The 133808-nt window shown below is 38.4% G+C and overlaps 2 protein-coding genes across 6 annotated transcripts; both read left to right on the forward strand.

The window, feature by feature from the left end:
* The first annotated feature begins 61811 nt into the window (after positions 1-61811).
* ATP5MC3 (ATP synthase membrane subunit c locus 3) lies at positions 61812-65209 on the forward strand. Its single transcript, XM_069861082.1, has 5 exons — positions 61812-61902; positions 61989-62066; positions 62996-63073; positions 63435-63628; positions 64971-65209. The coding sequence occupies exons 2-5, from the start codon at positions 62028-62030 to the stop codon at positions 65083-65085; spliced, it is 426 nt and encodes a 141-aa protein (XP_069717183.1). The 5' UTR covers positions 61812-61902; positions 61989-62027; the 3' UTR covers positions 65086-65209.
* A 4039-nt stretch (positions 65210-69248) lies between these two features.
* ATF2 (activating transcription factor 2) lies at positions 69249-121375 on the forward strand. 5 transcript variants are annotated; one of them, XR_011337739.1, is made up of 13 exons: positions 69250-69354; positions 78927-78995; positions 79636-79705; positions 82128-82224; positions 83925-84043; positions 86103-86231; positions 96482-96660; positions 96986-97100; positions 97279-97365; positions 107475-107624; positions 110375-110581; positions 111006-111078; positions 115680-115785. XR_011337739.1 is itself a non-coding variant. In XM_069861083.1 (13 exons), the coding sequence occupies exons 3-13, from the start codon at positions 79658-79660 to the stop codon at positions 118919-118921; spliced, it is 1464 nt and encodes a 487-aa protein (XP_069717184.1). In that variant the 5' UTR covers positions 69253-69354; positions 78927-78995; positions 79636-79657; the 3' UTR covers positions 118922-121375. The 5 variants fall into 5 exon arrangements, 4 of the variants coding, with proteins under 4 accessions (XP_069717188.1, XP_069717186.1, XP_069717184.1 ...); XM_069861083.1 differs by lacking the exon at positions 111006-111078 and adding an exon at positions 118695-121375 and having other exon boundaries at positions 69253-69354; XM_069861084.1 differs by lacking the exons at positions 69250-69354; positions 111006-111078 and adding exons at positions 73026-73045; positions 118695-121375.
* Positions 121376-133808: the final 12433 nt, after the last annotated feature.

Below are 133808 nucleotides of genomic sequence, written 5' to 3' on the forward strand. Positions count from 1 at the left end.
TAACGATCACTTCCCATCCTTTCAGGATTTAAAATCCAAAGGTCCTTTCAGATCTACTGACAAGGAAAAACTTTCCATGGTGACTTTGTCAGCATAGCCTAAGGGTTAAAACTGCTTTTGCTTTGTTTGCATCAGCAACAGGGTAGACAGACTAACAACAGATGTGGGCTGGGTAAGGATGTCAGCTGTCTGTGGTTTTGTTGGTGTTCTTCCATTAAGGATGGTCATTTGCTCATCTTCTTTGACTAATGAGCAAAGTACCTTAAGTTCCCTTGTATTGCCAACACGGGAAGGATACAATGAAAAAGGTGGGAGAAATGAAAGTGTGGTGGATTGTCACCATTGAAAGCCTGTAGTGCCCTAGTGCAGATCCCAAGGCAGCCAGGAGGTGCTTTAGCACTGCAAGGACACATCTGTGGATCTGCTTTAAATCACCCATGTCCCTGTGCCACAGGCCAGTACAGCATCTCTCCCACCAGGCATGATTTCCAAGAAACCCACAGGTACACATGCAGCCAGACGTACTTAGCTTACCTACTGCTGTGCACCTTGCTCTCATAACCCACGTCAGCTGTGTCCAGCAAAGCTGTTTATTGCACAAAGGATTGCTGTGGCCACAGAACTTCAGAGCACAGTACAACCCCACCCTTCTACTGACTGCGTTTAATGTCACTTTTTGTGTAACAGCATAAAATAGATGTCTCTGGAAAGCAAGGCAGCTGAATCACCCTCACATGGTGGAAGATTAAGAGCTCCTGTTAATTCCAACAAGCTACAGACTCCTACACTTTCACCTACTGATTTGTTCGCTGGAAAGCATTTGTGAGCCATGCTGGTCATCAGAAGACAGGTCTTCCGCACAGACCCCTGTGTGTCCAGTTCCTAAACTGGGCTATATCATTTAGGGAAAATGACCTATTAGTCTCCTCATTGTTGGCACTGTGAAGGAATATACCAGGATGGTAGATACTGAGGGAGAAGTTTTGTATCGCAATTTTAAGGATGTCATTGCTTGGAAAAGCAAATTATTTATCAGTTTTGTCATTAGATGAGATTTTACATTATAAGATTTCTTTTTTATTTGGAAATGTAGATTTACAATAATGGGCAGATGTTAGAAATCTGAAATAAGAAAGTGCCTTATTAAGATGGTAAGCAATGACAGGCATCTTCCTTAGCTACTTCAGTAGAGCCATCCACTAGCTGTATTGCCTAATTAGCCTCCATCATTTACCCTACGGAGCAGAAGCTCTGAGAGCTGCTGCTCTCTTGCTCCTTCTCTTCAAGATGACAAACAAAAGCAGCCAAAGCAGCTACTGTTAGCCACTGGATCCTTCAAAGCTGAAGACAGAATGAACTCTTTCTGCTGCTTACTTACTCCTGGCTTGCGGAGAATATATTTTATATTATATATATGTAATTTCCTCCCTACTCTTTAAAACATCTCAATTGCCATTGCTACTATAGATTGCTGCCTTTTGAAGGTGTTCTGGAAACCTTATGCATCATGATATTAGAACTAAAAAAAGTTCTTAGCAGAATCACGACTGTGCCTTTTTTATAGGTTTTATAGAAAGAAAAATATATTCTATTAATAACAGTATTCAGAATGGGTTATTCAGAATAAGAAATCTCTAACAAAAATTTCTTGCTAGTTTTAGATGGGGCTCTTTTCATGGTTCAAATCACAATTAATAATTTCTTCACAGCCACAGGTCTTGCTGAACTGAAAGTCAAACCCAGTATTTTTTGGCATGTATAAATGATGTAATATAAGGTTTAAGATATTAGATGTTGTAAAGCAACACTGGGGTAAATTCTGTTTTAACAGAATGAAACAATAGTACAATTTCAACACTATGCTGTAAGATGTAAAATTCACGAATGTTTACTAATGCACATGGGCAGCAAATCAAACATCACTTTTTTTCTTACGTGCATTATATGTATGTATGGACATCATATTACCATACAATAAAAAAGCCCAATCGCTTATCAAAAATACTGCCAATGATAAAAACAGGATTGCCACTTTGCTGGTGGTCTTAGCAGATAAAGCAAAATTGCCACTGTACATCATCCTTAAAAGAAAAACAATACCAAAGGGGAAGCTGCCAGGAGGTGCCATTTTCAGATGTCAAGATAAGGGATGGACGTCTGAATTAATGCAAGACTTGTTGCAGGTTGTCTGTAACAGGCAGCCTGGTGCCCTGCTAAAACGCATAGGAATGCTTGTGCTTGGATGCATTTCTAGGGTGTGTAACTGAAGGAACCTGAAAGAAACTTAAGAAAACAACTACTAGTCTTCAGAGTATTCCTGGAGGCAACTGCTCTAGGTTCTTGATGATGTTGTAGTCAGTCTTTTAGGAGATGTATATAAAAACAATGCAGAGATTGGATCCTGGGGAAAAAAATATCTATTGGGAAAGTCCATTAACCTTAAGGGCATAAATCGAGAAGCCACCTATGGCCTTCCTGGGACAAGGCCTTCTAAGGAAGAATCACTACTGTCTGTGTGTGAAAAGATTGTTTAAGTACCATATTTCAGATACCAAGGATGGGAATGTTGATGCCATTATTCGGGTCAACAATGTTAATGGGCACTGCAAGAAGCAATGACAGCATCAACAGTTACGCAAAGAACTGCAGTGACTGTAGGCATGGATAAGAGCTTCATTGGCAAAACCACTGCTGCCAGGACCAGGGCAGGTTTCAGCATGTCAAAAAGCACAGTTTTGGACAGGGTTTTTTGATATTATGTATAATTGTGATAAGTGTCAAGATTGCAAGGAGTGGTTGTTTACAAAGCTGGCTATACTCTGAGGAGCCAGGAAATAACCATTGGGGAAGCTGTGATGCAGACTTAGGTTTGCCTGGGCTAGCACATAACGTCTTTCTGAACCTTTCTGTATCTGGCTAGTGCTTGGGTTTGCTAGACCTAAATACATTAGTCAATCCTATCTTAAGCTTCAGCTGTGTTTAAAGGTAGATTTGCACCTATTACAGATTTCTGAAAATGAATGGGAATTTGTGAGTTTTATTTTGATGGGAAAATAGGCTTGGCTGAGTGTCTGAGAAATTAATTTCAATGTTGTTCTGGCCAATAGCTTTTCGAAAAAGTTACTCTCCAGCAAGGAAAACCTCTTGAATGTGTCATTCTCAGGATGAAGAGCATTTCTATACTCCTTTGCTTCCCTATGTCTCTAACTCATTATTTTTTCAAGTTGCTTTGCTTTCTTTCACTGCCAGAATTGTATTTCTGGCACAAACACAAACCTGCTGCCAGCTGGTTTGCCTTGCACTGGAGTCTCCTTATGGCAGAGCTACCAGAACATGGAGTCTCATTAAGTTCTCTGTGTACCTTGTCTTATTTAGACAGATGAAGGCTCCACAGCAGAGTCATCTGTGAATAGGACACCTTGGTGCCCTGTAGCTCAGAGCTGCTCATGCATTTTCCACTGTGTCATCAGACCACTGCACAGCCAGCAGGGACAGGAGAGACCCACATGCTATAACTGCAAAATCAGCTCTGTGATGTTCCTGCCAACTTTGAGGCTGTCATTCCTACGATGGCCTGATATGTTAAAATAAAAAAAATAAAACATCTAAAGAATTAACATCTGTTCCCTAATGCAAGTGTAAACCCAGAAACGTCCTGTGATACTGGGAGCTGGGGGCGAGGGCATTTGTGTCTATACTGAGAAAACTGAAAGAAGAATTTAAATGTTAGTCATATTCTTTCACCTGTAACATAAGCGTGCTTCAGTTGGCCCTAGAGATGGTTTTTAAGAAAAGACTGTTGTAGTGCTAAATATATTTAACCATTAAATCTTTAACTGAATTTTCACCGGTCATGTACAAAGTCAGACTAATACCTGAGTTACATTTCCACTGACTTACATGCTTCACAACTGAAAGAAGGTGAGATGACTTGCTAACTGGTGTAGTAATTAATCTTCCAGAGGGTAGAAGATACACCATTAAATTGGAACTCAGGTTACAGGGATGAAATCAAATGAACAAGTTCAGTGTCTCTAATATCTTACTACTTATTCCACAAGCTGTCTAAGTACATCAAGAGATTTAATTAATTCTGAGATTCCCTGATCAGTTGCAGAAAAAAAAGACAAAACACAGTGTATGGCAAAAGAGTCCTAATAAGACTGACCTCCTATGTGGTACCAGAATTATCGGTCTACCCTACGTGCACACAGCAGATGATGTACTGTCTCTGTGTCAGACTGTGCTGAAATTCAGAGCTACACCACAAGTTCCTGTACTAAGAAGGGCATTTGGAAGGACCCTGGAAGACCTTAACTGATCAATTTGTTAAGAAGAAAATTTTTGCTGTTAAACACAAAAAGAGTTTCTTGCAGAATGCAGGACTCTCCCACAGTGTACAAGCTCTTTCTACAGATTAGTTAAGATTTCTGTGCTGCCCACTCACTTCCCAGGTAAACCACGCTGAGGACAAGCCCTGCAGCTCAAGGCCCTGTGGAGGAACGAGTGAAGATTGAAACGGCCCTGTCTGAGAAAGAATTACCTTCTTCCTTCCCTTCGTGGCATCTGACCAGAAAGAGGGATTTGCCCCCTCCTGAGCCAATATCTCAGCAGAGAGCAGTGCCATGCAGGCTCCCTACCCGTCCTGCCCTGGGGGCAGCTGACTGAGCACAGGGGAGCAGCAAGGTCAAGCCTGGCATGGGGCAGTACCTCCAGGTTCTGGTTCAGTTACCTGCTTTTTTGACTTCTGCAAAAGAATGGAAGCATTTTTTTTGAAAGATGCTACATTTGGAGAGCAATCGCTGCATGCTGGAGAGTTTAAGTGGGGTATGGTTTATTTAATTCTCTCTTGTCTGCATAGCAGCTGGGCTTTGTATCCCAACTAATTTAGGTAGGGAGCTTGTTTTTATTCCATTAAGTTGCAGCATGAATGTCACCACCCATAGCTGATAGCAGTGACCACTGCCAAAAAGCCATCAACACTTCTCTGTTTGTAGATTCACAGTACTCCTTATTATGCCTGCAAAACACATAGCACCAGATCTACACAATTTATTCTAGAGCAGGAGCTACTTAATGGTCTACTACGTTAAAAATGCAAAGTGTAAAAAACTGATTCTGCCTCCATCACCCAGACAGCTGCTGTCACTGGGGAAGGACCAAATTCAGAGCCTATGACAGTGTTTGCTGATGAGCTATTGACACATTAGAGACTTACCATGTTAACCTGGGGAGGAGCACACCTGTTCAGTCAACCTGCGTGCATGATAATGTATGATAATCGTGCATCAGTTCTTCTGGGGACTCTGTCTTTGCACCTAGACTGCTGAGAGATCATGCCATCTATAATGCTTACATGAGTAGGCAGAGTCCTATGCGCTGAATAATGTTGGAACTTGTATGTTACTCTTCTCACATGCTCAGTTTCGCAAGAAGTTGACAAGTTCTTGATCTAAATTCTCATTGGTCTTTTGATTTCAGAAAAGCTGTAAAAATCTGCAGTAGCTGAGAATTTGGCCAGTTCTCTACATCACGTTGGTTGTTTTAGTATTAGGCAGAATACTGTTTTTTCTTTAGAGGTTGATAAGTTCAGTCTTCTGAAGAAGCTGTTGACTACCATTAGTAGTGGCTTCATTTGTTCTCTGCTGGACACTGTCAGCCAGCAGGGGTTTAGGCTGTTGTGCAGCTCCCAGCTCAATTATTTCTTAGGGCTCTTTGTTTAATATAATGGGGTCAAATTCAGACTGTAGGTGGCTGATGATTTCTGGTCCAATTTACAATAGCCTGTCTGCAAGCCCACCTTGAATCCAGTTAATCTCTTTTGTGAAATAAAGTGAAAACTCTGCAAAGTGTTCAGTGTTTTGCTCCAAGATTTAGTTTTTATAATGTGAACTGATTAGCAATTTTTCTTGCTCAGATTGGCTCTGACATATTTATGCAGCTGTGTTGACAGAGGAATTATTTTATTTCTCCTATTGTAATGCACTGCAAGGGGAAACCTTTCTGCTGAAAGAGGAAATGAAGAAATGAAAATAGGTTTAGTACTGCCAATATCAAGCACTAACTGTTTAATGAACTTCAGGTTTACAACTAATCAAATATTCCTGATAACTATTAAGAGTGATTTAGTCTTTAGGACGGCACAGTACTCTGGTTTGTAATATATAGGCATTGCAGCTGACTAGTCAGCTTTTTAGAGCAGGTATTAAGCTGCTACCTTGGTAGACTCACAAGTGCTGAAAAGGACTGTAAGCCTTAACTGCTCCAGCTCAGCCCAGACCTTTAAGGCTAAAGGACACCACAGCTTCCAGAATGTTATGGTGAGGGAGTAGGTTTGATGCTTACCCCGGAGATCATGCAGAATGTTCTGGGGATTCAATGACCTTTGTGTGATGAATTGATTCATTTACTTTCATTTTTTAGGGGAGAGCTGAAACAAAAGGCCTGAATCTCACACCATCTAAAGAGTATAGCAACGAGGCTACTTATCTTCTTTTGAAGTAAGGTTGTAATCCAGACTGTAACTCAGTGCAGAGAGATGCAGAGAAGACTTGACTTTTCGTGATTTTTGCAATCAGGCAAATAGGTAAGATATTAGGAAAACTTTAGTAGTAGTGAACCAGAACAAGTGTGTTACAAATCTTAGATTTGTTGAAGCAACATCATCTAACAACACGGACAAGTTTTGGCAGATTTTGTGTATTGACCTAGTGGTGGGCATAACCACCTGTTTGCAGAGGAGGAGCAGGAAGACTGTGCAGTTTTCTGGCATATAGCATCTTTTCCTCTTACACAAGTGTTTTTCTTTCTATAGCAGTTAAAGTAGCAGAGACAATGCTGTACCACAGCAGCATCTTTGTTTAATTTGAACTACATGCCATATAACTCTCTACTTTACATCCACTTCAGTCCTTGCATATTTATTTCTTTGATGCATATGCACTTACTTTTTACTGTCAGGCAGAAGAAAGTGGCTGACATTTTGCTTATATTGCAGTTATCTGGTTTTACTTATTTATAAACAGAGGGGCTTCATTTTAAGAGTTTTGTCATGAACTTTGGAACTTAGAGGTGGTTTTCAAATGTAAAAAATCAATAACCAGAGTAAGTGACTTAAAATGTAAACTAACATAAGTATAGAATTCTAAACATATTTGATTTTGTGATAAAATAAAGTAAGGTCCATTTGCTGATTCCACAGTTGGTGTTAAAGGAGAGAAATAATTCCCCTTTATTTCCCTTTGTAGTTAAAGATGCCAGTGTTGATTCTTTGCTCACGAGATAAACTTTCTTTGTGGCATGAATAGATGCAGCTTCAAGCAGGAAAAGAAATAAGTAAGAAAAAAACCCACAAAGCTTACTATTAAGAAGAAAAGCTAAAATAGGTGTTTTATCTTTTAAAGTTATCACGCTATTGAGTAACTAAGTTGTCAAAAATAACTGTAGTCCAGGGTCAGTTTCTCTTCAGTTCTTTCTCAGGAAGACTGAATAAAGATGATAAGGATGTGAATATATTCTTTAAGGTTTCAGAGGGCAGCAGGTTTGGAAAGACACTGAAGAAGTTCCCAGGTGACTTAGTATTTATATTTTACATGCCTCCATTTCTTATCTTTATTGTTATCCTTATTTCTACAATTCTACCTTGAGCATTTGTATTTGAGTTCTAAAAACTTTCAGAATTTTCAAGAAAAAATATGTATTTCCTTCTTCTTTCTTCTCCTTTTTTTCAGATGAGTATGCTTTTGTTGTTCTTTCACACTCTTCAGTTCCCGTTGCTAGCACGCAAGGAGTAGAATTCAGTTTTAATACTTTAAGTTTTGAGAACCCTGAAGGTAAAGAGCCTGAAAAGTCAAATGTGAGACTGTAAGTAAAATTTATTGAACTAGCAGCTCAATTAAGATTTTGGTAAAATGTCTCAGTAAATGTTTGTTAATAGAGCACTGTCAAAAGAAGAAAATGAAGAAGATACTGGCTAAACAGTAGATATTTAGCTGAGCTGAACAGGAAAATTATTGGAAAGAAGGTAGTGGTTCAAAGGCTGGTCAAATCTGGAGCTGGAAAATTTTTTTAATTATTACCTTGACATGAAACAGATGCATTAATGAGCTCTGCAGCTGATGCAAATTTGGAAAATGCTCATGGTTTGGAACAGGTCTGGAATATTATGTAGGCAGAACTTAGGGAAAAAGTTTGAAATTTAACAAAACTAGATGCAACATTAGAAAAAACTCAATGTAATCTGGAATTTAATCAGAAACATTAGATGATGAGGAAGTCATCCTTTAATCAACCAGCATATACAACTCCAGGCCATCAATGGAATAGATCTGGTAAAGATGTAAATGTTTTGGGCTCCCTCTAGGCTTCTGTACATTATTGTATTTCAGAACACAGGTATGCTCCAGGGGTACAAGTCTAGCTTAGCCTAGTAATAATAAAGCTGAGGAGGACATGTGATACTGGCTTTACATAGAGCAAAGGAATAAAAACAGAGAGAAAAAAAGATTTCATTTAAAAATTGTTGCCAAGTACAAAAAGACCAATGTCAGGCCAATCTAGAATTTAAATGAAAAAATTAGAAGAAGGCCCATCCAACTGAGGTTCATTCAGAAATCTGACTTTTAAATAATGTTCTGCCAAAGGGTAGCAGAATGTGGGAAACAAGTGTGGTTTTAAGGTTTACCAGCTACCTGACCTGATTATTTGCAGTATCCAGAGACCTAGTTTCAAAGGCCTCTTCTTTTCTTCATTTAACAGTTTGGATTAATTGCAGCAGCACCTTTTCCTTGGGTGCGTCTTCAGCTCCTATCAGAAATCAAAACTGATCACTAAACTCTGTATCCAGAAAAAAAAGAAAAGTGTTGTCAAAACCCTTTCCCTCTGCACACTGTCTCACAATTGCAGTTCTTGAGATATTCTATTTGTGTATCTTTCTGGAGAAAAGAAGGCTTTCCTGACTTTTAGAACTCAGCGTGCTTTTCATGAATGCTTAGACAAACTATCTGCAAGCATGAAATGGTTGAGGAGGAGAGTACACCAGCATCAGGGAAGGAGAATGTGTGGCCTTTAGGAAGGATGAAGTGTCACCGCTTTGCTGTTTTTATCAATAGTTACCCATGAGCTGCCAGAGACACACTGCCTGGAGCTGCTCCTGCCAGGCACCTAATAATGATACACTGGTTGTACACTGTGGTTTTCAGACACTATGGCAGAAGACATTCCCCTGAGATTTCATGTGTTTTCCATTGGTTTTTTTTTTCTAGCTCATTTGAAAAAGTGGCAATGACAAACATCCAGAGAAGTTCTTGATTCTCCAGGGTGACTGTGGAGGTAGTAGGCTGCACAAGGTATCTTCAGCTTAGTAAAACACTCACACCACTTTACTGCTGGGTATCCCCTTAGAGGAGCAAGCTTAGAAAGATGATATATCTTTTTTTTTTCTTTTAATTGTCAGTCACTAAAAAAAAAGAAAAAAAAAAAGTCGCTGTCCATCTGAAGCACTTTGTATGCATGAGTCACCCTTCAGGCACTTGGCAGAGATAAACTTCTCAACTGTCAGAAAAACTGCTGGACCTTTTGGTACAAAAGATCATCCTCTTAAGGATACTTAATGGCTGGGTAGCCGCCTCCAGTGTGAATGTATCCAAGTAATTATAGCTTAAAGTTATACTAATCACTCCTAATAGAGATAGACTGTTCCTCCTGCTGTGTCCCTCACTGCTCCCAGATGAGAACTATCTCAACAATTTGGGATTAGTAAAAACACTTGTTATACTATTAGCTTCATAACTTTATTAACATCTTTGATTATAGAACAGATGGATGAATATTAATCATTCTATAATGGAAGATTAAATAGCTTAAATTATATCAATCATATTTAAGTCTTTACTTAATAAAACAACAATTTAAGTTGGGTCATCAGTAGGGTTTGAACCCAGGGCCTTCAGATTAGCAGCCAAGACTTCCTCCATTAAAAGAGTAAACCCATTAGCTGCTTGCAGTTGTACACTTATATCTGTGTACACTGGCCATTAAAATATATGACACACGCTGTGCTAGTGGATTACACATTGAATTTTGAGATTAAGAATTCCTAGGTTCCTTTTGTGCCTCTCAGAAGGAGTTTTGCTGCCTGAATAGAGTAGGCAATGAGAAATGGGTCAGCTGGTGACAATGTTCAGCTATATTTTAACAGAAAGTTTGTATAAGTGTTCAGTATCAAAAGACTTTATAAAAATGTCTGGTTGCGTTATCTTTGGTTCGGAGACATGTAAGAGCCAAACATGCATGTTTGGTGTATGCATTTTGAGATCTAGACAAAAAAGGGAGTTATTGAACCTCCACTCTGTCATTATGAGCAGAATATAAGTATGAGAATACAGTAAAAACTTTTGGGATTTATTACAACATACTTTTTGTCATCTATTTTGGGTAAACTGCTTCACTGTAAAGAGGATTTTTTTTTTCTCTACAGCATTTTTGCTGTGCTACCAAAACCTTAGGTAACCTCAGACACTCTTCATGAACTCCCCTGGGGTCAACACTGGTTTGCACTGACCCTAACTGTAGCTTATTAAAATCCTTTATCTGCCACCTTATCAGTTGCCTTATGAGAGACAACACACAAAACCTTACTGAAGGTGGCAAACGATACCACTGACTGGAGATAAGATGTATTATTCTCTGAATATTTAATGAAAGATCCAGTAGAGAGTGGCTCAACAAATCTCGTGTGAAAAAAGAGATCTTAAATCTTAACTGTAAATTTGAATGCAGTGTGTTTACAGTGTCAGCATTCAGCCAGCTTTGATTTCATGACTGTGTGCAGAGAACTGATTTGTTCATTTTTGAAAATAACATTGGACAAACAGAAAATACTTGACTGTTACTTGACACTGTTAATGGACAGCTGCAACTCCAAGAATGAAGGTGAAACACAGTAAATTAAAGATCAGCCACTGATAAGGAGTTTGAGAATATCACCTACAAAAGCAAAACCCCAAGAACACACAGAGGAATGTGTTTTGCTCCAGCTTAATGGGAATAGAAACTACTAACTGCTCATTGAAAACACTTGCTGTGGCACCATTTGGCTTCTTTTAGTGAGGTCTAAAAGCAGGTTGAGTTCCAGTTAACTTTGGAAAAATCACAATAAAAAGTACAATTGCACAGTATCTCCACAGCTGTATATTTGAAGCCATATTTCTGCAAACTTTGCAAGTTTGCCCATCAGTCTTCCTCAAACCCTTACATGCATACTTAAGATTAAAATTTTATTTGGAGATATCATTTCCCTTTACTGTGAATCAGTACATCAGCTCCTCTATAAGTGCCCTTAGTCGCTCCCTGAAGAGAGAGAAAGTTAGCAGTAGTATATATATTTCCTGCTCATTACACTGTACAAACCCTTGGAGAACTGATACATTGATTAGCACAAGTCAGAAGTGCATCTTTGACTAGATCAATACATTTGTGTGTTGCGGACTGGCTAATGGCAAGTGTCAGAGTGCCCACCTGTTTGAAATAATTGCAGGGTAGAAACATTAACCTATTGAAAGAGTGCTTTTATTGGGTACAAAGAAAAATTTACAATCATCAACTATACAGCCTGTGCAATAACACTGACTGCCAAGTAGAGAAGAGATAGTTCAGCTATAGTAAAATAGCAGGTAAATCTGGAGTCTAGGGTTTGCTCCAGGTATTTAAAGACCTAGGCAGAGCATAATGAAGAAACAGATGCACCACTTCAAGCCAGTATGGTATAGGAGTAGCCTCAGAGGAGCATTGGAATACAAAATGAGAAAAGATACAACTCTGATAAAAAATATGTATCCAAAAGTTCAGAAAATATGCCTACCTGTTTACAGAGACCCTCTGTATGGAGACTTCAATGTTTGATATAAATGTGCCATAACTGTAATTCATGTCACTGCCTCAGGATAGAGTACTTATATATGCTCTGATTTTATTTTTTCAGGTGAACTGAACTTTGCAGGTTGCTTTTAAGTACTCTGGTACTTCTGATAGGACAGGTTTTTCATTTTAAGCTTACAAAATGGAGAAGCTCCCCCTTTTTTTTTTTTTAATCCTATAAGCCAATAGATAAAAAGCCCTTGCTTGAGATTTAGTTAGGTTCCCTTGTTTGCATGCAGGAGTTACATATTTCCCAGGAAAGCATCTAACCATTACGGTAAGGTTATTCTAAGATGAGCTGTTTTCAGTATTTCTGCTGCTGCTATTCTGCTCCAAATGGCACATTTCCATACTCAGCAGGAGATAACTATTGTCTAATGATTCCACGTCTCCCTAGGTAGAAGCTGTGTCTAACTTATGGTACTTCAAGGCACAAGTAAGCTTGACTTTCCAAGCAGAATAGAGGAGACTGAGAGCAGCTGAGCTGCAGAGAACCATGGACTTGATCTTCCCACTGGCCTTTCTTGGAAGGGACAACAGATAGTTGAACACGTTCTGATGTATGGAGATGGAAAGGGAGTAACTTCCAACAGGAGACAGCCTATGTTAGACTGAGCTATGGTTTTCATCTGGGCTTAGGTTTGAATCCTGAAACTCTAAAGCTGCCAAAGCTGAATCAACGTGGCTAGGGAAACACAGATTGCATGAAACTAGTCTGCTGAGGGTGCTGGTGCCCTGAGTGGGTATCCTGACTTCCCTCAAAAGTGTCTGATACAGACATGAAGATCTGTTTGATCTGAAACCAGCTTGATTTGTTTTGCTGCAAGAGGATCTCTTTCCATGTTAGAGCAGCTAAACTAAGATCATTTGTAGTCTGTTGTAAACAAAGTGTTTCTACAGCCCTGTCTCAAAGCCTATAGTATTGTGGCTTTCTCCTGGCTCAGTCAGCTAAATCACCTTATCAGCATAGAGCAGGAAGACTAGAACTTGCATACTAGACTCTAGTTTTAGTGTGATTACAACTCAGGGCCTATGCTAAATTCATCATGTGCCTTTGTACGTGTGAAAAACATGGGTATCTGAGCTCATTCTCTGAAGCCTGATGCATTGAGGTTTTGTAGCAGTTCCACAGAGATGCAGGCAAAGCCTGGTCTTGAGAGGAATGCTCTTAATTATAGGTTAAGAGCTGCCACCTGAATTCAAACCCAGCACCTTCATTTATTCCTTGAAATAAGGCTAAATTGGTAGTAGTAGCCCAAAACCAATCTATTATAAGAGAATGTAGGAGGGTGACTGGTCCTCCTATTAAGGTAAGAAAACAGTGATTAGGAGGTGTAATAGTTTTTCCTGCTCAGTTTTGTAGTGCTTAGTTTGCAGAATAGAGAATGTGCATTTCTCAGGTGTTTGGGAAGTGCTTTTAAGTGTTTCTAACACATCTGGTACAGTCTGAAAATGCTTTGATTCCTCAGGACTAAGACTGGTAAGGTTTGGGCTTTTGGGGGTTTTTTAACTTCTACTAGTAGCCAATATTGTTTTTCTTTTTAGTCTCCTGTAGTCACACTGAGGTTAGCTGTATACATAACAGACATTTACTCACTGTAATATGCCTTTTAAGAGAATATTAGAGGATGAGATACTGTTGCTGCAATATAGAAAATAAATACAATGCTGTTGTTAACAGCATGTGTTCCTGCAATCCATAAGGTACAGAAAGTTGAGGTGGATTTTAAACAATGATTAAAGGGGAACACTGAATTGATAGAGTGGTAAAGTGACTCCCTTACCCTGTAGTTTTATTATTTACGTGAGAAATCTTTTAAATGCTAGTGTTAATCTTGCTCTGTTTTCACTAGCTGTAGACTAATGTATTCATTGTTAAACAAAACCCATCCCTTTTGGAGTGCTGTGGCAAGCTCTGTGCTAATTGAGAAGAACCTTTTGGGACTTGTTCTCACCACAACAACCGGCTCTTAGGAAAAAGGAAAGCTCCTGGCTTTAAGGCAGCCTTTAATTAAGTGTAAAAATGTTTCAGGAAGTTGATGATAAGTAGCCCAAGCAACTATGTTTTGGGTTTCACCCCTGAGCTAGATCAACGCTCTGATACATGGTGAAAGGACTTCTTGTGAATCCAACAGGAGAAGTGTAAGTTAAGATATTGGTGACACAGGTTCTGGGAGAGCATTTCAATCCCACTAATTTGTCTGTGGACTCAATCTGCTGAAATATTAAGCTTTTGTCTTCAGGCCTTCTATGGCAGCACACCTGACAGAGAAACTGTAATATTGACTTAGTATGCAATTGTTCATAGGAAATTCAATACTTCCGTTTGGATGTTCTGCTTTACTGTAATAAGCATCATTTCAGATGGGAATTATGCTCTCCAGGGGGACGTAAAATCTGTCCTGCATCTTCTATGTCTCAGCCAGCAATTGTCACAAACTTGTAAAAACCAGCTCTGCTTATGGGGGTAAAAAGCTCTGAGTTGAGAAGGTGGGATTTTAGGTGTGGTACTTAGTTATAATAGGCCTGCTTTTTCATCAGCTAGGAGAAAATGGCTGTTCAGTTTGTCCCATGCACGTCCTTCCTTTAACAGCAATTCTCTAGTTGCTTCTACAGTTTAGTCTGTACAAATAGGAATCAGGTAGTACCTGGTGAAGATACCAGCAGCCCATGTCTGGGAGGCAGTTAAGTATCCAGGGAGATCTAGCTTAGAATCCAGGCTTGGACAAAGCATGATGTCACACATCACGATGACCATTTCACTGGTGTCTGCTGGTGATACCTGCCCAGTAGGAAGGCAATCCAGTGGCACAGTCCCTGCAGTCTGAAGGAGGAAAGGATATTTGCAACCTCTTCTCAGATGTACAGGAATACATTTTCTACTTGATGAGCACTGAGCACAGAAAAGTCTGTTGTGGGTGCTGATACTCCTATGCAGATATCTACGCCCTTTATGTTTAAAGTGTTTGCCTGCACTACTTAGCAGCTTACAGGTATCTGAAGTTCATGTATGAAATTGGAAGTTGAGGATATACTGAGAATTTGACACTTTCAGTATTACATTTTATTACAATTTCTTACATACGTTTTACACAAAACTCAAATATCACTGGATGGGCGGTTCCCAAGACCCAGTGTGCTTTTATTCTTGCTTCTATTCTGTTTGCTATGTAGGCCCATGCCAGTCTGTTTGACGTTCACCTCCTGAACTGAGTAAGGAATCATTGCCATAGGGATTTTTTAATGTTAGAACTTATTACTGATAATTTATTCATATTCAAATCTGATCTTTTTGGGACATGCCCTATGTAACAGAATCTTTCATTACATAATTTCTTACAGGGTTCAAATCCCTCCTGCCATGGGGGTTTTGCAGAGCTACAGCTTGCTGTTAATGTATCCAAGTTGAAAATTGCCTTTATACTGTACACACCAACAGGCAAGGTGAAAAAGGGAGATTAAATCTCAGTTGATTTTGGACACTTCTGTGCACTTCTCTGGAAATTCACAGTAAGCAGACCTTTGGAAAAACTGAGACTCTGTGTTTGAAGTATTGTTTGAGCATCAGGTGTTTAATATGCAAGATAACTCTGAAGGACTTGTTCATAAACTTTATTTTCCTGGATTTGTAAATGAGAATACAAAGAAAGCACTAAGTGATTTACTGAGAAGAATGCAACAAACATAGCCAAAACCCCCTCACATTTAAATTTGAAGCTTCCTGTTCCTGGCACGTCCTGCCCTTCTTTTTGCAGGTGTTTTGACTCCAATTGCATAAATGTGCAACACTTCTGGAATCTGTATGATTCCCAAAATGGAAAAAATGAGACATGATAATCAGCAATTTGTGTTTTGTTGTGGATTTTTTTTTATGAGTTACTCAGCTCTTACACTGTGACTGAGATAACCACCAAACTGAGAAGCAATATGCCATATGCAATTGAGACCATTCTTTCCATCATATGCTTAGAAAAACTAAATTCAGACTTTGCAGTAAGCGAGCCATTCTCTGAACATTGTCTACAGTACAGTTCTGCAAAGATGCCTTAGCATAGGGTGTGTTTGTCTGAGTACACACATACAAGTTCAAAATTATTTTCTTAATTTTAAGATAGACTTGATATTTCACAGTTTTGGTTGGGGGTTTTTTGGTTTTTTTTGTTATGATACTCTCTGAAACATTCTGAATGGGTGCAGGAGGAAAACAAAAAATACAAGAACTGCCAAATGAATGTACGACAAATCCAGTAACTTGTCTTTAACAGTGGCCAATAATAGATGCTTAAGTGAGAACTGAAAGAAAAAGGACAGAAGTAATCCTATCTAACAAATTAAGCAGCACAGGGACTGTTTATGCCAGATGTTTCTCTGATTAAAATATCAAATACTGTAAGAAGCAGAAGAAAAATTTGGTGCAGTCAATGACTCTTTCTCTAATGTGTTCAGAAATAGATACATCATGTACAAACAGTTTCTCTCTTCTGATTTCCATGGATTGTTAGTTTTTGAGCCCACAGCTGACAGACGCTCAGACTGAATGCGAGACATGTGGTCTCACTCGGGCATCTAGATCTGAGAGGGGACTGCAACAGTTAAATTCCAGAGTGCCAAGCTGTCATGAAGTTGAAAGGATGATCTCACCCTCTCATTCAACATCATCTTCAAGACCTAAGGAACTCATGCTGTTGGGGTCCACATAGGCCTGGAAATGCTGGAAGCTTAAAACCAAGAGAGCCACTAGAGGTCTATGCCATATCTCTCACCTGGTGACCAGCTCTGCCAAGGCTAGGAGGAGTTTTTAATGTGGATGATCTTACCCTTCCTCAAAGCTGTAGAGTAAAGGGGATGGGAGGATTTTGTTTTGTAGGTGATGGAGTTCCCTTGTTAATAAGGTCTTAACAGTTAAATCCTATTTTGAAAACGTTCATCCCCGTTGCCATCTTATCTGCTGACTGTCATTCCACATTGGGTTCTTTGGTGACTGGAGCACTTTTTCCATTATTTGTTATCATGGCCAGCAAGCAGTCATATCTGACAAGCAGTAGATAGTATCCCCTTCTACTCCAGAGAAAGGTCACTTTGAATGAGAGAACCAGTCACCCAACAGAACACCAGCCTGTAGAGAAACTGGGTCAGACACTGGTGACCATGAGCACCCAAAGGAGCCATAAGAGAGCGGTGACTCCAGAGTCTGCAAATGCACATGCTTTAGTCTGGTCACGCAGGCTTCCTGAGAGAGCTTGGTTCTGTTCTCCGGATACCTGTCTGCCAAGAGGATGATGCTATTCCTTAGGAAAACTTCTCTTTCAAGCTATTATTCCATTTAGGTCTGCTCCCCGTTAATTTTGGTTTTTTTCCCCGCACGAGGCCATTTTCCACCAAACCAAAGCAAGTCCCAAGTAAGCTGTTTGGCAAATGGATGATAGTAAATGTTCTCCTGGATAACCTTGCTCAGAGGTACAACTCAGCAGTGCTGTTCACATGGGGAGGATTTCAGGTTGGTGCTAGCTATTGCTGGGAATTTTCCTCTCTGCCCTACTCTAGCATGGTTTCATGCTCTTCATTGCAATACTATTTCCATTTCTCCCCAGCATGAGAGAAGCAGCTAGAATATTGGCTTGTAATCTGTCTCACTAATGCTTAAGCTGGTGTTCATAGCCCTAAGGGCTTGTAGGCAATTTAATTACATTCATTTCATAATTTCAAGTGATGGTATTTTGTAAACATTTTTAATGTATCATCATTAATATGCTAAGGAAAGGAATCTATTTCTGCCAGGAAAGAGAAAATAAATCTTCACTATCTCTTTGGTCCACTAGTTTACATTTAGAATAGAACACCTTTTCTGAAAAGCTGTTGGAGACATATGCTCCCATTATTATCTCACAGTGATTTATCACTAGCTCTAAAATAAACATTACATCCAAGTTACCTGCTTGCTACTGCCCTTGCTATGCCATTTTGGAGTGTCTTAAAGAACCAGTATATGGACGTTGATGTGGGTTGTCTGTTTTGGGACTCTCTTTGCTGCACTCAGTTTTTGATTGTTGCCACTCATTTTTTTCAAAGTGTATGAAGTAAGAGGGAGAGAAACAAATAAAACCCAAACTGCCAGCTGAAATTCTAAGTAGAGAAGGCAAGCTCCCACATAGAAACCAATACTGAAATGTCTTCATTGAAAGGATGCTGAGTCAAAAAATATTCATGTTCTAGGGGAAGGGGAAAACTCACTAAAACGTAAGGTCTGGTATACCCTTAAGCCTGAGAGGATCTTTTAACCTATGTCTTTGGGGCAGTGCAGCCCTCTGTATCCTGAAACAGGTATTTACCACAGTCTAAACTGTAATTCTGCTGTCAGCTGACCAGAATCTCTCTGTGAAATGGGACATCTATACTCCACTTTCCAGCCACTTTTGCACTTGACTTTGTAAGTCAAGTTAAGAAGATGGTGTTTTCTTGTAGCTGGAGGATCGAGGTAACCCAAGATGTAAGAAAAGGGGAACCTGTAGCCTTCTGCCTTAGCATGCGGGCCCTGTCTTTTGGCTAGCAAATCACAGGCTACACCCACTTCAGAGGAACAATTGCATTAAATTATACATATTTACTTATATTTGAGAGAAGAGCCCAGTGTTCCTGTCAGTAAAAGGGATCCCATTATGCCAGAGCTATGTAAACCAAGAATAACTGACAGCCCCAAAACAACTTACCTTGAGTTAAATTAAGAAAGAGCGTGTAACAGGGAACAGGGTACAGCTAGGGGAAGTTATACTATTGTGTGGCTACATACTAAAAGAAAAACATGACTGGAAGACATTTGAGTACTTCCTGGAGGCTAATCTTATTTATTTTGGCTTTAGTTATTTGATCTATTTTGCAAATCTTCTATTTCATGGAATCACAGAATGCCAGATTAGAAGTGACCTCACGGATCATCTGGTCCAACATTTAGGTAAAATATAGTTTAAATTACATGGCCCAGAACCCTGTCATGCTGGGGCTTGAAAGTGCCCAGTGTAGAGGAATCCACCAGTTCCCTCAGGAGATTATTCAGATTATTCCAACGTTTAACTGTTTTCATGGCAAAAAATTTTCTTCTGCCTTCCAATCAGAATCTGCCTAGTAGCAACTTATACCCATTACCCCTTGTCTTTTCCATGTGACCCCTCATGAAAAGGGAGTCTCCATCCTCTTGGTAGATAACCTTTGTGTCCTGGTGCCTCGTAATAAAGTGTCCCCTAAGCCTTCTATCCTCAAGGCTGAACAAACCCAGTTTTCTCATGGAATTAAAGCTCAATTAAGGAGTTTGGTCACATTGCCCCAGCTTGAAAGATGAGGGGAAGGAGGGAGAAAGGTCATTACTCAACCTTTCATTACTGTACCATTTTCTCCTTTGTTTCTGGTGATCACTGCTGCAGTAAAATTTTTTAATAGCTGTGCAAGGAAAGCTAGCTGAGCTGAAGTACTTTCACTAAAAACTTTGCCCAGCATCAGTAATTTTCCCTTTCCTTTTGCCTTTTTGTTAAATGTCTTGGGCAGTGGGCTATTCCTGAACGTTTAAGATACTTGTTTCCCTTTTGGAATGGCTGTTTCAGACTCATAAATTTATATTTGTCACGGCATGAAACTATGAAATCCAGCCCCTGCTCCATTCTGTGCTTCCTGTTTGTTCTGAGGTTGTGCAGGAGTAAAACTGCACAGAAATTCTAGTCCAGTTGCTTATAAATAAATAAATAAATAAGTAACCATCAGCCGTAAAGCTCACATTGAATTCAGTGAAAACCTCTGCTTTAGGATTATTAGAATAGCACTTGGTTTTAAGGCATAGAGAAAAATTGCTTTTTTTTGACTGTGTTTATAAATTGATATATGTAAACTCAAAACTTTAAGCACTGCCTATAGATATTTGCCAAATACAGTATAACTAATGCTATATTATCTTAGAGCAGTGTTGTATTTTACTCTGGAAGTAAGCCCTGTGTTACATGTTTATTTACTTCAAATGTTTTCTGTTTTTCAACATCATCTCTCTAGATATTTTATCTGGTAGATTTTTAGTATAAAATATAGACACGCAATGCAGAATACCACAGTAGGTTTTCCTGGCAAAAACGCATGTAGCCTGCTAGACGCTGGCAGCTGAGGTTAAAAATAGTTAGCATGTGGCAGTGCAAGGTGGGGGTTTGGGACTTTAAGATCCACTCTAATTATTCACTAGACCAGTATGCTTCTGTCATCTTCACCAATTCAGAATAACACTTGGAAAAAACAAGTGACCCTCACTATCATACATAATGTGGCAGCTTAATTGGCAAGAAGAAGGTGAAAAGTAGGCTAGGAAAACCCTTTGAGACTGATGGAGCATATTTCAGTGGCTTCATCAAGGTAATGTTCCCCAGGTGATTGGAGGCAGCAAATATTTCATCAGGAAAGATATAAAGGTGCTTCAACTGCAGAACCCTAAACAAATTATTACAAACATGAGTTCTTAAAAGAGCATTTCATATCCTATGTACCTAGAGGAAAAGTAGAAAATTATTAATTTTAATACCCCTAATTTATGGTGTTAGTGCACCTAAAATAACTTGCATTTGCAGTGAATTTTAACTCAGATAGGTTTTCAGCTGTGATACATATTTGCTTTCATCAAAGGAGGGAAGCAGTCAATGCATATTTTTGTGCAGGTTAGCACATAGCATGCTCTTTTGCACATGTGCCCAGAACAAAAATAATGCTGAAGTAACCTTAATTTCGCAGTCACAGAGCCTGTTTAGACTGACCAGGCTCACAAAAGCTCACATTTATTCAATTCAGATTTTATAAAGATCCTTTTAAGTGAAAACAGTGTAGCTACTGTAAGGAGAATTCTAAATTAAAAAAAAAATAAATTTCAAATTAAACGAAAAATTTTTTTGTTATGATTTTCTAGATAGCATAGTAAAATTAGAAATACATGAACTGCTAGAATTTCCTGGAGAAGTATTCCAATTCTGCCAAACTCAGATTTAAATAAAGGGTCAAAATTTTAAATATGCGTTTTAAACAAAACCCATAGCTCTATTATTGAGGTATGTGTCCCCACATCAATGTAGCATTAATTTTTTTTTATTTTCTCCTTAATATCCTCTGTCATAAAGACATCATCATGCAACTTTGCTTTTTTAACAGAGATACAATGGTACATGCTAGCAGACTTAAGTTCCTGTTTGGACCTAACAAAGCACATGGGAAACTGGAATTCACTTCTTCCTATACTTATCTGTACATATAGTGGAGGTTGTTATTGCCAAAGGTCCCATATTCACATGAGAAGAATAGATGATCCAGAAATTTATATACAGCTTTAAATGTCTTAGCCAGCACATTTCCATTTCAAATATGATTATCTGTTAATAGCTTGTTAAAATAATTCCTGACCAGCAGCAACTAAAAATATGTGAACACAATGTTGTTGGTCCTGGTCTCTCAGATTATGTGTTTGAATCATAAAGTCAAACGTTCTTACGTACACACAGACTGGAAGGAGCTGAGTAGCTGAATTGGCCTGGCCAGAGTACTTTTTGCTTTAAGGCAGGTCTGCAGAAGACATAAGCGTGGATGTTGTCTATGCTCTTGGAAAAAAAAAAAGAGGAATTTGATTTCACATCAAAAAAAAAAAAAAGGGAGTGTTTTGTCTGATACTGAACTGCAGATTCTTATGATCACCATGCTCAGTACAGAGATACAGTCAGGCATATAATATTTGTACCTTACTTGTCATACTTTCTCTAATGCTTCCAGCTTTGATCTGAGAGAGAACAGTGTCATTAGAGTGAGCCACACACACAATCAGAGATGTCTCTTCCTGAAGTTAATTCCGGTTTTCAAGGCTGATTCAATTTTTAGTCCTGAATTCAATAAATAAATAGAAAGCAGAGGGGGATGTTTCAATTAGACAAGTCTGTCAGCCTATACAAAGAACATAACATTTCCTAAACTGACTGCTGTACTATATGTTAATTTGTCATCACCGGAGAATGAAGGGCTCCATTAACAGGCAGGTGCACATGATATGATGCTAAAGGAGTACATAGGCATTCTCAAATCTAACAGTCTTATTTGCAATCTGGTACTGAGCTGGAATTTAGTTGAACATGTTGAAGATGTTGAAATAGCTTGTAGAGGAGGCACTGGCTTTTAAGTAATTGGCAGTAGTTAGCACATTAGCATAGCCTCTCGGCTGACATGCCAAATGTGTCCTGTGTTGGGGTGCTCAATAATCAACAACCAATCGTTCCTCTTTTCACATCACTCAGCATGACAAATCAGTGATATTAACCACATGGGTTAAGGCCAATGCCAGTCATTGTTTACGTCTGAGGTCAGCCAATTCTCTTTCAATCAATACAATGTGTCTAAAAATACAATACAAATAGAGTGGTGGTGTAGTCTTCATAAAAAATCATATGACTTTCCCACAATTTAAAAAAAAGAAAGCAATAAATTACAGCTGTGCAATAGAAGTGGTGGTGTGAAATCAGCTATATTTAAATTGAAGGATATAGGGATCATGCTGCTGAAAGGAACTGGTTGCTGCATTTGCTAATACTCAACTAGTAGAAGATACCAAACACTAGAGCTTCAGAGGAATGTGTGATAGAAAAGCCCAGCTGGAGGTAATAGCTTAGCTTTTCTGATGTTCACTCAGCTTCTCAGTAGTGTGTTCGCACTAGTACTGCCCAAGCTCTTCTTCTGAGTGAAAGGAGTTAAATGAGATGCCTGGGGTATTCTTTTCTCTGTGTGACACTTCCCCATTGGTCAGCACTGAATTTCAACTACTATTACACATTTTTTATTCAGTTTCTTTACATTCCTCAACCCTACAACCTTCCCTAGTCTTTACTAAGCTAAATAATTTAGTCAGTTGTGCATTTTATCACATCAGCACTCACCTGTGGTCAAAGATTGCTGGTAAATACGGAGAGCAATACAATATGATTTTCAGACTGTACTATTTGCTGCTTTAATGTGCTACCACAAGCAGTGAGAGCAAGTGTCTGCTCACTCTTATGCATGGCATATTGCTGTTCATAACTCAGTTCTGACGTAGAACAACACCGTGCTTTTCACTCTTTCACTTCCTAACTTCAGCAAAAGCATCTCATAAGAATAAAGCAATAAGTTGTTGAGTCCAGTATTTATTTGAGCCCAATTAAATCCCACATTGTCTTTGTCTCATCACTACTTTTGTAAGCAATAGCAATGGAACTCCACAAAGTACTATGACTATCACAAATTTCAAATGCTGATAATATGCCTGTATATGCTAAGCACACCAAATCCTGCTGATTCTGTCAGCTTGGATAGAGCTGCAGGCTAAGCGAAGCAGCGTGATATGCTCTGAAGGCAGCTGAAAGGACATGAGTCATAATTCTAAAATGGGAAGCTGGAGAAAAAGATATGGAAAAGTAGCCAGTAATGGAATTTTTTGAGCTCTCTTCCTGAAAAATGTGTACGATATGACAAAGAGGTGTTTCTCTTATTCTGCACATGGTTTTTGTTGATTTGCTGAGTAGCAGATCTTGACCTTGCAGTCAAGGGTACAGCAACCTTTCAGCATGCCTACTTCAATCTCTGGCTTTCCACTTCTAGTCCTGTTTTGCAGTTACTGCAGCTGGTCACCTCCTGAAATGAGCACCTGGCAAAATTTTTCTCCAGCCTTGCTTTCACTGACAACAGAGCAACATATGAGCTACTGAGAGCTCCTCAAGTAGTCCCCTTGAACAAGTTTTGTCACCAGGCTGAATCATAACACAGCACTGGTTACCTAGTAGAAGTCTCTCACCACAGCTTCTTGTCCCTCTCTTTTATCCCTCCCTCACTGCCCCTCCCCCGTTATGTATAATCATAGTAATTTCATTTCACAAGTTTTTGTAACACCACGTTTTGTCTTAATTTTTCTTTATTTCCTGCTTCATTTCTGGCACACAAAGGTTTTGTTACGCCGCTTTTGGTTCATCTTTTTTTCTTTTTTTTTAAATAAAACATGGTAAAGATCTCTACACTGTGTATTTAAATATATTTCTACAGTAGAGAACTATCAACACTAGAGAAATTAAAAGGCAGAACAAGAGACCTCAAAAGATTCAGTAAATATGCATAGCTGCTGTCACTAAATGCATAATAATCCAGAATCCCACTGGTCTGTCTGGGCATAGCTGGGCTCCCTTGGGCAGAACAGGCTGTACCACTGTGGGAAAATACAGTGTAGGGGAAGTTATTTGCTTGTGATGGAAATCACATAATAAATATATCCTGAGATGGTCAGGATAGCTATTACTGTGCCTTGGCGAGGCTGGGCATTTAAATGTCTAGTCATTTTTCTTTTTTTAATGGCTCATTTTATATACAGTACATCACTGTACCACTGACCTTTTCTTTTCTGACTTGCGCTGATGACATCATGAAAATGACAAGATTACCAGGAGCGATGGAAATAGGTGCTTATCATTGTACAAATTAGCAAAGAGCTGGCAGCAACGGGAACAACATGATGGGCTGCTACATCTGCTCTGGTGCAGATAAGAAGACCACATTCCAGCCATCTAAAACTGGCAATAAGAATGCAGTGACAAAAGCTCATATTTGCTCAGGACCTTCCCTCAGTGTGGGAACATCCAGATGTAAATGCCTGATTACCATCTACTAAAACATCGAGTTGAAGCTATTAAAAAGCCCCAATATTTACCATCATCAATATATAAGTAGCACACTTGCTACAAATATCTCCTATTTTAAATGTGGAGCTCACTCATGTTTTCTGGGCTGAATTTCAGTAATTACTTCTCGTAACAACCTCTCCAGTCATTTTAATTCCTTTATTCAGTTTTACAGTTATAGTAAGCACTAGCATGCTTAAACTGTATTTCATTGTGTTTTTAAAGTTCTCATAAGAATACAGGGTTCTGGTACTATCATTTGAAATGCATTGATATTCCTGAGCTGTTAGTCTTGACTCCATATAGTAATATTATTAGGCCTATAGCAAAGCTTATTTAGTGGATTCACACTTGTGCTTAAAGTTAAGTATGGAGTAAGCACCACGCTGAATTGGGGTCTTGTAAACATAACTATGCATGCTGATTTACTAGGATAGTGCTGCAGAGTGAGTAGAACAATTAAATGGATGTCAGCTAGGTAAGAGATGTGGAAGATCCCATGGAAATGAATACTTGTGTAATCACACTCTGGCTATGATTGATATGAAAAGAGTATTTTGAGTTGTGGTATTTAGGTGACCTCCCAGCCCGACAGACCTGCTGTGGCTTCTATTCCTACCTCATACCTTCCAAAACAACCCCAAAAGAAACCAAGACAAACGAAACTGGACACTGTTTTCTGTTTACAAATTTGTTTTCAGAAGTTGCAGGTGACTATGAAATAGTGAGGGGTGAGGATTAGACTGCAGCGGGTCATTCCAGAGCACTTAGTTGCAGCAGGTATTGACAAAATGTTGTGATGACTGCAGGTGAAAATGGAGATTTCAGTTTTCTTAATAACATTGCAATGTGGTTTGTGATGATCTTATACCTGCTGAGAATGTTGGCTTTTAATTACTCACAAACAGGTAAATGTTTTTGTAAAAAAAGGCTTTTCCTTTATCCTCAAGAATATAGTAGTTTTTATTGCCTCGAGACCCAGATTGAGGGATGAAGAGAGGGCACAATCAAATACCTAGAGGAAAAAACATTGCCTTCGGAAGGTCATGATGTAGTTATAAGGCATGTCCTTCAATAATTATGATGACTTTAAGGGGAATAATGATCTAGAAGCTCCTTAATTTGCTTTGTCAGAATTTCCTGTAGTGTTCTTTTGTCCTGTGTTCCCACCACTCCTGTGGATTCTGCATGTGGTATTAGCAAGACTGAATGAGTTGTACTGGATAGCCCAGTGCTTCATGTCTTTATCATCAGAAAAAGATGGCAGAATAACATCTGTTTCCCTGACTGTAGGCATTCTGGTACTTTATCTGCATGTGCATAGATGGAGGCTATACTACATCTCTTTGCTCTTGTGGTTTGGTAATTCCAGTAGCAGGTAGCTTTGGCAGCATTTCATATCCATAATGGTATCTGTGACTGTCTCTCAGTGAAGTGAATGTGCTCATTTCTATCCATGATTCTTTTATCTTAGTTGAATTACTTGAGCACACTAACGTCAAATTTGACTCAAACTACAGCCTAGGTGATGGCCTTCATACCACTGTGCCATATCATGTTTTTTCTACTGCTTCTGCATCTCCCTTTGAATAGCAAAAGAAACCTATCGGCTGCCTGCCAGGGTTGGCACCTCTCTGAGAAGCGGTTCCATGCAGCTGCTCAAATTAATTGGCATATACAGAGAGTGATCGAGAAAAGGATTTTGTAGAGACATCATCTTTAATGTAGGCAGGCTCATCTTTTTCTGCAGTCAGTGAAAAGGGAAATGCCTCCTCCATATTTAGTTCCCATGTCTCAAGCTGTTGTGTGACTACTCCATGAGTCTCAATTCCCCTTGAGTTTTTAATACTTTTAGGAGGGAGAAAAAAAATTAGCTAGCTATGACCATACAAACAACAAAAAATATCAACAATTCTATTGCAAACCAGACTGGTAAGACCAAAGAATCATCGGAGTACTGCAGTTAAATGCAAGGAATTCCCCAAATTCCCCAACATATGAAAGTGAGTAACTTTCAGAAAATATGTCCAAACCCCTGGTCCACTCCCAACTTTCTGAACTCATTCAAACTGGGTGTTGGTTAAAGTGCTTAGAATAGCACATGCAAAAATTTTAATACAGAGGACTTCAGCCTTTCATTCTATATTTAGCAGGAGATGCTTCCATTTGTGCTCTTCATTTGTCTTCAGAAAAGTGTCTTTTCCCATCATACTCTGTACAGGCAGCCTGACCAGACTCACTTCCTAGGCTAGCATTAGGCTTTTGGAGACCCCCTCACTGTATTTCTGTCTTGTAAAGCTTCTATTGCATTGTCAGCACTTAACACCAGATAATAATTCTGGAGCCAGACGTTCCCATCACAGGCCACAAGTCACTTCTATTGATTTCAAATACAATGCTGCTTTTATCTCCACTCCATTCAGGAAAGAATGTGGTTGGGCTGCCCTCACTATATATATATCATTTAAGTAATACAAGAAAAGTAACACACTGGAGGAGGAAACTGTTGTACAAAGGCAATGCAGCTTTATACTAATTTTTAGAATGGTGCACATAGAAAGAAGGATATTTTTTTCTTTGAAAGTGAAATAATCCCAAAGAAATAATAGGGGTATTTTCCCTGCCTTAAATATGGGTGGGAGATAATAAATTTTCCTCTTCAATTTGTAGGTCTTTTAGCATCTGGTTAATAGTTGCTAACCTTCATTATTGGCGAGTAACCAATAGCTAAGTCTTAAATGCACATTAGCGGTATAGAAAATAAACAATTTCAGTAAAGAAGATTGTCTTTAGGATGCCTAGTTTGATCCGGTTCCTTCACCACAATCAGAAGAAAAAGCAAGTCAGCAACAGGTACCACATCACCACATGGGTCAGTGAGGCTGTTGAGGAGAGCAGATTTTAGGACTTTACACCCAGCTTGCTTTTGAAGCAATCTGAATGACTAAATGATGTGGGGGAGGGAGAAGAAGAGACTTAATATATGTATTTAAAAAAAAAAAAAAACAACAAAAAACAAAACCAAAAAAAGCCCTAGTTGTTATTAATGTAGCAGTAGAACCTTAAGTCACAGACAGACATTAGGCATGGCTGCTCATAGCAGAACCCAGATGCTGGACTAGAAAAGATACATAATGCTTCCCATAGCAGCATCTGGCTTTTTGGCAGACTCTACACACTTGAGCATTGATGACTCCGGATTTGCTTCATAGTCTTTCGAACAATTGGATTGCAGTGGCCCTGGGCAAAACTGCAAACCTTTTCCTCCATAGCGTATCATTTCACATAGCATTTCCCTTTTCCTAAATAAATTCTTCATCACCAGATAAGCAAAAACTGAATTGCTTTGTCCTTCAGTGCAAAAATATTTTCGTGTTGGAAAAAAGCAGGATCTTGAATGCTCGCATTTTGTGTGTGTGTGTGTTGCAGATCAACCCCTGATCATGACTGTATAGAAAAACTTGGGAAATATCCAATATGAGTATGCCCTGCCTGCAAATGAGAAAAGGGCTTAAAGTGCATACGTGTCTTTAATGGATTTAAGCTAGTAGTATGTCAAAATAAAATACATTATACTGATATATAATGAAGGTACCTCTTAAAGCAAGTTAAGGTAAAGGATGGAATCACCGTATTTTCATTCTATACCTTTCACCAAGGGCTTTTACAATGATATTAAATATTAACTCTGTATAGGTTTAATCCCAAGCCACAGCAGTAGCCTTAAGGTTAATAGTCCTTTTAATTAAAGGATAAGTCAGTTATTGAACACAGAAGCTAATCACAAAAGGATTACCACTGAAAATGAACATAGTCTGTGCAATTAGTCTGATAATTAAGACTTAAGTACTGGACAGAGATCAAAGTGCTTGTAATCTGCAATAAAGTTCCTAGAGTAGTAAGGATTTTCAAAATGTTAGCTTGTGCTTTATTGCACCTTCCATTTATTGTGTACCCATGATAGCAGCAAACACATTTTCCCAATGGATATCAGCATGTATAACTGCAACAGCTGTTACTACATAAGCCTGGTGTTTCTCACAATATGATTACTCTGTCAACGACTACCATAAAAGGTGGCATCTGTATTCATCAAACAGAGTTATCAATAAACGTAAAGCCATACAACAATTAGAGATCTCCAAGGAAGAACAAATCCAACTAAAAAAAAATGTCAACTACACTATTTAATTACTAAGATTGTTAATCAATAAAATGCCTTCATAACTTTTAATTAAATTTTTATTTGAACTGGATGTTTAGAGAATCTAATTCTTTGGTTTTGTTTCATTTAACAGTTGCACTACTCAAGTACTGGTGGCATCTGTGAACAACCATCCTCAGGGGGACACTTCACGTCTGTAATTGCATTTTGTCACCTACAGAGGGTGTTAAGAATCTTGTTAAAAATAAAGGAAATAGTTAGGAGACATCTCACTCTAGCCATTATTACAGTGCAAATTACCAGGTAGAGCAATCCAGAAGCTGTCAGGAAAGGTTAGTAAGAAAGAGTGTCAGGAAATCAACCATTCAGCAATTCATCATGGCCTAACACTAGCTCTAAAATGAAAGCTTTAAAAAAAAAAGGAACTGTTTTACAAAGTAAGGGACATTATCTTCTTTTTTTTTTTTACAGCAGTGAATAAAGATAACAAGGAGAGTGCTTCTCTTATGAAAGATATAAAGACATAATGATGAAAAATGTCGATTATTTTATCACACAAATTTGCAGGCAAGGTAAAATCAGGAGAGAGGTTGTAACAATTGAAGGAGGTCATTGCTGTATATTACCTCACTTTTATTTTTATTTTAATTTTGGAATACGAGATCTGATTTTCACAATCCTTGCTCAGGCAAAAAATGACAAGCTTTCCAGGTCTCTAGGCTGGTCCCCAGATGTCCTGTAAGATGTCATGAAAACATAAAATTTGCTTTTCAAGAAGTCTTCATAAATGAAGTCTTGATACTGATTGTAACACAAATTGCCTTTGTTCTTTTAAGGGATATTGGATGAGTTTGTTGCTGTTTATCTCACTAGCAAATAATTGTTATCTGCCTTTTCTTTTGACTTCCGGATTTGGCTAGTCAGTAAGGACCCTCTGATGCAGACTATCAGTGACGATTCTCCACTACTGCAACGCCACTCATGTGGCCATACCTGTTCTCTGTTATAGACTGCTGTTGTTATGGTGAACCCTCTGAGGAAAGCTGTCACTGTTGGTTTGGATTTTGTTGGTTCACACTCATAATTATGGTGAAGGACTGCACACAAAACTCAGTCTTATATAAAGCAGCTAAAATTGTACTCAGGGTGGGGGAGAAAACAAACAAACAAACAAACAAAACCCCTGAACTATAAGAAGACTGAACTAATAAAATGTCAAGAAAGAGCAGTTTGCATAGGCCAGTAGCATTTTCCTGGTTAATACTGGCTGGGTTAGGTGGACGGAAGGGAGTCCAGTTTGCTGCTGGGAGAGGAGAGTTCCCATAGGGCGGGCAAAGAAGAAATAGACTGTATGTATGTACTACAGATTCAAATCACTGGGCCAGTCTATCAGCATCAGAGGCATTAAGGAAGGTATGTTTTATTTCATTGTGTCGCTGAAGGGTGTGAAAAAGAAGACAGATGTAATCAAGAAATCCCTGAGGACCTGTGGGCTGCGTGTGTAGGTATCTTCCTGTTCCAGTCCTTGGAAAAGATGAACAGTTGCCAAATCACCCATTCTGCTGCAGGACCTGATTAGGGATTGAAGGAGAAAAGGAGAGCATTCTATACCACATGATGATCCATAGGTTTACCTAACATAAAGTGTAAATGTAAAAATGTGAACCTTCAGTTATTAGAATTTCCTAAACAAATTTTGTAAATTTCTTAGTAATTTCTGAAAAACAAATCCCAGCACACAGCTAATTTCTGATTTTTTTAAAAGGAAAATTGCCTGTAAAACTATGAAGAAAGGCTTTGTTTCATTGTTAGTAGTAGAAAATTAAAAAAAAAAATTAGGTCACCCACCTAAATTGTACAAATCAAATTATTTTTTTATTTATCTCCTGATAAATTATTTAAAAGCACTCCTAGACTAATCTATACATAAAACCACATGTATCTTGATACTTCAGGAAAAAATATGTTTCAGGATTTCTTATTTTAACTTTATAACACTGGAATATGACACTGCCTGTTTTGTGGAGTTTTTGGAAGTTACAATGATGTGAAAAAACCAAAACTGCATACCTTGTTTATACTCTTGTTTTATTGTGAAACAGAGAAGGCATCAACTTATAGATGTTAGTCTTCAAACCACTTTCTACTGACATGAATGGCAAAATTAACACTCATGTCAGTGGTGGAGGACTAGGATTTTGCCAACAATTAGGTTTTGATATTTAGGCCACATCCTGGTTCCACTAAATTTGATGGCAACATTTGTGTTGCCATCTAGGGGAACAGAAGTTTAGATAAAAATACTAGTATTCATTTAATAGCCATGCTTAAAATTTCCTTTTGCTAAGGGAAAAATAAGACAAAGACATGCTGTTCAGAGGCCTGTTTACTTGCTAGCATCCATAAAGCTGTAAATTAGCTTTATAATACATTACTTAAGAAGCAGAGGTGATCAAATATGTGTCCTTCTGTTCCATATGAAAATATTCGAAGGACTACCAGTAGCAAGGGATTGTATTGGAGTCAATAAATAAATGTTAAAAGACAGTTGTCTCAGGTCGAGGGCATCCCATAATTTTAGGAGATAGCTGGAAAATATGTGAAGATAATAAAAAAAACCAAGATGATGACTGTATAAGGTGGCAAGTTGAAGCACACCACATTTGACTAAAGTCTCGGAAAGCTCTTGGTGTGTTATGATGTTCTACGTAAAATCATGTGGCGTAATAATGCAGTTATCAATTAATAATTTTTTAAATGGAGATGATTGATGGTTAAGTAGCAGAAAGTCCAATTACAAGCACAAACTCACATCAAGTTTGCATTGATGAAAAAGGGTTGTGTTTATATTCAGCCTTACTGCACTACCAAGAACTAGTCTTTGTTTGCAGTGCTAGGGATAGTTCCTGAAGACTTGTCAGGATGGAGCCCTTGCTTCTCATAGATATAAAAATACCCTTATGAAGAGATAATAGCATCAATCACTTTTAGTGTTCAGATGTCAGACGTGTATGAAAACCCTGCTAACTACCTTCAATAAAGGATTTTTAAACTTACTCCTCAAAACGTATATACATGTATTTTAATTCACAGGAGAACAGATTACGAGACTGCTCCTTCCATGACACAGTGGACGAGAATCTGTCTTTTTGCAATGCTAACAATTCTCAATCCATCAATTAAATGTAGATTCAGGGCACCATATCATATTTCCTTGTCAAATAAATTATGTCTTACATCAAAGACCACACAGATTCATACTTAGCAAAACAGGGGTATGTCTGAGCATATCATAAATGTGAAATATGAAAGAGAACAAAATGAGACAGCCAATAAAATGTAAGATTTGATAGTTGGATGGCATATACCTTAGAAATAGTCTTACCAGCACTCAGAATTTGAGATTAAAGAAATATTCTTAATCTCTCACTAATTTTTCCCACAGACTGAAACTTTCTTATAATGCAAATCAGAAAAAAAACCCAAGAGAAATTAGAAGAGGAAAAGTAGCAGATGAGATGGTGTTTAGATGTATGCATTTTTATTTCTGTGCATACATATATATAAAAGATATTTCTCTTTTTTTTTCTCTCTTTTTTTTCAATTAAACACTAGCTGGGAAAAGGACATAGATTTTCAAAGGACAAAGTCTGAAGATATAAAATTATTAAGGGTAGTCAAATGTAAGACCATAAGTAGAAATTGCCTATGGCTTTCATAACAAATGTTTGGGCATTAAATTGTAGCTGAAATTCATGTCAATAAGGGAAAAATAACAAGGTAAAAAGAACTGTATGCAGAAGTCAGCTTGAAGCAAGCTACTGCCACTCAAGAAAGAAATCTCAGATTGGACTGCTTTATAAAAGCATAAGCTTGGTATTCCTCAGTTTTCACAATGTAAACACTGTCAAGAATAATTTGGAAAGAAATTTCAAAGAAAATACTGACCTGATTAGACCTCTGATATGCCCATGTCTTGGATACAGCTTATTGTTCTGGTCAGAGTATTATAAAGTATAATCACAATATGCTTCCCAGGTATCTGCTGCAAACAGCTGTCAGAGAGAGACCAGTAGGGTGGGTGAACCTTTGGTCTGACACAGGATGGAAACTCAAGTTTCATTGACTGATGTCCAAGGAAATGACTGCTCAGGGAATGCAACCTTGAGCTTTAATCAACATAAAAATACATTAATAATGTGCGCTTTCCTTCCAGAATGAATGTTCCTCATTTTGTTTCCAATTATTAGGAGCTCTGCATACTGAAGCATCTTTCATAGACAAAGACTCTGAAGAAACTCTAGCCAAAAGAGGGAAGCAGCCAGGACGTAAGTGTTCTAAGATAAGTTAGTAATTACATAATTTTTTTAAAATGGTCTAGGTAATATGATGTACTTCGTGGACATTAGCTTCTGCCAACAGATTTTCACTCACATTAAAAACAGATTAGCATGTGCCTTGTTTTCTGATTCAAAAGGAAGTGTTATGGTCCATAACTGACCTACAGTTCATTCAGACAAGCCAATAATCATCCTCAAAATCTCTTTTTTAAATCTTGATATGGTTAGATGGTCACAAACTCATTCTCTAGGAGCTCACTTCTGTCAGCAATGATCACGAGCTGCTATTCATCGTACAACCACCCTGCATTGATCTGATATCACCTGGCCTCCTGGATAAAACAGGCAGTAGAAACTCACCTTATGATCCATGCATCAGGCCTCTGAGTTCTTGACAAGGTGATCTTCTTCAGACTGATATTAAGCTTGATATAAAATCTTCAGATGAAGATGAATATGCTATGTGGAAATAGTTCCAGAATTTAAGTACCCTTGGCACTTTATTCTCACTCTGTAATTCACTGTTGTTTTTTTTTTCCAGTCATTATATCTTCCTGTGTCTGTGTCACTAGCTGAACTGTTTTATCAAACATCTTCATCTGTAGACAATTATGAACCATGATCAAGCTATCTCTTAATTAATTGTGGATGAACTAAATAGACTGAGCTCATTCCAAGTCTTTGTGTAAAGGTAGGTACCCACTTGTCAGGGGTTATATTTCCTCAGAGGTTTTCTGATATATCAACATACTTTCAAGGGATAGGTACGTCCCACGCTGAACAACATATTTCAGAAACAGTCTTGATGCCAAATGTTATCAACATTACTACCATGCCTCACATTTTTCTCAGTATCTCCATCTGGATCATAAAGAATTACATTAGGTCTTTCTTTGTCATTCTGAGACATCCTTTCCAGCTGCTTTTCCAGCCATGAATTCCAAATCTTCATAGCCCCTACTTTACAAGTCATAGCTCTCTATCCTGCCAGCAAATGATGCATTACCCACAGCTCTTCATTATTTCCTTTGGCTTTTTTCCTATTACTCCTTATACCCAAGCAAATATTTATATGAAAAACAAAACTTTCCTGCAAATTAAAAGAAATCAATATGTGGATATATGTCATTTGCCCTGAGTAATTGAAAGGCAATCACAATTTCTGTCTATCTCCGCCACTACAACAATATCTTCCAGTTGAGAAGGAGGTATGATACAAGGAATATCATGAAACGGAAAAAAAACTTCATTTCTTGATTATGCTGTGAACAGCTTCTGGATTTGACAATTTCCCTCCCAAGAGAAATATTCACCATATGACATGCTGAGCCTACCTAGATGAGTAAACACAGCATTCATATATTCACAAACATAAAATAAGCATATGAATTGTAATAATTATAGTGGCGGTGGGAATATAAAGGGGATGGCAGTTCATGACACAGGTCCATTAATCAAAACTGAGCACATGTCCATAGGATCTTTCAGAATGTAGGCTTCTTCTGGCAACCTGACTTTACTATAAGTTTCATGTCAGAAATTTTCTCTCCGATGTGAAGTCAGACATCAGTGATAGGGATTTTACGAAGCTTGAATAACGTTATTAAATAAATAAATGTAAAACTATGCCTCATATTCGAGAGAATAAGTGAATTAATCAAATTGGCCAAATTGTTCAGCAATGTGCTGTATCAGTGTGGTATTGTCAGTCACACCAAAGTAAAAATATTTTGCTTGGAAAGGCAGATCTTCTACGTGGCAGAGGTGTATATGGGTATGAAACTTCAAATTTAGTTTATGGTATAATGCACATGTACAATTTTAAGAGCTGTCTGTCTGTGGTTTGGTCAGCTGCAGCCTCGGAAGGAGGGAGGCTGGTTGCTCTCTCACAGAGGCTTCATTTCTGCTCTTCTTCTTTATCTTCAGTCTGGAGTTACAATCATTGGACTGAAAGTGAGAAGTGCTTTTCCTCTGTGGGGAAAAATATGATTGAAATCTTAACAATCTTATTGTGACTTCGTGAAAGATCCGTATCATCAGCTGTGAGAGAAGCATAACTGATAAAGAAGAGTATATATAAAACTAATTTTTTTTTTTGCTGCTGTATAAAACACCATTTTAGATAACATCTCCTGTGCTCAGCAACTACCAGTAAAGCTACCAGTAAAGTGTTTTCTTTCGCTCTTTCTCTCTCTTTCTGGTTCTGTGCCTGTTTTTACAAGAAGCACAAAGGTAATCTTTAATATGCTCACAATCTTTCAGGAATGATGAAAAGCTGAAAGCCATGGCAAAACCCTCACTGGCACCAATGGCACTGTGTTTTACTTATCGCTTTGTAAAGATCGACATCCCATTTGTGAGGCTGTTGGAGACTCACAGGGTAGTACATATTATCACAAGGGAAACAGTAAGATGTAAGAGGAAATGTCTCTTTATATTTTATTTTAAAACTAACCGCAACCACTAATTAGTTCTTATCAATACTCATTTATTAAATGGCACAAACCCCTCCATTAAGGCAGGGTCCTAGCAGTGGGGTCTGGAGCCAGCTGCAGCCTGGCCTGATGGAGGCCTGGGGGAGAGGAGCAGGGCCTGACTGCACGTCGGGCTCAGGGCTGAGCTTCACTGCTCTTCTGGATCTTTAATGAGGGGAACGTACTTCAGACTCACATATATCTGTAATGGCCACACTTTCACTATGCCATAGCCTCCAACATAAATACAGGCTTTGCATTTGGGGCTTGTCCTGAGAAAAGAAAGGTACAAAGGTATGGCTGCTGTGCTGCCTCCTTTGGTTTTGCACCAAGGTCAGCAAGCCCCTCTTTCTGCCTATCCCTTAATTGCTAAATGTCATGTTAATGCTAATCATTCCATTAAAGTCTTAACTACAGAAGTAATAGAGAAATTAGAAAAATAATGCAAACACTTTCTCTTTTACTTAATCCTATTTATACCTTCTTTAACACATATATTGGGTCATCTTGGTATGTGGGCCAAAAAGAATTCATTTTCACAAAAATCTGCTGAAATTCTAGTCCAGGAGAGCCTGGCCAAGTCACAGACATGACTACAATCTTCTACTACATACTTTCTTTCTCTCATTTTTTATAGCTCTCTGAAAAGAAGAGCATGAGCCGTGAACGCATGAAGGTGAGAAGGGACATCCAACAAAGTGGAATAAATGCTCTTTCTTGCTCAGTAAGCCTGAATAAAATTACACATTTAGGATCAGAAATACCTTTCTTGTTTATTTTTCCTTTTTCAGCTTGTGTTTGAAGTGAAAAATGCCATAATATGGTGTTCACATCACATAATGCTCAATTGTTGGTAGCAGGAGTAGGAACGAAATATTTGGATCATCCTTGCTGCTGTTGCTAAATCCTGACTACTGCTGTTTTCTTCTTTATCAGTAATGAAAGACCAAGGAGATGACAAGGAGACTGTGGTGAGAAAGTGTTTTGGCATCAATTTGCCAGAATAATTCTGTTTCAGTACTGATGCTGAGGTATCACATAGAGAGGTTTTCTTCTGGTGGAGGACACACCAAAGAAAGTTAACCAAGGTGACTGTACCAGTAATTCTTTTTCAGAACTTCCTTGGATGTGTGTACCATTAAGGGTTTTTTGATGGGTACATAGAGTGTAAGCATGATGGACTATGATAATCTGCATTGCTGAGCAATAACTAATATTGTAGCTCTGCAGTGGACTGCCACATTCTTGAATGAGCACAACCAGCAATGAAAGACATCCATATGCTCTCCGTGTCTCTAACAGTGAGTGGGAAACTTAGAACTGTGAACAGAATGATGAGTAAGAATTACAGGGTTCAGGATTACCTGAGTGTTCGTAAAAGTTACTGGTGTTTCTTTTACCCAGAGGTGTTAAAGGACAAGATGGACCCCTATGACTCAGGGACTCTCAAGATTTTGATTTCCAAAGAAGCCAAATTTTGTTAATGCCTACCTCTTTTGAAATTCCAGCCTAAGTAAAAGATGCAGTTTCCATTTCTTGTTATCTTTGTTAAGAGGTTGTTTGCTTGATTTGATGATCATTGATGTGGACATACCCACAGTCCAGCACAGTGGAATATTTATCAGTAAAATAGGTAAGTTCTTTAAATTTTATGCACCCGTACTGAAAAATATATCAGCAGGCTCTCACAGCCTACTGCAACCTGCTGGACTAATCACTTTCTAATTAATTTTTATATAGCTTGTCTTTGGAAAACTATCAACAAGCATCCTGCAGCATTTGCTTAAGATGTTTTTTTGTCACTGTTTTAGCGAGTGGAGATTGCTAAGAGTAGAAATTGCAAAGCAGTTTTCTCCTATTACTCAACCTTGCTGTTACAGAGTTGTTCCCACGATATTTTGTGTTAATTTGGCTTTTTTCTGCATCTTGATAATTAATGACAATATGTCTATGTTACCTGAGTTTCAGATTGTAAGTAGCTTGACATCTACAACATTTTAGCTGTATTAATCAGTACTAATATTACGCAAAAGAAACTCCATCACCCATGGATTCACTGTAGATCACTCTTTGAATAGATGTAGAAGGCAGTGAGCCACAAAACTAACAATAATTAAGACTCCTAGCCGAGGTGAAAAGCTATTGCCTCATGGAACTATTTTCCAATCATCCTCTTTCCAGCTGAGCTGGACTAGTGACACTATAAACTGGCAATTAAAAGACTCAAGTTTAAAAATACCTTCAGCTTCCCAGGTCCCACAATGGCAAAGGTTAAGTGGATTATGTGGAGATAATTCACTCAGCTCCAGGGGGAGGGTGCTGGCTGCCTGGGCTGTGGGTTACCTCCCTCTTCCCTCCTCACTTGCCCAAGTAACAATTGTTCCAGTAGTGTCACCTTTGCAAATGTAAAACAAGGAGACAAAAACAAGGAGAGAAAAAGCCTGGAAAACTTTCCCAAGAGGCATTGTAATTACTAATGAGCACTGACTGATACTTGCAAACTTTACTTTGATACAGCCTCAAAAACTGAGCCTGGATGGTCACTGCTCTTTGGTTAATGTCTTAATGCTGCTAAATATTGATCATTCATGCAAGTCTTCCAGTAAATACCCCCTGTTTGTTCAAGGAAAAGAAATATGAATAAGATTGCTAGCCTTACCTGAAAGGCTACTCTACCCCATGCTCCAACTGAATTAAAACCACCAGTTACACCTCTAGTTGTGTGGTAACACCTACACAGTGTTTCCAATTAACTTTGTAAGTTTTTAATCAGTGAAAAATGCATTTTTGTAAATTCAATTTGCTTTTTATTACAGCACCTATAAAATGTCTCGCAGCATTCCGGAACTTTGTGAAGGTTTTACTTGCTACTGACATAATGCAGCTGTCGGACCTACAACAAAGGCTAAGGTTTATGAGCAACTTGAATTAGGATGTAGGTTAAGCAATTAAAGTTCAAGGAGGGGGAGGGGAGGTGGCTTTCCAAAATTTGCACTTGCCAGTGTGAAAAAGCACTCTAAAAACATGCTGCATACTGGGACCAGCAAAGCTAAAGCAGCTAAAGAGGCCATTCTTAGGTTTAAACTCACTGTTTTGAGAGAGGTCCATATGTGAAAAGTTCATGCAGATTTCATTAATAAATCTGCACTGCTATTTGTTTTCTTTTTTAATCAAACTCAAAGGCATCCTGTTAAAGGGCTGAGTGATTAGATCGTAAATCTGGATGTCCTTGAAGATGATGAAGAAAATGCTTATCTGTAAAGCAATCATCATACTGCCAGTTCTATCATTTGCACGTTTTTACAGGTGCAGGAAAAATTGTTTAATTTTAAATCATTTGCTTGAATTGCTAGGTAAGAAAAAAATGCTTCCAGAATTTATAGCTAAAAGACTTTATAGTTAAAAGAATTTATAGTTAAAAGAATTTATAGTTAAAAGAATTCATAGTTAATTGTGACATATGGAAACACCTCATTACATCTAATCTTCTGTATCTAAATTCAGGGTATTAAAACAATCAACATTCAGAATAAACATGGATTAATTTTTTATCTTAGTGAAACTTAACACTCAGTATATTTACTTCTCATCCCAGTTACATGATACAATGCTCCCAAATTGAACAGCTCTGAAATTAGTCAGTTTTAATGAGGCCTGAGTATAAATTTGACTCACTAGGGTTTAAATTAGAGCCAGTCCAAACAATGTTACTAACTCTGGTTTCACTATATTAATGCATGGAAATCCTCATTCTGTGAGGTCCAGACCAGTACATCCCATGCTAGATTTTTCATTTCTTTTTTGTTACTTTTTATTTTCCTTATATCCTGATTCTTTCCTTTGTCAAGTATTTATTCAATATTTTGGCAATGTATTTTTCTCTTGTAAGCATGACATTGCTGCAACTTCTCCTTTGTGCATTTGGGTCTTACAGCTGATTTGTCACGTTGTCTGACCCCAGATTGTGGACATGGCTACGGCTAACAACAGCAGTATATTTTTTCTAAGTAAACATAGTTTGCAAATTTTTTAGCTGACTGCCTGACCTGTTTCCACTTTAACTTAAGTCCCATCTAGTTTGATTCAATGAAGCCGTTTTGATTCCTGGAGGTTTTTGATCCACAGAAGAGCTATAAGATACGCCTATCTGGCACTGATGTTAGTGCCAAAATCTAGCTCAATGGAAATTAGCACAGTGCGCTTTATCTATTGACAGTCGAAGTGTTGCCTTATTTACTGCATAGAATGTCCACCCTGTGAAGATTTATGTGTTTATTTAACTTTGTTCTCTCTGGTTAATTGGTTCTCATTGCTGAAGATCCTCATATGCATCAATCTCTTTTTATTTACATGTTTTTAGAGTTATTTGCTACATTGTTCACTAGATGAAAAGGCACTATGGTAGAAGCTTAGTGTACTTTACAAAGTCCTAAGACTTCTAAATTATATTTTTCCCCCAGGTCATAGTGAGCATCATTCAATCATATATATCCAACTTTAAGTCACACAATTTTCTTTAGCTGTCGTTTATAAACATTTTTGCTTGTTTTGTTGCGGATCCTGCAATCTTCTGCTCATAAATGTAAACACTAACTTAAAATTGAGTTTAGTGAGCCAGTTTTGAACTGCATGCAGAGAAGATTAAAAGAAATCCTCTCCTGGGAAAGATCAAATGTTTACTAAAATGAAAGCAACCTAAAACTGTAGTGTTTAGTCTGGGATCGGGGGAGGGGAATTGGGCATTTAGCTATAATTAACACCTTCTACTTACACCCTCCAGTGTTTCAAATGGATTGTTTCCTATTATGGGTACTTGCTCAGAAATCCGAAATTACTTTAATTTTAAAAAAAGAAAGTCAGAAAAAATGTTATCAACTAATACGGTTAAATTTCAGGATTTGCTCTTCACGTAATAATTCTGTAATCTTCAGACATTTCTAGTCAGCCATAAATCTATCAAGCACTAACTACATATACAAATACATTATTTCTGTGGGAATATGTGATTGCAGAGAAAATTAAACTTTCCCCCTATTTCCAAGGAACTTGTGCTGAAGTTTTGCTTAGGCAAGCACTCTATTAATTTATCTGACACTTGAGATTAGCAACTTTATCCAGGATAAATGTCTTAAAGATCCTTTGTGCTGTTTCTTCCTGCCTCCATTATTTCAGCCAATGTTGCTTAAAAATATCACGGACAGTTACCTGGAACATTATAAATGAAGGTATTGTAGCTGTTCCTTTTTTCCGTTTGTCTTGATAGATAAGATGCCCAAAGAAACAGAAAAGCTGACAAGTTTCCCTACTTGGCTTTCAGAGGCCTTGCTCAGTGGTTTTATTGTGTTGCATGCTGGAATCTGAAATACAGCTTATTTTCTCTTCCCCTCTTCTCTCTCGCATTAGTCCTTGTCAGGGCATTGCTCACTGATCGTTCAGTTCCTCAGTCTGATCCCACAAAAGTATGTATTGTTTCCCCTAAACAATAAATATGTTGCTATTTTGTATCAGCTGATTTAAAGTAAGATATTTCCTGGCTTTATGAACTTTGATTTATAAGTTGCTACTACCACATTCCTTTAGCATTTATAAAATCATATCCTGTGCAGATTTGTATCCTGCCCTCCTAATGCATTACAGGCTGTTAACAGACTTAAAATTGTGGAGATAAATGTCAGTAGTACATCAGTAAAAATAAATTCCGGTTCATATATGTATTAAAGAAAATATAATCTTTGTATGCCAAGATAACAAGCCAGTGAAATTTGTTTTTAAATTCTCCCCTATCTGCAGAAATGCCTCAAAATCATCACCTCTCCTTTTGCCCTCTCCCACTGTGCTGTACAAGGAACTCAAAAAGTGTGAACAGAGTGCAGATGCGTCCTGCTGAGTTCGCTGTTCACCACCAACCTGCCACTGCACAACGTGCCCAGCGATTCTGATAAATTTATGCATAAATTTATGCACAGTGCCACAAAACAGTATGATTTTTTCTCTGTGTTAGGCCCATAAGGTACTGAATACCAGGAGTTTCAGGGGGACAGTGGGTATGGAGGTGGCAGACAGCAGTTTACTTATTGATTTTAGTGGTCTGTGGTAGTGCATCCTCAAATATTTCAGCATGTTAGGAAGAGATATCGTGTCTAAGAAAGATGCTAACAAATTTAAGATTGTGAGGTTATCACCTTTATTCTCTGGCTAGGGTTTATGAAATATGAGGTTTTGTTTCCAGTTTTTCTTGGTTTGTTCCTAAGAAAGGCTGGTTTTGACTATAAGCTTATTTGAAGTAATTCCTCCTTCTGCAGATAAGGCTAATGCTTTCTGTCTAACTTGCTCTTTCATGCCTAAGGGGTGTAACACATATGGAAAGTAACAATAAAATACTGATCTTACTGTATAACTTTATGTAGGGCATGTGTGACTAAAACCCGAGCAATAAAATTTCCTTTCCTGCTCAGGCAGAATTGTATATGCCTGTCATATTTTATTGGTTGTTAAATGGCACATACGCTTATGGATCACAACCAAAAGCAGACAAGCTAAAGTATTATTGTATATTTGTCATTTTCAGTGAAATTGTTGTAGGAGATTTCTCTATATTTGAGCAAATTAGGCTATAGGAAAGTAAACAATCACGTTACTTATGAATATGTATGCACCTAAATAATGTAGAAACTTCAACCATTCGCTATTAGTAGCAAAAAAAATTCTCTTTTAACTAAGTAGGGATGTACCCAGTGATCAGAAAGCAGCGTTGCAGAGTAATATTTTTTTATGAGACATAGTCACCCTTTCAAAATGTAGACAAAAATAGCTTATGGATCCAACAACTCAGACACATCTTAGCTATATTAGTAAATGCAATGTAATTCATTAACATGCAGTGACTAGAACTATTTGAAAGAGAAATACTCAGTATTCAAGTTACTGAGTTACAGTAGTGAGCCTTCTGAATTCTGAAATAGTTCATTCTTTTCCTACATGGTAAATAATTCTGGTAAATTATAAAAATGGTAAATAATTTTCAAAATTAATAAGATGTAGCAAAAAGGGAAAAATGAATGTGTTAAATACACAGTGAAAATATATTTCACATTCCCTTTTGAAAAATCCAGTTATAAAATTTAATGATAGTGATTCTGTATAGGAATTATGAATATGAATGCACATTAATTAATAATATCACATGCTGCAAAACAAACTGCACTGCTGTTTTCAGGAATTTCTTTTTGAACGAGTGTGAGAATTTAATTAATTTGCCTAAGAATTAGAAGTGTTGTAAGAATGGTAGACAGAAGACATGGTCGAGTCACACTGGATCCATCCTCTGCCCTTTCTTCAAAGCTGGATAAAAGGACATTTGTTCATCAAAATAAAGCCTTGTGACTTTTTCTTAGCCCATATCACCGTACAGCACACTGAATAAACCATTTGGACACAATAACATTGACCTTTATGGGAGAAGTTTTTGGTCAGGAAAGATAAGAAAGTCTGAATTCTTTCTTCACAGGTACTAAAAAACCATTGGTCTATGCCCTGCCCTCAACTAAATAAGTAACTGGGAGAATCCTGCTGATCTGGATACTGAAGAGCATTTTGTTGTTGTTCTAATGCCACCTGAGGTAAGAAAAATTAATTTCGTCATATTCTTGACAGCAATTGTTAAGTAAATACTAGAGGAGTGACAATGACATGTAAGCAAACAGAGAGTGGATACATGACATGAATTTTGGTGACTAAGTATAATTTACTTCAACAACACTGTGAATGCTTCAGATAGCATTTGTCCACCTCGCAGATGCCAGCCATTTGAAATTGATCCTTAGCAGGTTACATCAGCTCAGAATAACTTGTAGTAAAGGATCCTTAGGCAATTTTTCCAATAGATAGATGTGTGATACCACAGTGGTGGGGAACCCACAGAGGCTCTAAGATCCCTCACTTCTTTTCCTGCAAGACTAACAGCAAAACACTTGATCTTTCCTCTGACTGTAATATGAAGCCACCATAACTGTCACTTTCCCCAATGTTATAATTATTCATTAGAAGTAATCTAATAAAAATTTGGCTGATGGTCATGGTTAGGTTTTCAGTTTTAGATGGCTGTCTTTGAGATGAACTGAACTGAGACGATCCTGGGCAGGAACTGAGCTGATTTTTTTTCATCCGTGTTTTTAAGCACATAAGGTTGTAGGGACAGAGAGGATCTTCCATTAGAGGGGTTGATAGGGCTGAAGGGGGGAAAAAAAGGTTTCATGCACACAGACTCTTCATCAAATCTAAAATATCTTTGTTAGAGTAGTTTTTGTTGGGCATATACATTGGCTTGACCCTCAAAATTAAATGCTGATGCTATTATGAGAAAATATGGGAGAATAAGCTTAAATCCAAGCTGACAGATTTCTTTTGTGCAGCTTTGTAACGCTTTATGTGAAGTGACAACAGTATAGGTGCTTATATTTGGTAAAGAGAGTACTGAAGTGGGTAAAATGTCACATAGCCACCTACTGTGGTTGCTGCCATATCAGGATTCAACTATGAGTTGTTTAACTGAGGTTCTCTATAGCGCTTTCCCCCAGCAAAAGTTTTAAAGAGATTTGGAGATGAGCTATACTGCTTTATATACAATCTTCTCTTACGTGTTTTTTCAACAGCTGTGAAGTTCCATTTTTCTGCTACATTTGAGAGTTGAATGAAAATGCTAGACTATCTATTCAGGACTGATTTAATAATTGACACTTATAAATACTGTCTGAAAGTCAACTGTAGCAAATGGTAATTTTGAAATGCATTCCATCATGTTTCAATATCTTAGGTTTTAAGTAACTACTATTTTCGTAACTGAAATGTGTTTTCCCACAGAACTGTGGGTTAAGTTGCAAAATCAGAAAAGGAGTTTGATGAACATCTTTGGAGCATGACCTCAGCTTACCAGATGTGATGAGCATGGTCTGTGTAGTTAGGTCTCGGATCTTATTCCAAATGTCATTCAAGTGTGCCACGTATTTATCACAAAGCCATGAGTGCTACTCATTTAATTGGGGGGTAGACAAGAGTTTATTCTGAAGAAAATATGACTATTTTAACTCCTTCAAGGATCAGTCCTGACTTCAGATATTATTCCTCAGTTCCTGCTGACAGCACTAGAAGTTTTGTCCAGGGTGTTTGCAGGCAGAATTTGGCTGATGGAGGGCGTGGAGTGTTTCAGTGAACAAACCCTCCAAGGTTTGTGCAGCTCAATCTCTGGTGCTCCCTCTGCTGGTAGTGAAAGATAACAATAAAATGACAATCAACATCATGGATTTATAACAGTTCCATAATACAAATTAAAGTATTCCCAGTTTATATGTGTAAATTAGTTAACAGTTTATAAGTGTAAATTAGTTAATAGCCACAATTTTTGTGTAAAACTGAGCTCTGTTTCATCTGACTTGTTCAGTGTGGCATAGCCACTTCAGTGTCACGTATTTTCAACAACAATTTTATAAAGTACCATACTATCTCACGTAACGCTACTAATTTAGAAGCAACCATTAGATCAAAATCAGGATTCAAACTACCATCCAGGAGGGATTCTGAACAAAACTCTGTGAATGTATGGCCAATACCCTGCTCTCAACAGAAATTGTTTAGGAATAACATAAGTGGAATAGTAAACAGCTTTCTTGGGAGATGTATTTACATAGCATTCATGTGTTTTCCCATCCAAGACCACTCCACACCTCCTTCTAAATCTTTCTTTAACACCATGTGAGTGAAAGGTCTTCTTATTTTCATAATGTGAATACAGTAAAGAGCTAAATCATTTAATGACACTTTGAGAATTCTCAAAAAAAACATTCTCAGCCAAAGCAAATGGATGCAATGCCATATTATTTTAGCATTTGTTTGTACCTTCCACGACTGCTATAGAAGTTGCACATGTGCATCTGAAGGAAGAATTTGAGCCTGAATTTAGTGTTTGCACACAGCTTGTACCTTTACACATGCAGGAAAGCAGATTGCAATATAAATTTTGATCCCTCAGACAAAGGAAGGTGTGTTCCCCACTCATTATTCTCTAAACAGAAGATAAATACTAGCCGCCAAATACCTTTAGGTCAGAAGAAAATGTTTCCACTGTTACTTTTGGTTTTTTATGAATAAAGGAGCTTTCAGGAAAATGTAACAGCACAGCTAAAACTAAAGATCTGAATGTACTTAAGGCACCTGAGTAAAATAGGTTTGTTGGTCTCGCATCACTGCATATTGCAAAAAAACATTTCACTCAGTTGATAGACCCTATTTAAGCTGAGCTTTTTGGGCTGAAATAATACAGACATCTACATGACTAAATTACTTTCACCTCAAGAGATATTTATGGCTGTGGTCTGTCAAGGATACACTTGGAAGCAGTGACATGATAACAGGAGTGCTCTCTACACAGTTGCATGCATGTACGTTAAGAACCCACGCTGACATTAGTGATTTGAGCTACTAACATTAAGATACAGTTTTCTGACAAACACGGGAACACTTTCCAATTATTCTTACATTGGTAGTTTTGCACAAAACCACCACCACCAGCAGCGACAGTATTTTTGAGAGGAATACAATGAAAGCTACGGCATAGTTGCAGTTTCATGACTTTTTCTCTCATAAGAAGAACTACTTTAACCTAATTCCAATGCAATTTCCATGTGAGCAGTGATCCTTCAAGTAAGGCAGACTTTATGGAAACAATAAAGTTTAACTGGTTAAAGTCCTAATACAAGGAAAGTTACTTCACATATTTTTCCAGAAGAAAATATTTATCAACAACAATTCAAGACCACAAACCCTCTATCAGTTTTAAACTAAAATAATTAAAGCCTGAGGACTGTCAGTTTTCTACACAATATTTATGAGTGGAATTTAGCACCATCTGCTCAATCTGATTTCTTATGTAATAGAAAGAAAGATAGGATACTATGAAAGTGATTTTTTTTCTGTTGCATTCTGGACTAAGACACTGCTTTACTGCAATTCCTGTCAGGTAGTATTTGTATTTTTGTCAATCCATTGTTTTATCTCACCAGGCAAGAAATTTCCACGGTGTGTCTAAGACACCAGGGGAAAAAGCTCCCCAAAGCTCTTCATGTCATGCAGCTTTGCACACTTGTATTACGTGTCAATCTTCAGGGTATTTTTTGTAAATGAATAAACAAAAGCAACTTCTTTTCCTCACCACACTCAACAGTCCAGTTCATGGTAGAAGACCACCTTATCTCTTCTCTCTGGGGGTACATTATCACATCTTACAGGGGAGGCCGTAAGTAACTGCATGGAGTTTTCTCCTGTGGACAAAGAAAGTGAAGTATTTTAATATTGTATTTTCAAGAGTGTGTAGGGAAATCCCATACTTCAATGAAGGTTGAACTCCTTGGGCTCTTAACCCTTACTGACGTAAAATTAACATTTTATACAGTTCTTGAACAGCAAAATGACTCACAAGCAAGTTGAAGTTTGTGAGATACAGAAACGTGAGTAACTAACAGAAGCCTGTTCCAGGACTGGGAGGTACAGGATATTTTGCACTCCGAGAATGACGTTTCTGAAGATGTATCCTTAAGGTTGAAAAAGTTCCAGTTACAATCCAGCTGAGTGATGCTTCCTGAGTGAAGTCACAGTATTAATTCTGGGAACTATTCAGCCCTGGAATTTGATCATTTTACTATTTTAAATTAGATGAGCCAATTTCTTTAACAGATTTTTTTGCTATGACTGCTATTTACTTGTTTCCAAACTTCTAGTGTTCTATTATTTCTGGTATTTACTAAACGCCTGTTTGTAGTTAAAAACAAACATTATATTTACCCTGTGTCATGTTCTCTCTCCAGGGAGATCTTATAGCAGTCTTCCAGTAGTTGAAGGGGCCTACAAGAAAGCTGGGGAGGGGCTCTTTATCAGGGAGTGCAGTGATAGGACGAGGGGCAAAGATTTTAAGCTGAAAAAGGGAAAAATTAGATTAGGTAATAGGAAGATATTTTTTCCTGTGAGGGTGGTGTGGCACTGGAACAGGTTGCCCAGAGAAGTAGTGGATGCCCTGTTCCTGGACGTGTTCAAAACCAGTCTGGATGAGGCTTCGAGCACCTGATCTAGCAGAAGGTGTCCCTGCCCATGGCAGTGGGGTTGGAACTACATGATCTTTAAAGTTCCTTCCAACTCGAACCATTCTATGATGATTCTACTATCATGGGAACATGTAGAAAAAAATAAAAGAAAAATTCTTTACAGACTCCTCTGTAAAGAAACAAATAGATACATCAATCAAAAAGGGAAGGCTGGCTCTGTTCTAACTCCTGTAGAAAGGCTAGCTAGTCTTGTCAGATCTCCCCACAGCCTGCGGGGCAGGTGAAACTGGCAGCTATACTTGGTCCATCATGACAGGTTTTCCTACATGCACCACGCCTGCCTGCTCTCGGGCATCCTGCACAGCATCCTACGTGCTGGTGGCCTCCTTTGCCAAACAGCACTCTTACTGTGGGGAAAACAATGGAGGCTAATTTCTCAAAATGGAATTAAAACTTGGCTTCCCTCTAGTCAGGCACCTGGGCCAAATTTAGTAATTGCTTTAAAAATCTAATAATTAAATGCAAGATGATTCTGCTGTATGACATGCAGTTTAATGCCTTCAGTTTTTTTCCGTGCTGCATGAATATATTTGGTGAAGATTTTTAAACACCAACAGATTCTTCTAAGCATTAAAAATGCAAAGCATAATATAAGGATAACAGGTGCAAAAGCAGTTCTTTGATGTGTTTAAGGTGTTCCTCATGAGTTAGGTGGGTACAGTATAATCAGAGGCAGTAAGCTGCCAGTTTACTACACAGGTGTAACGTCCACGTGTGAACTCTAACAGAAGCAGTGATATGTTATACAGCTACTAATTTTTCATTAAGTTTGTTTCTTCTGAGAAAGATGGATTTGCTTTGCTAATACTATATTTCACCTAGCTAACACTATAATTCCAGTTTCTCTTTCTCAGAGAAGCCTTCTAGATGAAAATGAAATGTGAATTTCCTTCTGATAAAACTATTTCTTACTGTTAACCACAAGGTAAAAAAAGATACTAGGTAGCACAAAAGATTAATTGACAGTAGACTTGTTAGTCTACTTCCACCAGTAGTTTATTTAGTGGTTTCTCATTTTCTTGTTTTGTTTTGGGTTGTTTTCTTCGTTGGTAGTTTTGGGGTTTGAGTTGTTGTTTTTTTCAACCAGTGTACTTGTTCTCGTATGATTCAAATAATGCCTTATTTATAAACAGAGAAATTAATTATGTGATGTCCCTAAGTAGTTACAGACAGCCAAGGGAGGTCCTTCCAAAAACTTAACTAGCAACTATATGCACTGTCCTGTAACAGATATAGCACATTTAATGTTACTTATTAAATATATATCTTCCCAGATCAATGTCGGCAGTAACAAACAGAGACAGCAGTTTGCCTTATACTTGCAGGTGTGCAATCAAGGGTAGTGCTTTGGCCAACCTGACTTTCAATGTCTGAATTACAGGGGGTTCCATTGTTTCCAATTTGCAGCCAAGTCCATTGTTTTGAATTTCCAATTTCAAATTAAATTGACAGTTTCTCCTTTTCATTATAGCACATCACTGAGCTCCCAGGGGAAAAAAAAATAATTAGAAATACCAGCAAACAATTTTTGCACTATAGTTATCTGTAAACCTGCATATTCTCCACAGCTTTAATAATTATTTTAATTGTCTTTCTGATTTGTTAGTTATACATTTAGTGCTTCCCAGGATTACTACCAAATGGACATTTCTGAAGGATGTTTCCAAACCCAAATGACCCATACCTACACCATAAAATGAATAAATTAAAAAAAAAATTTGATAATTTAGGCAGCACACAATTGTCCCAGGTCCCCTGCCAAAAGTAAACGCAAGTGTTGGTCCTAAACAATTTGTAACTGGAGTGAAAACAAACAAAGGCAGGCAGAATGTAGAAGGTAAGGAAAGCTAAGTGACTACTATGTGCACTTCAATGAGATTGCTAAGTTAGTAAGTCTTTTATTTCTCAGACTGATGATTTTCTCAAGTATAGATTATCCTTTACAAAATATTTTAAGGCTGGAAACTGACAGAGAAATAGAAGGAAATTTTCAGCTTCGCAGAGTAGCTACCAACTCCTTGAAATTCAATATTGAAGGTGGTAAGGAGCTCACTAGGATTAAAAAAATCTAAAATCTATTATTTGGGAATAAGATTAGAATATCTTATAAGCATTCGTTGTCTGTGAATGCATTAGAAGCTGGCTAAAGAAAAAGAAATAGCCTACTGTTAAAACTGATGGAGAGCACAGACTGATGGAGAATATTCCTGGATCGTTATTATTGGCTTTCTTTTTTCTAATGGTGTATAGAAATATTTTTAAATATAAATTCTAATAAGTGTAATAAAGACATTTAAATATACATTTTGTGATAGGTTCTAATGACAAAAATACATAAACATGATATTCTGTTAATCTTGCAGCACACATAAAAATCACTTTCTAAATTAAAATAAAAACCTCACTTAGGAATTTCACTTTCTTTGAAAACTATTAAGAATACTCATGAGTCACATCCAGAGCTATAATGTAAAGAAAGTTTTCTCCACTCTTTAGGGATTGGTTCTCCCTTGAAGCCTGGATAAATTCATTCCGATAGCACCTGAAGGATCAGTAGAGGATAGTGCTTCAATTACAGGCAAGAACCTGGGCCAAAAGGAGCTCTCTCAGTTCTCACAGTGCTCATTACCTTTGGCTTTCTGCCTTAACAACTGGCATATACTATATCAGGTGTATAAATGTTCTGCATGGTTCTTACATATTCTCCATGCTTAGACTCACTTGGCAGTGCTCTGCACCTCCTCCTATGCTGCCTTTCACCTTGTGAAATCATTGTCATTTATGTAAAGTGAATCCAGACTGCTTCTGAATTACAAGTCTTTGCATGGCACCCTCTATGCCAAAAGTGTGAAAGGCCACACTAGAGGCAAGGAAACAAAATTTCTTGCCCAGAACCAGGATTTCTGACCTCCAGTTGTCTGAATTTTTATAGTGCAAATATTTTAAGAAGAGTTGTGCAGCTGAAACCAATGCCAGTGACTGCTTTCCAGTGCACTCTCCATAACAGCTTATAAAAATGACCTTTGTGTCAGTTTGCCAGTGAAAAATATTTTTATCTAAAAGGTACACAACTCTGGAGAAATCCAGAGGATAAATTCAAACAACAATCTGGTTTTGCATCTGGTTTATATTAGTCAATAATACATAATGTGATAGTACACTAGAAGGAAAGAGCGTATGGAGGGATTCTAGCACTCTGTTACCACATCTGTCTCTCTACATTATCATCATTAGGGTGTTTAAATGCAATTTATCTCCCTTCACATTTGAAAGATTCATGTTCCCTCCTATGAACTGGGCATCGTCCCAGCCATAGGGGAACACCTTCACTTCGACACCTGCTATTAGCCATCATCAGCCTAGCAAACTTGATTTTGATAGATATGTTTTGTATTTGTTTATATGTTTGTAGTCTTTAGCTGAGTAGGGAAGGAGGCAGGGCATGTTTCTCTGATATGGAAACAGGAGAGAAAACTAGGTGAGAGAAAAATAAAGTTCTATCTACTTTTCCACAGCTGACAGATTTTACAGCTCAGACATATGGAAATTTAGCAAAGCTGGGCTCTGCTGCCATTTTAATTAAACACAAAGTAGAGAAAGTTGCTGCTGGAGTTAAGGCCATTGGCTTAGGCACAAGAGATCAAGAGTGAGTCACTAGCAACTGCCACAGTCTGACACTGGGCAAATCAACTTCTCTGTGTCCCAGATTTACAAAATAGCTTGTGTATTTAGACTTTCTTTTCCTTTGGGCAAGGATTGGCTTTTATTACATTTTTCTCAGTATCCAGTACCCTGAGGCCCTGATCTCAATGAGGTCATCTGGTTATTATCATAATACAAACAGTCCCATTTATGTCTCTGCTCTCTGGCCTAGATCTTACCCAAAAAAGCTGCATGTAAAAGGAAACTTGGGAAAAATAAGTAGATGAAGCACAGAAAATTTTCCTTTCAGGTCAAAGTATTAAGCAAAATATCATAGCTATTTCTGTTATGTTAGAACAAAATAGCTTGTTACTAATTAAGGCTCAACAGGAAAATTTGGAGCTGAAGCAAATTCCTTTGTTGTCCAGCTCCCAGGCATCCACGGCAAAATCAAAAATTACTACGGTAATCAAATTTCCATATAATTGAGTCCCATCACTGTCATTTAAAACAACAAAAAATGAGGCAGGCAGTACCGTTGTAGTGCATACTTTATAGTATCTGGTAACTTATTTTGGAGACAGTTGTTAAAACATGCTTCGGAGGAAGGTACAAGAACCCTTATTATCTCAGTCTTTCACCAGAGAGAACAATGTAGGGTGGTCTGCTTTTCTGCTAGTCTCATCTTTCGGGTGTGATGCCTGCAGTATGCGCAGGCATTGTCACGCAAGCATTAATCTAGAATCTAGCCTGCCCAGGCTGTAATGACACATCCAGTTGCAATGTACGCAGATGCTGGATACAGAAGCCTAATTTGAATCAGGAGATCTGGGTTCTGTTAGTGACTCTGCTATATATTTCCTGTATTGCTCTAGGCAAAGCCTGATCCAGCCTCCATTTAACTCCACAGCAATCTGTTCTCTGGTAGCAGTGTGAGGAGGATTAGACTCCTAGCCCATCACTTTCCCAGGCTCTCCATATTCCTCAGTCTTACAATAATATCTGTTCACTCCATAAGTGTCTGATATGGCTTAAACCATTTGCCTCTAAATCTAAAGTGATTCACTACTTAGGCACAGCATGAATATGCAATTGAATTAAATTCTTGATTCAGCAAAACCCTCAAACCTGTAACAAGCTTCAGTTAAGTAAACACATACTGGAAAATTTTAGGTTCTGTGTCATTAGGTGTCAATATGTAGTCTTAAACATGCAAGAAGGTAAATAACTGCAGTGGAACTACTTAGGAGACGAACATTAAGCATATGCCAAAGTACCTTGCTCAAGGCTATATTATCTATCATTAGCCATACACATGTGCTTAAAGTTAAGCATCTGCTTAAGCGTATTGCTCAGTTCATTCCTAAAAGCATAATGCTTATACACTTTCTAGCACAGCATAAACATTTGAGCCTAGAAGATATTTAAATAATCCACATTTGATTATATAAAATGTCACCAATTTTTACCTTTACCATTCTAATATAGCTAAAGAAACACAGAAAACTTATGGTTGTGTAGCCCATGCTAATTTACAGGACTCCAGCTTACCCTATAACCCTTCACTTTTACATAACATTGAAATCAGAGTACGGATGTATATTTTGAAGTAATTGTGTTGGTGGTCCCTTCATACTTTCTGAACATCTAACAGTTAGCTAAGCAAACACACGTGACTGATTAAAAGAAGAAAGGGAACTGTTTTTACAGGGACCATTAAACTTTAACTGCCATCTGGCATGGAATGATTAGAGAAGATCAAAATTAAGGCAGTCAACACAAATACCGTGTGGATACCTCAGGGAATTAATGTGGATAGAAGATGGTGGACTTGTGGCTATGTTAAGAGACAGACAGAGAAGGAAGTGGTGAACACATCCTTTATGACTGCTACCCTAATGGCCACATTCATAGCAACAGGAGCAGAGAAAGAAGAAATCAAGAACACCTGGGAATAATCAGACGATTGCTGTCATAAAAAAGAAAGTTAAAGCATTATACAAGAGCCACACCATTCTTGTTCCTCAACAAGCCAGGAAGGAAATTTTTATTGTGGAGGTGTGTTGAAGTTGGCAGGTAGTTAATATTCAAATTAGCCTACTATCTTTACACAGGCATTTTAAATAGGTTCTGTAATAAATCTTGTAATTAAAGGACCTTAAGGAACATGGACCTGTGGTTGATCTAACTGAACACTGGATGTCACTATTTATACACACTATTAGTCATTTTAGAGGCATTAAAAACACAATCCAGTCATGATTCGGAACAATTCAGCCATGGCTTTTTCAAATTAGCTATCTTTAATTACTCATGTTTTTGAGACAGCAGTGAGCCGAAGTTTCCAAGCTGCCTAAATAAACATCGGCTACTCCACTGCCTGCCCTGGCTATGCTGCCCTTAGGTGCTCCCTAACAAGAGTACCACATCTGACTTCATATTTTATGGGAAAGATTTGAGGTTTGGATAGAGAGATAATGGACTGGCTGCTCACTGCAATATCTCATAGCTGAGAGTCTTATCAGGATGCCACATTATAGTCTTATAACTCTGCTGTTGTGACTGGTAAGGAACAATCTAAATACAGCTCACTTAAAACTGCAACAGCCCTCACATGAGGCAGCTCCTGGTCTGACTGCACTGAAGTAGAACCTTCTTTCACCTCTCGAGTTATTAGGTTGGAAAACCCTCAGTCACTGAAGTATATGCCCTGTGGTTTTTCATTCCATGACATTAATTACATACAGAGATGACAAAAAAAAAAATTTAAAAAACAGTATCTCTGAGTCAAAGTTGTATGGAAAACAAATCAGTGCCAAAAATCAGTTCCCAAAAAGACTAAGGACAGAAGACAGGTGAGAGGAGGTAAAGATTAGGAACAATTCAATTGATATAGTAAAGTACTGTGAAATCAGACTGGTTATCTTTGGTTCTTGAGCTCAACACAGTATTTTGAAGTTTGACTTTTCAATAACATAGGAGTAGCACGTGTGCTTCAAAGCCTATGGAATCTTGTCAACTGTACTTGATTTCATAAACTTACGCTGAACAACAACAAAAATTATCAGAAATGTATGCATTACTACTTGGAAATGTAGAGTCAGTACAAATATTTGGTAATTTTAGACCTTGATTCTCAACAGAATTTTCCAATACATTCATGGGTCTACTTGTCACACTGCATCTTTGAAAATACTAGGACCTTTAACAATTTGCCCCTTCTTAAATTCAGTATTCTTACAGGGAGAATTAAAAACAGCCTTTAGTTTCTTTGTTAATAAATTAATGAAAATACCTCTAATTATTTGAAAATAAATTTATTTCTCTGCAGGACATAAACACAGTCTTTCCTAGTGCTGTACGGCAAGTGTACTACTGTAAAAACACTATAGATATCCAGGGGGTTGCATTTTTTTGAGGATTTTTTCCACAGATCTGGGCTAGACAGCAAAATATCTAAAAGTGAGTAATTGCGACTGGAAGCGTATGGCTGGAAATTATCTGCCCTGAATCTTTTTTTTTCCTATTTGGAATATTTTTGGAGAAATAATCTGGGCAAACTATTCTTTTGCTTATCTACAAAATTATATTTTAAATCTGAGCATAGTCATCCAGGTGATGCTCATGAACAGGTTTTGCTCTTTCCTAAACCATTTCTAGGCTTATACAGTACAGAGTAATTTTGCTAAAATGAGTAATCTGTTCAGTGGAGCAAAACAGGAGTGAAGCGCAGCTATAACATATTAATATGATACTAATGCTAGACATGTTATACATTACTATAGTATTTATGTATCTTATATAGAATCTGATATAGAATATTAAGATTAATAAGCAGCATTAATTTTTCTGTAAATATATGCCAATTTACAATTGGGTGGGGGCAGAATATGCCTTATACATAGTTCTAGTCAGAATCTGGAGAGGCAAAAGCTGTGGTGCAAAAAGGCAATGCTCCATCATTCTCTCCTTAGAATGTGCCATAGACCCAAAGCAATCAAGGGCCACCCAAAAAAGTAGTGCAGCTCTGGTAAGATTCTGCAGTTTCATGCCACAGCTTTGATGCAGAAACCTGTTAAGACTGCTCAGAGCATCTAACAGCTTGTGGCTCTCTCCTGTTAACAAGGTGCAGAGCATTCATTCTCCACATGCAAAATTCCGAGCACCGAGCCAAACTGAAAGAGAAATACAGTAGACATTTGTTGATTTTTTTTTTTTATAATGCCCACAAGCATCCACAGATGTGATACAATGTAGCAAAGCATGTGGCCTTAAGCTGGAATTATTTGCAAACAGCAGGATCTCCTGGCAAAAGAGATGGCACTTGCTGTGTTATGAAAGCTGTCCCTCTAAACCCATGTTTGGTTAGCACCTATGCCCTGTTGAAATTGGCATAGATAATTCCAAGTGGGAACAACGCCAGCACGACAGATGGGATTGAATGCAGTCATGCCAAAGAACCAGTATGTTCATCAAGTCTGAGTATTAGGGACAGAGTCCTTTCCAAGAATTTAGAAATGACAGCCTGTCCAAAGTTTCTGTACTTTAGGTACAGAATATACGAATATACTATGTCTTTTGTAACTATGGGCAAAATTAATTACAGTAATTTAAAAATAGCTCATCTAATTCACCCAGCATGTCAGTGGTCAGCTGAATTAAAATAACTTTTTCTCCAGATTCAGACTGGCACCAGGTCGTAGAGAGCAAAACCTGCGCACTGGAGTCAAAATGATTCCACAGACTTTCTCCTAAGAGGTTCAGACTGAAGAGCTTTCAGATGGTAATAAAAGTTCTTAATTTATACAGTGCCTTTCAGGCAGTGATCTCAAAGCACTTTGCAACCGGATGAGAACTTAAACTCAGAGATGGACGGTATGTCATTTACAATTAAGCAAATGAATCTTACATGTATTAATGGTCTATACTCCCACCTCCCATCCCACTAAGGATTATAAACTGTAAGTATACTCTCTGCAGAGAGGGTGGAGGAAGACGAAATCCTGCTGCCGCAATGCTTGCAGATACATGAGTACTCTGCTTTTTGCTCTTGATGTGGCACAAATAGCCAGAACAGTTCAGTTATCCAAAACATTAATTTAATCTCCAAATAGGAATAAGTAATTATTAGGGGGAGGTTGAGCACTGGACAGTTATCTTTCCTATTTCTCTTTTCAGATTGTGAACAGCCAAAACATATTTCCCAGAAAGAGTTGCCTTGGATCATTTACATGATTCTAAGGAAGACAAAAATTTAACAAAAATAGCTTAGGTAATATTGTTTAAAAACTGTAAAATTGTAATTCCACCTGTGTAAACAGCTTGTGCTTGCAGAAGGGCCTGCTAACAAAAGATCCCTCCATTTTGGGTTTCTTTAACTTCAGCAACAAAAACTTACAGATATTTTTTGAAACACTAACTCTGATATGGCCAGGGTCTTCAGAGTCTGTGCTGTTCTCTGGGTCTGTTCTGTTCTCTGGATCTGTGTTTTACTAGAAAGTGTGTATCTCACAAAAGGTGGTGTATTTGGGTTGCTTACATTGTGTTCTAACCAGCGGAGCTAATAGTGTCAACTTACAGCTGAACTTTGGTTTTTGTTAAAAAGATGTTTAATAGTATTAGCAGGAATAAAAAGCATTGCTGAATTTATTTTCATTTGATTCAGAGATATTCTGTAAACTAAAAATCTATGTGTGTTATCCAGTCAACCGACTGACCATTCCAAGTGTCAGCTGTTTTTCACAATACAGCAAAGAAGAAACCTGAACCAGCCTTGGGAAATATATAATTCAGCTGAGTAAGACACCATAGTTAAATGAGTTTATGTTCTAAGGTAATACATGAAGAGATACATTCGTTCTAAAGGTTCTGAATTTTCTGTGTGATTATAATAATTCCTTTGATTAAACATCAGTTTTGTTATCAAGTTTCCTCAAAAATCAATTTCTAGAAAACACCAGCTAGATACATAACAATGATTTTTCAATTCATAAACACTCACCCTGAATGCAGCAATGCTGACACACAGTATAATAGATGTGAGGCACAAATAGTGAAACTATTTTTGAAAGAAGCATTTCCTTTCACCTTGAGTTACACCATCCCATTTTGATGTATAATGGTGATGATAGTAGTAGACCTATGTATATAATCATTATGCCATTTAAAGCAGATCTTAGAAACATGACAAAGATTATCATGATTTTCAAATCAAATTGCATCAATGGTCTCCACAGTATTAGCATCCTTTCAGAATTTTGCTAAGTATGAACATGGTATGATGTTTGTCATTAATGCCATCCATTTCTAGGACTCCAGTGTTAAAATCAATAGGCTGTTGAGTGGAATGTTCTACAGCCTAAATTAGCCCTAATTTGTTAAATGCCTTCAGCTCCCTACTAAAACAAGCTGTTGAGACTAGAAGAAAACTAATGTTAGCAAAAAATAGCTTGTGTAAGTAAGCTGAGATACAAAGATCACTCAAGAAAAAGATTCTCTCTTTCCCATGTAAAGGATTTCACAATGATAAGTAAAAACTTTTATCATCTGCTTTCCTATAAAGCATCACTTTCAATCCAGCCAACTCAGCAATTAAAATTCCCAACATTACTAACGTCAAGTTTTGCCAACTACTAATAATCAATAAGGTAAACAGGTACAAAGAAAGTGTTACCAAGAGAATTTCTACTTTAAGCAGAGACTTCTAATAATGTCTTCATTCCTTCTTCCCAGATCTAAATTGGTTTTGCTATTTTGAAGCGTATTACTTCTGCTCTATATGCTTTCTTTCTACAAGCCATTGCTCCAGTTATCTGAGAGGACCTGTGCAGTCCTGAATGGGAAGATTTGACCAGACAGTTGTGAATAGAAGAGGCAGAAGTGCAAAATACTCTCTGGACAGAAACACGGCCCAGGCTGTGAAAAACACTGAAAACCATGACTTTGTAAATCGATATCAATCAATGCCCTGCAAAGTACATCATAAATCTGGAAGTTCCAGAGAGTCAGCCCTGAGGTAAGAACACCACTTTATGTTTTAAAATATTTCATAAACGCTAGGACAATCTCAGGAGGCCTTTGATCCAGTTACACCCTTTGGGGCTCTTCAAAAATTAACAGTTATTGGGATGTATTGGTTTTCCAGACACATCTCCTCTTCAAACTAGATTTAAAAAAAAAAGACTAATGTGAGTGTGTGACATGATTTGAGGTAATAATCCTCTGCTGGGAGATAAATTTAACCTGAGGAAATATGTTTTGTTCTAGAAGCAGAACTTTTTATTTAGGCTTTGGACAATGGAATTTTTCTTGACTAGTCACAATTTCTCCTTCAGCAAATATAGAATGGACATTCATCTTTTATAAGTCGTTAATAATAAATGTTGAATTCTGGTGGACCCTCTGGTGCAAAGCACTCTAGACATACTCATTTATTCAGCATTGTACAGGATTTCACTTGTACAATTGAACCAATCCACAATTCCTGAAATTAATCTGCATCTGGAGGAAAACCAACCCCTATCTACCAGGCAGACACGCCAGTTTACCTGCTTTCTGGATGGTGAACTGAACAAATACAAGGCTTGATAGATCTCTCTGAGAAGTTACCAGGAAAATGCCATTTGTATGCAATGTCTGTTCTGCTGATACTCATGTCTTGTAACAATCACAGCCTGATACATGTAGATAGCAATTCATTTCAGAGTTGCAAAGTGAAACTGCATGTCACTGTAGGACTGATCCACTACGTAGTGTACCTAGGAAATGAGCTGCTTGGCAGTGAAGATGAAACAGACTGTTGCTTTTCTAAAAATTAAGGACAAAATGATGGGAGAATCTTTATGGTTTCACGGGAAGTCTTCAGAAGGCTCAGGAAATCTGGAATGATCTTTCTTTTTCCTTTCTGGGAAAGAAGGCCACACTAGTGAACGACAAATAACGACTGCTTGCTGCTCTTACTGCCTTGACATAAACCTAGCTCAGCAGCAGGGAGCTGCGGGAGAGAAAGTGCTCTTCAGGCACCATGTACTGCTCAAACAGCTGCACTGCATCTTCTTTGCCAGAAGCAAAATGGGGAGGAAACTGCCTCTGGCTGCCTTGGCTACCACCCACAAGCAAAACTGGTCCTGTCTGGGAGAGACAATTGGGAAAACTGTGAATGTCTACCAAGAGGCTTTGGGAGTACAAGGTAAAATTTTAAGCAGAATAGACTGTCAGAAATGTGGTGAGCAACTAGAAATTACACTGCTCTTCAGTACACTGATGCACTTCCTTGGAGACCTAGCAGCAGGTCAAACAGATAGGAAACAGCGTGAGATTAACAGAAGTCTTTTTTTTATGAAGATCTGCTTGAATTAAACTGAACATGGCCCCCAGAGATCAGTAACTGCTCTTGAATTCCTCCTAAAAGCAACAGCTGAGTTGCATGTAAAATAATATCAGCTGTTATACCTTAAAAGCAACAATAAACAAGTGTTTAATGGTGGGTTTGATGTTGTTCAGATCAAACAGCTTGAGAATGCATTTTTTTGCAAAACATTCCAAGGTGGGAATCCTGACAGAAGAGGGCACTTTCTTCATGAAAGAAGAGGGGGTTTCATTTAACACTTTTTTGAATCCATGTGACTTTGTGCTGTGCATATACGGGAGCATAACATCCACTTTCTTCTACATTCAGGAGAGCTGGGGAAGATCTGTTTCATGCCTGGAGGCCCACACCACTAGGTTCCCAGAAGAACACTTGTCTCTGACTGCTGTGCTCCCTTTCATGGACCAGCAAATTTCTTTGTTGTGTCATTGGCTGCTATAATTCCTAAGGGAAGTATGCTGCTTCATAAACAGTGCACTTTGTATGTTACTGCACAGCAGCAAATTACATTTAAGCCATTCCACCAGTACAGCATTTACTTTATGGTTTTATTCACAGTGCTGGGAATATTTGTTAACACAATAGTGTATAAATTTAAATATTGTTTAACTGAAAAGTTCTGCCTAACCGTTAAAGGGTTTTGCAATTGATATTTATTTCTTACCTACTATTTGAATATGGAAGAACCACATGACAGGCACTACAGATGTGCCCATTCATCTCTTTTCCTAAACAACAGGTATAACAGGTAAAAAGAAAAAAAAAGAAAAGAAAACAAAAAAAGCAGGCAACTTATAACCTCTTTTGCTGGCCTTTATAGATGCACTTTTTAGTGCTGTTACTAAGACTCTGGACGCACACCAGAACCAAATCAAGCTTGCTGTTGGCTTCAAGGCAGGGAGCAGAAAGCTGGGAAGCTCACACTGGATGGCTGTCTCTCACCTTAGGACCCACAACTGAGTACAACTCCCCCGTACCTAAGAGCAGGGAGATGCTGCAGTGTAGGTTATAAAAGCAAAGTTATCGTTAACATTAGTATGCAGCTGCTGCAAATGCCTATTGATCACATTCATTGGTGGGTATTCAGGCTGCTGAGACGGAGTCTTGTCTCAGCTGTGTGGCACCTGCGGTTTATCAGCAACAGCCGCGTTGATGCTCAGCGTAGGTTTGCAGGAAGCCAGCAGATTCCTAAGACACTCCACTACGTTTCCATCCCTAAATACAAGGTACATATCTTCTCGGCCTTCCCTTGAGAGAGAGTTTGTTAACAGGCTATTTTAGAATTTCAATGTATTTTCACGGCACAGATTGTATCAAACAAAAATTTTGCAACAACTTAAATATGTTTCCCAGCACTTCACTCAAAACCTGACTTTTTCTGCATTTTTTTTAGTTGGCACCAATACTACTAATGGTGGCAAATGACCATTAAAATGACGATCCCCCATTTCAGCCGAAAATCAAAGAACGTGGAAGCGATAAAAGCGGGAAACCCAAGAACACGTGCCCAGCTCAGTGACGATAACCTTGTTTTGATTACGCTCGCCTAAAAAGGATTTTTCTGTTACTCGAGTGTGAAGCTGCTTATCACGCAAACCCCCTAATTAATAGCAGGGACTTTTTGAACGCTTCAGGCGCTTTTCTGCCGGTGAACTCAGCCCGGCCGGGCCCGCGGGCGCTTCAGGTTCGCTCCTGCAGCTTGGGACGACCCCGCAGCCCGGGGACGCGGCAGCACCGAGCAGGAACCGACGCTCCCGGAGGGCGCTCTGCGCCCTGCCAGCCCGCACCGGCCCGGGCCGGGCTCGAACGGTGCTCGGAGCCCTCCCCGTGACGGGCCGTCCCCGCGCAGCGAGACCCGCGCCGCCTCTGCCACGCGGCGGAAGCGGAGGGGGGCGCGGCTATGGGGGCGTGGCTATGTGAAGGAGGCGTGCGCATGGGGGCGTGGTTACGCGAGGGGGCGTGGCTACGAGAGGTGGGAGCTTCCCCGCCCCCGCCGCTGCCAATGGCGCGGGTACAAAGTGACCTTGGCGCGCACGCCGCCCCCTTCCGCCGCGCTCCATCCGGGCGCTCCCGCCGGCCCCGCCGCGCCTGCGCAGAGGCCCGTCCCCCTCCCGCCTCTTCGCCCCGGCCCCGAGGTGCGGCAGCCCGAGCGGGTGAGTGGGGGGCGCCGCGCCATCCGCCCCCATCGCCGCCCCCGCCCGCCGCCGCGGCCCCCTCACCCCTCTCCCTCTCTCCACAGAGACACCGGACCGCGATCCCCGGGACGCTGCCCGCCGAGATGTTCGCCTGCGCCAAGCTCGCCGCCTCGCCGTCCCTGGTGAGGGGGGGCGCGGGGGGCGCCGGGGCCTCCTCGGCGGCCGCGGGACGCGCGGGGGGGCGGGCGGGGACGCTGAGCCCCGCGGAGGGGCCCGAGGGCGCGCTCGTAGCTGGGGCCGCCCGGGAGGGTGAGGAGGGGGGCGCGCTGCGGCGGGGCCGGGTTCTTCCCGGCTCCTCCGTTGGGTCGCGGCCCTTGGCCGAGGCGAGGGGCCTTCCCGCACGAACGAAGAGGGAGGGCAGCGCAGCGGGGAGCTCTGGGGCCTGGTGCGTTCGGCACCTTGCGGTAGGTCAAACTCCAGCCTGTTGCTCGTCCTACGCAAGGCCCGGAGTTTTTGCCCTTGGGAAGACACGGGGCTGGCCTGCTTGAAAACGTTCTCTCGAGGCTGCAGACTGTCTCATTTTGCATGTGGAGGCGCAGGTTTCCCCTGCAGGAAGAGCTTTTTGCAGGAGTCAGTTTGACCTTAGGCTGCTGGAAGCCCAAGGACACATGCAGGCCGCTTGTGAAAGAGGATTCATTCATTTATACCTAGCAAGATTTAAAAGTCTAAGTTATGCCTGTACATTTAACAACTTTGGAACTCATTTTGATGGCTTTTATTTTTTCATTTCAGAATGCATATTGCTGCCTGCTGATCTGTCTGGCTTTTTTTTGTTGTTGGTTTGCTACATTTTCTTTCAGTATTGGGCACGTACAGGTTCATTGAATGATGTCGCTATTTGCAGAAACGTCTTCTGAAAACAGTGCTATCAAATTGCATGGCAGTGTTTGCCTCCATAACATTTATTGTATATCTAGCTATGTAAAGCTGGTTGTCTTTCAAGTAAGACAAGTGGCTTAAGGTAATAGCCTTATGCTCTTACAGCCTATGGTATAGGAACAGCTGTGATGAAATGTTTCTTTTTTACATAGCTTTTCTCTTCCTCTTTCAGATCCGTGCTGGATCCAGAGTCTTGTACAGACCAATTTCAGCATCTGTGTTGTCTAGGCCAGAGGTCAAGAATGGAGAGGTACCTTATAAACAAAATTCTGTATCTTCCTAAATTACCTGGTGAGCCTAAATGTTCTCAACCTAGAGTTCACTTGTTCTAACTTAAGTATCTGTAGTGTGAAAATTGCTTCAAGTCAGACACCTATTAATACTTGTAGCTGTCTTGCTGTTTTCCCTGTGAAGTCTTTCACATTTAATGTTGATTGCTTTCAGGTAATGTCCTGAATTGTTTAACCCTTAGTTATAGTCTTATCACTTGGTAGAGGAGCTAGACATTGAGCATAATACAGCTTTTAAAACTGCAGAATAACACTATCAAAGTGGACATAGAAAGTGCTCAGTGTCTGAATATAATGCTTTTTCATGTTTTCTTTTCTTAGGGCAACTCAACGCTCACTGGGGCCCAAAACACTGTCTCACGGATAGCACTTAGAGAATTCCAGACTAGTGTTGTCAGCAGGGACATTGACACTGCTGCCAAATTTATTGGTGCTGGTGCTGCCACAGTAGGTGTGGCTGGTTCTGGTGCTGGTATTGGAACAGTCTTCGGTAGTCTAATCATTGGTTATGCCAGGTAATCACTCTCTTTCTTAAAAAATTCTAATTGCATGTAAAGGTATCTTGAGGCAGCGCTTCCAGATAAGCTAAGCTGTAGTAAGGATGATGGCACTGTAATAAATACTGTTAATAATTACTATTAATGATAAACATGGCTAAATAGAATCATACAAAACCGTAGTGTATCCATCAGAATGGCTGTATTGTTAAATTCAAAACTTTGTACACATGAATGGCATGAGATCATTAGACCTGGTCAGTGTTTCAGTCTCCAAAATCCAGTGTTTCAGCATTCAGCTCCAGAATCAAACTAAAAATCTAGCCTGGATCTTTTCCCGTGTGAGAGGGGAGTGGAAGTCCTAAAGAGAAACTACATGAAAACTGATAATAAGTAATGTGAGTTTATATGCTTTAGGCTTAGTAGTCAGCATTGTTACTTAAAAATGGATGCTCAGTTCATTTTTTTTCTTTGCATCTCAGAATATGTATTTACTTTATCAAATGAGTAATCATTCCTTCTAGAAATCAGAAAGGGGTGAGGGTGAGGATTTCATAGCAAGGATGAACCTTTTCCAGATAAGTTTACTATGTTCCTGTGATAGGAATAAATAGTTCACATAGTATTATGGAAGAGCAGAACTGATAGAGGCATTAAAAAAAGCTTTACTGAAGGTTTCATGTTCTTCATTACTCTTTCAAGCAGTTAAGACTTGATAAAAATCTTTAAGAAATAAGACTTGAAATTGAAAGCCCAACTGAAGACAAGGAGACTTTCCACTTGAAGAAGCATAGGTGTTTTAAGTACAAAATGTTCCCTTTTCTCAATTTGGCATGAACACACCAATAAGATTGTATAACATTACTTCATAGTATTATGTTGAAGGGTTTTTTGTTCTCCCACATACTTCTTGGAGAGATAATTCATTGCATTTTTGCAACAAACTGCTAATTTTTTTTTTTCTGTAGGAGGTTTCAGTTCTTGTAATTGTCTGGGAGCTACTTAAAATGTTGATGAAATATAGTTATAATTCACAGATGTGAAGTAAATTTATAAAGCATAGTGCTGATAGTTACTGCATGGGAAAATGTAGAGAAGTCAAATTCAAAAGCATAGGTCAGTATAGGCACAAACTGTTCTTATTTGTAAAAGCCAAATACAATCTGTACAACCTGAATCTAGTCATAATTGCCAGCTCATTTGTCTTCAATGAAATCCTTGCTAAAAATTACTTCTGCCTGGACTTGTTGGATTTTCCTGTTACAGAATCCATGGCAAAAGTAGTATGAGGTTCTGAATCTGTATGAAAAGCATCTTAGTTGTAAAGATAAAAAGGTCTTACATCTCCGCTTTCTTCTAGAAATCCTTCTCTGAAGCAGCAGCTGTTCTCGTACGCTATCCTGGGATTCGCCCTGTCTGAAGCTATGGGTCTCTTCTGTCTGATGGTTGCTTTCTTGATCCTATTTGCCATGTGAAAGGAGATCTGCCTGTAATACTGGCATTGGAATGTAATTGCATTTTATGGGACTCCCAAAATGTCGGTGTCATGGAAATTGATACTATTTCCAAAGTCATTTCATTAAAGAGAATAACTGTCAACCCGTTGCCTGCATTTATTATCATTCTCACAAGGATACCTGGAAGACAGGATCTTGTAATTCAGTCACCATGTGGGTTTTTTGATAATGACATATCACATAGGACCCTGAAACATTTGACTTCAAGTCAAACATTTTATTTATTGATATATATACATATATATAGAACTGTCACTTGTTTGTTAAAATTAATATTGCATAGCTTTGAAAGATCAAAGTATGCACAGATAAAATGTGAAAGGCTATACTGCTGGTCTTTTTCCTCAAGCTAGCTGGCACATAAGGTGGTGTGGCACCTCTTAATAGAAGGAGGTAAACACAAATCCATGAATAGTGATGCGAGAGTTCCCTTTCCATCAGTTTTCAGTTACACTATAAATTTTGATCACCGTGGTAAAAAATTTTCCACTTTGTTCTGACCAGTGCCCCATTGAAGTAAATGAACTGCTGCTTTAGATTGCCCTGAGGCATTTAAATGTGGCACATTGCTATTATTATACGCTTGCTTAATTACTGCATTCCTGGTATCACCTAATGAAAAGAGAGAACTTTGAGCTTCATAATTTTGTAAAGTCAGCATTGCATTATCTCCCAAATTCTTTACAAAGCAGTAGGACTGAAATATTTTTAATAACAAGATACCTGCAGTATCAAGCTTTGCTTCTGCCAGTATCTGTCTTTTACAATCTAAATGCATGTACAGTGTTGTCTACACTTAAGGCAACATGCTCTATGTTACTGTATACTAATCTGGTGGTTGGGTTGGGTTGGGAATGGCTCAAGAGTATTAAATAACAAAGCTGATCATTCAACAAACATAAGCTGAAATTTGGAAGAAGATGAGCAAGCTTGTTATGAGCTCTGTCAGCTTGCTGTTAAAATGGTAATTACTTCATTAAATATAGGAAACTACTATAACCTATCCCTAGGGAAATTGCTAGTGGCTCTTAGATGAATGCAAGGTGCAGGTAAGACCTTTGTTTTAGTCTAAATTCAAATACCAAATTAGTGTTCGTGCAGTCTAACTTGGACCTAGCATAAGAAGCTACTTTCCCCATATGTTCTTGGAAGAAAATTATCATCTCAAAAAGATTAAAAGCTGTCATGTAAATCCTTTTAAATATCAGAGGTTTGGGAGTATAGAATATGCAGCATCTTTAAATATTCATCTCTAGCACAGTGTTAGTAGTGCCTTACATGACTAGGCCTGGAAGTGGAGTTTGTGGTGAGGTGAGGGAGGGGTAGGAGGTAAAGTGTATTGCAGCCATTTTCCATGTGGTCTATGCTCGGACTAGGGTTTTTTAATGAAATTATTCTTACCAATTCTCATAAGCTACTCTGTTACTGAGCTGACGTGCAGTTCATTTTTCCTGGATGAAAAGCAGGTAATGGTGAAAATTGGAGGATAAAGCTCATCTATGGGCTGCTGTCCTTCTGGTGGGTGATGAACTACTCTGTTCCTTCAGCACTGTAGAGATCTGTGCAGGTATCCGAGGTGGCGATCCACATCTCATAGACTAGTCTAGTGGACTAACTTAATTGAAACTTCAGATTTCCATACCACTGGGATTTGGCTAAACAAGTGTCTTCAAACTTGTCTTGGTCAAGCCTAGCTCCAGCTTTGTTAATCATACTTAACCATTTTATAAGTAAACTGCTGAATTATAGTTGTGTGTCTGGTGTAGAGAGAAGTTCTGGCTGTGTTATTGCTCCATAGCCTCAATAAGAAAGCTGCCTACGCCACCATGAGCTACTGAAATGATTTCTGGATTTACGTCCCATCTTTTCCCATGCAGTTTGCCCTGTCACCATGCACCCTTTTCCTTATCATCAGTCTTGTCTGAAAGGCAGAAGACAACTCGGGTGACCCTGGATATGGATGTAAAGCCTGTCTATTTTATTAGTAACATATCCCCAGACTTGTTAACTTTTGGCTTGCTCTTAGACTGCTGAACATAGGCCACACTCAAGCAAAACTGCTATTAGGTTATGGCAATCGTGAAAGAATCGGATAACGGTGTTAAAGAGTAATCAAGGTCTTTCAAAACATGGCAACAAACCTTCATACTGAGGATTATCCTCCTTCTAGACAATAAGGGGCTTGTAAGTGATGGGTGGATATTCACATCTGAATGATTATAGGCCACACTGCCTCCCCTTCTCTATTGCTCTGTTTTCACTGCTCTTGAAAAATAGACCTTGGTTTTGGTGGTTACTTGAGCACTTCAACAGCTCAGTCAGTTTGGTCTTACAAAAAATTCTCCTGTTTTTTCCTAAAATGTCAACAAAAGAAATTACTGTAGTCGTGTAATAGATTAAATGTGTTTGGTTTAGTTTTTTAATTTATTTTTAAATATTTTTTTGCAGTGATTTGGTAGCAGCAAGCTACATAAAAGACTCTTGATCTTCTCTCTAAGAGTTTACATCAAGAAATCTTTTTTTGTAGGTCAGAGAAACCAGATACAATGTTCCATGAGGTGATACTATAGGCTTCACTTTCCTGAAGTCTTTGTTAGAGCTTTTCTGACATGGACCATGCTAACCTTAGTGACTGTCAACTTGGCGAGATCCATGTTGAGGATTCTCTGTACCCAAAGGCTGTGTTCCTGTTTCAGTCCTGAAGATGGATCATTCCACCTGTGACAGTGATGGTACACAACACTGTTATCCTAATGTATAATGAAGGAAATGCTTAGGTTACCAATTACACTCTTAAATTATTGCTGCAGGTAAAAATGATTCATCCTGTCCGTCCTGCTGCTTTCCCTCTGCTTGCTGTTTGCATCAGTTGCAGACTGAGGAAAGGCAAAATTGAATTCTCTGTTCAGGACTGATGCTGACATGCAATGGTAGATCTAAACCACCAAAAAATACTTGTTTCCAATACAGCTCTTGCTTGCACAGTGGAGAAGGAAGATCTCTGTTCTTTTCTTCTCTTTGTGCTATCTCAGATTTAAGCCCTTTGCAGCATGTTTAAAGAATGCCATGTTTAAGTAAACTGTACTTTTATGCAGTTTTTAATCCCACCTTATTGCAAAGAACAGTGCCCACCTAAACAATAAATTAAACATAACCATATTGTCTTTTGCAAGTACAAGGAAACTCAGATGTAACTTAATTTACTGGAACTAATACTTTGGTTTTTTAGGTAGGCTTTTTTTTTGTTTTTCGTCATCTTGTATTCACAGGTCTGTCTTGGAACAAGACAGTTCCAAACGGCAGACACAGAATTAAAACTTCATCTGTAATTCAGAGCACATACTTGCTAAACTATTCTCATATATGGATATTTTTTTAACTCATCCCAAATGCTAATTAATTCTGTGTTAAATTCAGGTAATGATACTTTCCTTCCTTGTACAGTGCTGTGGCATTTTTGGTATGTTAAATAAGGTGAATGTTTAGCAGAAGCATGGCTTCAGGCACACATCTGTTTCTGCTGGAAGGGATGCGGTGTTGGGAAACCCAAGGAGTACAGCCAGTCCGGGGTGTTGGAGGGCCAACTAGTCCAAGGCTTAGAGCGCTGGTGCTGAGTAAAGCCTTGCAGCGGTTTAGGCTCTACCTGTTTGCTGCGGCCTTCTAGCAGCAGCTGCAGGACCAGCAGCAGAGGGTGGGCGCTTCATCTTCACCGTCCCGTGACCCGAGCTCTCCGTCCCACACGGCTGCAGGAATCCTCCCTTTGCAGCCGCTTTACCCAACGCGCTGGGCCGTTCAGCGCGGCTCTCGCGGCAGATGCGCTGCCCAGCTGCAGCCGCCCGGAGGCCCCGGCGGGGCCAGGGGAGCGTCACGGTACCGACGCCGCTCCCCGCCGGCCGCGGAGGCGCAGTGCCGGCAGCGAGGAGCGGGGCCCCTCCGTTCGCACGCCGCCCTCCCCCCCGCTGGCGGACGGAGCGGCTCCGCCCCCGCTGCAGCCGCGGCGCCCCCGGCCGCACCCAGGCGCTCGGCGCTTCCGGCCACGCGCTCCCCCGCCCACGGCGACCAATCAGCGGCGCGCGGCGCCCTCCGCCCCGCCCGGCCCCACCCCTCGCCGCCACGTGACCCGCGCTTCGCCGCGGCCCGCGGCGGTGTCAGCCGCGCTATCGCGAGAAGTGACGGAAGCCCGTGGGGGACCCGGCCTTTAATGTGCGGTCCGGCCCGCGCTCCCGGGTGAGTTTGTAAACACGAGCGCGCCGCGGCCTGGCGGTGGCGGCGGCGGCTCCTCCTCCCTCCGCGCCGCGGCGGCGCCGGGGGGGCGGGGAGCGGCGGCGGAAGGCGGAGGCGCCCGGGAGGCAGGAACATGGCGGCGCCGCCGCCGCTCTCCGCGGCAGCCCCCTCCCCCACCGCGGCCCGCGGCCGCTGGCGCCCCTGAGGCGGGGCGGGGCGCGCGCGGCGGGGCCGGGGCCTCCCGCAGGTAGGGGCGCGGCGGCGGGGCGCGGCTCCGGGCCGGCGGGAGCCGCGGGGGCCGGGCCCGGCCTTCCCGCCTCGGCACGGCTCCTCTCCCCGCGGCCGCCGTGTGCTCTAGGCGGGTATCTCGGCCCGGGGCGGAGAGGGGTCCGGCTGGCGAACAGCAGCGGCTGTGCCACACCGGAGGCCGCTGCCGGCCTGCCCTCTGGGCCGGGACGCGGCCCCTCTGCACCGGTTGCCCCGTTGACTTGGCCTGTTACCGGCGTCGTGCCGCTCGAGTTATCTTAATATGAGGCCTCAGGGGCTTTCGTGTGAAAAAGCACTTTCCAGACCCTTAAACCGTGATGGCAGCGCGATGTTTAAAGCACAAATTCTTTATGCCACGATGCAACTTGATGCTTGGAGTTAGGGGATGCCCGTGCTGCCATGTTCCTCTTGCGCTCTGATTCATTCTACAATATTGTTGCATCTTTCCTCTTGGAGCGAGATCCATGAGTACCTTTCTGTGCACTCTGTGCCACTCATTTGCTTTTATTATGTTACTTTCTTCCCGAGGTGTTTGTCTTCAAACAGTGATACTATCACCTGTTTTCTTGCACTAGAATAAGAAATTCTGATAAAGATGGAAATAATGAATCATTCATTACTTTCTAAATAGCGACCCTGAGTATGGCCAAAGTGTATTTTCTTTTCCATCTTTTAAAATAATATTTTTGTTCTCTTCTTGTCCCATTCTACTCATGGCAGTTAATGTCATGTCCCAAGCTCTTGCTGAGTGTAAAGCTGGATAGGATTAATAAAAACAAATGTTACTGAAGCTAAAGTCATAATGCTGGTAGGTCTATGTGAGATGCTAAATTCGGCCCTAGCTGACAGGATGAGGAGGACCCTCCTTGTGGTTGTAGTCTTCTGTAAGTGTTCCAAACGTGATTCTTCAGCCTTTCGCTGAAAATGAAGTTACTGTCTGTTAGTGGGAGTCCAACTGCAGACATCATGTTGGAGCAACAAACTACAGTCAAGTTAGATGTTCACCTAAATTCTCATAATGTTTATAATTCTGCATTTCAGAATCAAAATCAGAGTTGTCTTATTTTGTTTCTTAATAACTTTTTCAGGGGCCACTTGCTATGCAGTGCATAAAAATAAATATGAAATAATAAAAAACCCTTAATGCGTACCTGGGGTGAAGTAGCGTTTTTAAAAAAAAATCTGTCATGAATTTATGTTTTAATATTGCTATTGCATGCTAATACTTAATCAACTAGTTCAGCCTTTGATCTTCTCCACTGTGTAGTTAGTATTTATGTCCTGATTTGAATTCTAGAAATATGAAAATGTTTCTTATGTTTTTTCCCCAGAAACTTCTAGGCTATGCGGCATCTAACATAAGGTGCTTTCAGTCCTTAAATTTGATTTGATCATACATAATTTTATATATAATTATTGTTTTCATGCTATTTCTGTTTTGTAACAAAGTGTTGAGCAGCCTGAAACAGAGTATTCCTTTAAATCCAGTTTAATTAACTTTTGGATGTATCTAGTTCCTAAAATTCCTTTTCTGTCATCAGCTATACTTTTTTTTTTTCCCTTCTGCTATTAATTTGTTGTTAAAACTCACAAATGCGCATTTTCAGTTCCAGGAAGCTTTACTGACATTAAATGTTTATGTATTATTTCTTATCTCAACATTATTTACTGGCTTCTTAAAATAATCTTGATTTTATGTATAAAAATAATAAAAAATAATTAACTGTTTTCAAAGTAGCAACAGAACTATTAAATTCTTTTTTGGAATAATAAATAGATTTCAAGTTATCGTTGTCCTCCTGCGTAACTTAACTACATCTGTTTCCAATCAATAACGTGTGCTCTAAGGAGGCATTGGATATAGTTAGTGATAGAATTATGAGATAATATTTAATAATTATGCAATTTTTTTTCCAAGTATGTGCTATACTGTTCCCAACTTTGTTCTTTGTTGGTTTCAGTTCAGCAGGAGTTCAGCCTCAGAACTTATCCATTAGCTTCAGTTCAAATGGAAGCTTCTCTTCAGTAAATTGTTCCAAGCAATAGTCTGTTTCCCTTTCTAGGTAAATGCCAGTGGTTGTTTATATTATTGCTTATGGAAAAGGTCGTTCGGTTTTAATGAGTAGTGGGAGTCTTGTAGTGGGATATTTATGGGATATTTAAAGATTATTTTTTAAAAAATTAAATCCATGATTATTGTATTCAGTTTTATACTTCAGGGATGCAATATGAAAAAAATGTAAAAATGGCATAATTTGGGGGGGGGTTGAGGTTTTTTAATTATTATTATCATTTCGTTGAAATTAATGTAGCACAAGGAGATTGGAATTCTAATGTTTCTTAGGCTGATAGGCAATGTTAGGACATTCAAGCCTAGATAAATGAGCTGGGGAAGTTAAGTCCTAGTATCTCCATAAGCAAATTATGAAAAAATGAGTGGAGTAGTAAGCCCTGTATAGTTCCTTCTCTGAGGTTCATTGGCCTTTTGCTTGTCTACAAGAGCTGTACTCAACACAGCATGAATTTCCAGTAAGTCAAAGAAAGATCAAGGTGCCTTTGAAAAATTCTTAAGCGGGGTTTGACTTAGGAGCTGCCATATTCAGCCAACAGGAAGTGTTAGACCTAAGGACCTCTCTTTATTCCACTAGTGCTCTCTATTTACCAGAAATGTACCTTCACACAGAAGAAGCTTGCTTCTTCAGCAAAACTGAAGTAACTTAATTGCTTTGTTTCCATACGTGTGACTGTCCAAATGGCTTCTTGTTCTTATTTGAACTTGTTCAGTCATTCATATTCACTTTTTGCTTATTTCCCTTCTTGTCCAGATGCTCTGCCCCTTATTTACAGACTCTTAGACAAACCTAGGAAGGTGTGGAATTAACTTTAAACATCATTTACAAGCAGTTAACTAATAACATCAGCAAAAACTGCTGAACATTTGACTCTTAAGGAAAAAAATCTGAGCAGTATGCTGTTGGCATTACATTCTTCCTTATTCATTCATTCATTCAGAACTCTCTGAAATGGACCATGTATCTTCTAGGAAATAGGACGTAATATTAAGCAGTGAAGTGTGAAGAAGGAGCTCCCATTTTCCCGTTTGGTAGTTTTGAGGTTTAGAACCTTTAAATGTTCTGGAATATGGCCTATGGTTTTCTTGCAGAATCTACTGAGCTACTTTGTTGTGATCCCACTTTCTTGTAAGGAAGAATGTTTGGGTTTATTTTTCAAACTTTTTCCTCTCCATTGTCCTAATAGTTCAGTTTTACTTTTTAGGGATGCTAAATTCTGTGGCACTGTACAGATACGTTCAGAACACTTTTGAAAGTGGACTTCAATGGTCAAGTAGTAATTAAACCGCTTTTGCTTCACTTTTCTTCTTTTGCTTCATAGGAAACTGAAAAAGTAGGTGTTCCAGTCCCTCCGGGTAAGTGCAGCAGTGGTTTTTTTTTTTTCCTTTAAAGTACAAATTTCAGCTTTATTTATGTTACCTCTTTGCGAGTGGTGTATCCAACATATTAACTTCTAATTTTTGCCAGAAGCAAAGCTTGTGAATCTGCCTCTATGGAAAATTATGGAAATAAAGATAGGTTTAAATGCAGGAGATGATTAAAATTTATGCTGTGCAATGCTGTATGCAAGTATTGAAAATATAGGAGGTGCCTTGTTCACTTTGATTTACATTAATTCATTTGTTTGCATGAGAAAGCCATCTCTTTTAATTCTGAAGTGTTTAAATTTGGAGAACAACAATGGCTATGTATTTTTTCTCATCTAAAGAAGCATGTACATTAAAATTCTCGTATGGAGCCAAGCAAAACACTAAATTCAGTTCTTCAGGTAACCATTAAGAAAATGTTATCCTTTACTGTGGCAAATGTATTCAATCTGCTTGACTTTACTTTGAAACACTGTGCACCTCAAGCAGAACTCTTAAATTTGATAAAGACTTTGAAGAATTCTTATCTTTCCCTTTGGTACTTCAGTTTCCTATTGTAAAATAAAGCTTTAAAGTAAAATCTTAAAAATCTTTTGTTATCCAAAGCAATTGCGCACATAAGATTTATAGAAAAGCTTACCAGAAGTTAATAAGTCTGTATCCAGTAAGAAGTTGTAGGTTGCAGTAAAACGGGGCACAATCCCAGGTCAAATATAAAGAACAAAAGGAAATGTTGAATAGACATGATCGGTCTTGAGGAGATGCAAATGTCCATAAGCAAATGTATCACCGATACTGTAATTTAAGCACTTTGTAGTGTACAGGCCCAGGGGAGATTTGGTGCTGATGAACTGCTCTAGTTCCAGTTTTTCAATGCCCTACCACAGTTTTTGTCCAGCCTTCTCATTTTTTTCAGCCAGAACGTACAGATATTTCTTGAGTTGGAGCCACACATGAGTGGTCAGTCTAGCTGCAAAACTTGGGTTTGCATCAGATGTAAGCAGCAGTAGATAAATCAGCAGCAGTAGATAAATCAGCTGCTGCTGCAGCTGTCAGACTGCCAAATTACCCTTTTCGGACTGTCCAGTTGCAAGGGCTGACACACTAGTGAGAATGTGTGTCTTCATGCTTGCTGGCCAGTAGAGGAATGCTGAAATTGAGAAATTTTAAAGTGGTTTTGGTTTTTTTTCATTTTGTTTGGTTGGGGTTTTTTTTTACATTTATAGTTACCTGCCTTTTTTGTGTTCAGTTCGGGCTGTTTTCTTCTGTGCTGTTTGTGTCAACCCTGATGTTACAGGAGGGCAGGCTCTGTATTGCTGCCGTGCCTAGAATGAGTAATTATGGGTGAAGACTGCACAGCCTGTGAGCAGGTTAGGACATAGAGGTCTTGTAGCATACAGCATGCTCTATGCAGGTAAATTGTTCCAAGGCTTAACTACAAGTCTGGTCAATCTTTACTCGATGTGTGTGAAGAAGGATTTTTCTCAGCATATTTGGAGAAATGTATACATTTCAAACAGCCGTTTAAACGTTTAATAGAAAAAAATTTCAAAATTGGATGTCAGTTGTGTTTTATATCCTCCAGTATGTAGTGGATTAAGAGAAAACTGAAGAATTTTTGCCAGCAAAATAAGCCAACAAGACATTGCTTAAGCCAGTGTATGATTCTGTTCTTTTACAAGTTGTCTACAGGAAGATATTTTAGAAGCAAGTCTCAGAGTATGTGGTAATAGTTTCCAGACAGTGTACCTAAGGTGTTTAATTAAAATCTTAAAAAAAAATACACAAATGATTGTTGAAACTATTTTTGTAGCACGTTTAGCTAAACATTAGTGATGTTTTATAGAAACGTCTTTAGTTTTTAAATAAGCACACTGTCTTAAGTATTAGCAAATCGCTTGCAAACCCATTTTTATTTCTCTGTATTGTATATGTTTTAAATATGTATGTGTAGGCTTATTTTTATATTTTACTGTACCATTTGCTTTCCAAAAGTGATAGAAGAAGCTTATAACATTTTTAAATAGGAGTGATGTGGAAGTGTTTTACCTTTGCATAGAAGGTATGGAGCAAATGAACACTAGAAAAGTAAGATTACTTTCTGATTTAAGTACCAAAGTTGATTATACTGCCAAGATGATATCATAGTTTTCTGATGTTCAGCTCTGATCCTGTTTCTCGGTGTAATTCAAAGGAATTCTATTTATGGGTTTCCTTATGCTACTCAAAGGAATTTAGGGTTGGAAGTCTTGCAGAAGGAAGTTGCAATTCGGTGGCCTGTAGTAAGAATCACTTCACTAAACTGTTCAGTTTATCTGAAGAGATAGGTTAAGGCTGGAGTTCCACATTCAGATATGGTTGCTTCAGGAGTCAGTTTTTCCTATGGGACAAGGTGTTTGCTGTTGCCAAGGTAATAAAGGTGTCTATAATTCATCTGTAGCAATTGGATTAGCAGTTCATGTACTTTATTTCTCATTTAGTTGGGCGAGTGACATTTTTGTCAAGATGGCGTTTAAGTTGCTCTTTTGGTTTTCGGGGCAAGAGTATTTTTTAAATTCTCCTTTATTGCTGTGATATTCTCTCTTAGAACAACCGGTATCCAATAGCTTTTTGGCGTCAGAGTGGCAATCATAAACTTATTTTCTGAAAATTTGTCTTCTCCGTGTTAGTCTTGTTATTCCTGTCAGGCAGTATCCAGAAGGCAAAGAGGAGGGAAAGAATGAGGATTGTTTGTTTTCCCTAGCAGCAGTAGTTTTAGCTGGTGGGCTGTAAAGTTAACCAAGTCTTCTAAAGCTGTTGGAACATTACATTGCATTGTCTTTTGCGGGTTTTTTTGCCTTTGTTTCTAGCTATGACATCTTTATGGTATGCTTCAAATTTCCAAGTTATCTGGGTTTACTCGGAATTTCGTTCACTCACATCCTGAGTATTTCCACAAGCTCCGCTGGGCAACCTATTCCAGTGTTCAACTGCCTTCACTGTGTGATTCCATCCACGCCCCCACCTCCACCTTGTACTTGCTCTTAACTTTCTTGGTGTGGCTTGAGTGTTGCATCTCATCCTTTTGTTGTGCCTGGATCTGTCTTCTCTATAACAATACATTAGGTAGTGCAAGACAACAACCAGGTCATCCTTAGCCTTTCTTCTCCATGCTGAACAAACTTGGCTTCCTGGTATTCCTCTTCTATGTAATATTCCAGCCTCCTGACTATTTTGGTGTGGGCTCTGCTAGTTTTTCTCTAGTTTGTCAGCTGTCGTGAGGGGCTCAAAACTGGACACAGCAGTCCAGCTGTAGCTTCATGAGTGCCAGCTAAAGGAGAATAGTCACTTCCCTTCATCAGGTTGCTGTGCTCTTGCTAATGCAGCCCAGTAGGCTTTTAGCTTTCAGTGCTGCAAAAGATATGATGCTCAACTGTGTCTAACTTGTTGTCCACTGGGGTTTCAGGTTCTGCCCCAAAGCTGCGTGACAGCCAGTTGACCCTCAGCCTATACTGTTGCATGGAGTTGTTTTGTTCTAGATGCAAGCTTTGCATTTGTCTTTATACAAGGTAAATACAATCCTTACCAATTTGGCTACACTAATGAATGTGAGCCCTATTTTTCCTCCATTCCATCAGATCCAGTTTCTGTTTAGATGTATAATGTGTGAGGTCTTGCTGGAATGCATGCATGAACTTCTTTTCTCTTTTAAGTGCAAAAATGTCAGTGCTTCAAGATACTCTTCCTGCACCCCCTCCCCCCAGTGTTAGCTGGAATCCCTTTACAAGGCATTATTTCACGGAATTCCTTGTGGCCTGCAGTCAAATAATATTGCAAAGATCAAGAAATTAATTAATTTATCTCCAACTTTTTCCAGTAAGCTTTCCAGGAGAATAATGCTTTCTTTTTCATGAGGGCTGATTTTTAGTTTATAAATCAGACATTCAAAATTCACAGCCTTCACAAACCAGAACATGGAACAATATAATGACTTCATATGCAAATACATGTTTTGGTAATATTCCTTTAAATGAGGAAATGGGTCAACTTGAAAAATTGACTTTTACAGCTTATGACCTAAGAAAAATACTGACAGTGTGGATGGACTAGATTTTATGGCTGGCACTAAGCACTTGTCAAAGACTGACAAGCTGTATTGACAGAGTAGGAAAAAATGCCTTGCGTGCACTTTTGTTAATCCAAATCTTCATCCTTTGGATTAAAAAGACCCAGAATTATTTCTTACTCCTTCTGACATTTCTGATATGGATATAATTCTTCTGCTCAGAATATATATCCATATGTGCATAATATAGCAATATATTATTACAATGGTGCCTCATGGTCAAGAATTAACAATACAAGTTCCTTTCAAGATCTAGAGGAGGCTAACTGTGTTAGTTTTGAATGGGCATTTAAAAAACTCTGACTGTTGAACAGTTGAACAAGGATAATAATGCTTACGGAATAGCTCTTAAGTGTCTGTTGAAGTTCTAGGTAATAAAGGAATGTAATCCTGAAGTTTCATTGTTAAGTTCCTTATTTTTTACCCTGAAGCCTTAGTCATGAGTATTCAAACTTTGCTTGTAACCCTGTTAATACTCTTTATTGGTGACTGTACCGTACCACATGCGTAGTTTGAACAGTTCGAGAAATATTTCATTCCTCCAGAAACCTGAGACAGGTTATGAACTCTTTGCAAAGAACAGCAGAACAATCTCCATCCTTGATTTACTTTGGCATCCTTCCTTTGGGACATAAATGTTTCCTTGAGTAGTCAGTGCCAAAGACTCTAACGTTTCTGGCAGCCATTCATCTCTTCTTGGCTTGTGATCTCAGCTCAGTATTATCATGCTGTTGGAATTTTATACTTAGAAGTGATGCTTCAGAATCTCTCCACTCCATGTTTTGCTTTTTTGCTATATGGTGCCTATGACCAAGGACTCTGTGATCTTCTCGTCCTTGAAGTAATATCCAAAAAGTCTGTACGGTATTTTTTTACTGTACAGTGCATGCAAAAGGATCACGTAATGTGTTCCCTACAGATTTCTGAGGTATTAAGTCTTAAATTGTTTGCTTACACTTAACTTGATCTGTCTTATGTCTAGTGCTAAATGGTGTAGCGTAGGTATAAATTCCTAGGATGGTTAGACAGTTTCAGAAGCCTTGCAACTTTTCATGACCAGGCTGTTGGGGGAGAGATGGATTTACTTTGCTTATGATTTTTAATCATAAAGGCATCTTTATTCATGTTTATTTGCTTCATCAAGCTAAGCGGTGTTCAGAGCTAACATTGTTAGAGCTCCACACAAGTACTCATATCTAAAGATGAATGTATGTCCTCCAGGGTAAAGCTACAGATGGGTTGCTTGTCATCTCCTGGCTAATTAGCTAATTTGGTACATTCATTCCCCGCTACCGCTCCTTGCCCTGTTACTTAACCTTAAAATGAGGTAACTTTAGTGATGAGACTAGTTACTCATCACTAGTGGGTTTAGTGATCTGACAACAGTATCTTGATTTTATATGCTCATTGGATCAGTTCTTTATTATTTTTTGGCATTGATGTCACAGCATCCATACACACGTTTTATACGTTGTCCATCACAGGTTGGCTCAATCCTATCTGTGCCCCTCTTTTTCTTCCTGAAGCAGGGTGATGCTGCCTTGCAACGTTTGTTCTGTGCTTGCAGGATGAGAGTAGATAGAAGCATCTCTTTCTGTCCAAGAGGAAGCAAAACGATTCAAAGAATTTATTGAAGTAAACAGTTTCTTTGAAAAGCTGTTGTTTTATGAGTGAACAGTGGGCATTATATCATTTATCTGTACAAAATCATGTATTATTACATGTTTAACGTGCATAGTAATTAATATCATCTTTCATTTACAGTTCATGGCCATGAAAAGGAGGATATGATAGTTTCTCCTGTGAAACAGGTTTATATGTGAAATCTGGCAGGTATGTGTATTGATGCATGGCAAATATGCAGAAGAGCACAAAATATAATTAGTATCTATAAATTCTTTCTTAAATATTTTTAGCATGTAGGTAATTTAGTTGTATAGCTGTAACATTACTGAAGTACATGGTTTTGTAGTTAAATTTCTAACAGTTTACCTAATGGGCTATCTCTAATTTAGCTTTAAAGATTATCTTTAAAAGTGATGAAAAGACTAAGGAATTAACCACTTCTCATCTGTTGGCACAGTATCCTTGAGTACACTGTATTGTCTTCTGCTTTGTTCTTTTTTTTTATTGTGGGAATTGGATCATTACTACAATGTATTTTTATTTCAGTAACAAGTTGTCTTACTATGTTTTTTGATGTTTTTTGCAATTAGTCGTGTTACACAGGAGTACTTGGTGTTCCAATTGAGATTATGTTCAAAACCCACAATGATGTGTCTGTTGGGTTTTGTGTGCCTTCCTGACAGAGCTTAGAATCCAGATTCTACTTGAATCCTGGGTATTGAATCCTGGGTGTAGCCAGGAAGCAGATATTCTTGCCCATGCAATATTAAAATATCCTGTGGATGTTGATATATTGATAATTTGTTGTAATATTTGTAAAATCTGTTCCATTCTCATTTTAATACAGGCAGCACAACGACCTGTGGAATATGAGTGATGACAAACCCTTTTTATGCACTGCCCCTGGATGTGGCCAGGTAATGATCTGGCATGAAGTTATTAACATTGATTAAATAAAAGTAAAACAGTGAAATGCATTTCTAGGGATCGAAGAAAAGGGAATTTATGATAATTGGTAGAAAATACCTATGCTTTGCTGAAGAGCAGGTGACATCAAGAACTTCTAGCATTTGCTGTGTTTATTCAGAAAATGCTATGCATGGAAAAAAAAAAAACTAAATAAATGACCCTTTCTGAGCTGAAAACAGTTTCATTTGTTATCCCTGCTTTCTTTGCAGTCATTAAAGAAATATCCTGATTTGCATCAGGTAACCTGTATTTTTCAGAATATTTCAATGTTAGGGGAGCTAAGTGTGAAGCTTGCTTGTTGCTAGTATTCACAGCTGTGGTGACTGCAAATATTTAATGGCATAATTTTTATTTCTGTGTATTTTTGTGTATAGGAAGATACTAAAAGTATGTGTGCCTTAAAATGTATTTCAGTTCCTGTTGTAATGTATTCTTATAAATTTCATTAGGAGATACAGAGCCGAATGTGAACAGGAAAGCGAAAATATTAGAGTGTTTTAGCAGATGGTTGCTTAAAAAACTATGTCTTAACGCTTTAATTTAGTTACCTGAAAATAAATGAATTTACATTATCTGCTGCATGATATGGACTTCCCCACATCCTTTATATTAAATTAGTATCTTAAGATAAATTTTTCGTTGTGTTATCACTGCTGCCTTCATATAGATCTGATTTCTTAAACAAGCTGTATTTTTTTCATTATGTTAGTGCATTTGGATTTATTTGAATTTTAAGTTCAAAATATTTCTGGTTTTATTCTGAAAACTTAGGGTTTGTGACAGCATTAATTTTATATTAATGGAGCCTTCTTTATATAAAGTGGGAAAGGATCGAAATTCCTTATTATGTCTGATATGTTCTGAGACATCAAAAGTAGCAGAAGAGGACTGCCTTCTCCTAAGCGACTATTTGTCCACGTCCTAGTTGAACCTTGTTTCGATGTAATCTTCGTCAGAATGTTAGGGCAGCTAAATCTCATAGAAGACATATCATGGGGCTACAGTAATCCTTGATCCTAGGGAAGGAGAAGAGAGAAGTTCTTCTCCCTGAAAATGAGCAAGGCTTTACCAGATGCCAACTTGTACTATAGAATAGAGAGAGGGAGTCAGAATCTGGAGAATCTGTTCCCCATGAAGGAGCACGTCCATCATAGTGAGGACAGAAAGGTGTAGTTAAGTCTTTTTGTGTGTTAGAACACCAAAGTTTCTGGCTTATGCTGTATCGGGAGATAAGGCACAGGAGCTATGGAGAGCTGGGCGTTTGGAACCCTTGACAACAGAGTTGTAGCAAAAAAAGTGCCAGGCCTGTATCACCCTGTCTTTCAGTGATCCTGCGCTTTTCCCTCTCAGTTCCACACATACACATCCTTCCTCACAGAAATAATCCGGATGACTGTACGCTGAGGTCAACTAAGCTTTTTGTACTGTTTTTCTGAGGGATGATACTTGGTGTGTATCTGTCAAAATATATGTGGAGTGACTTATATTATTGAGGAATGATCAGAAACATGATTTCAGATTCCAGTGGTCACAAAGAAAAGTAAGAATTTGAATATTTGGCAAAATGTGTTCTTTTTTAGGAATCCTGCATCTTGGGAAACATTTTCTTAGTGTGTCTCAGTTGTAACACTAACTTTATCCACACTTACAGATGCATAGCAAGTTTCTCGTTACTAAAAGTAAGAATATCTATTTTACAGCACTTAGGTTGTCTGCTTACTGCTTTTTTTTATAGAAGATACCCCAAATTTTTAGAGAAGTATACACAAAACTGGCAAACTTCTGAAAACTTCAGAGATTTTTAATACACTGATAAGTTTATTTCATTCTCAGCTTTTCAGTTGTCTGACATCATTCCAGTGTTTCCCATTCTATCTTCCTCTTATTTTACATAGTAAATAGTCAGGGGCAGGACCTATATTTTATTTTTACACTAATGAAATACAGTGAAGCCTGTGTTTGTTATTACAGATCAATTCTCATTGTTGTGATAGGACACAATACAGAAATCAAATAGTAGTAATCAATTACTAAACATTATCAAGATCCATTAGTATAGCAAATGGCTGTTTGCTAATGGTTGATGAAGCCTGCAGCACTCTGAAATTTTATCTTGGACTTCTGGTGAATACAGGTACTTGTAACTTTTCCCTGATATAATTTCTATTTAGTTACTGTGAATATCATTTGAGTTTTATGGTATTTCTGCTTGGTACTGTTGACCAAGGAGCAAGATACATCTGCCTAACAGAGTTGACCGTTGACGTAGTAATCGTAGTTTTATATGTTGTAAAAGTTTCTTTCTGTAGAACTGCATTTCCTTTGTTCACACTCAAAATTACAACTATTTCTTAAAACTTTCTGCTGCAGCGTTTTACCAATGAGGATCATTTGGCTGTCCATAAACATAAACATGAGATGACACTGAAATTTGGTCCGGCTCGTAATGATAGTGTCATTGTGGCTGGTTAGTATATACTTTTATAACTAGTTTATTCACTTTTCTGCTGGAATGGGCATACGTTACGTATTTTCTGTACATAATGCATAGACTGATGTTAAGAGGATATGAAACATATTCTTCATTACAGTTGTCTGCAATGTGTGGTTAGGCAATATTTTCATCCATAATTAGCTTTTGTCAAAATTTGAATTCAGTGTTATTCTCCATAGATAGCTTTATTTAGATCTGATATATAACTTAAGTATTTTTCAATTATCAATACTTTAATAGTTTATTAAATTATGTAATAAGTATGCAGTAAGGACACACACTAATAAAGGCTGTGTCTCACAGGATCTGTAGCTAGATTAAACTACTTAAGTTTTAATTATTCATTGATATTATATCTTAAACACTACATATTTTAATTTTTTTACATATCATGGTGACATTAGAAGATAGAATCAGTAACAACTGTTCTTTGAATGGGATTGTAGAAGAAAGATAATATTTTTTTTAGTTTTAGCTTAAATTCAAAATGCTTTTACTGTATTTTCACCTCTGAATTAATGGTATATCCTTGGTCAGTTGTAACTAACTTTTTCATTTGTCCGGAATCAGAAGTAATCTCCAGTGGATGATCGATTGCATTATAAATTTTGAAGTTCTTGCACAAAAAAAAGCACATGCTAATTATTCTAAAGCTACAGCCAGACTGTTTTTCTCAGTGGTGGAACAGCCTAAATGAACTTCGTAAAGGCTGTCAGACATTTTCAGAATTTTTTTTTCCTTATAATTGGCTGATTTGTTGCGACAACCGGTGGGTCTCTTCCAACCTGGTTATTCTATGATTCTATGACAAATGGACAAAAAGTTGTTACTCTTGAAGCAGGAGTTAAACATTTTAAAATTCTAGATGTGATCCTCAGCAGTTATACCATAAGAAAGGGGACCTGTCAAATAATCAGGTGTTTGAGAATGAAACCAGGGAACTGTTTTTCTCTTTACATCCACATTCCAGCATACAAACTGTTAGTCATAAATGCCAGCTTATGTTAGTAACGCACACGTAACGCCACACTACAGTATTTAAATGCGAGTAACTGTGTGGGAAATGTGGTTAGTTTTAACCTGATACTAATAGTGAAATAAGGGGAATTCATACAGCACCAAAAACTTTATAGAAAGACTTTTTTGAAACTGCTTATTACACATACTGGAAGTCTTGTGATTCCAGCTTGACTATATGGGCATCATAGGAGTCAATACAATCTTGTGTACAATATCAACGCTTCCCTTTAGGAGTTCTACGCACTTGAAAGTAGTCACTACTGTTTTCATAGTATGAAAAGGAAGAAGCAAACTGTCCATGAGCTGTGTGTTTTTCTTTCTCTTTTTTTAACTTTGCTTGCTCACTGCAGTGGATCTGCTGTGCTAGACTAGGCACTTCAGAATAGCTTCCTCTTGTTTCTGGGCACAGAAGAAATGCTTTGTCACCCTCTCAGTGCTGTAAGGGGCTTACTGGTTTGCAGACCTCAGTCGCTTGTCTCCAGCAGGTGGAGTATGCCTTCTCGTTGCAAGGCAGAAAGGCGCCTGCTTGCAAGGCATGAGAGAGTTCTTAACCACATCATCTCTTTCTGTTTGATTTTGTTCTGAAAAATACTATAACTAGGTTCATAAATGGTGTTTTAAAATAAAATTAAAAATAAAATTGTTCATTGCAGATCAGACACCAACACCAACTCGATTCTTGAAGAACTGTGAAGAAGTGGGCTTATTCAATGAATTAGCAAGTCCTTTTGAAAATGAGTTTAAAAAGGCTTCTGAAGATGACATTAAGAAAGTATGTTGAAAAAGTTTTTGTTCTCAGAGCTTCCACACTTTGTATTGGGAATTCCATTTAAAAAAGCAAAACAAGGATATGTATATTGCCTTCTACCCTGTGTCGATAATCGTTTGCCAGCTGCTTATGTGTGTTGTATGGTGAGAATACAAATTTGAGAGTACTCTTCTGAAGATTAGTTTAACTGATTAATTTTACATAATGAGCATGGAGAATGGGACACATTGACTTTGTCTTAATTCTTCAAGTATCTAGTCTATATATGTTGAAGTTAATCATTAACTTTGATTGAAATTTCATTAGGCCCTGGATAAGCAAAAAAAAAAAAAAAACAAAACTCTAAAAGCAAAGATTTTGTAGAAAGAAAAACATTTGCAAGAAATCGATGTGAAAAGAATAGCATGTGAATACTGATTACTTTGTTTAATTTTAAGATACTGATGTTATTGTAAGAATCAATAGTACTGATAATGAGAGTTAAATACTGACTGAATTTAAAGAAGTGTCAGTTATGTGGTTATAATTATATTCACTATGTGTTGAAATCACTTTTGCCCAGAAGTTATTGTTCACAACCTAAATGTCTACCTTTTTTTTTTTAAGATACAGATTGAAAGATAAGAAAGATTTGGACGGTATCTGTTTAGCAACTTTGTGCTTTTATGATGAACTTCTCAGTCATCTAGATGTACTTCTGTTTATTTTAGTACTTCCCAGTAATAACTGGTTAGGGACCCAAATGTTTAAACACTTCTGCAAATGAAAAATTTTTTTTCAGTGTCACCTATGAGTAATTTTTACCTTTGTTGATTACGTGGTTGACATCCATAGGCAGTGATGAAAAATACCTTGCTATAGTCATGTATACCAATTTTGCAGAATTATTGTCTGTGGTTTCTTTGTTCCGTAAAGACTTCAATAGATCCTTGTGAATAGAATGGATTATTATCCATTCTTGACAAAGCCTCACCCTTGCTTTGTTACTGCAGCTATAAAAATAATGATTTTTTAGATTTTTTAGTTTTAATTGGTGTATGCTAGCTATTCTTAAAACACTATATATGGTAATACTGATTCTGGATTTACTAGTACTGTATTTTCTGTGCAACTTGCCGCTACGTTGCAGGAGGCTATAGGTATTGCAAAACAATTTAAGTGTTTTAACAATTTTTCTATTTGATATTAATTTCCCAAGCTGCCCTCTGTGTAATGAGCAGAAAGAGTCCTGACATCTCTCACATAAACAGTTATGGGAAGGGTTAGAAATATTTACCATAATAGCATACTTTCTAGGTGGTTGATAGTTTCTTTTTTTCTTTTGTAGTATTTCCTATTCAGATGTGTTATGAAAAGAGGTTCCACTATTAATGGTCTTCCCTGCATGTTAGTAATATATTCTATAGGAAAACTAGGAATTACGTTGAATTTTAAAAAAGCACATGAAAGAACATAAACAGAAGAGGAGCTATGGGGAAAGCTTTTTCCAAAAGTATTTGGATAACAGACTAGACAACATAGGCTTTCCAGGCTGTAGTATTTCATTAAGTATTTTTGTAACTTTCTGTTGTAAATTCCTTTGTGTCATTTCAGATATCCCACTGATGATATCTGTGTGGTAATATAAAACTTGCTTTTTCGGTACTTATTTGCTGCAATGAGTTTGAAATGTTAGGATTTTGTGCTTTGTGGCAAGTGATATATAGTGATTTATAGAAGGGTAGTACCTTCCTTTAATGGTAATTTTTAAGTGTAGCACAGTCTTTCCTCAGCTATAATTCTTCCGTGACTCTAGGGAAAGGAAAACTTTACGAGTGTTTTTAATTCTTGGGAAGAAAATACTTAATGTGACATTGGTGTTTAAAGACAGTGCTGTTGAAGACTGGTGTTCATGCAGGTGCTGGAAAAATAGACTTGACTGGTAATGCATTGGCATCAAAATCTTCCAAACTTTGGCACCTCCCTGTTGTTATAAGGCTGATATTTCCCTTTAGTTATTTACATTGTTTTGCTTATTTTAGTTTGGAGACAGAATAATTTTGTTTTACACTGTTCCTTTTAGATGCCTTTAGATCTGTCTCCTCTTGCAACACCAATTATAAGAAATAAAATTGAAGAACCTTCTGTTGTAGAGACAACTCATCAAGATAGTCCTTTACCTCATCCAGAGTCTACTACCAATGATGAAAAGGTAAGAACCCCCCACTTTTTTTTCCTTTCTTTTTGGAATTAATTTTTCAAATCTGATGATGATGTGTAAGTTTGTAAATGATGATAGCCACACTGCTTACCTGGTTGAAAGGAGAAGAATTTTCTTTTGCCATATTCCTGTGTTTTTGTACACTTAATTTGTTAAATTCTTTGGTTGGCTTTGCTCACAGAAGGGGTTTCTTTGTCTCAAGCTGACCATCCAGTAAAGCCAGAACAGAAATAAAACGTAATATTCATGCTATGTTTGAAAAGGCTAAAGGGGCTCTTTTTCTGTTTTGTGCATCGTCATTCATGAAAAAGCAAAGTAAGTTCTGATTCTTCATTTTATTTATTTATTTGTTTGTTTGTTTTAATACTGTCAGCTGCTTGAGACTCCATGGATGCATTTTTGTTTATCCTGTGTTTTAAGATGAATTTGACATAGAAAGTCAAAGAAAACATATCCCCACTGATGGGAATGGTGACTTCATATCAACAGATGAGGAGAAGGCTGAGGTACTCAACAAGTTTTTTGCCTCAGTCTTCACTGATAACTGCTCTCCTCACCCCTCCTGGGTCATGGGACAGCACGGTGGTGACCAGGGGGATAAACCCCCTCCCACAGTAGAGGAGGATCAGGTTCATGACCCCCTGAGGAAACTGAACATTTATAAGTCTATGTGACCTGGTGGGATGCATCCCAGAGTCCTGAGGGAATTAGCAGATGTGGTTGCCAAGCCACTCTCTATGATATTTGAAAAGTCATGGCAATCAGGAGAAGCCCCTGGTAACAGGAAGAAGGGTAACGTTAAGGGCAGAAAAGATGACTGAGAACTACTGACCTGTCAGCCTCACCTCTGTGCCTGGGAAAATCATGGAACAGATCCTCCTAGAAGCTATGCTAAAGCACGTGGAGGTCGTGGAGGTGATTAATGGCAGCCAGCAGCGCTTCACCAGGGACAAATCCCCTATGACCAACATAGTGACACTCTATGATGGGGTGACCGCAGCAGTGGGCATGGGTAAACCAACAAATGTGTTCTATCTAGACTTCTGTAAAGCCTTTGACACGGTCGCACACAACATCCTCCTCTCTAAATTGAAGAGAAACAGATTTGATGGGTGGATGGTACGGTGGATAAGAAAATTCAGAAAGTAGTGGTCAATGGCTCAAAGTCCAGATGGAGATCTGTGGCAAGTGGTGTCCCTCAGGGGTCTGTGCTGGGACCGGTGCTGTTTAATATCTTCATCAATTATATTGACAGCAAGATTGAGTGTACCCTCAGCAAGTCTGCAGATGACACCAACCTGAGTGGTGTAGGTGCCACATCAGAAGGATGGGATGTCATCCAGAGGGACCTGGATAGGCTGGAAAAGTGGGCCTCTGTGAACCTCATGAGATACAACAAGGCCAAGGGCAAGGTCCTACATCTGGGTCGGGGCAATCCCTGATTTCAGTACACAATGAGGGATGACATGATTGAGAGCAGCCCTGCAGAGAAGGAATTGGGGGTGCCAGTCAATGAGAAGCCCGACATGAGCTGGCAGTGTGCGCTCACAACCCAGAAGGCCAACCATATCCTGGCCTGCATCAAAACTGCTTCTTCGGCGGCACCCGGCAGCAGGACGGTGAGTTCTGTGGTGGGGTGGACATTTTGAGGTGGTGGACATTCTCTGAGCCGGGAAAATCGCAGAAAAACCGGGGCGGGGGTCCTGACAGCCCCCACACGCTGGTCCCGCGCGGTGCCTGACGGGAGGGGGCTGTCCCGGCAGCTACTGCGGGAGATTTAAACAGTCCCCCTGGGAGCGTGGCAAAGAGGAGCGTGGCAAAGAGGTGCGGGGCAGTTCGAGTGGGCAGGGTGAGAAGCACACCAGCTCGTGCCTCTGGTACTGGCTCCACTTGTGAAAGCTGCGCTCGAGTGGGGGAACTCCTTCACATGGTGGAGGAGTTAAGGGAGGAGGTAAAGAGGCTGAGGACCATCAGGGAGTGTGAGAGGGAGATAGACCAGTGGAGTAGTGCCCTCTCACTAACTCAGCAGCCTGCTGGAGCTGGTGTGTCCAAACACCATCCACCTGCAAACTGCAAGGTTGGGGGAACAAGAGGTGGGGAATGGTAGCAAGTTCCTGCCAGATGAAGGAAACCTGCTCCCCTCACCCAGACACCAAAACCCCAGATCCCCCTGGTGAACAAGTAGCAGGTGCTGCAGGTGGAATCCAACCCTGAGGATGAGGATGATGGCTCCCACAGCCTAGAATCCTTCCCTAGGCCGCACCATCCTCAGAAAAAGATAAAAACATCCTCTGTTAAGAAGAAGAGGAGGCTGATTGTTGTAGGGGACTCCCTCCTAAAAGGAACGGAGGGACCCATTTGCAGACCGGACCCCCTCCACAGAGAGGTCTGCTGCTTACCGGGGGCATCAGTGAAGGAGGTTGCCAGAAAACTTCCTTCCCTGGTATACGAGAGAGACTGCTATCCTCTGATAGTAGTCCAAACTGGTAACGATGGTCTAGTAAACAGAAAGATCAAAACCATCAAGAAAGACTTCAGGGCCATTTGGAATATGATGGAGGGCTCTGGGGCACAAATAGTATTCTGCTCCATCCCAAGGCTGGATAGAGAGGAGCAGGAAGTCAGGAAGAAGAATTCGATTAATGCCTGGCTCTGAGCTTGTTGTGTGGAGAGGGGCTTTGGCTTCTTTGATCATGGGGTGGCTCACGCACCCCTAGGCTTTGTTGCTAAGGATGGGACACGTGTCTCCTAGGGGGGCTAAAGCCCTTGCTAAAAACCTAGCCAAGCTCATAAACTGAGGTTTAAACTAGATGTGAAGGGGGAGGGGGTTGAGACCAGGCTAGACAGGAGCGAGCCTGGGCAGTGGGGCACTGGTGATTCGGAGAGGGTGTGCTGGTGAGGACCACCAGTACATCACCATACAAAAAGTGGGGGAGAACACACCTGGGGGTGCTAAGGGAGATACGGGCACTCTGGCGCCAGCTACTCCAGTTACCATGCAATTGGGAACGAACTCTGTTCCCTCTAAGAGGGCTGAAGGCTCAGCAGCTCAGCTGAAGTGCATTTACACCAATGCACGCAGCATGGGGAATAAGAAGGAAGCGCTGGAAGCTGTTGTAGGGCAAGGAGCCTATGATGTCGTTGCCATCACAGAAATGTCGTGGGACGACTCATATAACTGGAGTGCAGCTATGGTGGGGTACAAACTCTTCAGGCGGAATAGGAAGGGTAGGAGAGGAGGCGGGGTAGCCTTCTTTGTAAGGGAGGACTTGGACACCATTGAGATGGATTGTGGTGGTGAGGAGATTGTGTTTCTGTGGGTTAAAATCAGAGGGGCCCACCAGAAGGTAGATTTTGTGATGGGAGTCTGTTACAGACCACCCAGCCAAGGAGAAGCAGCTGATGAGCTCTTCTATAAATAGCTGGGGTTAATTTCTAGATCAATGCCTCTCATTCTTGTGGGAGACTTCAGTCTTCCTGATATCTGCTGGAAGTACAATAGAGCAGAAAGGAAGCAGTCTAGGAGGTTCCTGGAGTGCGTGGAAGACAACTTCCTTGCGCAGCTGGTGAATGAACCAACAAGGGAGGGTGCCCTCCTGGACCTGCTGTTTGTGAACAGAGAAGGCCTTGTGGTGGATGTGGCAGTAGGAGGACACTTAGGACAACGCGATAATGAGATGATAGGGTTTTCTGTTCTAGGTGAAGTGAAGAGGGTGGTTAGCAGGACAGTAGCACTACATTTCCAGAGGGCAGACTTTGAACTCCTCAGAAGGCTGGTTGGCAAAGTCTCATGGGAGACAGTACTCAAGGGCAAGGGAGCCCATGAGGGCTGGGAGCTCTTCAAAAAGGAAATCCTAGCAGCTCAGGAGAAAGCCATCCCCATGTTCCAGGGAACTACAGGTATCCAGTCTGACCTCAGTGACCTCTCTACAACTACCTGAAAGGAGGTTGTGGAGAGGAGGGTGCTGGCCTCTTCTCCCAGGTGGCAGGGGACAGGACAAGAGGGAATGGCCTCAAGCTCCGCCAGGGGAGGTTTAGGCTGGACATTAGGAAAAAATTTTTCACAGAAAGGGTCATTGGGCACTGGAACAGGCTGCCCAGGGAGGTGGTTGAGTCACCTTCCCTGGAGGTGTTTAAGGCACAGGTGGACGAGGTGCTAAGGGGCATAGTTTAGTGTTTGATGGGAATGGTTGGACTAGATGATCCGGTGGGTCTCTTCCAACCTGGTTGTTCTATGATTCTATGAAAAAAAGCGTGGCCAGCAGGGCGAGGGAAGTGATTCTGCCCCTCTGTTCTTTTCTTGCGAGACCGCATCTGGAGTATTGTGTCCAGTTCTGGAATCCTCAACACAAGAAGGATACATAGCTGTTGAAATGGGTTCAGAGGAGGGCTACAAAGATGGTCAGAGAGCTGGAGTACCTTCCATAGGAGGACAGGCTGTGAGAGTTGGGCTTGTTCAGGCTGGAGAGAAGAAAGCTCCAAGGAGATCTTATAGCAACCTTCCACTACCTGAAAGGAGCCTACAAGAAAGATGGAGAGGGGTTATGCATAAAGGCTTGTGGTGATTGGACAAGGGGGAACAGGTTAGGAAGAATTTCTTCACCATGAGAGTGGTGAGGCACTGGAACTGGTTGCAAAGGGAAGTTGTGGATGCCCCATCCCTGGAGGTGTTTACGGCCAGGTTGTATGGGACCTTGGGTAACCTGATCTAGTGGGATGTCCCTGCCCATGGCAGGGGGGTTGGAACTAGATGATATTTAAGGTCCCTTCCAACCCTATACTATTCTGTGAACTGTTTTGTAGAAGAGCCGGAGATGTTTTGTGAAAATGTACAGGGCTGAAGTGCTGTCTTTCAAAGCCAAGCACCAGATAATTTTGTTTAAAATTCTATACTCTTTAGGCTATTAGCAGTATGTATAAAAGTGGTGATTTCAGTCATTTGCTTGTTTAGTGTTTACTTGGATACTGAATACGGAGCTATTGTCTGTCACTAGTGGATGTTGCAGTCAAATCAATTTTAGAACTGTTGCTCTAAAGAAGAAATAAATGTTTTAATTCTAATGGTAACTTCAACATGTGACTTGGAGTGTCTTTATCATGTGGAACTCTCTTGAAGAACACAACATGAAGCATAATCAGTGTAATGAATTAATTATTTCTACTCCTACTTCAATAAATAAAAATATTTGGAGCAGAGCTTTTTAAGGCAATATGATTGCTTTAGTCAGTCTTTTATGCGTGCACCTTCAGTGGGCAGTCTGGATTTGAGGGACTTAGCCACCTTATTCTCTACAATTACAGGACTTCTGAAGGTCACTGCGTGGTTCGGTTTGGAAGGGACCGCAGAAAGTTCCTGGTCCAACTTCTCCCTCAAAGCAGGGGTTACCTCTGGGATCATACCAAGTTACTCAGGGCTTTATGCTGTCTGGTCTTGAAATCTCTGAGGAGGGAGGCTGTGCAGCCTCTCAGTGGAGACTGTTCCAATGCAAGGCTGTCCTGGTGGTGAAAGTGTTCTTCTCTCAATGCAAACTCAACATCTCTGCTTTCAGCTTAGACTCACTCCTCTGATCCTGCCAAGAGACAGCAGTGTGAGAAGAGCCTTAAAGGTGTGACAGAAATTTTAGAGTTTCAATTCAGCTTTGTCTTTACAAAGCTTCAGAGTTTTATTAGATAGTAAGGATGAGTAATAATAGGTAATCAAGGCAATTGTGTGGTCTTAAAAATATTAAAATTAGTTTTAAGTAATACATGTAAAGAGCTGCTTAGATTAAGCAAATCATAGTCCAAACCTTAAGTCTTTTTTATTTCATTTCCTCTTTATTTCAGGGGTTAGTTTGTTTTTCACTGCAAATACTTATTCTAAGTACTCTAATTTTGACAGGAGGTAATATTAATAAATTTATGCAGTAGTGGTTCAGTATCTCATTAACATCATTACAAGTGAAAATTATATCTCTGTGCTTGGCAGTACTTATAAGCTTGTCTCATTCATGATATAATTTCAGTGCTGTCATGGTAGCAGTGCTGAAGAGAAAAGCTGCTGCTCAGTGGTGTTCTGATGTCTGGTTTTAGAGGCAAACGGAGCAAGGATGAAGGCACTGCTTGGAGCATGCTGCTGCATGTGGCCTGCAGAAGCTGGGAAGTGAGCAATGTGTTGCTGTTTTCTCAGTTAGATTTTTATATTCTCCTTCTACAGATGTATTGAAGGAGGGAAGTTTTTTTCCCTCAGGGCATAACTTGTTTTAAAATATATATGCTGCTGTAACTATTTCATTGGCTGGATATATTTTAGTAGCCTTAAGTTACAGCCTGTTATGTGCAAGACAGTTCTAATTTTCCTTGCAGTAGTCAAAGGAATCTCTTAGACTCTTAAAAAATTATGTTTCGTTCTTTTCCTAGTTTTCCAGGAGTTCCCTGAGTTCTGTTAGACTTCAATAAGAATTGATATGCTGGTTTGAATAGACCCAAGGCATTATTAGAAATATATAAAGCCTTTTAGCATTAAGATAATAAGCAAGTGAAACCTAATTCATTATTTGAGAATTTTCAGACGCACAGTTGCTTATTAACAGTACTCTAAAGGGTGACCCTCAACAGTTTCACAAGTTGCTTAGTTGTTGTCAGGTAGCTAACTGCATAACTTAGTTATTTTAAAACAAATTGCTTTCTTAGAGTAATAATTACAGGATTAGTTCTGGCCATCTGCATTTCTCCATAAATAATTCCGTGTATTCATTAATAGCATTATGAAGTTACTGCATGATATTTGCTCTTACTTACAAAATATTTGCAAATATGCATCTGTGAAAATACTCTATTTAAATAAAGTAACTATCCTCTTCAGTCAAATATTTTCCAATTCAGTGGTTTTTGGTTTTAATAATAAAAGAGTTGGATAGATCCTTTCAATAAGTCTCTAGTATCTTTTAATAGGTTTAAACTTTTCTTGTAAAGGTAAGATCACTTCAGCTTAATGATTGCAGATTCATCTGGGGTTTTATTTATCCTTTACCGGAACGTATTTACAAACCACTGTATTTCAGACAAAGCGTCTACTTCATTAGTGCAGTGGTTTGACTAATTAGTATCTTCTATCAGACTGATGTGCCTATGGTTATGTTTTTACATACTCATAAAATGTAAGTTTCCTTCAGATCCATAGTTCTTAAATGCACAGCTTGTGTCATTGCCGTATTGTTGCAGTACCTAGTACATGCACATATGTTTCAGAATGTACCGTAGAGAAAGTTAGTGTAAGTAGTTAAAAGGTAGTTGAAAATATTTTTTTCCAACCATATAAACACACACTAGGCAGTAAATGTGTTATTCATTTAACGGTTGAGGATCATTTCTGGTCTTTTCAATAAAGCACAAATGCTGTATTTGATAACACGCAGAGAATTGTGTGTGTGTGTGAGGTTTCTTTTTTCAGAATTTTATAGATTTATTTCAGAATTTTATACAGTCTTCTGACCATTGCTGAAATCTGGTTTCCATAAAACATTTTGTCTGAAAGTTGCCAATCACCTTTTCCCCTAGTAGGGGATCAAGCCATGGAGAGACCCAGTTTTACAGTCAGTATTTATTAGAACACCCATGAATTAAGCTGTTGTTATGAATAGCTAATAAATATTCAGAGCGCTATAACTTGCGCAGTTGTACATAGTTATCTGGTTGCAGCAACGATTGGGAGGCCAATCCCAGCTGCTTGCTCAGAGGTGGAAGGTTGTACTAACATGGCAGTGGCTAAGATGCTCAGAAAGAGCTGAGGGTCAAATTGGATGGGGCTCTGAACAACCTTATCTAGTGAAAGATATCCCTGCCCTTGGCAGAAGGGTTAAACTTCAAAGGATCCTATCTTTCATCCAGTGTATATATAATCCTGTAGCCTTTGTTCACATATAGCAGCCACTGTGGGTTTGAATGCTGTCTGAATTGTTCAGCACGTTCATGCTAGCGTACAAGTTCAGCTGGTGTTGAGTTTATGAATCATTGCGAATTCATCAGGGACAATTTTTCTCTAGAGCTTATCCATTCTTTTGAGGTTCACACCCTGCCTCTCAACACTTCTCTTTTTGACCTTCTGTATTTTGGTAGCCATTTCCTTATCTACACACACAGAAGCTACTGGCATGAACCCATTCAGAAGGGGCATTTACTGGTGTTGAGAATGGGTGAATATCTGGTTAGTTTACATCTTTGTATTAAATATACATACAGCACTCCATGGCTGCAGTTAACCAACTGCTTTTCTCCCCTTTTTTATGGAAATAAGAATTACTTTGCCATAGCTATTTGTTCTGTGGTGTTCATATATTTAAATTCATATTTATACATTTGGTTTTATGTGTATGTGTTGCCACATGTGAAGGTATTTAAGGTGAAAGGAAGAAATAAAAGAGCTCTTAACCCCTGTTGGCTGTTAGGGACAAATATGGCTGTTCCCGCATAAGTTGCCTGCATTGGGAATGGACTTTCTAGTGGTTCCTTGCTCACCGTAATGAGACAGGTAATAGTGGCAAACAGCAGGCAGGAAAGGGTTAAAGCTGAAACCAATGAAGAATATTACAGTAATTTCTGAATTGACTAGAGCCAAAACATTATCAGGGCAGGTATTTTCCCCTTATGCCTTCCTCTGATTTCCCATGGTCAAGCAGTTCAGTCTCCTTTGTTTTCCCTGTGGCTCTTCTCACTGAATAAGATCTATATAGCTGTTGTACCAAATTGTATGGTTGGACTTGATGATCTTAAAGGTCTTTTCCAACCTAGTAATTCTATGATTCTTACTTGGAAAGGAGTATTTAATCTTGTCCCAAGAATACGCGTTAGTCAGCTTTTCCCAATTGTTTTTTCTTCTATTTCTCAATTCCATACTGGATGTTTCCATCTTTTGACTGAATGCTCATCTGTAGTTCTAGGTACTGTGTTCAAATGTTATAACATTTGTAAATATACCAGATTGATACTAAAGAAAAATTTCTTGCTTTCTTCAATATAGCTCACTGTTATTCTCCAAAACCTCTCATTCACTGTAAATAGTCCTTTAGGTTCCCTTGGGGAAAAGGCTGAACGAATTAATGCATCCTGATGACAAGTCTAGCCTCTGAGATTTTGAAGGGAGAAAATTTCTTCATCTAAGGTCTTTCCTTTTTTTGAAGCCCACAGTTTGCTAGTCCCCTTACAGTCTTATGAAGTGCTCAGAGGAGGACACACATTTTGCAATGGATATATAAAAACTATCTTAGACAGCTAAGACCATACTACTTTAAGCTTTGTGGGTGAATTTTAAAAACTTAAAGCTTAATTTGGAGGAAATGGTAAATGTAGCCTTTATAAGACAGGTATGAGATATTTTCTTTGAATTATTGTTTAACAATGGAGGAACTAAAGTCTGCTAGACTTAAGAGTGTAGTTTTACGTGCCATTGATTGCAGTAGCTAGTGTCAGGAGAAATCCTGTCTGAAGGTAAATCTGTAGTCTGACAATATCAAGAATTCCCTGAGAAGGAAGACACTGGTTACAATAAGGTGCTTCTCAGATTTCAGGAACAGGAAGGGCAGGTGCTACATTCTAATTAATAATGTACTTCACCTGATTGATAAGCTAAAACCTATAGTTAATTCTGTCTACTATTTACTTGCAACTAAGGAAGTTTCATTTCTGTGCTCAAATAATTTCTTTTACATCAGGATATGTGTATATTTTGCAAAGCTTTAAGTTTAATGCTCCACGTATTTTTAACTTAGTAACACCCTCGGTAAGAGAACGGCGTGGGTAAGGACAAAGGCTTAAAAGAAAAACCAGACGGGTGTGGGGTTCTTTTTCCTTTTTACTGAACCATAAAACTCTTACTGTTTCTCTTGTTTATATCCAGAACAATGGACTCAAAACTAAAATGTACATAAGGACACCATAAAATGCTTTCCTTATTCAGAGTGTACTAATAGCACCATGGGTTTCTCAGCAAAAAAACCTTAATGCCTTATCAAAACTGATTTATAAATTGGAGTAGCCTTAGCATAAATTGAGCCAGGGTTTGTTATAAAACTAAAATCAGTCATTGAAACAATTTCAGTTTGGTTTAAATGATTCGTCCAAAGAGTTTTTTAAATGTTTTTAGTTGTATAACTGATATTGCTTGCATAATGATATAGAAATTGTGATCTGTTCCATCAAACTGTGTTCGTTTAATGATCTGTACTTATATTTTACCAACTGATTAATCTTTTTTTTTTCCTCAGGAAGTGTCACTGCAGCAGACTGCACAGCCTACATCAACAATAGTTCGTCCAGCATCGCTACAGGTTCCTAATGTACTGCTTACGAGTTCTGACTCAAGTGTTATTATTCAGCAGGCAATACCATCACCAACATCTAGTACTGTTATTACCCAGGCTCCATCCTCTAACAGACCAATAGTGTAAGTTACATAAAACTTGGTAAAATGGTTTTCTTACAGAATTTGAAAATATTTTGTCTTGTTTACTTTCAGATACTGTTTCTGCAGTTAATATAAAAATCTGAGATGCTTTGATGTAATGTGGTGCTTCACTACATATGAAACATACAACTTTCACTACATGTGAAATATAATTCCATGTTCTTCACATCACTAAGTTCATATTTTTGATCTTCAAATAATTATTACATTACAACTGTAAACAAACCAACCAATTTAAAATAATGTGTAAACTTGTTCTCTTTTCTGGATAAGTTTTCTTTTATATAGTTCATTCCTTTTTCAGTCCAGTTCCAGGTCCTTTTCCTCTGCTGTTACATCTTCCTAATGGACAAACCATGCCTGTTGCTATTCCTGCATCTATCACAAATTCTAATGTGCATGTCCCTGCTGCAGTTCCAGTAAGTAAGCATGATGCTATATTAATTTGAAAGTGGAGCAGATTTGCATAAGTGCAGCTTAGAACTTAGTTTTAAGCAGCTTGATAGCTGTTTTGGCTTCAGAGGGTAGTGCTATCATATGCTCTCTATTATGATAACATACTCAGGTTTTCTTCATTTTTATACTTTATCTGGTCAGCTTGTTAGACCTGTCACCATGGTGCCTAGTATCCCAGGAATCCCAGGGCCTTCCTCCCCACAGCCAGTGCAGTCTGAGGCTAAATTGGTAAGTGAAAAACTCCATTATTCCTCAAGAAGAATAACTTGAGAAATTAATGAAATTCTATTGCTTTTAAAAACAGCTTTAGTTTTCTTTTTTAGTCTAAGTTCTGCAAGTACAAACTTAATAAAACCAGGAAAATAACATCTGTGTTTATTTTGCAGTTATTTTAAATTCCAGCCTATGTTAGTTTGGTTGTTAACGGTCATTTTAATCTTATTTTCAATCATTCTTGTAAAAGAACTGGATTTTCCACTAAACTCCTCTTCCTTCCTTGTATTGGAGGATAGGAAGTGTTAGCTGGAAGAAAGAAAAGATAAGAATATTAGCAATGAACATCAATTTCAGAGAAGCAGAATGTGTTCCTACCAAAGGATATGATATTTCTTAAAACAACTAGGAAATGATAAAGTTTTTTAGCAATGTTTTCAGAATCTCAACTGAATGTACTCCATGTGGCAAGAGATTTGTAATTAGATATGTATTACTGCCACACTCAGGAGATTGTTTTGTATGGAGGTTGTTTCTTGTTGTGCTTGGGAAGTTTTGGGGGTTTGGGTGTTATTTGGGAGAACTGTGAGTAAAACAAGCAGAAGAAAGTTCATTTTGGTTTTGTGGGTTTTTTTTTTTTGGTTTGTTTGTTTTTTAAATGTTAGTGACCCAGTTATGGTGGAAGTTTGATTTTTCAATTTATTTGAAAAATTTCACCAACATTAGGTAGTTGCTCCTGATTTTGCTGTCTTGTTTGTTCCAACTGTTCTAAAGCCATAGAAAATCTATTATTAAACAATAATTAACCCATTTATATATTCACAAGATGCCTCTGTAAACAGTATCTGTCTTGTGAAGTCGTGTTCCTCTTCTGATTCCTGCTTTGTGCTAAAGAAGAATCAGGAGTGCCTGCTAGTTAAAAATGGGTTTGTACCTCAGGATTGATAAGTGGGAGGATGCCCTCAACATCTTTTGATATCTCATTTCTCTCAAACCCATGGACTTTCTTTTCTTACTCATTTTCTCTCTTGAAACCACAATATGAAAACCAGTGAGTCTGAGAATACTAATTATTCTGCTGTGTGGAGTAATGGGGTTCCAGTGTAGTGGGCACACTGGACCACATTCACCAAATATTGAAATTGCAGTCAGGAGCTGGTCACCAGTGCACTGGCTTTTCTTAGTGCTGTCAGGTCTTCTTTCATTGTCCTCCTCTGTTGAACACAATGACTTCTAGTGTAGAGAGGGACAGAAAGAAGCAAGGTCTGTTTCTGTGTATCCTTATCCCTCTAGGAATGGGAGAAGGCATTATTAATACCCAAGGAAATATTTAAATGTAACAAGCTCTGATGAGATTAATTAATTTTAAGGAGACGTGAATGTAAGAAAGTGAAAATAAGAACTGCTTTCTCAGAAACTGCATGTTCGTTAGTCAGGAGACTCATGCACTGAATTCTGCTTTGTGAAATCAAGAAGGAATTGGTTCAAAATAATCTTTGAGATGGACAAGAAATTGTTGTTAAGCATATTGCTGCATGATTTGCTCTTAGAAAGCTTTAAAAGGAGGAAGGAAATAGGAGTATGTGGTGCAGACTAATTCCACATTGGAAGAAGAAATCAGTCAAATGCAAAGAAAAACAAAGATCATTAGACTTAAATTTTAATAGTCTCATTAGTCTTCTCGTTAGAATTTAGCTAATATATGCACTTCAGTGAATGCTTATCCTTTTTTTGGGGGGACTGCAAAAAAGGGGTATTTGCAGTATTTCTTCTTTCTTGTCACTAAATGTAAGGCATGAGCAGAATTCAAGAATATCAGAATTATGTATATTCTTATGCTCATTTACTTTTATATAGTGCCTATTCACAAAAATAAAAAACTTAATTTCTTATCACTCCTGAAATAAAAGCAATTTAATGAGAAACTTCATATTATGTAGAAAAGCTTCCAACAGGAAGACTAACTTACTGTGCTATGTGGTCCATTGTGGCAGATATGTGACAGTTTATTAAGTCTAAAGTTCCATTTAATTTTTAAAATTTAAGTCTTTGTGATGGCAAATGCTTTCTTTTTTGATGTATCTCTTGAAAATAATTTTGCTTGCTACATACAAAATTCTGCAAAGTTATGATAATCAGGTTTATTTTTCACTTGCGTTCCTGATTAAGCCAACAGAAGGCGTATTATTTCATTTTACGGCTACTTGTTTGCTTTTTATTTCATTAATAGTTCACATTTAATGTTAAAATATAAGCTATTACACTCATTTAAGTGAGCAGTGTCTGTTTCATCACATTATGTTTCATCTATTAACAGTATACTGCAATGTGTGGTCATATTGGTATGTTTAAGTTAGCAGAACACTGGGAGCACTCTGTGTGTCCTTTTGGCTGCCATAGCCACATTTCTGCTTCATGTTGGGGTGAAGTCTTATCAGCCTAATATTCTTAGTGTCTTTTGGACAGAAAGCTGAATGAAAAGGCAAAGCTGTGGTGTTCCCTTCTCAACAATCAGCACCTAGGAGTCAGGATTTTTATAGATCTTTGGGATTTTCTTGGCTGTTGCTTTATTTTATTTCTGATTTATTATTTTAATAATTTTTTTGTTTTTCGTTAAAGACAGACTTTGTCTCATGGATTTTTTCATATTGCATTATAGAATATAGACATAGCATATGTAACAAATAATAAAAACATGCTTGAATGCTTTCCTAACAATGCAGCTATTTCTCAGATATTGAAGTCAGTTTGATAGTGTATGGGATGCAAAATTTGGAAAGTTAATGTGGTTTTTTGTGTCTCCAGAGGGTTTTGTCTTATATGCTTTTGGCCATCCTTGTTTGAGTCTTTGTTTCATTCAAAGACCGTATTTTCCTAATCTGCGTTTCCTGCTACTGTATGTATGACAATACTATTTCAAGGTATTCTTAACTGACACAGATCAGCCTACTTCAGAGGCTGAGTAAATTTCTTGAAGAACTGTTTGCAGTAACTTTGTCACTTTAAGATGCAGTATCCCCAGATTGCTGAATTGTTGTCAGATACAGACCTGTGTAGAAGGTGCAGCTCCTCATGTTTTGGATTAAATAAATACCAGGCACAAACGAAGCAGGAACCAGGCACTTGTTAGTGCTTTGTGCCATTCTTTACAGAGGCTATTTCTGCAGTTCATTTCTTGTATGACACTGCAAGAAACTAAGGTCGTTCTAGAGTTTTGTAATAAGAAAAGTAAAGCCCTTTGTGGTCTGGTTTCATTCTAGGCTTCCTTTTTTTGTTTTTTGGGGTTTTTTGTTTGTTTGTTTGTTTTAAGTGAAGATGAGAACCAGTTCAATAAAAATCAGATTAGAGATTGTAGTGCCATTATTTCTTAGTGCTACGGAGTTTACTTATTTTAATATGGATTTCAGGAACTTAATTTCTATATTTTGATTTATGTGAAAACAACACACATTTGTTCTATTTGTTGCATAGGTGTTGTTTTCCTTATGAGTTGCATATACCAAGTTGTACATAAAGCATCATATATTATTTTATATAAAAGCATGAATGAACTTTAGTAAAAAGCTGACATTTTAATTTCTAAAAGATACAGCTTAAAATAACTGTGAGGAGACATATTTGGTAATGGGTAGGATGCCTTCCATCAACACAATTAAAATTTTTCTTAAGCTGTTCTAGAAGTCTTAAAAACCTTTAAAGACAAGGGTAACTAATAAACTCGTTGGGAATTTTTTTTTCCCACTATGGGCAGCTATTGGAGACTTTTTTCAGTTTGTAAATAATCTCTCTTTTGATATTTGTTCTTTGAATAGAGTAATTTGCTTGTACTAGAATGTGTTTATTTCTTTATTTGGTAAAGTTTTCAGTCTTGAGTAGTGTCAAACTCCTTCAGCATGGCAGTTTTGCTTATTCATGTGAAGTGAGTTCCTGAGATGTCACTTATAGAACTCTGTTATCTCTTTGAAATGCACTTTTCTCTGTTTAATATTAAAGTTGCCTGACACCAAGTAATCACATGAATTCCACAGAGGGGCAATTGCACTTAAAAACAGGTTCACAGAGTGATATAAAAATGTATACCAACTGTGAGGAATAACAACCAGGAGGAAAAAAAAGCCGTAAACAAAAAAATACATATATAAAAGCCACAACAGATAAAAATAAAAAAAATTGCTGCACAATGAGTCAGATTGTTATGATTGGTGACAAGAGGGTCTCAACTGAAACAGCTGAAATTTACTGGGAGAGTGTGTTAAGCACAATCTTAGTGTTAGCTTTAGCAACTAAACATATACAGTGCTGTATGTTTTCTGGTGCTATGGGATAATTAGATGAAATTATATTGCATTTTAATTTTATTGTCCAATATTGAAGTTATTGTTGTGAACATAGCTGCTCCATTCACACCTGTAAAAGGCACTGCTGCTAGAGTTTTCAACATTCTTGGTTCCTTATTCCCCTATTGCTGAGATGAAATATGACCAGAGATTTTATTCAGACACAAGCTGTCATTTACTGCTATTCCTTTGAAAATATCACTGTATCTTGTAATGAGAATGGCATTCAATAGGAGTGAAAATGAGTTTCAGATTTCTTTGGCACACTTAATATAAATTGCCAGGTTTTCTGACATGGCTTCACATTTGTTGTTATGCTGAAGAAACTTAATTTCCACATATTTAAAATCAAATGTGTATGTTGTTTCTGTGGTATATTAGAGAGGCTTTGAAGTAGATGCAATAGCTGTAGTTAAAATAAACCAAACAAAAGTACTTCCTCCTGAAGATAAGGATGAGTGAGTCTAAGCATTACAGAATTACTTCTGGTATTATTATGAGAGGACCTGTAATTGTTTGCTTTCTGTATATGCAAAGGAATGCAAGCCATGAGTTACTCCTAGTTGCAAAACATCCTTTTTTTGAGTGTACAACTTGTGGATGTGAACTTAATGTTCCGATCCTTCTGCATGGATTGCAGAAGTTTCCAAAGCTTAAAAAATTGCTTTAACATTGACTGTTTCCCTCTGTCACCTCCTACCCATATAAAACCTTTTGTCACAATCTGAGAAATACCTTGCACACAGTGGGCAACTGGTAGGCTTTCTGCAGGAGGTTTCTACTGAGAAGTGACAGAGGGCAGCTTGGCAAATGTTCAGAAACCGGCATTAACTTGCTGGAGCCCGGCATGGGACCTTGCGTTCAGCAGAATTCTTCTGACCTGTCTCTCTGCATGCCGAGCTAATCAGCAAACACCTAATGAGCCTACTCTAAAGAAACAGACCCTCTCACAACCTACTTCATTTTCATATGTTCTCTGGGGGTGGAGAGACAAGACTTCATAAGGACTGATGATGCTGCAAAGACCACAATAATGATAATTAACTTGCTGAATTTAGAAGATTATGCTGTTAATTAGTTGCAAAATAAAGATAAGTAATAGAGCAGCAGATGGTAGGATAACACCCAGGAGAAGGAGGGTTATTACTCTGATGAGCTTTTGTGGCAGATATGAAATATGGATCTGAGTTCTTCACAAATTGTTTCTGGAGAATATTGTCTTGTTTCTGTGAGCTCTTGATGGAAAGATGTAGGCCTACCAAATTTTGACAGATGCGGTGAGGATTTGTTTTCAGGGATATACACGAACAGTAAAAGCTATTAAGCTGCTTGAAAATACCGATTTTAGTTTTACTCTAATAACCAAACAATATCAAACAAACCTTGATTGTCATCAGGTTTCCCCGCATAATCATGCTTGTATTCATTTATTCTAATATGTTTTTCAATATACTTGATTTTTAAAACCAAGATTCTCATTGTAATTGGAGTGACTGTCTCACTGCTCACACAAAGCGCGACATCCATATAGGATTTTACTCCAGGGTTACTGTCTAAAATATGAAAACTTTTAAATACATGAGCTGGATATTTCCATGTGAAAATGTGTAATTATTCCTCAGATTTTCACAATATTTTTGCATTTGTGGATGATTTTAATCATGACTGTTTGAATTTCAACTTTTAAACTCTGTATAAAACTAAAATCAATTATTTTCAATTTGTTTCTAACATCATTACATTTAACTGTATTTTTTTAAAGGAGTTTATTTACTTATAAATTTGCAAAATTATAATGTTTCATTTTTAGCATTATGATAGGGGATGTTAAGTCCTACTTTGTTTACAGATCTGTTATGCCTGATGATGGATATTTTATAACATAGATAGGATTGTGCCATTTCCTTCACTTTCTTCTATTTTCAAACTAAATGTAAAATATACAAATTTAATAGCATAAACTTCCTTTCTTTTTAGGTTAACTTTGCAAATGTTTCTTTAACATGGAAATGCAGAAGTAGAAAGAGCGGAACAGAGCTAGACAATAATAACTGTTACTTGCTTTATGTGCACGTTAAAAAGAAAAAAAAAGAAAACAAACCCTAATTAGTTTTGTTTCATGTCCCAAATCTTCTGAACTTGGGCTGTCTTTGACTAAGGAAATGGATATGCTAGTGGATCTCTTTAAGTAACCGACTTTAAGCAAACACTGCAAACCATTTTCAGGAGTTAATTGACTTCATTGTTTTGGGATGCTTACATCAAGATTTGCTCATGCAATCACAGCAGAGTCGGTAAAACGCTCTAGCCATACACATACCAACTGTATAAATGTTTATGCTCCACTGCTATGAAAATTAGAAATTAACTTCTCCATGCTGAACAACCCTAACTCTTTCAGTCTGTCGTCATAGCAGATGTGCTTCATCCCTCTGATCATCTTTGTGGCCCTCCTCTGGACCCATTCCAACAGTTCCAGGTCCTTCTTATGTTGGGGATTCCAGAACTGGCCACAGCACACTAGGTGGGGTCTCATGAGAGCAGAGTAGAGGGGGAGAATCGCCTCCCTTGACCTACTGGCTAAACATCTTTTGACGCAGTCCAGGATACAGTTGGCCTTATAGGCTGCGAGTGTGCATTGCCAGCTCATGTCAAGCTTCTCATCAATGAGCACCTCCAAGTCTTTCTCTGCAGGGCTGCTCTCAATCACATCATCCCCCAACCTTTACTGGAATCGAGGATTGCCCTGACCCAGGTGTAGGACCTTGCACTTGACCTTGTTGAACCTCATGAGGTTCACACAGACCCCCTTTTCCAGCTTGTCCAGGTCCCTCTGGATGACATCCCATCCTTCTGGTGTGACAATTGCACCACTCCACTTGATGTCTTGTGCAAACTTGCTGAGCATGTGCTCAGTCTTGCTGTCTATATCATTAGTGAGAATATTAGACAGCACTGGTCCCAGTATGGACCCCTGAGGGGACACCACTTGTCATAGATCTCCATCTGGACACCAAGCTGTTGACCACTACTCTCTGAATGCAACCATCCAATAAATTCCTTATCCACCAAACAGTCCACTCATCAAATTCATATCTCCAATTTAGAGAGAAGGATGTTGTGGGGGACCATGTCAAAGGCTTTACAGTAGTCCAGATAGATCACATCCATTGCTTTCCTGTGTCCACTGATGTGGTCACCCCATCATAGGAAGCTGGTCAGGCATGAGTTGCCCTTGGTGAGGCCATGCTGTGTGTCTCAAATCATCTCCCTATCCTCTATGTGCTTTAGCGCAGCTTCCAGGAAGATCTGTTCCATGATCTTTCTAGGCACAGAGGTGAGGCTGACAGGCTGGTAGTTTCCAGGGTTGTCTTTCCTGCCCTTTTTAAAAATGGACACAATATTACCTTTCTTCCAGTCACCAGACACTTCTGACTCCTGTGATTTTTCAAATACTGCGGAGAGTGGCTTGGCAACCACATCAGCCAATTCGCTCAGGACTCTGTGATGCATCTCATCAGGTCCCATAGACTTATAAATGTTCAGGTTCCTCAGGTGGTCATTAACCTGATCTTTCCCTACAGTCTGAGGCTGCGCTCCCGTGGTCTCCAGCTTGCTGTTCATTGACCCAGGAGGCGTGAGGAGAGCAGTTTCCAGTGGAGACTGAGGCAAAAAAGTTGCTAAGTACCTCAGCTTTCTCCTTGTCTTTTGATACGAGGTCACCTTTTTTGCTCGTCAGTGGGGTATGCTTTCTTTAAGCTTCCTTCTCTAGTTTACATACGTATAGAAGGCCTTCTTGTTATTCTTTGCTTCCCTTGCCAAGTTCAGGTCCAGCTGCACCTTGGCCTTGGAGTCTTGAGGGTTTTTTCAGTGCTGTAAAGGAAAAATAAAACAGCTACTGAAGGTCATAGGAATTTCTGAGTACTGTATATAGATTATGAATTATGGGCATGTTATCTTAAAAATTCATTACATCCTACCATAATGACTGCAGCTGGCCTAAACTCTTGTTGTTAGACCTGAACACCAGGGAAATTACTGTGAATTTGTCTCGTATTGTTTTCTGAAAGCACCTCCTTCATTCCAGTAAGCTTATGAATTTGGTAAAAAAATCAAGTGGTGAACAGAACTTCATTAACGCTGAATTTTTATGTACACTTTAATGTTTGGGGTGAAATGTGCTGTTGTATTTGGTGTAGAGCAGTCACTATGCAAGCGACAGAAGTCATGGGCTAAATATTTCGGAAGAGCAATCTAGCAGGGGATTTTTGGAATTTCTTGGGTCTCTTTGTAGTCCTCAAACAGGATATCTGCTGGTGGTGGTTAGATGCTACAGCCAACAGCGTGGATTTGATAGTTAATATAATTTGCCATATTGCAGTCCTGAAGATTTTCTGCAGTTCTGATGGAGGTAATCTGCAATCAGTTATTTTAGTTGCAAAATACGATTCAGGAAAGCTTGTCATCATGCAGGGTAGGAGAGAAATGTCCATATATTCCAGTGACTTAATGGTTGTGAATATCGACATAAATAGGTGCAAGGTCTTCTGCTTATTTTGAGATGGCTAAATGTAGCCTAGCCTCAGCAGTTTTAAGACATCCTATTAATACCAGCACTCTGATAATAGTTTGTTAAATTGTATCATATTTTAGAATATTATCAAAATTGTCTGAAACTCATGTATTAAGTCCTTAATCTTTTCTTAAACTTGTATTAGGTTCTTTAAAAATCCAGTGATCAGTAGAAAAACATTCTTTAGTACCACTTGTCTAGGTAAATTCTTAAGTAACACTGAATACTTAGTGATATATTACATGATATTAATGAAATTCTAAGAAGTAACATGGAATTACAAGCAGCTGTATCTTTGGAAAGTCAGTATGACCTTATATCACTTAAGATTAAGAATTTGTTATAAATAGAGTATATAATCTCTTACAGTTTTAATAGATTCCACTAAAAGCCAAGTAAAATCGCTTTCAAGGGGGTGTCAATAAAATGCTTTGAAGTACTATACCAAGCCATCAGTAACTCTTGAATGTATTATATACAGCTGAATGTTGAAGTTACTGTTCTTCGTAGTGGCTGTGTGCAATAATGGAAGAACTCCAAAACTTTTAGCAATTTTTTAAATGTAAAATAGCATGCTATAACAGTTACTTTGCCTGTTTCTGTATAAATAAAAGCTAATCTTTACATACAACCTGAACCTTGTTATTGTTTTGTGCATTACTGAGATGTTTCAGCAAAGACCTTGGCTTTTGTGTAGTAATTACTCATAGGAGGGTTTGAGAGGTGAGTATTTCTGAAGGCCATGGAAAAGAGGAATCATAAAAAACTATTTAAAAATGGGTAGAGAGCACTAGAATTTTTAAAATTGAAAGAAGTTTGAGTTCTGTTTTTTACCTCTTTTCCCTAATTTCATCATTTACTTTCTGATCTGATCCTTGTGTAATACCAGCCTCAGCAACTGTTTATCACTTTCCAGTCCTCTCTTTGTGGACCCAGTTCATGGTGATGGAGAGTTTCTCCTTAATTCCCCATACAGCTTACCGTCCTGTTTCTGAGATCCTATGTAAAGCCTGATTGCTATTGTCATGCTTGCAAGAAATTGTCACCTGATAGTAGGTATATGTCTAGATCATAGTTGAAAGCCTATAAAAACAAACAGCTATTTTAGAGCCGGAGCTCCTGTTTTCATAATGAAAGTAACTACTAGTATAAATCATTAACAGCTTCTCAAGTTATTGAGACCATTTCCTTTTTTTTTTTTTCCCTACTTGCAGAGATTGAAAGCAGCCCTGACCCAGCAGCACCCTCAGGTAACAAATGGAGATACTGCTAAGGGACATCCAAGTGGGTTGGTTAGGACTCAGTCAGAGGAACCACGACCACAATCACTACAACAACCTGCAACTTCAACAACGGAAACACCGGTATGATAACAGAGTAGACACATACTTCCTGCCCCCTTCTTTGTTACGCAAAACCAAAATCTTTTTCCTTATTCTTGATTTGTAAAAGAGAGGTTGTATGCTACAGAATCCTCTTGGAGTCAGTAGTTCTGTAGCAGTAAAATGTTTGTCATTCTTAAATGTTCTTAAATGCTTATAGAATGTATTATCCAAGATTATAATTTCAAAACAGCTATTATCTGTCTGCTCAAACGTAGAGCTAAGTTGTCCTGATTTCAGAGCTTGTTAAGAGGAAATTCTGTGGTAACTGAAAATTGTACAGCTGGTTAATATATACTTGAAAAAACTTAAGCGCTTTTATCTTGTATGTATGTCACATCTGTTTCATATTTTATATTACAAACACTCCAGAAATTTTTTTAACTGGATCAGGTGTCATGGTTATTTTAACTTGCTTGAAAGATCTTTTCTGGGCTGCCACAGATAGAGTCTCAGCTGTGTGATTAGAATCATAGAATTGTTAAGGTTGGAGAAGACCTCTAAGGTCATTAAGTCCAACCTTAAGCCCAACACAACCATGCCTACTAAACCATGTTCTGAGGTGCCATGTCTTCATGATTTTTTTAACACCCCTAGGGATTGTGACTCCACTGCTTCCTTGGGCAGTCGATTCCAATGCTTCAGTACTCTTTCAGTAAAGAAATTTTTCTTGCTATTCAATATAAACCTCCCATGGCACAACTTAAGGCCATTTCCTTTCAATCCTGTCACTTGTTACTTGGGGGAAGAGACCAACACCTGCCTTGCTAAAACCTGCTTTCAAGTAGTTTTAGTGAATGACAAGGTCTTCCCTCAGTCTCCTTTTCTCCGAACTAAACGGCCCCATTTCTCTCAGCTGCTCCTTATAAGACTTGTGTCCCAGACCATTCACCAGCTTTGTTGCCTTCCTCTGGACACACTCCAGCACCTCAATGTCCTTTTAGTGAGGGGCCCAAAACTGAACACTGTATTCAAGGTGCAATCTTACTAGCGCCGAGTACAGGGGGAACACTTCCCTACTGCTGCTGGCCACACTATTTCTGATACAGACCGGGATGCTGTTGGCCTTCTTGGCCACCTGGGCACACTGCTGGCTCATGTTCGGCCAGCTGTCAACTGATACCTTAAGGTCCTTTTCTGCCAGGCAGCTTTTCAGCTGTGTTAAGTGTACTGTGTCATCCTGGGTACTGAAGGGGGGTGCTGTCTCTTTTGGATGATAGATGATAACAGGAGAATAAAGGACAAGATCAAGACCGTTGAGTCAGACTGGAGGTGGTAGTTCTGCTGGAGGAAAGAGATATTTCTATGGGTGAATCCTCAAGGATTGCTGCTGTTCTACTTCAGTAAAACTTGATGGAATGTGTTTTCAAAATGCTTTTTAAAAATCTCTAAGAATAGTTTCAAAATTTGGAACAGAATACCAATTTTATACAAGCTACATACTTGGCCCAGAACAGGAAGGACCAGCATCTGCAGTGAAGACACTTAGATTCTCAGCCTGGCCTGTGAAATCAAATAATGTATCAAAACAAATAAGTTTAGAGTAAAAAGATACAGGAAGTTACCCATTGTAACATGATCTCCTTCTTAAGGCTACTGTTCTGCCATACTACCTTAATTTATTAAAAGAATATTTTCATAATATCAGAGAACAGAATTTTCAAGATGAAAAACTTGCAGTTTGGTTATTTTGCAGTTACTTTATGACTTTATGTTATGATTAAAAAAAAAAAAAGCAAGTCTTTAATTCCTAAACGGCTGATTTGAGTTCTCAGGGTTTTATTATTAGCTATTTAGAATTTATGCCAAATCATTATGCCAACTGATACATGTTTCCAGGTTTTAGTTTAAAAATAAAACTCTCTTACCGTGCTATACTGAATGTGTAGGTGCACCGGTTAATATGTCATGGAGACAGTTCTATTCTGTCTGTATGATCACTTGAAAGGATTTTAAGATCCGTTATATTTGTAATCGTAATTCGTTAGATCTTTGCCTAGGGTCTGTAGATAGCTATGAAAGGAGTATAATGTATAATTTAAAATACGGAAATATTTTTATCCTGTCATAATATGTGGGTGGATATAAGGGAAATTGGTATCCAGTCGTGGGGAAGACGTCAACAAGCAGGAAATTGCTATGTAGAGATCCAGGGATCAGTGATCATCAGCATTGACAGCATTTGTCAGACAGCTTCTATATATTTGGCCTAAACAATTGTGTATGTTGTATTATGACTAGGTTTATGAGAAGAGTCAAAAGTAGAAAACTTATTTCCTGCTAGATGTAACTTTTAGGAGCTATTTTGCGTGAAAGCATTTTTTAAGGTTTACTTTTTGTAAATACTTGCATCATCAGTATCGGTAAAAGAATGTCTTAAAGTCTGTCTAAAGAGGTGTTGCTTCCAGGCTTTATTCAATTGTAAAATGCAAATGTCATCAATTGAACACTTTGAAGTGAGTGGTTTCTTTTAGTCCCGTTTTAAACTAAAGCTAGAGCCTTGATTAAAATTTTACATGTTAATGTAGCATAGTAAGGAGTGTAAATACAGTAAAACATAGCTATAGAGTTAAATGACATAGCTTTCCACAACAGAAATGTTTATAATCTGAATGTATTTAAAAGTGTTGTGAATGCTTTTCTTAAGGTATGACACATATTTATACTAGACCATTTGCTTAAGTCATAAATAGTATTGTATTGATAACTTTAATACTTTTTACTATTTTCAGGCATCACCAGCTCAGCCTACACCACAAACACCGAATACTGGTGGTCGGCGAAGAAGAGCTGCCAATGAAGACCCTGATGAGAAGAGAAGGAAGTTCCTGGAGCGAAACCGGGCTGCTGCTTCGAGATGCCGACAGAAACGTAAAGTCTGGGTGCAGTCATTGGAGAAAAAAGCGGAGGACCTGAGTTCGCTAAATGGCCAGTTACAGGTATGCTTGTTATTTCAAGTGAAAATGTGTGAGTTCTCCAATTCTTATTCTGGATCAGTGGATTTCTTTGCATGAAATCTGGAATATAAATGATTTTGAAACCAGTGGCTCAGGTTAGAATTGAAAAATCGGCATTAATTGCATATAGCACTAAAATAAGAATACAAGAAAATACTCAGGTTTCAAGATGTTTATGGTTTAGGGTCATGCCCTTTTGTCCTTTGTTCCACTTTAAATAACTTTCAGACTGTGATACTAAACAAGGATAACAAGGTGTGTTGGAATAAAGGCTTATTGGCAGACTAATAGCCTTACCTTAAAAACATCTTACTCTAAATTATTTGTAACACAGCCTGAGTTATTTAAATAGGATTTGGTTTGATTTCCTTTGGTTCTTTTTAACTTCACTTTTTTTCCTTTGAAGTGAATGTAGTGCTCGTGCAAGGTGCCAGATTGACATCACTGGAAACTGAAGGCCTCTTTTGTCCACAGAACAGGTACAGCACAGGCAGTGGCAGTGCGAACTTCACCACACTGCCCTCCCAGTGTGCGTAAATCCTGTAGCGAGGGAAGTATACTGTTAGAGGGTAGTCTAATCTATGTTGCTAGTTGTTTTTCCTCCTCATCTCAGGTTGTCAGTTGTTGGAAAGTTGTCATGTGGACACACTTTTCCCTTGTAGAACAATCCATGACCCTTTTGTTTAACCTACTATTAAATGTTAAAGTATACTTTCTTAATGTTTTCCAGCAGAACATCAGAATTGGCACAAAGTGTTGTTTCAAAATAAAATTATTTTGAGAATTATAGAAAGGAAAAGCAATGCCATTTCCTAAATGAAGCACTCATTTAGAAAATGCAGTGAAAAATACTTTGATATTTAAAAGTTTCACTTCTTAGTCTTTCATCAGAGCTGTTCCCTGAATCAAATTCACAGATCTTTTCCTTCCTATTAAAACTCTTCTTCCATGCTGTTTGGTATAGAAAATGTCCCAGCTTGACCAACAGCAAAATGGGGCTTGCAAATATATAGTCTTCTCATACCTGTTGACAATCGGTAGACATGTTTCTTTAATGCAGTCACAATCCTCACTGTAAATCACTGTATGCTACTGCATGTAGCACCATAGCTCAAATAATCTGAGAAACAAGTGAAGGTAGATTTATGGGAAGGAAAACAAGAAACAAAAGAGACTCGCTGTATTTCAGTTTTACTAGTGAAAATATTTTTTGGTATTACGTGAACTGCCTTTAACTTACACATACCAATTTTTATATTTGAAAATGGTGTAAGTACCATAGCCAGAATATTTCCACATTTCCAAGAGTTGACTCATTAATAATGAATTCAAGAAAAATAATTTTCTTATGGTCTACTAAAAGCAAAACTGTTACCTGTTTTGCAACAGAACAACTTGTGAAGAAAATTGAATGTCAGAGAATTAATTAAACTGTAATTCTTGTAAAAACATTAACAAATCCTATGTTTCAATTAGTATTCTTCACTTGACAGGCTAACACAGCTGATCAGCATAGCAGGAAATAATGACCCGTGATCATTTACTTTGTGTTTAATAGTGAATTTAATAAGTTTGAAGTTTTACATTAGTACAGTTCTATAGACTGAGTGTTAGGATTTAGTATTTTATATTTTGTTTAATATCTAAATTATATATATGCCCAGATGTCACATTTCCAGAAGTAGGTTAATACCAGAATTAGTACATCTCATTGCTTCACTTAAGAATTCTGACTTGTTGCAACAGAGTTAGTAGCTTTCTTGTAATGTCTGTGCCAAAGCTTCTAGTGTCAATGTCAAGATTTTCAAGACTGGAAGCTCTCAAACAGTACATACAGATTTGGAAGAGGTTTACTTGGTTGATGTATGTATTTTGTTCCATAGTTTTCAGCTTTCTGTAGATTAAATTCTGCCTACTTTCTTCTTTTAAATGTTTGCATGTAATTCCCTCTTTAAGCCTTATTTTTCAAATTTTTGCTTAAGGGAAAATTTCCATCAGTTGCATCACACCAGTGACGTAGTTAGGTTAGGTTGTCTGTCTTTACTATAGGCTCTGCTATGTAAGTTTTTTTCATGCTTCCAGCCTCTTAAGGTTTATTTACTGTTTGCTTTTTGTGGCCTGTATTTTACACTAATTGTTGACTTGTTTATTGATCTTAAATTTTATATACCACGTTGTGTTGCCTCTGTGCCTTGCACAAATACTGCGGAGTGTGGGATGCTACAGAACATGTTCAGCAAGTATTGCCAACACATCCCCAGTGGCCACTCAGTCGTATTGCAGGATCAGATGCCAAAATTCATTAAGAGTGTCTCTATTTGATCCCTGTTGCTTTAATATTCTTAGAGGACAAAGTGTTAGCAGAAGAATGGCCTGTCTTCCTCACATAGTCATCGTAGGTTTTAAACGATCAGCAGTCGAATGGTGGTTTGTACTAATGCTGCAGAAGCTGCTTTCGGAAGGCTAAATAATGAAAGAAATGCCCATGTTAGCATACTTTGAAGTATAAAAACATAAAAATTCTGCTAGACAGTATGTGAGGTATATTTCAGGCTTATTTGAAGAAATGTTGATGCCTACGCTTACCTCGAGATCTCATTAATGAGGAGGACCCTGCCACTATGTAAAATCGAAATAATCCTTCTTCACAACAAGTGTTTAAGTGTTTATTCTGCACGTTTCTTGTTAGCCTATTTTGAACATGTTAACCACATGTTGAATGGCCACCACGTTAACATGTTTTGAATGAGATGGAGAGTTTTGCTATTGTCACATATGCGATAAGAACATACAGTGCATATAGAAGTTGTTTCTAATCCTCCTTTACTACCAGTTAGAAGTGGTTCTTACTGGTAATACATAAATTACAGCCATGGATTGCCATTCTGTGACGTTCCACATACCCTGTATCTAGCAGACTTACTCTGCTGTACTTCCTGCATTGCCTATAGCATGGCGTTTGTGTTGGTAACAATGCTAGCTACATATTCCATGAAAAAACCTCAACTTTGGGGGTTTTTATAGGGATGGTGTTCTATTTTTTTTTTCTCAAATAATCTTCTGTGTAAGGTATGTTTGCTTTTTCTATTTATGTTTGCAAACATCTTAGTATTTATAATACAATTGACATTAATCCATAACCTGCCTTTTCAAAAATTTTTCATAAACATTAGTTTTACTTACACTGGTAAAGAGCAACTTCATACTTACATGTGCTGTTGGTGTATCAAATTCTTCCTTGAAATGTGGGAGATGAAGGTAGAAAGCTTCTGAAAACCTTTTCCTGATTTGATCATTTATTTTGCAATGTTCCTTTAAACTGGGAGAAGTATGTTCCCTGCTCTTGGACATAGCTGCTTCTGTAGATTCTCGGGAAGTGTCTCAAAACTACGTCAGCGCTTTTTTTTTTCCTCCCAGCTATATCAATTCTCTGCAGCTGCCTGCTTGGCATCCAGATTTGTGTCTTCTCAGTAAGTAACATGGTGCACAAAGAGGAGACTGAGAGCTGAAGACAGTAGTAGTTTGCTTTCTTAACAGCCCAAGATTTTAGGACATGTAGTACCAGCTGGAAGAGATTTTGTGGGGTTTTTTTGGTTGGGTTCTTTCATTGCAACCTTTTCTGTTTGCAATCGCATTTTTTCTTTCACCAGAAAGGTCTGTGAAGTCAGATTTTTGTCTTTCATTCACCTTTTTTGTTTCTAAAAAGAATATTTGACACAATAAAATGACTGAAAAGTAGTCCTTAATAGCTTAAGAGGATTTTGCTAGTATAAAGACTTGATACTTTATTTGTCTTCTGAATGGAGAGGGAAGACACAGAGAAGCTTTTCTTCAGAAAATATGGTATTTTAGTTACAGTATTTATATACTGTGTTATTTAGAGTAATTAAACCTAATAAATTCTGTTCTTAAAATTTTTTTTTTACTTTGGAATCCTTTCAGTTGTGATTCATCTCTTCTCTGACTACATTGCCTTATGTCTAGCTTACAAGTAAATAGGTTAATTTCTCGTGGGTTTTTTTTTCCAAATAATTTTAGTTGAAATCCAGTTTTTCTGTATTTTTTTAAGTTATTTCCAAATGCATAAGCATATACATTTACCAAATAGTTATATCATGTTTGTGTTAATATTATGCTAATACTCAAATGTTCTTCTAGTTTAAGTAACTTCAAGTACCAATGCAAAGGATTTACATTTAAAATAAAATAAACTATGAAGAGCATTATGACAACATATGAGGATCACAAAACATTACAGAACTTGATTCTGTAGATACCTAAACATTTTTCTACTATTTAAAGTGAAAATGGGTCTAGCAAAATGCCATACCATTCTTAATTTGGATTCTCACATATAATGCAGTTACGTAGCGCTTCTCATCTGTAGATATCAAATTGCTGTACAGGGAAGGTAAGTATCACTGTCCATTTTACAAATGGGGAAATGGAAGCACAAAGAAGTAAAATGACCTTGCTCAAGGTCATGCAATAGTGGAAAGGCACAGCCTGGAACTAGATTCTGTAAGTTCTGTCTCCTTGATTACACTCTATTTAATTGACATAACCTGACATTTCAGGATTTTGGCATTATTATCAATGATTCCTTCACATAACGTGTATATATGATTGCCAAAGAGAAAATTAATACAGGAATCAACAAACATTTACTAAATTATTTTCCAGTATGTGAGATTTTTCTTTTGTTAAAATATGGGTAGTTAAATCTAGGTCTGCTCTGATTAGAATTCATCACAGAAACTTGCAGAAGAGTTTTAGGGTACTCGGATCACATGAGTGACACTGTATGTAGATTCTGCACCTGCAAACTGAAAAACATGTATTTTCAAAAAATGCATTTCCTAGTTTAAAAAAACCCGTAAAGTTATCCAAGTTTCAGCTAATGTCTATGTATTCTGAGATAAAAGAAATGTATACATTTTTGCAATAAATACCAAATGAAAACTACTTGTATTTTAGCTGCCCCTAAATGAACAACTGAAAATCCAATAAAACTTATTACTTACCTTCAAAATGTGTGTAGGTTGAGGCTGGTAAAGTACATAACTTTCTTCTCCTTTAGAATGAAGTCACCCTGCTGAGAAATGAAGTGGCACAGCTGAAACAGCTTCTTCTGGCTCATAAAGATTGCCCTGTAACTGCCATGCAGAAGAAATCTGGCTATCATAGTGAGTAATGTTCCATTACCTATAGCCTGAGGCTGCATCAATGAAATACTGCCGGAGTGAACTGAATGAACATTAAAATTGAGAAGTGCAGTTCTAATATTACATTAAAGATTTTTTTAAAAAAATCTCAAAGGTTGTTGAAAGACAGGAATGAATATGTGATACTTAGAAATGTATTTTTAAGCCTTTTCAGTTGAAGTGTTACATAACATTGAAGGTTTTATATTGGTTTAATAAATGCATATGATAATTTAAGGACTAGCATTTAAGGACTATCAGTTACTACGCCTGCTTTTGAAAATATAATTAAAGTATTAGAAGCACATGATAAACCATTTTTTTATACTTTATCTTAGCCTAGTATGGTGAAAGGACCTTGTGGGTTTTTTTTTTTCTTCATCATAATGAGATTTCAGTAGAGGTAATATAACAGCTGTCCTCGTTTACCATAACATCCAGGATCAGTCAAGCCGTTAGAATAATCAGATGCTGGTTCATGGCTCCTGCTGTACAGTGTCTTCTATATTGTTCTGATTTCCACATTAAGCGACTGTTTTCCTATTGACAGGGTATTTTAAAAAGTAGTTCTAATACTGATTGGAATACTGAAGGTTTCAGTAGCAGTTTTTTTCTAATATATATTTTTACTTAAAGGTGCTTATTCAGTTTTCCTCCTTCCAGCATTTTAAAGGTTAATTATGTTTTCCTGACTTGTAACTTCATTTTTGGATATGATACACGGTGCCAGAACCAGCTGCTGTTACTGTAGAATAAATGGCCAATTTTGTCCATTGTACACAAATTTGTTACAAATAACTGAGCTGGGAATGCATTAGGCAACATTCATAATATATAACCCACAGCTTTCGTTTTTATGATTTAGTGATATTTCAGGATATTTGTAAATGTGAAGATTGTTTCTGCCATATGTAGCCACTTCATTTTAATTTGCCAGTGTCAGTAATTCAGGAGAATAAAGGAACATTTTGTATTGCATGCAAACAGATCCTCAGGTGCTTGCGATAAAACTTAATGGCCACCATCTTTACTTGTAGTCGTTGTAAGCAATTTCATCAGAACGGGCAATATTTTTTAATTTAAAAGATTCAGGAGATTTAGCAGCTCTGTATTGCCATATATATTTAGAATACTGATTTTGTCAGTTTTGAGCTTATAAATCTTGGTCCTTTGATCTCCAGTCATTTTGACAAGATAGAAAATAGCATCTTGGAGTAAATTGGAAGAGTATAGAAATATGTGTGGGATTTATATTAACAATGATTGCTGCAGGGATGAGGCCATTATGGCTCCCATCTGACAGAACAACATAATTTCATACGGACGCTAGTAGGGGATAGCATTATGCATGCAAGATTTTACGGTGGGGGAGACAGAGGGAGAACAAAACAAAAAAACCCTATAGGTTTCTTGAATTTTGATGCTTTGAGGATGTGTGTTCCTGAATTGGCATGAGAAATATTTAAACATAAGTCTTAAACTGGGAAGCTAATTACAAGCTAAAGATTTCTTAATTGAGGAATTAACAAACGGCCTGTTCAATAATGCTAATTTTCTGCCCTCAGAAAGGACAGTAATGCTTGTAATCTACTAAAGAGTGCAAAATAAATAAGAAATAAAATACTGATTAGTGAAAAAGCCTAGATTTTAGGGAAAAAAATGCAGTTGGCAAGGAGATTGGAAGCATAGCTCGCCTAGTTTCTTGAACAGTCTCTTGAAAGTCAAAGTTCAACACGAATGGTTGCTGTGATGCCATCCCTCTGAAAGGATTTTGTCACATTATCTCTGTGTGAATATTGTTAGGAAAGCATGTTGGCTAACTTATTTACCTGCAGTACAATGTATATGAGAGGCAAAACCGGTTTCAGTTAATACATTCATGAAAGTGGTGCTCATAGAAAGTATTTTTAAATAAACATATTATGTTCATCAAGTCATCCAAGTTGAACAGCTTCAAAAATGTATTGAGTGGTTTGACAGTCTGTCTTTGTGGAAGAAATTGAAAACATCAGATTACAGGATTCCTGCAGTGCTGAATATTGTGCACTGCTGAGACAGTGCTAGTTTATACCATGCAGCCTGTGTTTTAACAGCTAAGTCCACAATTTAATGGGGTCTCATGTATGATACACTTACCTAGGCACAAATAATATGTTGCTTTTCAGGATATTTTTGGTACCTACTTACACATCTTTAAGATCATCTGGATCTCCTGGGCACATTTTTGTCTCACGCCAAGTGAAAAGGACAACAATGCACATACACCTTTTTTGTTCTAAGATTGTTCTTGGAATCATATTTTCCTTAGTTAGGGTCTCATGCCTACTTCAAAAGAGAGCATCATCAGGACAGAGGACCCAGGAAAATGGTTATTGTGCCTTCAGGCAGTATGGATTACTTTCTGTTGCAATATTTGAGTTTTGAGCCAATTTGAACTTTTTTGTTTCCCAAAGAAGTATGCTGCTGGTTCTGAATGCATCTCATTTGATTACTAAGCAAACTCAGTCAATAGCATATTTTAAAAATCTAAAGCAAATTCAGATAGCACTAGGAGATCTGGTAGCATTTTTAATCCATAAATATTGCTTATTGGCATAAGCACTTAGCATCAGAATTAGTTGTGGCACCCATCAGCTGATTTACTAGGCGGGAAATGGGACAATTTTAATCATGACTTTGAAGATGTGAAAATGTTCTTGATTCCTTGATTCCTTACTGCAGTCCGTTTTGCTTGCAAAATAGTATTTTCTTTAAAACTGAAAATAAAGTTGGTCTGCAATTTGTGCTGCATCGCGCCATGAATTTTAATTATTTAGGGGATGATTGCTGTTACCTGGGATGTGATGGTGTCCAAGTCAGGGGAGAAAAATAAATTAATTTTTCCTCTTCAGCTGCAGATAAAGATGACAGTTCAGAAGACATATCAGTGCCAAGCAGTCCACACACAGAAGCTATTCAGCACAGTTCTGTCAGCACTTCCAATGGCGTAAGCTCAACTTCCAAGGCAGAAGCGGTGGCCACCTCCGTTCTTACCCAGATGGCGGACCAGAGCACAGAGCCGGTGCTTTCCCAGATCGTCATGGCACCTCCCTCCCAGTCGCAGCCTTCAGGAAGTTGATCAAAAACTTGCATTGCATCAGTTTCTTAGATACATGTTTGTGACTTTAAAGGGAAATCAACAAAAGACCAGTCTCCACCTAGGAGAAATTGTAGCTTCAAATTATTCGTTTTTAAAAATCCAGATAAATTTGGTTTTAACGATTGGCAGGTGAAAATGAGACAGGACAGCAGTTCTAGTCTCTTTGCAAAAGACTTTCTTTTTTTTTAAGTATTAGTTTTACTAGTTATTTTTTGTGCTTAATGTGTAAAGTGTGTGTACAGTACAATGTGGTTTATTTCATTTTTAATTTGGTATTATTTCAACAAACATTGGGGTGAATTACTAAAGGTCATCCTCAAGACTGTGATAGTAATATTGTGTGACATTTTTATACCAAAGTTCTGCATAGTCCCTATTGACTTTGTAACGTCGGCAAGGTCATAAAGCACTAGGCAAGAGAAAGACAGTAACAGTAAATTTGCTTTTAGTCTTTTTGCCTTTTTGTTGTTTTGCACATTATGAGAGGACGAACATTGGGAGAAAAACATTTGGGTTGTTTTATGTATAGCATTTTGGTTGGCTTTTTAACTGTTGGGGGTTTTAATTTGTTTCACAGGGCCAGTACAGTATATGAGATACAGTACTCTTATGCACATAGCTGTCCGAGAAGAGGATCGTTACTAAATAGATTTGATTTTTTTTTTTATTTTAAATTGATGTCAGCTGGGTTTTTTTCCCCTCCAACACTTTCATTCTGAGGGGAGGAGAGTTTTATTTCTCCTGTCAGAACAGATACCTATAACTACCCTTTGTTCCTAGGCTGAAACCAGTAAGCATGTTGTAAAATACAGGGTTATCAAATATGGAATACTTAGTATTCCAAAGTGGGTTGATATTTTGTGGATTTTTGAGTCGCAGACTAAGGAGTTTACTCAAAGTTTTGGATGCCATAAAAGCCTAAAATCCTTCTTCAGACAACTCAAGACTTCTTTTTGTCATTGTCTTGTACTTGCAAGCTAACTTGTACTTAATTCTTGTGTAAGCACTGTCATCTTTTAGTAGCAAAAATTTTGATACCTTTCTTGTGGGGGGAAAAAAAATCAGTATCTACCGTATCTTGGAAACAATGTAATTATAATGTGGTGTGTGTGGTGTGTGTGTGAGAATGGTTCAGTAGTTAATGCCAGCAGTCTTTTGCTTGAATGTTTAAAGATGCCTTCAATGTGATGCTGGCTGATAGGTGATTGCAGTTTTAAAATGTTATTTACTGTGCGAACTTGGATAACTAACATTCCATGATGTAGTTTGTTTCTGATGAGATGATTGTAGGTACACTTTTTCTCATTATCCAATCATCTATAGGATATTGAGTTTTTTAAATGTGCCATTATCTATTTTGATTCTGTACTCATGTTCAAAATACAGTACAATATTTTACAATAGATTAAGTTGTTTAAAAAAAAAAGTAGATGTGTGCTTTCAGGTCGGAAAACTTTGTATAATAGCAAAAACAGATGCATAGTAGCAACTGGCAGTAAAACAGGATTCCATTATGTATATAACAAAGATTTAATGCATTTATAATGGGTTGTGTAGTCATTTGCTCTTCCTTCTCCACACTATACTATGTGTTTTTAAGTGTCGGTGCCATCAAGGTTCTATTTGATTCAGTTTTTAATCTAAAAATGTAATTGATCCACGGGAAAATCATAATTTCTGCAATATATATACAACCATACTATAATGAAAACTGGACAAAGAAGTGTCTAGGTCATATATGTATCATTGCAGGGCTTTAAGCATGAAAATACTAGGGATTCTAAATATTTTGTATTTTAAAACTAAAAAGAAGTTGAGTTGATAACCTTATGTGTTTTGAAGTCTTACTTTCCCAATTCCAGGATAAAAAGCTGTAGCAGTTATTGAACGTTTCAAGGATGGTGAAATGCAATGGACCTCTTGTGAGAAGGAAATTAATTGCAAAGGCACAAAATGTGAATTCTGCAGGAAAGCTATGCAGTCACTTCTCATTGTAGTTTTGGTGGACTAGATAAGGCCTCATTGATTATACTATAATTTGCTCTCCTAAACACAAAGGCTTTTAAATCATATTTATATAAGTGGAGTTTTTTTTATAACAAAATTGTCGCGCTTGTAAAATAAGTCTTCATATGTGTATAGGAGATGTGTAACAGTTAATGAATTTAACAGTGGGGCTGGAAAAAGAACCATTAAAATCTGTGTTCAGCAAATAGAGAAAAGTTATTAGTCGTACTACCATGGATTCCGTTTTTGAGGCGTATGTCACACTACTTCTGTACTTAGCATTTTGGGTCTTTACATTTGACATGCTTCACAAACTGTACTGTTTTCTTCTATGTGCAGTTTGCATGAGTAAATCATCAAAGAGAATAAAATCTATCTTTAAGTTATGTTCCTATTTTAATGAAATAATAATTGTTCTAAAAGGCAGCACTGTCTTCCGACTTCTTTCTTTACCCTTGAATTATTAGCATTTCTCTGCAAGTAATTACTGTAATGTCAAAGTAATGTTATGTAAATAAGAACATAAATATTTCCTTAGAAAATAAGCCCAGTTCCATTGCTCTGCAGTTGACTTCCAGCAGCTTCTGAGGAATCAGCCTTGTATCATTAGTTCCTGGAGTCCAAGGTAATCTGCAAAGAAAGGAGTTTGTAAAAATAGCGTGGTGATCCCAGATGTTGTTTAGCTGTTTCTGGTTGTCCCACAATCCACAGCAGAGGTGTGACGTGTAATCAGAATGTCCAGCTAACTTTCAGATATCTTAATCTTATTTTAATATACATGAAGCTAGTAAATAACAGCAATAGATGAACGGCTCATGGTTTTGTGAAAGGTGGAGAAAAGATCACACCCTCACATCTGATTTTTGGAATATTAAAAATGTTTTGGGCTTATTTATGAGTATTAGAAACATGGTGTATGGCATGGGACATCCCGGTACACTGTCATTTGAAAAGCTCTTGACAGAAGTCTGGTACAAAGGCTTTGGAGGGAAAAAAAGGTAAGGTTTCTGTATATTGCATTTATCACCTGCGTTGACCAAAGGAAGTGAAATCTGAGCTGCACACAACTTTAAGCCCCATATGAGAATAATGCCCAATGCCTCTGTTGCTTCGTTATGTTCTTCTGACTAGGAGTTATGCATTTCATTCCAAGGAAAACATGCCCTGTAACAGGGCAGCTGGGGGGAACCAGCCCACTCTTTATTGTCTGCACTGTAAAAAGACACGGTTTTATACCCAACTTTCCAATTCACGTAAGCTTTTTCTCTTTAGAGTGCTAATAGAGGCTGGGCAAAGAAAGATGATACACTGGTGGAACGAGATGGCTGAAGTGTTGGGTGAGTGGTGATTTCACCTACCAAAATTACAGAAGTAATTTGCTTGGAGACAGACAAACATTTTAATTGGTCATCATAAATGATAATGAGGAGAAAACATAGTGAAATTAAGTGCATCCTAATAAAGTAAGGTATGTTAAATTGCATTGAAGGAAACTTCAGTGCTTCTTGACATGATTAATATACTCATGACAATGTGTCTAATGAAGGGTTTTTGCATTTAAATGCTGCCTGTTGCTTCCGTCAGTAGAGAAGTAATTGGAGCTGCCTCATTTACATTGGGGAACACAGCATAAGATTGGCTTACTGTAGTCTTTTCCTTTACAATTCTTTTTAACCATCATAACCACAGTAATACAGGTATGATTTATTTAACCCATATCATGTGTAACACTGTGTAGGGTAGGTCTGCATTACATGATCATGAACTAATTCGGATTTTCAAATTTTTACATTCTTTAATATTAAGTCTCCTGTCCTTTTCATTTTAGGTTTTACCATGACTTTCTTTGTTTCTTCTTTTTTTTTTTTTTCATCCTACTTCATGGAATTTAAGACCATGATCTTTCTTGTTCATCATTTTCTTCCACTTCAAAATATTTCCTTTGCCTTATATATATAGCTTCCTCCTTGCTTATATTAACTCTCCATAGCGAATGTTCATTTCAAGAGAGTTGTCAGGAAAGGAATTCGTGTGTGCTGCATATCTTCTTCAGCTAAAATAGATGTGAGCAGCTTATGAAATGCCAACATTTACATCTTCCTAGAACAACATATATTACAAAATACATACTTAGGTCTGAAAGGACCTCCCGAATCTCCAGTATGGAATTTCTAGTGTTGCCAAAGATTTCATTACAGGTGCTCTGCACAACTAGTGAGTACAGGTTGTATGCTAATGGCTTCCTAATTCTGCAAGGTGCAACTATCTTCAAAAAGAGTTTCTAACTTCCTAGATGTAGGATTAGTTCTCTAGTAATATGGCTGTAAATAGTATAATTACACAAAAACTTGATCCAATTTATGTAATTAATTTATTTTAAGCCTTGCTTAAAGTCTCTTCTCTCTCTTCTGTTACCATCTTTACAATGATGTATGCTGTTCCAAGCACTTTTTTCCTGTTTGTTTTTGGGGAAGAGGAAGGAGGAGAGAGAAGGTTCTTAAACTTTTAAATAAACTACATATAATGGAATTTAATCTGGGAATGAATACTTAGTCTGAAAAGTACTGTGAAGTTATTATCCGAGGATATTTATTATTTTTAATCCCTCGCTAAAGAAACGGTAGCTTGAGCTGCGTAAATTGATTGGAAATGGTAACAAGCATGAAAGGTACAAAACAGCTTGAAGCAAAGAAAAGGATTCATGCTTCTACGATCTTTGGTTGTTTATTTTTAACCACTAGCAGACATGGAGAGGGAGTGGGCAGCGTTTGTAGGCACTTTGGACAGCAGGGCCTAGTGATACTCCAGCACACAATTAATGAGCTTAATACTCTGTAGCTTAGGGAGATTTGTCAGTGCAAGACTAAGAAGATGAGCTTCAGGAGTGAGTGCGCTGTCAAATAGCTTCAGAGGAACAGAACTACAGGTAAGCAGGTTTTCCTCACGTAACTTTCGAGTAGGGCTAGCTTAATACATCAAGTACAAGCATGAGGTACTACAATTCCATTTAATACTATCTGTTCCCAGGTGGACTGAATAAAATGAATGCAAGTCTGATGGGCGTGTTTGGCTACCCCGAGACAAAAGTTAACACTTTTTCCACTGCTTAAAAAAGCCCCTGCTTTTGTTTCACTGCAAGCTAGTATTTGCATGGTACATAAGTAGTTTTTCCCTCTCCTCAGCTGAATTATTTGTTCGAGACCATTACAGAAGGCAAAAATACTGTCCTTGATAAATCCCTGGACTGATGTATGATAGAAACTGAATAGTTTCAAAAAGCCCACTAATTTGTTTATGTTTAAAAATAAAGTGGGAAATTACATCCACATCCTACATCCAGGATACTAATCCGAGGAGAAGGGAAACAAGTGAAGAGAGAACGAGCCCTCTTCTTAGGCAGCAAAATAAACTGCTTTTCTGAATAAATGTAGAAAATGAAATGGAGGAAAAGAAGTTCACACCATTTGCCAACGACTCCCTCTGAAGTTGCTGTGTTTCACTGCTCAGTTACACCAGCTCTTTTCTCTGACACGCTCATTGACACAAAGATGCGTTCTGTGATGAGCTGTTTCTTCAAAATGTTTACAGTGATGGTAGGAATGTTTTGACCTCACTTGAAGTAAGTAGCATAAACACCCCATTGTTCATAGTCCATGTTGAGAAAGCTACTCTTAAAGGCGATATCGCATATAGTACAGTCATTGCAGTTGTCTATAAAATGCCAAGAAATTTAATAGTCAGCATGGTTATGATTTCAAAACAAGCAAGAGGCTAATATTTCTGTTTTCTTTATTTCTATCCTCTCTTTCAGCAGAATTGTTTTAAAGGGCTAATAATTTCTGCTGAAAAAAAATAGATAATCCTTGTAAATGCTGAACAGAAGCTGTATATTTCACTAGATGAGAGGAAAATTTTGAACACTTGATAATTTTGCTGAATATTAAATTAATCTCAAGCTAGTAAATTTACAACTTATGACTTTCACATATGTGTGAATATATAAAAGATTTCTTTAGGCTGTCTTTCACAGGCTAACCAAACTTTTTGGACCTCTGATTCTAATAGGCCATAACACTTTTCTTCTATAAACTATGCAGCACTCTCTGGAAAACTATGTAAGAAGGATGGTGCCTATAGATCTTAGTGAGCTCTGTTTTCAGTCACCACACAACTGGAATGCCATTTCTAAGTCATCAGCATAGTTGCATTTGTCATTTCTGCCTATCATGTGGCAGAGCATCAGCTTCCTTGAGACAGAAACCTGTTGGATTGGATGGACTTGGATGCTTCCCTTCTATGGTCTTCTTAAATCGTAAATACTGTTTTGTTGTGAACTCTGGCCTTTCCCTTGTTTCAAAGGTCTGGCAAAGTAATTTTGTTTCAGGAAAGAAATGCATTATCTTTATCCCTTCTTATAATTTCACATCTAGTTGAGATTTTGTTGTTGCTGTTCTCACCCATCGGATAGAGGCATCCTCCACCACCACTTAACATCACCATCCTTCGTAATATGCCAGGCACCTAGTCAGGTTTTTTAGGGTGCATTAAATCCTGTGGGTCTTGTCTACCTCAGAAAATGTCACCACTTTGGCAGACTTAAGTTGTTGTAAACACAAAATTTTATAGAGTGTAAGGGCCTGTTTCGACATGTCTATTGATTTATTTCAGTTCATGTTGCTGGAGAATAGCATTAAGCTCCCTTAAAAAAAAAACCAAACCAACAGGGAAAAGAAGGGCATGTATTTATCTCCTAAACCAATACAAACCTACTTAAAATGTTGCATTACACCATTGTTTTAAATATTTCTTTTAAAGCAAAGCAGCTTTCCTACAATGGCAATTTCAAATAAGCTTGTACCTGTTTTATGGAGAGGTGAAGATTAATTTTGCCCTTGTGAAGTTAGATTCCTTCTATAATGAGGCTTTCCCAAGCAATTATGAGAGCAGCATCTGATTTAGCCAGCTGCTAATCACCATTGATGCTTCTGTCTGTAAACATCATTTAGTCAAAGAAAATTTGTGGTGCACAGACTTTCTGTGCATCGTGATCCAGCAATGATCTCTCTTTTTTCCTTCTAACTAAATATTGCATTTCTTTCTAAGGCCCAAAGTTACTCCTTTGAACTCACCGTCATCCTTAGAGCCTTACAGTAGCTTAGTCTAAGTAGGGAAGATTTTTCCTGAATATTTTGTCAATTTTACTCTTCAAGTGCTCAGAAATCCATGATATTAGTGTTTCTGGGTTATTTGAATCCTGCCATAATGGCCTCAAATTGTGCTACAGGAGGTCTAGATTGCATATTAGGAAGAAATTCTTTACTGGAAGAGTAGTGAAGCATTGGACCAGGCTGCCCAGGGAAGTGGTGCAGTCATCATCCCTGGAAGTGTTCAGAAATTTTGTAGACGTGGCAGTTCGGAACATGGTTTAGTAGGCATGGTGGTGTTGGACTGATGGTGGGACTAGATGACCTTAGACCTATTTTCAAGCTTTTATGATTCTATGATTTTATAAGCTTCCAACCTGAAACATTGATAATTTGTCTAATCTACCAACAGTGATCCAGCCCCTTGCCCGTAGGGGCCAGCAATGACCATCGCTGTTGCTAGTGGAGCTGAGACCTGTTAGTAGCAAGAGATCTTGGTGTGAGACCTATACTTCAGATACATCAAATATATATTAAGAAGTGCTTGAAAGTGAAGTATTTGTGAAGCGAGTTGGTATACAGTTTTATACTACACAACTGTTTTTTCACAGGGCATACTTGGAATATATTTTTGTTCTGTTCTGGGGGGGTTGATTGTTTTGTCTTTCAGTATTTCGGTGGGACATGAAGTTGTGTCAGTATTCTGGTTGCTGTATTTTGCTATGATGAGCTGTTAAACAGGCTGCTATATGGTTAGAGCAGCACTACTTACGATGATCTGATGAAAAAACATCCTCGTTATAGCATGTACATTTGCATACATGCAAAATTATTTATATTTATTGAAAGGGTTCTGACTTCCCATAAGTAAGAGTAAATTGTACTCTAGTCTCTTTCAAGGAAATTAGTAGTAGTCCACTTATGAGTCTCCAATTTTGCTGTAAAGTAAGGGAAATCCTCTTGCTTCGTTTTAATCAGATATTGAAAAGCTTATGGATGTTAAACAACCTACCTATATGTACCCCACGATGTCCTCAGTAGAACTTCATTGCACCTCGGGGTATGAGACACTGTACCCTGCAAAGATTAAGAATGGAAATGTCATCTTCCATAGCACAGCTTGCACAAGCTGAAATTAAAACGAACTGCTGCAAAGTATAATAATCATAAGTTAATAAGATGAGATTATTACTTGATAAAATCAAATTGTAATAGCTCTCTTCCTGAACAGGAATTATTTTTGGTTCTGCAATCTGTGTTAAGGGTTTATCCAAAAATAGCACAGGAAATACTGTGTATGGTTACTGGAGCAAGGCATTTCTGGCATATTTCCATGGCATGCTTGAAGTCTGTGAGCTGGCCTACATTTGTTATTTGTTTAAAAATATGGGAAAGAGTTTGGGAAGTGCTGACCACAGCTTAACCCCTACCTACTGAGCAGAGGGTGGGCATCAAACTATAGTTAAATAAAGGAAATCTGCAAGTTTGCAAGTAAGTGTTGTGTTAGTGAAGTCTTGCTTATAGAAGACAATAGATAATAAATAGTTAACTGAATGAGGTAAATAATTCTATTTCCTACTGTTTCCTACTGTCTGTAACAATTCAAAACCTGTGAGTTCCTAATTTCTCAGGAATGAAATGCCATCTAGTGGTAACTACTGAATATTTTGAGCAAATATATTCTTTAAATTGACATAAAGGTTTTATTTGTTTTTCCCCCTGATATTTTACATTTTACAGCACATAAAGCTCTTGAGAGAAAAGATAGAGAGGCTGGGAGAAGATACAGCTCCCTTGAGCTGGTGCCTGCAGGGGCTGGGAAGCTGCACTGCCTGCTGCAGGCTGCTGGAGAGCCCCCTCCCTTCCTCTGCTGCCAGCCTCGGGCAGGTAGTGGAGACTTCCCCTGCTAAGGGTTGAATAAACTTCTAGAGTTGACAGGCTTCACCTTACTGCTACTTGATAGTAAAGTATAAAAATATTAATTTGGCCAGTGCTGTATGAAGAGAAGTCGAAAGCCACCCACTACGTCGCTTACTCGAAGTTCAAATGTCATTCTACTGTTTCTTTTCCCTTTGGTGCTTCATCCTCCAAAGAGATAAGGCAAAGCCGTTCCCTCTGTCCCTGATGAACTAGCAGAGAATGGTACAAACCTATTCATAGCACAATTTGCCTACTTAACTCCTTAAAGAATATAAGCTTTAAAAAGCATATCAATATTAACATTTGGCCTCTAGAATAGACTTGTGAAAAAGTAACTGCCATAAACTGGCTTCTAGAGTTAAATAACAGTCTTTCCTTGTACAGCAAGAACAAATAGTAACTCCACCCTGTAACTGAATTTAAGTGAATTTGTCCATGTAAACTGGGGATAGGAGACAGCAGTCACACCCTCCATGTGATTTGAGCCTGCTGATGGAGATCACCCACTTTATAAACAGCTGATGGAAGGGAGCTCTGCAGCATCCATCTTTTGATGGTTTTGCACTTCACTGTGATAGGGGATTTGTTGTGGTTTATAGGTTTGCATTTTCCATGCACAATTTGAATCTCTCCATCTACCGGTCCATGTTACGTTGTTCCATTGCAAGATACTCACAGCAGCAGTTGCCAGGACTGTAATGAGACCAGGGGTCTTAGAGAGGTATTTTGCAGGCTGGTGCAAAAATCTAATCTGCTCTGCTGGTGTTACTGTAGAAGCTGATCAAGAGAGCGTTGATTTGATGGGCTCTAAAGAAGTTTGTGGACGGATAAAGAAATCCTTTACCTTCATTCCTGTTTTGTATATTTGAAGAAAGCTGCAGAAGACTAAAGAGTCTGATTAGCAAGGGCACTCACAGCACAGCCCATCAAGAGAGTCATCTGAAGGTTCATGGTGCTGTGGGCTCACTGCCCTTGCTACGATGCCAGCACTGGCACTCCTGCCCTCATTTGGCCCTATAGAAAGCTGCTGGTTATCTCCACAGGCCACGGCATCAGGCACTGGCCACGGCATCAGGCACTGGCCACTGCAGCTGTGAAGAAAGAGGAAGGAGCAGAAACAAGACTAAAGCAGCACTGGTTTAGGTGGGAGCAAACTGTCATGGAACCATGTTTTGGCCGATGCAACAGGAAGAGTTTGGGGAGCGTTGGCAAATGCAGTCTGAAAAGCATCAAGAAATCTGTCTTGTTTGTCCTACTTAAAAATACAGGAGGAAATCCCTAGATCTGGAGCAAATTCTCCAAGCCATAATAGTGATTTTCTCTGAGTAATAACTGTGGTCTTGCAGGTGGTGTGGCTGCATTTGTCCTTCACTCGCAAGTCTTCAGAGCAGTGGGATGCTATGAGGAAGCTATGATGCTTCATTGGCAGAAGGAAAGTGTTCTATTGTATGTACAGGCCAGAAAAGAAATCTTAAGAGCAAACGGCCGTGCAATCAGACCTTGGAATAAAGGGGAAAGTATAGTGACAACAATCTGGTTAGTAATGAACCACCTGAACTTTGCATGTATGTTTTCTGAAGCTATCAAGCTAAGCCCAAAGGTAAGTGCACAGTGTCTTTTCATTACTTCAAAGAACTGGACTGAGCACAGGCAATGCTACTTTTAATGGTTTGTTTGTCTTTATATGCATAAGGATTAGATGCTATAAAGAGGAAATTAATTTTAATGCTGTATAACATGATAATCTGGATTAATGCTCTTGATGTTGACGCTCTCAGAGAATAAACTAATTGGATTTGAATTGGCAGCTGAAACTTTGCTGCAACCTGTGCAGGGTCCCCCAGCTCATACACTGCTGTACAGAGTTTGCCCTAGAGCTTTGCTTGTTTGCTTCTTTTCAACACATATTTCCTTGATGTACTGGGGTTTGAGGGGAAAGGAAAAAAAAAAAGCTTTTGGAAACTTCTCCCCTTATCAGTGCCTTGTTGCTGTAGATAAACTCTGAATTCTGAATTTGTTGCATTTGCACAGGCTGACATCAGTATCACATGTCTACAGCATGTAGAAAACCACTAGGAACTGAATTTTGGAAGGACTGAACCAGGAATTAGTTTCCTATATATCTGTTTGATTGGAGATCCTGTGAATTTACAGTTGAACATGTGAGGCTCAATTCTCAATTCCAAATCTGAGGTTGATGTGGTGACGTGCAAGTCAGACTGCAAGATCAGTTGTGTGATCTCTTGATTTGTTTAAAATAAAACTGCTGCGTGCACAGCTGAAAAGTCGCCAAGTGATAGTAATTGTTCCTGGCATTGTCAATTGCGAACTGGATATCTGCTAATTTACTTCTGCTTTGCTGAGGGGCTTCCCACGTGTCTTGGTTAACAAGAAGCAGAATGAACACAACAATGGTGTGTAATTATTCAATTATTAAAGAAAGGGGAAATAACATTTTTTCTCCCTTTCCCTTCTTTCACTCCCCCAATAAAAAGAGTGACTTCAGGTACAGAAAAGAGAAATTTCTCTCTGCAGGTGCTACATGATTTATTATACTTTCTGGCCCAAATAAAAGGGCTCAGAAGGGATCAGATAACTTTGTCCTTTCATAAGGAATATTATTATTATAAACATACAGTTCCCTAAAACTATTGTGAGACTGGCAGATCAATTAATAAACAGTGACAATCTCAAATCCTAATTAAATCCCACTGTTACTTCCAGGACTGGTTTATTTCCTCTCCAGGAACACTTGATGTAAACAACTTGTTTAACAGGAAAAGCTATTGATCCCTTCAATGACACTTCAGAATCATTAAGAGGAAAAATTTTCATCTGATTCAGCCCTTTGAAGTTGGTTTGGATGATATCATCTCTCTGCAATCTTGAAGAGCGAATTCTGATCTTGAAAGGTATTTCCAACATTATTCTATGCTGCTTTTTGTGCCCTGCTGCCATTACCTGCCCACTTGCAGAGTTAGCTGTAGTAAGTGCAATAAAGCAGAAAGGTCCATGTGCTTCCTTGCTCAGTTTGGAAGGTTTTATATTCTCTTTCAAAAGTCTTCCTGGTGGAAGAAAACACACGTCTTAGAGATTCATTGAACTGCAGATTAGTTATACAGTGGTTCTGCTGTGTCAGCGCTTTGAGACTTGGACGCAGAAGCATCTTCAGGTCATTAAAGTTTCATCAGTAAAGGTCATCAAGGTCTGCAAAAGCCCTTGATAACTAGATTGCATATGTCTATATAGCAGGAAATTCTCAGAATATTTCCAAAGTTCACTTCTTATTCATGTAGTCCACTTTCTAAACTATCATATAAAATTCAACTTCAGATTTGATGCAGTTTGTCTGACCAGGATCCATACACCCTTGTTCATAAAAAGCACATTATTGAGCTTTAAAATGCCCTTAAATATTACATGTGCTCTAAAATTTAGACATTCTTTCAAAACCCTAGGTATCCAAGAAGGTGCAACCCTGAGAAGGAAGCTGCATGAGGTAACGAATACCCTCATTAAAAAAAAATTCTTTTTATAAATTTTTGAATGGCTTCAGTAACACGTACATTGGCTTCTCTAAGAATGTGAAAATCACTTTGAGGGCTATGGAATTAGAAAATCAAATAATTGAGTAAACAGAACTTTTCAGCTTTTAATGGAAATAAAACCTGCAAATTAAAGAAGAGCTAGTGGAAAAAAAAAAAAAAAGCCAAACAACAAACCTCAATTGTGGAGGTTCTGTATAGCACACTGGAATTGCAGGTTTGGGGTGCTTATGAGAAGGTTTAATTTCTTTAGCAATTTTTCAAAGCTACCTAGTGGATCTAGAAGTCTCAAATGATTGCATGAGGAACCCTCACCAATCCTGTAGCACAGTTTATGCTTCAAGTAAGAGATCATTCACCCAGGGTTAAAGACATTTTGGAAGTCAGGACTAGAAGTATCTTGCAGATACGGTTTTTTTGATGTTTCCCTTGGTTTTAGTTTTTTTAGTGTTTATAAATGAAATTATATCAGTTTATTCCTAAGACTATTTTGCCAATGGCTTGCCTTCTGTTCTTTAACTTGCAATTACCAATTTTTTTCAAACATATACAAGCACTACTTCAAACAGTGCCTTAATATGCGTTTCCAAGCATGGTGTAAAAAGGAATTATTATGAAAGTTAAATAGAAGCTATAAGCTGCATTTTACAGCCAGTATAAACACACTTGGGTGTTTTATAGCTATCAGTATTATCTCCTTTGACACTTGAGGCTTGTCCCTAGGAGACATAAAGCAGAAACTTCCTGGAATTTCTTTAATTAGCCTGTTCATTCCACTTAATAAAACAAGCAATCAAAAGCATACCGTGTTTCACAAGCAGGACACTTTACAGTGTAACTTAGAGTATCCAGTGCTGATATCTGAGCAGAACTACCAGCAATTTTGATATTTCCTAATGGTTTAATAATTTTATCAATATCTGATCTTGCATAAGAAATCTGTACTGATGGGATATGCCAGTAAGTGTGCACACGAGCAATAAGAAATCTCATAAAATGCCTGGTTTTAAAGGATTTTCAGACCAGCTGCAAATAAAAATGCCCTTTTGCAATTATAATTAGTTCAGTCTCTCATTTCTTTTGATATTGCTCACTTTAAACATCATCTGGATCCTGCTGTGAGAGAAAAGCTCCGAGTATCAGCATAAATCCCAACATGCTAAGTGACCACAGCCCACAGTAAATGTTGGGGTGACCAAACCCTTTTTTGTCTGCTTACACCCTCAGGAAGCTCACAACCTAATGGAAGGTAAAGCTCACTTAGTTTGTTGATATCTAGCAATTTATGTGACAGTGACTATAAACGAAATTTGGGTAGCTCTGGGTTTTCCCTTTCCATTTAGCACAATTCATTGTCTAATCCTTTTCCAACCCCCATCCTTAGACACACAGGAGACAGGAAGACCTGTCCTTCAATTGTAGTGCTGGAAGCGCTGGTAATTTTGTGTTTTAAAGTATTACAGGAGTTTGTTAATGTTTATTTAAAAAATACTAAGATAAAGGTGAAAGCTTGGAAGAAAATAGGAATGAGGCAGTTCTTGACATGGAAGGATACCTGTTAGAGAACCCGAAAGCAACCACCAAATTCAGAGGAAGAAAAGATGTGCTTCAGGTATACTTAGTCCAGCAATTTCCATTCTCCAGCCTAGTTAGATCAGCAGTGTTAGAGCAGAGATATTACTGAGGAGGGCAAAGGTGGATGTTCTTGGAAAGTGCTGCTGGTTCTATCCATTGGCAAGGCAAAGCTGGCTATGAAGAGTAGTTCAGGTACAGGTTTTCTTTTTAATGGAGATGACATCAAAGATTAAGATCTCGTGGTTTTGCAAAGCATAGCTAGCATCTACTATATCCTGTCCATAGTACCTGTTCATGATTCTCGTCACATTCATGCACAAGTCTTGGAAATCCAAGTAAATGGGAACCATAATGTAAAAGGCCTTAAGAATTATTTCCTTATTTTCAAAAGGACTTTGCTCAGGAAACAAAAGCAAGAGTGGGCTTTTTTTCCTGTGAAGCAGTTTCAAAAATGGCATAATGTCTCAAAATATCAGTATCAGTCTAAACATAGCAAAGTGTTTAGACGTTAAACAAGTTATAGTTTAATGTTAAAACTAAGACTGTGCTCCTGTGCTGCTTCCCCTTAGAACTCATGGCATTCGTTTCTAGCAAACTAGAAAAAAAAAAAATCTAGCTCTAAAGGTTGTCACTGAAACCTATGTCAGTTAAACATTTTTTCATGACCCAGATTGC

The sequence above is a fragment of the Phaenicophaeus curvirostris genome, chromosome 7, assembly GCF_032191515.1.
Source record: "Phaenicophaeus curvirostris isolate KB17595 chromosome 7, BPBGC_Pcur_1.0, whole genome shotgun sequence".
NCBI classification, from domain to species: Eukaryota; Metazoa; Chordata; class Aves; order Cuculiformes; family Cuculidae; genus Phaenicophaeus; species Phaenicophaeus curvirostris.

Bases quoted from the DNA above. Each gene is read 5' to 3' on its own strand.
- ATF2 (XM_069861083.1), top strand. From the start codon at position 79,658: ATGAGTGATGACAAACCCTTTTTATGCACTGCCCCTGGATGTGGCCAG. The intron at 82,225-83,924 runs GTTAGTATATAC...TGTTCATTGCAG, and splicing joins TGATAGTGTCATTGTGGCTG to ATCAGACACCAACACCAACT. The intron at 97,366-107,474 runs GTAAGTGAAAAA...CCCTACTTGCAG, and splicing joins TGCAGTCTGAGGCTAAATTG to AGATTGAAAGCAGCCCTGAC.
- ATP5MC3 (XM_069861082.1), top strand. From the start codon at position 62,028: ATGTTCGCCTGCGCCAAGCTCGCCGCCTCGCCGTCCCTG. The intron at 63,074-63,434 runs GTACCTTATAAA...TTCTTTTCTTAG, and splicing joins CAGAGGTCAAGAATGGAGAG to GGCAACTCAACGCTCACTGG. The intron at 63,629-64,970 runs GTAATCACTCTC...GCTTTCTTCTAG, and splicing joins CTAATCATTGGTTATGCCAG to AAATCCTTCTCTGAAGCAGC.